At 40.4% G+C, this 144,179-nt stretch overlaps 6 protein-coding genes across 9 annotated transcripts in view; 5 read left to right on the forward strand and 1 right to left on the reverse strand.

Annotated features, from left to right (window-relative positions):
- Positions 1-10,259, forward strand: part of LOC133602890 (uncharacterized) — a 32,490-nt gene extending 22,231 nt beyond the window's left edge. Inside the window, exons 6-11 of the mRNA XM_061956074.1 lie at positions 35-157; positions 3,078-3,227; positions 7,048-7,215; positions 7,307-7,498; positions 9,308-9,499; positions 9,642-10,259. Of these exons, the coding sequence (XP_061812058.1) occupies positions 35-157; positions 3,078-3,227; positions 7,048-7,215; positions 7,307-7,498; positions 9,308-9,499; positions 9,642-9,749 (933 nt within the window). The 3' untranslated portion in view covers positions 9,750-10,259. The remainder of the gene's footprint in view (positions 1-34; positions 158-3,077; positions 3,228-7,047; positions 7,216-7,306; positions 7,499-9,307; positions 9,500-9,641) is intronic.
- Positions 10,260-10,413: 154 nt separating this feature from the next.
- tektl1 (tektin like 1) lies at positions 10,414-28,725 on the forward strand. 3 transcript variants are annotated; one of them, XM_061956079.2, is made up of 8 exons: positions 10,414-10,756; positions 13,994-14,278; positions 19,346-19,450; positions 19,511-19,661; positions 19,732-19,898; positions 21,301-21,396; positions 21,481-21,594; positions 27,934-28,672. In XM_061956079.2, exons 1-8 carry the CDS (start codon positions 10,502-10,504, stop codon positions 28,153-28,155), a joined length of 1,395 nt encoding a protein of 464 aa, XP_061812063.1. In that variant the 5' UTR covers positions 10,414-10,501; the 3' UTR covers positions 28,156-28,672. The 3 variants fall into 3 exon arrangements, with proteins under 3 accessions (XP_061812063.1, XP_061812079.1, XP_061812071.1); XM_061956087.2 differs by lacking the exon at positions 10,414-10,756 and adding an exon at positions 13,606-13,669 and having other exon boundaries at positions 27,934-28,664; XM_061956095.2 differs by lacking the exons at positions 21,301-21,396; positions 21,481-21,594 and having other exon boundaries at positions 27,934-28,725.
- Positions 28,726-34,108: 5,383 nt separating this feature from the next.
- On the reverse strand, positions 34,109-54,079 carry notchl (notch receptor, like). The gene is made up of 11 exons (XM_061956108.1): positions 53,898-54,079; positions 51,952-52,096; positions 49,104-49,436; positions 46,660-46,880; positions 45,949-46,303; positions 45,686-45,861; positions 45,536-45,597; positions 45,337-45,460; positions 36,111-36,208; positions 35,698-36,029; positions 34,109-34,911 (listed from the first exon to the last, which is right to left on the reverse strand). Exons 1-11 carry the CDS (start codon positions 53,953-53,955, stop codon positions 34,395-34,397), a joined length of 2,421 nt encoding a protein of 806 aa, XP_061812092.1. The 5' UTR covers positions 53,956-54,079; the 3' UTR covers positions 34,109-34,394.
- A 13,572-nt stretch (positions 54,080-67,651) lies between these two features.
- tap1 (transporter 1, ATP-binding cassette, sub-family B (MDR/TAP)) lies at positions 67,652-99,906 on the forward strand. Of its 2 annotated transcripts, none has more exons than XM_061956125.1 (13): positions 67,652-67,781; positions 70,900-71,211; positions 76,440-76,638; positions 79,903-80,017; positions 80,089-80,219; positions 80,309-80,514; positions 88,587-88,784; positions 88,871-88,999; positions 89,076-89,264; positions 92,478-92,651; positions 92,738-92,894; positions 92,954-93,090; positions 99,604-99,906. In XM_061956125.1, the coding sequence occupies exons 2-13, from the start codon at positions 70,903-70,905 to the stop codon at positions 99,799-99,801; spliced, it is 2,142 nt and encodes a 713-aa protein (XP_061812109.1). In that variant the 5' UTR covers positions 67,652-67,781; positions 70,900-70,902; the 3' UTR covers positions 99,802-99,906. The 2 variants fall into 2 exon arrangements, with proteins under 2 accessions (XP_061812109.1, XP_061812102.1); XM_061956118.1 differs by lacking the exon at positions 67,652-67,781 and adding an exon at positions 67,919-68,145.
- A 6,908-nt stretch (positions 99,907-106,814) lies between these two features.
- Positions 106,815-139,621, forward strand: brd2b (bromodomain containing 2b). The gene is made up of 12 exons (XM_061956132.1): positions 106,815-107,014; positions 114,390-114,678; positions 114,773-114,910; positions 114,994-115,138; positions 120,303-120,466; positions 120,727-121,230; positions 131,132-131,260; positions 131,482-131,733; positions 134,672-134,928; positions 134,996-135,312; positions 138,239-138,361; positions 138,424-139,621. Exons 1-12 carry the CDS (start codon positions 106,830-106,832, stop codon positions 138,558-138,560), a joined length of 2,640 nt encoding a protein of 879 aa, XP_061812116.1. The 5' UTR covers positions 106,815-106,829; the 3' UTR covers positions 138,561-139,621.
- A 1,171-nt stretch (positions 139,622-140,792) lies between these two features.
- ankmy2a (ankyrin repeat and MYND domain containing 2a) overlaps positions 140,793-144,179 on the forward strand; it is a 19,035-nt gene continuing 15,648 nt past the window's right edge. Inside the window, exons 1-2 of the mRNA XM_061956141.2 lie at positions 140,793-141,143; positions 143,308-143,372. Of these exons, the coding sequence (XP_061812125.1) occupies positions 141,077-141,143; positions 143,308-143,372 (132 nt within the window). The 5' untranslated portion in view covers positions 140,793-141,076. The remainder of the gene's footprint in view (positions 141,144-143,307; positions 143,373-144,179) is intronic.

Consider the following 144,179-nt stretch of genomic DNA (forward strand, 5'->3'; position numbering starts at 1 on the left):
TTTGGTGCATGTGTGTGTGTGTTTCCACCCTCAGGAGTGCATGGCTGTGATCAGAAGAGTGTGTCTGGAGGGGGGAGGCAGCGGAGGGGTCGCCCTCGCTGACGAAATCGCCAACAAACTGAGCGAGAACCTGAAAGAAATCCTCAGTGAGGAGAAGGTTAGTGGAAACAATAACTGGACGTCACAAAACTTGTAAACCCATACTTGCCAACCTTGAGACCTCCGATTTCGGGAGGTGGGGGGGGGGGGCTTGGTCGGGGGGCGTGGTTAAGAGGGGAGGAGTATATTTATAGCTAGAATTCTCCAAGTCAAGTATTTCATATATATATATATATATATATATATATATATATATATATATATATATATATATATATATATATATATATAAGAAATACTTGACTTTCAGTGAATTCTAGATATATTTATATATATATATATATATATATATATATATATATATATATATATATATATATATATATATATATATATATATATATATATATATATATATATGAGAAATACTTGAATTTCAGTGTTCATTTATTTACACATATACACACACATAACACTCATCTATCTACTCATTGTTGAGTTAAGGGTTGAATTGTCCATCCTTGTTCTATTCTCTGTCACTATTTTTCTAACCATGCTCTCTGATTATGCATTCTGCTTCGTCTCCTTGTTGTGTGCGCAGTTGTGCACTGCACTCTCTAAAAGCCGTAGATGTTATTGTCACATATGCATGTACAGTAGATGGCAGTATTGTCCTGTTTAAGAGTGTCACAACATTGCTGTTTACGGCAGACGAACTGCTTTACGGTAGACGAAAACGTGACTGCTGTTGTTGTGTGTTGTTGCCGCGCTGGGAGGACGTTAATGAAACTGCCTAACAATAAACCCACATAAGAAACCAAGAACTCGCCCTCGATCATTCTACAGTTATAACGTGATTGGGCAGGCACGCTGTTTTTATTGTGGGAAAGCGGACGTGAAAACAGGCTGTCGACACGTCACTCAGGTCTGCATGGAGCTGGAGGGGGCGTGGCCTCCAGCTCCGCCTGAATTTCGGGAGATTTTCGGGAGGAAATTTGTCCCGGGAGGTTTTCGGGAGAGGCGCTGAATTTCGCGAGTCTCCCGGAAAATCCGGGAGGGTTGGCAAGTATGTGTAAACCATTCCTCCGTTCACTGGGCCCCTGCTGGCCTGCAAATCACCTGCACGCCGCTGTCTTACTGCCACTTTGCTGACTTTGTGGATTATTTCCACTCCTTCTGTTTGAGGCGGGGGCTATCATTTATGACACGTGTCAAATTCAAGGCAAGTCAGCCAAGTCTGGTCCGCCATGTTATTTTAAAAGCTTGGAAATAATATGTGTTAATAAAGTACTTTATCTTTTCTTCTTAAATATATTTGTTCTTTCCAGTTTGACATTAAAATATATATGTACTGCATGCAGCTGCATATCTTCTCAACATAAATTATGCTTAATAAGGCAAACAAAATATTATGTTATCATACAATCTAAAACATTTTTTGTTAAAATGAATATAAAAACTTAAATATCTGCTTGACTTATGATTTCAACACAAGTTATCCATCATATTGAACACTGTAAAAATGACAATAGGCAAACGGTAAAATTCTGACGACCGAGATGCCTTTTTTTTTTTTTACCGTAAAAACAACTTTGGTACTGTTTTTCCATATACAGTAAAACATAACCATGGATTTTACGATGAAAAATTGGCAGCTTTATTGCATGAATTTTACCGTAGAAAACAATGTAACTGTTTTTCCACCGAATTTACAGTAATACTCTGTACAAAAAAACACCGCAAATTTTATGGTAAAATTCTGGAAACTACGATGCCTGTTTTTTGCAGTGAAATGTAAATTTTTTTTTTATTTTTTTTTACAGCTTATGTAAAAAATTGTATACATACAGTACAGGCCAAAAGTTTGGACACGCCTTCTCATTCAATGCGTTTTCTTTATTTTCATGACTACATACATTGTAGATTGTCACTAGTTAGGATTTATTAAAAAAGGCATATGTGTTCTTGTATTACATACGGATTGTGAATGATAGACAAAATTCCAAAAAAGTCTAGATCCCCTGTAAGAGTGAATTTATTTCAGCAATTGGATCAAAAACGGGTCGATGCCGACAACCGTAAATATTAAATACGGTCAATATTTAGGAACAAAACTCCTAATGTATGTAGGGAACACTGACACCTAATGGGTCATTGCTGCATGATTTGTGATACGACACAGAAAGTAGCCAATCAGAAAGCTAAGAAAAAGTATTGCAGTTACTTTATTGAGAACATAGCAGATTATAAAGTCCGTGTTCAAGCTGTCTCCATGATTTTTCCAGTCTTTTTTTTTTCTTTAAATTGCGATTTCTCTCCAGGCAAACAGACTAACAGGCCGTTGTCTAGTTAGTTTGCTATCATCTTGACTCCAAAGTTTATGGGTGGGTTTTAAATAAACCTGATTAAAGGAACAAGTGATATTTTTTATTTTGGGGCTGATCCGGATTCTTTTTTTCTACCTTACCTTACGTTTATGTTACGCGGCTGAACTTCTTTTTTTGTGTATTGCCAGCGGCCCTGCTTCCACCCACAGAGACAAAGAGAGTGGATTACTGGCAAGAGGCTTTACTTGGTTTAGTTCATCCCGCTATAGATAGCTCAAAAAGTTACCGGCAGATTTGGATTGAACTTTCAGGAAATGCCAGAAATGGGATATGGAACAAGCGATTAGATTTTTTGAGTGCTGATTCGGATCACCGTTTGGATTCAGAATTTTTCATGTCATTTTCTTTATAAATCATTGTTTGGAGCATCTTGATTACACAGACTTATCTGGTGTTTTCAAATACATGATTGCCCCAAGGTTCCATAATTGTTTGTCATTCAATTGTTCCAGAAATAACTGATAACATGTACACAAGAAAAGTGACATATTTTTGCAATATTCAGTCTGTAATTACAATTGTATGTGTGTCATTTTCGAACTTGTAGAATTTGCGTGCAACAAATCTGATATGTGACCATTTTTTCCACAGGCTGCTATGAAGAGTTTGGTATCTGAATTGGCTGAGCAGGAAAAGCGTCTGGAGGAAGATGTATCCTCACTGAGGAGGGCGGCAGGAGACCGCGAGAGAGACCTTGACACCCTAAACATGGTGCTGCAGGGCAACCAGGACATTATCAACGTGAGCGCGCTCTCAAAGGGCACCAACTTTTCATACCTATTGACACCTGTTTTTGTGTGTTTAAGATCTGCATAAGTCCCGAAAATTTGAAATAGCGGAGATGTCTTGTAATACAAAAAAATCTTGCCTTCCCTCATACTTCCTCCAAACGAGCTTTTTAGAATTTGCCCGATTTGTGACATTTTTTCAAATTGAGACGTCAGCGGATAACTCTTCAGGTAGAGATCTACCTGAAGAGCTTTGCGCGAGTCCGCCATTATAGTAATAGTAGTACCGTAGTCAATAAGTTCCTTCTTTTTTTCTATCCTCTTGTTGTGGGGCAGACTGGCTCGTACATGCACATGCATCCTCCAATGTTGCCATTTCTAATGCAAAGTAGCGTACAGTTCTCACTGAAATCTATCAGTAGACTCGCTTTGGAAGCGCTAAAGACTACAATTTTGAAGACGGGGAGAAGACACAGCCATAGTGGAGGCATGTAAGTAAGCCTGCCCACATAACGGCACGTCCTGAAGAGCATAATTGCCAACCCTCCCGATTTTCCCGGGAGACTCCCGAATTTCAGTGCCCCTCCCGAAAATCTCCCGGGGCAACCATTCTCCCGTTTTTCTCCCGATTTCCACCCGGACAACAACATTGGGGGCGAGCCTTAAAGGCACTGCCTTTAACATCCTCTACAACCTGTCGTCACGTCCGCTTTTCCTCCATACAAATAGCGTGCCGGCCCAGTCACATAATATATGCGGCTTTTGCACACACATAAGTGAATTCAAGGCATACTCGATCAACAGTCATACAGGTTACACTGAGGGTGGCCGTATACTTTAACACTGTTACAAATATGCGCCACACTGTGAACCCACACCAAACAAGAATGACAAACACATTTCGGGAGAACATCCGCACCGTAACACAACATAAACGCAACAGAACAAATACCCAGAACCCCTTGCAGCACGAACTCTTCCGGGACGCTACAATATACACCCCCGCTACCACCACCCCCCCCCGAAAAGACTGTCAGAAAGCGGCTTGAAGACATTATGTAAAACATAATCTATGCAACATTTTGACCAAAGAACCACCATTACATGTTATGTATACCACAAGGAAGTGTTTTGTTGTAGTTTTTAGCGCTTCCATATTAAGTCTACTAACAGATATAAGTTAGAACTACATGCTAATTTGTATGAGAAATGGCAACAGCGGATGATGCATGTGCATGTTGGAGCCAGTCTGCCTGTCCGAAAAAGAAGGCGCTTATTGAATACAATGGCAGACTCCAATGGCTCTTCAGGTACATTTTTTACCAAATATGGATAAATCTCTGATGTCACCAAATGGTTCGTTTGGAGGAATTATGAAGGAAGGCAAGATTGTTTAATAAATATCTCCGCAATGTTTTTGCGGATCGATGCCCTCTAGAGCAGGGGTCCCCAACCTATTTTCCACCAGGGACCGGTTTAATGTATGCATTATTTTCAGGGACCGGCTTTCCACGTGTGGCAGATAAAAACAGCAAAAAAATGAATAAAATAGAATAGAAAGTACTTTATTGAACCCTGGGGGAAATTCAGCACCACAGTTCGCTCACAATAGACAATAAATACTATACAGCATTATTCACATGTGAATAATATAAATATATTATACATATATTCTACATTTAAGTGCAGTCAAGAAGGAACATATGCATCATAAAATGAGCATGAAAAATCAGCTCACCATAACGCTGAAGTAATGAGAGCACTGGACGGGTTTCTTTGCGGAGAGATGGTCCCCGGCACGTTGATGGCATATACTATATACCAGTGTCTCTTAACCATAGGGCCCAATGTTGGGCCGCAAGCGCCCCCTACAATGTAATGCAAGTGGGATTTTTTTTGTGGTACTTAGTTGTAATACACTTTTCCACCACTTGTGACAGTAATGACAATATAAAACAAACCGAAGGAGTGTGGCGAGAATGTCAGAGAAATTTCTTAAGCGCAAAAACTATAACTAAAGTGGTGAAGCTGTATTTTCATTTGCACTTTAATTTTATTGACAGTTTAATTAAGAAACATTTATTACTAATTTAGTTTATTTATTTTAGCACAACATAATACATATTGTATGTAAATTTTACATTATTTTTACTAATAAGCCTGACCTAAGCCCAAGGTTTATTTGTTAAATTAATAATAATCTTTCTGATCAACACACTTTTATATCACTTTACAAGGTAGTAAACAAGGTAGGTTAGATATAATTATTGAATATGATTAAAATCAAGAGTAAGATTACTAATTCAGTGTTAATATTGGAGTGGCCGGGCCCCTCTGTAGTGGAAAAGTTGGGTCCTGAGGTCAAACAGGTTAAGAACCCCTGCTATATAGATGGAAATTAGCCTTTGGCTACAATCTTCACATTAACAATTTATATGTTCATTAATATGCATTACTGTACTATAATTAAATGGTGACTTCCTATCAGGAGTTGTAATATACATCTATTAACAAGCTTATTGGTGTGTTTAGCGGGACAGGCGAAAGTGAAGTTGGAGAAAATGTGGTAGTTTATAAATTAATTAATGTTTCTGTGCGGCCCGGTAGCAAATGCGTCACGGAACGGTACCGGTCCACGGACCGGTAGTTTGGGACTACTACTCTAGAGGACGGAACGACCCAAGGTCCTATGATAAAGCTTCCATAGCCTAATTTAACCATTTAGGACTTAAGCTGAACCCAAATACACAACAGCAGGTACCAAAAAAATTGTTGGTTTTGCATAACAGGTCCCCCTTCAAAGGGGAACTGCACTTTTTCGTTTAAAATCATTATGAAAGACATGACGACGGGTGGATTTTTTTTAATGCATTATAAATAGTAATTAAACGTAAATAAAAACCAGCTGAAAGCGGAGCTAATGGGAGGTCCTCTATTCCGCCTATAAAATGAATAAAAAAACATCCAAAAAGAGCCACCAATACTCCATTTACATATTGTGACTTGAATATTAGCCAAGTGTTAGTGATATTGTTATTTTAAGTGCTAACGCAGACAAATTATTTATAGCTACGCCATGATCACAAGCTTGTATGGTGATGTTTACATCCTCGAGTGGTCTGCTGCTCCCTCGCTTCCTGTAAGTTTATCCTAGATCATAAATCATGCCTCTCACCTGGACATGAGATGTCGGAGTAGGTTTTCTGACAAGTTGGTACACTTTGACAGCCAACTGGCGAGGACGACACGGAAAGACACTTGTTCCCACCCACCCCGTTTCTTTGTGGAGATTATGAGTCATTCTTCATCTAAATGGGAATATATGAACAGTCTAGCTGTCTGCATCCTAATGACAGCAGACCGTGTACAGTATGTTATGTTTTACTGTTTTTGTAGTCTCTCAAGAAATCTGCAGTGAGTAATAATCAGTCATGTTGTTAAAAAAATAAAAAGCGGCCGTCGTGATGCGATTTTGAAGTTAATATTTAAAATGATCAAAATACGTAAATTTTACATCTTATTATAAATGTGCCTGTTACGACATTACATATATACTCATGTATGTAAAACCTCTATGGAGGTGTTTGGATGTTTTTAAGGGCTTTAAAGGCAGAATAGAGCGGCCTCCATAAGCTCCATTGTAAGCAGACTTTTGATGAAATGTATTTAATATTTAGAATGCATTAAAAGAAAAAAATCCACCCGTCATTATGACTTTCATAATGATTGTGAGCAACAGGCAAAATAAAAAATGTGCAGTCCCCTTTAAGACTCCAACAAATCACTTCATTGGAGGTTTTTGGTGTCCATTGTCGTTCATTTTGTCCCACCAGGGTCTTCGTGTGGCTCTGGATGAAAAGGAGCATTTCCTGCAGGAGGTGGAGAAGGAGAGGGCGGTGTGGAGGCAGCGGGACAGGGCCCTTGCTGCCACTATGCAAGAGAAGGAGACGCTCGTCCACATCCTCAAGGTGGAGCTAGAGAGCTGTCAGAAAGATGTTCTGGTAAGAAAAGAAAAAAAAGAATGTATATATATATTTTTTTTTACATCAAATTGATGTCTTGTTACCATGATGACCTATCTTGTTCCTCCAGGCTCTGTCTGATTCTGTGATTGGCCAAGGTTTGCCAGGGGGCGGAGCTGAGGCGTCCCTGGCTTCACAGCTGAGGGAGAAGCAGAGTCACCTTGCTGCCTTGTTGGCGGAGAGGGAGGGACACAGTGCTACCTTGTGCCAGGAGGTCACCAAGTTCACCGCCGCTCTGCAGGAGTACCAGACCGTCGTTCAGGTCCGACACGCTTTCCAGTGCAGTAAAGGGGAACCTCGATTTACAAACTTAACTGGCTCTTGAACGGGGTTCGTAAATTGAAAAATGCGTACAGTGAAGCGAATATCTCTATAAGAAAGAATGTAAATATAAATAATTGGTTCCAGCTTTGACAAAAGTCCATATTTTAGTGAAGGTGTGTACACTTTAACGCAATATAAATTACTATAAAGTACTTTATATCAAACCATCAAAAGGGTTATGAATTACCTATCTCTTAATTAACAAGCCAAAACAACAGCTGAACTGTGCTGTATGCGCTGCTTTGCCGTGGCACACACACAGAAAACTATTTTGGTGTCCTTACAAACGATCAGAAATCACAAAAATCCTTCACTTTAACAACCATTTTGCTACAATATTAAACGTTTAAAAAAGAAAAATCCACTCACAGTACATAAAGCTGATCGGCAAAGTCCTCTCGGGAGTTGCTCCTCAAGGAGCTGACGAAGATAGAGAATAGGCATCTGAGGTGCGGGGGGAGGGCGTATGTGTGCGGGATTGAAAGAGGGGATGCTGAACGAGAGAAAGTTCTATACCCTGCTGTGAAATAAGTCCGCTTTTGGCATCATTTTACAAAGGTCTGTTCTCATCACAATTAAAACCTTGCTGTGGGTTGAATTGGAAGGCAACCGCGCTTCCGAGCCACACCCGCTGGATTAAAGATATTCTTTATTTCCCTCAAACTAGAAAAGACTAGGCTGACATTGAATGGTGGTTCTGTGAAGTTTCGGGAAGTATGGGGTTGTTTCCTCAAATATGTAAATGAGACTGATCTCCAGCTTGGCCCCGATTGAGACGTGGTTAAATCGTGGGTGATTGATGAGCCTTTTCTTTGCTTTTGTGTATTGCTGCTCCATGTTGAGGCCATTCGGAAGTGCAGTTGCCTGTGGCTTTATATCAATATTTGCTTGTACTTGTTTGCCATCCATCCATCCATTTTCTACCGCTTGTCCCTTTTCGGGGTTGCGGGGGGTGCTGGAGCCTATTCCAGTTGCATTTGGGCGGAAGGCGGGGTACACCCTGTCTTGACTGATTTTTATTTATCTATTTATTTTGGGCAGCACGGTGGAAGAGGGGTTAGTGCATCTGCCTCACAATACGAAGGTCCTGAGTAGTCTCGGGTTCAATCCCGGGCTCGGGATCTTTCTGTGTGGAGTTTGCATGTTCTCCCCGTGACTGCGTGGGTTCCCTCCGGGTACTCCGGCTTCCTCCCACTTCCAAAGACATGCACCTGGGGATAGGTTGATTGGCAACACTAAATTGGCACTAGTGTGTGAGTGTGAGTGTAAATATTGTCTGTCTATCTGTGTTGGCCCTGCGATGAGGTGGCGACTTGTCCAGGGTGTACCCCGCCTTCCGCCCGATTGTAGCTGAGATAGGCTCCAGAGCCCCCCGCGACCCCAAAAGGGAATAAGCGGTAGAAAATGGATGGATGGATATTTATTTTTTGAGTGGGGGGGTGCATTTGATTTGTATTGTATTGTATTTCTGTTAACCGTTTTGTCAAAGAAAAAAAAACAGTGAACAACAACAACAAAAACTTGCTGTGGTAGGAAGCCGGCTTCTGCAATCTCTTCAATGGCAAGCACAAAATGGCTGCCAGCGGGAAACAAAATGAATGAATCAATGAAGCGTTCGTACACAGACACATGGTTCGCACACAGTTTGTAAACTGAAAAGCTTGTGAAAAAAAAAAAGAGGGGTTCGTAAATCGAGGTTTCACTGCACTGTATACCTCCATCTTGTTTCTTTTCATTCACGTTTCAGAGTCAGCAAGAGAACCAGACTCGGACTACGTCCTCCCTGACGGCTCAGCTCAATGACGCCAGACGGGCACTGCATGAGGAAGAGAAGCGGCGGAGGGAGGCGGACAGATTGCGACAGAACCAGCAAGAGGACGCCGAGCGAGCCGAGAGAAAACTGAGGGACAGCCTGGAGAAGAGAGACCAACTCTTAGAGGTAGAAGAACACCAAGCAAACATGTGATGTTTGTGTGAATCTGTACAAAGATGTCATTTATATGCGTGACTCAAATTGCATGTCTTCGCAAGATGTAGATGGCTGATGTCTAGTATTGAACAAGGCTTTCTCTCCTGCGTAGCAAATCCTCCATGATGCTGAAGAGCGGGACCGCCAGTTTGTGGAGCTGCAGCACAACTTGCAGAAGAAACGTGACGAGCGCATGTCGGCCGTCAAACACGCACTGTGACCTCAGGATGGCCGAGCGGTGCCGGACGTCCACTTAGCACTTTCAGCACCACCTTTTACTGCCAATAGCGTACTTACTGTATAGTGGTGGTGTGTATTTATGTGTACAGTAGTTCCGCAGCATTGCACTTAGAGCCAGGTTCAGGTACGACGCACAGGAAACTTGGAGCTGTTAGTCAGATACTGCCATTATGGAAACGCTTGATTTAAAATATTAGCACTGATTACTGTATGTACAGTCATTGATTTTTGAATGTCATTGGTCTAATTATGGAGGTAGCTGGAATTATATTAAGGCTACCTTTTTGAAATCCCTGTTAATCATATCTTCTATGAATGAGCTACTTATATCTAGTCTTTTTTTCTTTGCAGTTGTGCACCAAAATATCCTTTTTATGTACTACTTTGGTCCTCTGCTTTTAATATTTTTTATGTCTGGGCGTTTTTGTGTGTTCTCTTGTTTAAATGTAGTAGGTTGGTGATTTTGAGCTCAAGAGAATTAAACACTCTGATCCAGATTATATGGCGTTGTCTTCATTTCGTTATTTGTATTTTGTTAGGAGACTAGAAAACTCCACCCCAAATTTTCTCCCAGTGACGTCATTCCCCAAACTATCCAATCGCCAAGCAGCTCGGGTTTCAGGTTACTTCCGGGTAGTTGCTAGGCTACTACAACAATTAGCTGCGGGTAAATAAGTTCTCGAAAGAATCAAAAAGTATATTTTCAAAGGTTTAAAGTTACTTTAAGAGGGGATGACAACCGAAGGAATGAGTCTCCAGGTCATTCCGCTTGGTTCTGTCACCGTAGGCCCGAAGTCCTGGCGCGACAGTACGTTCCGCTCCATCCGGTGGGCAGACCACCTGGTGCGGCAGACCCGAGCTGCACGACCCGCCACCTGCAGCCAGCCGCGGAGCTACAGCGCCTCAGCCGGTCACGCGGCGAAGTGCAGCGAAATGCATTCCAAAGAGAGAAACAAGATGCCTAGATCATTAACTGCAACATCAGCGGTGAGAAAATGTTTGCGCACGGATTTTTTTTTAATTCGACGGCCTAGTTAAAATGATGTAATATTTTTAAAACACAAGTGAATCTCAAAGCTCCACGCCAAAAAATTTTTTACTCACACCCAACGATTCACAGGTAAAAAAGATTAATATATTTTCCTTAATTTAAAAAATGGTTTGCAAGTATAAAAACAATTTTCTGAAAGGAAAAAAACAATTTGCAATTATAAAACAATTGTCTTCAATCAAAAAAAAAAATCACAAGTAATAATTTTTTGCAAGTAAAAAAATGATTCATAAGTATAAAAACAATTTTCCACGGTTAAAAAAATGGTTTGCAAGTATAAAAATATTTTTCTGCAAGTAAAAAAATATTCACAAATATAAAAACAATTTTCCTTAATGAAATAAAAACGGTTCACTAGTATAAAACCAATTTTCCTTAATTAATAAAATGGTCCGCAGGTATAACATTTTTTTTCTGAAAGTAAAAAAAACAATTCGCAATTATAAAAACAATTTTCTTCCTTTAAAAAAAATATTCACAAGTAAAAAATAATTTTCTGCAAGTAAAAAAAATATTCACAAGTGTTAAAACAATTTTTCCTAATTAAAAAACCGGTTTGCAAGTATAAAAACAATTTTCCTTAATAAAAAAAATAGTTTGCAAGTATAGAAACAATTTTCTGCAAGTAAAAATATGATTCACAACTACAAAAACTATTTTCCTTAATTAAAAAAATAGTTTGTAAAAATTAAAAAACATTCTGCAAGTAAAAACATACCGTAATTGGATAGGTTGAAAACAATTTTCCCTAATTAAGAAAACCGTTTCCAAATTTAAAAAAAAACGAATTTCTTCAATTAAAACAATTATTTGCAAGTAAAAAATATTTTTCTGCAAGTAAAAAAACAATTAGCAATTATAAAAACAATTTTTTTTCATTCAAAAAAAATATCCACAAGTAAAAAATAATTTTCTTCAAGTAAAAAAATTATTCATAAGTGTAAAAACAATTTTCCTTAATTTAAAAACTGGTTCGCAAGTATAAAAACAATTTTCCTTAATTAAAAAAATGGTACGCAGGTATAAAAACTATTTTCTGATAGTAAAAAAACAATTTGCAATTATTAAAACAATTTTCTTCATTTAAAATAATTATTCACAAGTAAAAAATAATTTTCTGCAAGTAAAAAAGTTATTCACAAGTGTAAAAACTATTTTCCTTAATTAAGAAAATGGTTTGCAAGTATAAAAACAATTTTCTGCAAAGTAAAAATATGATTCACAAGTATAAAAACAATTGTCCTTAATGGAAAAAAAACGGTTCACTAGTATAAAAACAATTTTCCTTAATTAATAAAATAGTCGGCAGGTATAAAAACAATTTTGTGAAAGTAAAACAATTATTCGCAATTATAAAAACAAATTTCTTTATTTAAAAAAATTATTCACAAGTAAAAAATAATTTTTTGCAAGTAAAAAAAATATTGTAAAAACAATTTTCCTTAATTAAAAAAACGGTTCACAATTATGAAAACAATTTTCCTTAATTAAAAAAATAGTTTGCAAGTATAAAACCTATTTTCTGCAAGTAAAAATATGATTCACAAGTATAAAAACAATTTTCATTAATTAATAAAATGGTTTGTTATAGTAAAAAAATGTTCTGTAAGTAAAAACATGATTCGTGAGGTTAAAAACAATTTTCCCTAATTAACTTAAATTAGGGAAACCTACATTTCCCCAAGTTAAAATAAAACAAATGTCTTTAATTAAAAAAAGTATTTGCAAGTAAAAAATATTTGCAAGTAAAAAATATTGTTCTGCAAAGAAATTCTGCAAGTAAAAAAATTGTTCGGAAGTAGAGATGATAAATGCTTTAAAATGTAATATCGGAAATTATCGGTATTGTTTTTTTAATTATCTGTATCGTTTTTTGTTTTTGTTTTTTTTAATTAAATCAACATAAAAAACACAAGATACACTTACAATTAGTGCACCAACCCAAAAAACCTCCCTCCCCCACTCACACGCATTCACACAAAAGAGTTGTTTCTTTCTGTTATTAATATTCTGGTTCCTACATTATATATCAATATAGATCAATACAGTCTGCAGGGATACAGTCCGTAAGCACACAAGATTGTGCGTGCTGCTGGTCCACTAATAGTACTAACCTTTAACAGTTAATTTTGCTAATTTTCATTAATTACTGGTTTCTATGTAACTGTTTTTATATTGTTTTACTTTATTTTTTATTCAAGACATTTTTTTTAATTTATTCATCTTAATTTATTTTATTAATTTTTTTAAAAAGGACCTTATCTTCACCATACCTGGTTGTCCAAATTAGGCATAACAATGTGTTAGTTCCACGGCTGTTTATATCGGTATCGGTTGATATCGGTATCGGTTTATATCGGTATCGGTAATTAAGAGTTGGACAATATCGGAATATCGGATATCGGCAAAAAAGCCATTATCGGACATCCCTATTCGGAAGTATAAAAACTATTTTCCTTAATCAACAAAAATGGTTTGCCAGTATGAAAACGATTTTCTGCAAGTAAAAAAAGGATTTGCAAGTATAATAACAAATCTCCTTAAATAAAAAAGCAGTTCGCAAGTATAAAAACAATTTTGTGCAAGTAAAAACAAAAATTCCAAGCAAAAAAATACGAGTTTCTACAAGTAAATAGACGATTCGCAAATATATATGAAAATTTTTAAGTGAAAACTTTTGGCAGTAATATTCCACCCAATGCAATCTACACACTTGCACTCAGAACACCTGCAATTCACACTCTACAACGACAGGTGGTGCTGCTGAGTCAATTTAAAGCCGTCACAGCTACTGTTAAGTGTGCATGGTGCCGTCCACCAAAAAAAACAAAGAAGAAGAAGAAAGCAAGGTGGGGACTAAAATGGAGTAAAATAACCTACAGGTTGAGCTTGTTTCCCCTCTCTTGTTTTTTTGGCGAACGGCACCTGTTTTTTACGGAGCCCCTAGGGACATGGGGAAAATATTTTTGGGGTTCCGTATGTTTTTTTTTACTTGCAAATCATTTTATTTTTCTTCATTGAAAGAAATTGTTATTTTTATTTCCTTTACTTACTCATTTGGCCTGAGTAAACATGTGTGTGTGTTTGTGGAGTGTTGGCAGTAATGTCACTCCATACAATGTCAGGTTAAAATAATGTTTCTGGTAGTAACACACATTTTTTTTAACTTTAAGCTCCCTAAAAGTTTCCAGAGAATTCCAGAGGCGCCGTTCCCACCCTCCAGCTTGCGTGAGCAGTGTGCGGCAGCTAGCGTGGCGGTGGCAGGCGAGTACATGCGCATGGTGCGTGATGTTGAGGTCCACCTGCGCAGACAGGCAGGCAGGGTGAACCAGGAGGCCATCATGCTGGAGAGGGAGAGAGGTCACCTGGAGAAGATGCTCCACAGCCTCCAGGCCAGTCTGGAGGTTAACAGGAGGAGCTCTGAGGGGAGAACCAGGAGACCTGCCAACTCAGAGACGGTGGGCTTATACTGTAACACCAGAAGATGTTTTTTTTAATACTTTTTCAAATGTTCTTGTAATCAGACCCTATTTTCGGTATATTCAATGGACAGTGGTCAGGTGACCCTTCTGAAGACTGCAGATGACAGTCAAAACATGTCAGGTAAAGATTCCATCGAATATACCGAAAATATGATCTGATTACAAGAACATTTGAAAAAGTATATGAATAAGAAGACGTAATGAACCTTTTTGAGCAACCAGAAGATGTGTTGTCGCTAGGGTTGAGGGTTGAGGTAGCATGGAAAATTCTGCTAAATTTCTGGAAATGTTCTTAAAAACTTTACATGGGAAGTTTTAATTGGCAATTGTATAGTTTTCATGCTAATTAATGCATATATTTTTCTGTGAGTCATTTTTTAACTCATTACAGTAGTTATTTTACATTGAAAATAAAATTATGAAATAAATTAGAAAAAATACTGATATCAGATATTGGTCCGATACCAGCAGTAAAATAAGTATTGAATTTTTCAGGGCATCTTTCGCTGCACTGGTCTCGCTGGTGTGTTTCCAACACAGCTTTGCTATGGCTGTTTGCAAAGGGGGTTGGACTGTGGATAAGGATTGTTGTTGGTTAGGGGGAGCAAACTCATTCCAATGATTTGTCAGCTCTTATTGTCCATTATGGCTCTCAAATTGTTAATAATTTTACCTTGCAGAGTGGAAAGCTTCTCCGAGATGTTGTCCAATTTGCGATTCCATTCCGAGATCACCAAGGTGCTCACAGCTCTGTCCATAACATATGTCGCGATGGGCAGCCTTTGGGCTCCTTAAACGGTTGCCATCATCTTCCAAATTTGTCGATAGACCAGAGCAATGCTCAAATCAATCAACAGATGCCTTGTTCATTGGATTGAGTGTTGATCTGGTCCATCGACAATGTCAGTCTTTTTTTTGTATTTTATTCAAGTCATTTACAAAAGTTAAACATGGTAAGTTAATGGCTACTAGGAGCTTGCAGCTACACAACAGCTAAGCACACAATAGCACACAAGCTAGACATATGTAATAAGTATCAAATTGAATAGTGCAGTCCAAAACAGCACATTTGTCAATATAAACAAGTATAAAATATTTTAGTTGCATATGTAGCTGGGACAAGCGGTAGAAAATGGATAGATGGATTACTTACACATTGTCATACCTGGGACTATGGTGTGGTTTGTTCTCCCGAGGTGCAAGTGAATTGGACTGGTCACGGCATGAAGGTAAATACATAATTTAATAATAACACTCAAACGAACAAAAGGCGCGCTCAAGGCGGATGTACAAACTTGACTAATGAAAACAAAAGACTTGCACGGGGGCAAAAAAACTATGAACAAATAAACAAAACACTAACTGTGGCATGAATCGAAACAAAACTTACTTGGCATGGACATGAAGTGCGCAGCGGAGGACAGAGTGTGACAGGGGGCATAAATGCGGGGATGTCGTCAGGCCGAACAACAGAAAATGTATTAACTTAAATACTATGGACATAATTAGTCAAAGCAGGTGCGTGACTCAAAACGTGAAACAGGTGCGTGACGTGACAGGTGAAAACTAATGGTTGCTATGGTGACCAGACAAGGGAGTGAAAAGACAGAAACTAAACAAAACATGACTTAAAACAAAACATGATAATACAGACATGACAGAACTCCCCCCTTACGGACAGATCCCAGATGTCCAAGAAAAAACTTAACAAGAGTCATGGGAGGGCGGGAGGGGGACATGGCGGTGGGTCGCCAGCCCAAGTGGCCCCGAATCCACCGAGGCAAAGTCAAGTGGCGGCGGCGAGTGGAACGCCGCTGCAGCAGGCGAGGCGGACGCCCAGGGATTGGCCACATTCGTGGCCGACTGGGAGGTGGGCGCACTTGGCGTGGCGGGCGACCAGGTAGCGGCCATATCCGTAGCCGACGAGGAGGCAGGCGCGTCGTCAACTTGGCAGGCGTGGCAGCTCGGCGTGGCAAGTCAGGCGGCGAAGCTCGGCGTGACGCGTCCAGCGGCGAAGCTCGGCGTGACGCGTCCAGCGGCGAAGCTCGGCGTGGGTCTTGGTCTTGGTGTGGGTCTTGGTCTTGGCATGGCGAGTCTTGGTCTTGGCATGGCGAGCCTTGGTCTTGGCATGGCGAGCCTTGGTCTTGGCATGGCGAGCCTTGGTCTTGGCATGGCGAGCCTTGGTCTTGGCATGGCGAGTCTTGGTCTTGGCATGGCGTGTCTTGGTCTTGGCATGGCGTGTCTTGGTCTTGGCATGGCGTGTCTTGGTCTTGGCATGGCGTGTCTTGGTCTTGGCATGGCGGGTCTTGGTCTTGGTCTTGGCATGGCGGGTCTTGGTCTTGGCATGGCGGGTCTTGGTCTTGGTCTTGGCATGGCGGGTCTTGGCGTCGTGGAGCTGCGACTGGCGGCACTTGGCGTCGTGGAGCTGCGACTGGCGGCACTTGGCGTCGTGGAGCTGCGACTGGCGGCACTTGGCGTCGTGGAGCTGCGACTGGCGGCACTTGGCGTCGTGGAGCTGCGACTGGCGGCACTTGGCGTCGTGGAGCTGCGACTGGCGGCACTTGGCGTCGTGGAGCTGCGACTGGCGGCACTTGGCGTCGTGGAGCTGCGACTGGCGGCACTTGGCGTCGTGGAGCTGCGACTGGCGGCACTTGGCGTCGTGGAGCTGCGACTGGCGGCACTTGGCGTCGTGGAGCTGCGACTGGCGGCACTTGGCGTCGTGGAGCTGCGACTGGCAGTACTTGGCGTCGTGGAGCTGGTACCGGAGCTTGGCGTCGTGGAGCTGGTACCGGAGCTTGGCGTCGTGGAGCTGGTACCGGAGCTTGGCGAGGAACTTGGTATGGTGGAGCTGGTGCGGCAACAGGTGCTAGCCTTGGTGCAGGTGGAGGTGGCCTAGCTGGGGGTTGCGGCTTGGCAGGTCGGAAGACTGGTGAGGGCGGTCGTGCTGGAGGCTGTGGCTTGACAGGTCGGTATACTGGTGGTGGCGGCCGTGAGGGAGGCTGTGGCTTGGCATGGTGATGCCGAGCCACCCCACCAACACAGCTCCCGACCCCAGCCCCCCCCTCAAGGGGCGGATACCAGACGCGCTCCCTGCGGTCTGGAACTCTCTGTAGGGGTGGGCGGGGGAGGGCAGAAATGTCCCCTTTATTTTGGCCAAATTGTTTTGGTTTTTTATCCCCCACCTGGGGTTGTGTGGGCGGTAAAAAAGAAAAAAATTGTGACGGGGGCGGGACTTGAGTCTTGGGGGGCGGGGCATGAGTCTTGGGGGGCGGGGCATGAAATTGGGATGGCTGTGACTGACTAGACCTGAATTCTAAAAACTTATCTTGATAAAGTTTTGTTACGGACATGGAGTCTTTGGTTGGGAGCGGTTGAAAAAAAAGAGATTTGAGGAAAAAAAAATCTTGCTCTGTGATGTCATCCTCCGGTGATGGCGTGACGTCATCCTGGAGCAGCGGGGCTGGGAGCAGCCTGCTTCCGCCCGGAGGGGGAGGAGCTTGCGGGAGTGACGTGTCCTGACTGCTCGCGGAAGTCTTCCCAAACGTCCTCCGTCTTGGGCGACGTTTCCGCGGCTGGGGCGACGTGCCAACGTCGTGGGGCCACACGGAGTTCAATGGCACCATTTCTCCATTTGGCCCCCACATCTGGTCTCTGCGCTCCACGGAGGAGTAGCGTAGCGTTTCCTCCTCCATCGCGCGCAGGAGCTCCCACCTTCCTTCGTCCAATCTTGCGGGAGAACTTTTGTGCTGACGACATCTGTCATACCTGGGACTATGGTGTGGTTTGTTCTCCCGAGGTGCAAGTGAATTGGACTGGTCACGGCATGAAGGTAAATACATAATTTAATAATAACACTCAAACGAACAAAAGGCGCGCTCAAGGCGGATGTACAAACTTGACTAATGAAAACAAAAGACTTGCACGGGGGCAAAAAAACTATGAACAAATAAACAAAACACTAACTGTGGCATGAATCGAAACAAAACTTACTTGGCATGGACATGAAGTGCGCAGCGGAGGACAGAGTGTGACAGGGGGCATAAATGCGGGGATGTCGTCAGGCCGAACAACAGAAAATGTATTAACTTAAATACTATGGACATAATTAGTGAAAGCAGGTGCGTGACTCAAAACGTGAAACAGGTGCGTGACGTGACAGGTGAAAACTAATGGTTGCTATGGTGACCAGACAAGGGAGTGAAAAGACAGAAACTAAACAAAACATGACTTAAAACAAAACATGATAATACAGACATGACACACATACAAAGTATCCAAGGCAGAAGTGTATTAGAAAGTATACAGTAACAAACGTGTCCAAATCATTCAATTTACTGCGTCATGAGCTAATCTTCATGAATTGTTGTGGCCACTCGGTGACGCCAAAAACAATTACCACTCCCCTTCAACTTAAAGACAGCATACGTCCATTGCAGACGTTAATAATAAATAGGTTAGTGTTTTTCACACCTTGTTCTCTGTTGGAGTAATTTCACTTGATCAAACCTTTTCTAACTTTTCACACTACAAAAAAATTCAAGTATTTAGGATTCCTGCTGATATCCTATCGAATCAATATTAGAAACTCAAAGTTCTGATGTCGTGATCACATCAGAAGTGAAAAGGTTGTATACATACTAATGACTAAAGTTGGGTTTTTCTTGTTACCAATATTGTAAGTACATATATAAATTATTGTAATATTTTCTTTTTTACGTAATTTATTGAACACTAGCCTTTATATAGTGAAGCATGTGTTCAAGTTTACCTTTAAAAGATTGTTATAATGATTTACAGATGAAAATTTATTGCTGTTGACATAGCTGCAAGTCTACAAATTCCAAGCTAATTTGTATTCTTTCCTGCTAAATGCCATGAAGTTTCGGTACTTAAACCAACTAGATCCAGCCCATCCGACTGACAAGTCTCTGTAATTAAACTGCACTTAACCCATCTTAATCAGAAGGCGTTTAAGTTTAACCCGGTGTCAAGTGTAGCGATACACTTTCCATGTCCAGCGGTGACCTGCTGGTTGTGTCACAGGAGAAAGACGGTGCTGACTACTTGCTGGCGTTTGAAAGGAGAGAGCTGACCCAGTTGAAACGGGATCTGGAGGGAGCGCTAAGAGGTGCACAGAGCCAGCTTCAGGTAACCGAGCATGAGGAACTGTCCTTAATTGAGCCGTATTTAAGTAGTTTGTTCCCGCAGGCCCTGGTTCAGAGCAGCAGACAGCTTCTGCAATTTGCAGCAGAGCGGGCTCAAGTCCTGGAGCTCCTGCCTCCCAGTGGTTCTAACAGAGGATGTGGGTCAGCTACGCAGTCTTTTGCCAACGCAGACCCCTTTAGCCCCGTTACACCAGGTAAATCATCCTGCAACGAGACGTGTGATCCTCCAATCTCACCGTTCATCGTGCTTTCTTCGCATTGCAGAGTGCAAGCAAGTTTTACAGTCGTCCGCCTCTGCGCTCAACCAGTCTCGGCTGCTGCGGGCAAAGGTCAGAGAGATGCTAACCGGCGCCATCGCTAGGCAGAGAGAATGCCACCGCAGCGTCAATGACGGCTTGGTGAAGAAGATTGCAGAGACAGTCACTCTGGAAGTAAGTGTTCTGACATGGAAAATATTAAATATTAGTCTTGGTTATAAAGGAAGGATGGCCAGCATGCCGCGCGTGGGTTATTTTTGGACCTCTTTTTAAATGTTATATTCGTTGAGGTCCTAATTAAGGCTGCGCGATATACAGTGGAACCTCGATTTACAAACCCCTCTATTTGCAAACTTTTCAATAGGCAAAGTTTTAGATCAGGCCAAATATGCCTCCGTGTGCAAACCATGTCTCTGTGTACGAACGCTTCATTCAGTCATTCATTTCATTTCACGCCTGCAGGCAAAAAGCAGGGCGCAGCATTGTTTCGGTGGCGGATCCCTCCACGTCACAGGGCACTCTTCTCAGTACGTGCTTCTTTTCTCGCCATTGCATAAATTTGGTCTATTTTGATAACTCAACATGGGTCCAAAAAGCCAGCAAACCAGCCTGGAAAGGGTGAGGGATTTGCTGTGGACTTAGAAAGGACTGCTCCACCTCCCGCCACTCCTCTCTCTACCTTTGCTCCCTGTCTGCGTTCATCATCATCATTCATCTCCTCTTCTCGCTTGCATGCCACAAATATTTGCCTGATACAAGGTAAACATAATAAAACATTTTTAAATTATAGGAATATGGTTAACGTTTTTGAGAGCACCAAAGAGGGACTTCTGTGTGTGTGTGCGCACGCGTTGACAGTGCAGCTTACCGCAAATGTCTATACTGATGACAATGCCTGTTACTTGACATTTTTCAAAATGATTGAATGATTTTGTAATTTTACCTTCAGAATAAAACAAGATTTTAGGCAAACAAAAAACTTGGGAAATTTAAAACATTACAGTATACAACAATATAAGACAATGTAACAAAAACAACAACAAAAATCCAATATTCACTCTGTGCCTTTTATTACATGGAATTGTTTGAGAAAAAACTTCTGAGTGCAAAATAAGTAAACAAAATCAATGACTACCACTAGCTCTCATTCATTCCTTTTGTCTTTTTGCCCCCAAAGCCCCCATGCGTCATATGATTTTTTCCCTGAGGTGCAATGTTAATTGTAAACAATGGAACAATATGAACAACACAACAACATAAAAAACGTACAGATATTTCGAAATTAAGAGAACAAAAAAAATATCAATTGATCTGATACTGATATTAATCAAAATAATAATTTGTCTAATTTACATAGCGCTTTTAATAGACACTCTATATACTTTATATTTATATAGCGTTTTAATAGACACTCAAAAACACTTAAAAAAAAGGGTTCGTTGTTGGATTTTTGGTATCGATTGCATCTATCTTAGGATCGATCCACCCACTCCTTCCAAATACTCACTTGACTAATCATTGTGCACACACAGAATGTAAAGCAACTATGAAAGTAATAGTCAGAGAAACATTGCAGCAAAGCCTGACACTGACCACGGCCGCCACCAGGCAGGCGGCATTCCGCAAGCAGAGGGAGGTCAACTGTATCCGCCACAGCCACGGCAGAGCAAAGGTGTGTGCGCATTTAGAGATCTGCAACAATGTGATCCCCCAGTAGCTCCTCTCCCTACTGATATCATCATCTTGGTGGTTGCAGGGTCCAGAGAGCAGCAGTGACTTATTGTCCAGAGAGAAGCTGAACAGACCTGTGGTGCAGGTGTACCACAGACACCCCGGGACCAATTTACCTGAGGCTGCTCGTCTCATACAGGTGCTTCTTTTTCATGAGGACACTTCCTCGTCCCTTTCCCAAAGTCTCAACATTTTCCCTAATTTCCCTTGTCATTTTTACTTTATTTTTTTCCGTTTTGTACATGTAAAAACAGACATACATAAAAAAGTATATTTGTACATGAGGTCTGAATAATCTGATCACCTTGTAGGTGCTTTGTGGAAGTTAAACCTTAAACAACATTCTCTTTTGCTGTTAAAGTCCATTTTCAATATCTTTTTTAGGATTAAAATTAAAAAGATATCTTTGTGAATAAGATTACTGACATTATAGGTTGGATGAACTTGAAGGAGTATCCCAGGGCTCTGTTGTTGGTCCACTTTTTTGTTATTAATTACACAAACGTATTTTTTAAAGGGGTGATTTTATGAATATTTTTTTTCATTTATAACACTTCCTTGTGGTCTGTATAACATGTAATGGGGGTTTCGTTGGTCAAAACGTTGCATCAATTCTCTTATACAGACCGTTTTCGTCTCTTCAGGATGTGCCGTTTTTTGGGCGGTCCTATTTACCACTTCGACTTTGTCTTCTCCCCGCCATCTTTTTTGTAGTTTTTAATGCTTCCATATGCGGTCTACTGACAGATATAAGTTAGAATGAAAGCTGCAAACAGTGTTGAAAGGACCCTCGCCCCCTTGCACTGCGGGGTTGATGCAAGTTCGCAGACATGCTTGACGCATGCGGTCACATCCTTCCCGATGCCCACGAAAAATGGCCTACCGAATATGGCCGACTTCCTGTCTGTTTTTTGAATATGGGTTCTTGAGACTTTTTCCTGCGTCCTGTCATGATGGACGATTTGTGAAACAGGGCAGAGGGGCTCAATTCTAGTAATTTTAAAGGGGGCGTCGTGGAGCCATTTTTGATTGTTCGTGTTCGAGATCATTAAAATATCAACTTTTTTGCCAGACCGGACAAGTTTGCCCCAAAAAATTTGAGTTTTCATATATATTAAGGCCCTCTAAAGGGCCTTCAAAGTGATAGAAAAAAAAATATATAATAATAATAATAAACGAAGCAGATACAATAGGGCTCTTGTGGTGCTGGGCATCGCACCTGCGGGGCTTGCTTCGCTGCTCGGGCCCAAATAAACAAAGACATTTCAATAGACCCCATACGGTGCTTGTTCGCTGCTCGGGCCCTAATAAAAAAATTGCACTTTCAATAGGGCCCTTGCGGTGCTCTGCATCGCACTTGCGGTGCTTGCTCGGGCCCTAATAATAATACAAAAATGTCAATTTCAATAGGGCCCTTGCAGTGCTCTGCATCACACCTGTGGTGCTTGCTATGCTGCTTAGGCCCTAATAATAAACAGACCAGACACAGTAGGGCCCTCGTGGTGCTACGCATCTCCTACATTAAACTTGTAAGGGGGGCATCTGCGGTGTTTTCTCTGCTGCTCGGGCCCTAATAATAATAAAAAACAGAGCAGATACTATAGGGCCCTTGCTGGGCTACGCATCACACCAGTGGTACTTGCTCCGCACTGCTCATGCCCTAACTATATGCTATTTCGTATTAGAAATGGCAAAAGTGGATGATGCATGTGCTTGTACGAGCCAGTCTGCCCTACAACAAGAAAATACCGCAAAAGAAGGAGCTTATTGACTGCAGCTAATCCTCTGACGCCACCGATGTGAAAAACGTCACAGGACAGAGCAAATTCCAAACTGCTTGTCTCGAGTAAGTTTGAAGGAAGGCAAGATTATTTTATTAATATGTTCGCAATGCCTCCGTGGTTTGATTTAAAATTTTTGGGATTTGTGCAGATCCTAAAAACTCAACAGCAGGTACCAATAGGTAAGAAAAGTTGGTTTTGCATAATAGGACCCCTTCAAAGGAGCCATATGTAATATTGTGGCCAGAAATGGTACTGCAATCAGGATCAAAAATCTGTAGTCCCTTCCCTCTCTACCTGACTGAGGTTGCCAGATACTCAGCCGAATCCAGCTTGATCGACTGGGCTACTCCAAGGAACTCCAAACTTCCACTGCCTCTTACTAGGGGTTGAGGTGCTTGGACCATAATAGTTGAATAGACAAGCATTTTGGCAATAACAAATCTCTAACCAACACATTTTACACAGAAATTAGGCTATTTTCAGGAAGAAGTACGTCATGTGTGCGTACAATATCACAACAAATGACAATCATATGGTTATTGTCAATACTATCAGAAAACAAAGACTAAAGCAAACTACAACCAATGGTTATATTGGTGAAAATAGGTAGAGCTTGCTTAGCAGCCTTATGTACGCCCAAAACTAAAGAGGAGACATTTACCAAGGTATGCCTATAGACTACATGAATGAGGAGTTCTTTCATCATGTGATTTGGCTGTCTTCATACCTTTCACATTGCCATGATGTCAGCCGTGCTAATGTTAGAAGTTGGAACCCATTTCCTCGGCGTATCAGCATATTGAGAACGAAATAGGCACTGACACTACCCATATCCACATAGGTTTTATGTGTCGAAAATATATTTTTCCCTGTCAGTTCGAATACACATTGACATACAGGCTAACTAATTTCCCCCGTTAGCCTATATGTTGATGTGTCATTGACCGGGCTTGCATGCTCATTATTTAGCTCATGTTTAAAACATACTTTTTAGAACAGATCAATTTTGACAATTTTCCAGCTATGTCTTTATTCAACACACCATGCACCCTCACACTTTTGGAGCCAATATTTGAACAGTTAGGAACTTAATTAAGGATTAAATATAATTTAGGATTAGAAATAATAGGAAAATTATTTGTTATTTATCATCTTTCATATTTCTGTCTTCCGCAGTATGAATTATGTAGGCGTGAGCGGCAGATATGTAGGCGTGGCTTTGCAGCTGAGAGGCCTCGATTACATTTGTGTATGGAACAAAACCTTGTCTTCACAAGACCCAAGATAGCCCAGCAGTTAAAACTGTTGACTTGGAATGAAAGATACTGGGTTTGAACCCCACTCTGGTTGACAGTATTTTGTTCCACCTCCATCATACTGTACTGAGCAAGATTATAGCAGGTTATTGATACTTTTGAGAAATTCTCAAACCAATTGGTTTGAGTGAGTCAATGACAAAACAAAAGTCTTAGACTAATTTACTAGTCCATGACTTTTGTTTTTAATCACAAATGGAACATTGCCAGTCTTCTTTACTCTTTTGAATAGTTACTAAAATCATTCACAACTTAATGTGAAATTTGCTATTTATGGTCTGCGTTTTGTACAACTTCGTTCCACTTCATTGTTTTATCTAGGAGACTGACCCAGCCATTTAGCGTTTCCACACACCATCCTGACTCAGCCAGGAGTCAGCGATTACATTTGTGCATGCAGCATAATCTTCTCTTCACAATACCCAGGGTAGCCTAGTGGTTAAGACTGTTGACTCGAGATGAAGGGTGCTGGGATCTAATCCCAGTAGGTTTGGTATGTAATTTACAAATCTGTGGCTGGAGTCATCCAGGTGACATATATTGTGGCTGTGTCACCTCTCCCATGTAATGTTAACATAAGTTATTTAATTAACTTTCTTTTTAATCCAATTACAATTAACCTATCTTATTTTAATCGTACCCAGGCGAGCTCATTGGTCAACGTTATGATTAACTTTCTACTCCTATTCCCAACCACCTCAGGAATTACACTCACACACACACACTCATTCACACAGGTAACCCCTGAGTTGTCATTATTGACTATTTGACAATTTATTTTTGATTATTATTATCTTTAGTGTTTACTTAATTTTTCAACTATATATTAATCAAGCAACTAGCACATAACAATGCCCAATGTATGTTGTCTTGACGCCATACAGCCAAATTACTGATTACCTGTATGGGGTTTAAACCCTATGCCCCTGTATGAGGAGCCCACAGTGTTGACCATTGAGCTATCCTGGGTCCCATCAAGGCTTGATTTTCGCTCATATACATATTGTAATCAGTGAACTCGGATAGAGGTGTAACAAAAAGCAAGATCTTCCAATTTATGGATTTGAACCCAATAGTACTGAGTGAGAGGCAGCAGTCTCAACCATTGAGCTATCCTGGGTCTTGTTGAGACAATATTTTTCATTTTATACAAATGCAATCAGTGAACTATGATAGATGTGAAAAAACCCCAAGATCTTCCAATTTATGGATTGCAATCCAGTAGTACTGAGTCACATTGAGCTATCCTGGGTCTTTTTGGGACAAGATTTTTGCTCACATACAAATGCTATCAGTGAACTATGACAGAGGTCAAACACAGTCGCTCTTAAGAGAAGATTCTGGGCCCCAATGACAAATATAATTGAGGAGCCCTGTCTCAGTTAAACTACGATATAGGTGAAACAAATCACTGGAGCTCTGTAAGTTACCTAGCTACCAGACCAGGATTTAAACCCAGTACCCCTTGTTGGTGGCCAAGTGTGAAGCACTGATCTATCCATTAAACACGCACACACACACACACACACACACACACACACACACACACACACACACACACACACACACACACACACAGGTAGCACCAGGAGCGAAGCACTATCACACTAAGCATTCGTTGCACGAACATACTAGCTTTGTTAGACAAGATCATAGACTGATTGGACAATATAGTTTACATACGAAATGTCCATTTCCATTTATTACAATTAATAACAAAACGTAAATGCCTTACTTACCTATCAAGGAGGAAATTAGCAAGTTTGGCGTTAGATGAAAAATCTTCTCCGCCTTCAATCGTCTACATCTTTCAAAGGCATGCCCAATACAAATCCTCAATTTGGTCCTGGCTTTGTCTTGAATAAGTTGAGAATTGTAACGAGGCCTTTTAGATTTACTAAGGTCTGAAATTAGGGATGTCCGATAATGGCTTTTTGCCGATATCCGATATTCCGATATTGTCCAACTCTTTAATTACCGATACCGATATCAACCGATATATTCAGTCGTGGAATTAACACATTGTTATGCCTAATTTGGACAACCAGGTATGGTGAAGTAAGGTACTTTAAAAAAAATTACTAAAATAAAATAAGATAAATAAATTAAAAACATTTTCTTGAATAAAAAAGAAAGTAAAACAATATAAAAACAGTTACATTTTTAGATGCTTTTTTATTTGGTTTTATGGGCGCAATCGAGGACTTCCCATTGGCTCTGCTGTAAGCGGACTTTTAATTACACTTATTATGAGTTAGAATTAATTTTTTTTAAATACATCCGTCGTATTGTCTTTCATAATGATTGTGAACAATTGGCAAAATTCCCCCAAAAAGTGCAGTTCATCTTGTAAGTCAATTTTCAATCAATTTTTGAAGATTAAAATATATTAAAAAAAAATTGTGAATAATATTACTGACATTATCGGTCGGATGAACTTGAAGGAGTACCCCAGGGCTCTGTTGTTGGTCCACTTTTTTGTTATTAACTGCTTACATTTTTTTAAGAGTGCGACTTGCTAAACTTTACCTTTTGTAAAAAGTAAATTTACAATAATATGATCCAAATTGTCACATTTACATAACCTTTTTTTTACTGTATTGCAAAATTTTACTGTATTGGTAGAGGCGTATGCAGAAGTTAATCAACCAACCAACCTTGTACTGCAGTGTGTGGTGATTAATGAAAATCGAAAAGTTTGTGCAGTGAAACAAATTTCTCCCTGAGAAACAATGTAAACATGAATAATGGGTTGCACGCTCGACAAAAGTTCATATTTTAGATAAAGTTTGTACACTTTGATTGCAATATAATGTGCTAATACAGTACTGTATATTAAACAAACATAACAAATGGATCAATTGTTTGTCTATCAACAGGCCAAAACAACAACAAGAAGCTGAACTGTCCTGTATGCACACATACACATTAGTCCTTTTGGTGTCCTCACAAACAATCAGAAATCACAAAAATCCTAAACTTTAACAAACATGTTGCTACAATAATAAACTTTTTTTTTTTTTAAGTTATCTGCATTACCTTTGTGTGTTAAAAGTGATTGTGTGTGTTTTGGAAGAGACACCGCTGAACAAGAGGTAGTCCGCTTTGGCATCCTATTCCAGAAAAGTCTGTACTCATCACAATTAAAAACTTGTTGTGGTACAAAGCTGGCTTCCTCTATGTATTTACAAGCAGGCACAAAATGGCTGCCAGCAGGACACAAAATGAATGAACGTAGACATAGTTCGCACAGAGGCATATTTGGCGCGGTCCAAAGGTTCGTAAACCGGAAAGTTCGCAAACAGAGGGGTTCGTAAATGGAGGCTCCGCTGTATTTGTTATAATTTACCATACCTGTACTTCCTGTGTGTGCCTCAGGGTAGCGCTGTTCTGCGGCGGTGTCTCGAGTCGTCCGAGGGCGAGCTGCTGCGGCTCCAGCGAGCCTGCCAGCGCCTGACGGAGCAGCTGCATTGCAAGAGGGCGGCGGCACAGGTAGATGCCGCCGTGGTCCGAATGAGGCGCCAGCAGGTGGACAAGCGAGCCATTCCTGTGATCCTCCAGCAGTGGGCGCAAAGGAGACAACTGTCCTGTGTGCAATAGAGGTGGAATCATTTCAAAACCTTATGCATATATATTTCAATTAAATGCTTAGTTTTTAGTCCAAGAAAACCAAGTTAATGTTATTTTTAGAAGATCATCAGATTTTTCTGTAATTAATCACTTTATTGACTAATGACAATTAGATGTATGGATGTCAAACTTTTTTGTCGACCAAAAGTTTTAGCTTAGTTTTCATTAGATGGGACTGAAGGTCACCTGATGTCCCTCATCACACTCAACGTCGTCCATTTAGACGTAATCTAATAAACCTGCTTGACAACAGAACACCATTTATATTCTGCTGTTCTGGAAAAAAACGCATCACATTTCTCTCCACGGACTCAACCATTTTATTTAATTTTAATTATAGCTCATGGTACAAAGTTGTCCTTTCCCGGTCGTCGTCTGTCCAGGCTGCTTCATGCATCACGGCTGCCTAATTTCATTTAAAAGTAAGGGATTTGGATCTAAAGGAGACAAGGACAAACGGAAGACATTTGTGTCCAGCTCACAGCCTGTGGAAGACTTGAACAACTTTAGTCGGCTCTGAGATGAAAACTTCTTCTTTTTGACATTGACCTAGAAAGAAGTGTCTGAGATGTTTCAGCTGGTTTCCCTGCTGCTTTTTCTTCCCTCACTTCCAATTGTGGGTAAGTGACAAACTATCACTACTAAGTGTGTGTGCTTCTTGGCTGGATTTTGTGCTTGAATGTCCTGGAGTTGTTGGCTGCTCCAAGGAGAATGCCAGAAGAGTGACAACATGTGTGTGGGCTGGCTTTTAGCAACAGTTTTCTTTAATGTAATTCCAACAGAAAATTAAAGCTGCAAGCAGCGTTGAACAGGCCCTTTAGCCGCTTTGCATCGCAGGGTTCACGCGAGTCGGCCGGCACGCCTGACACTTGTGGTCCCGATGCCCTGACTCACCACCCAAAATGTCATGCCAAAGTTAGCATGTTAACAGTCAACATGTAAAGTACCATGTTCTTTCAATTTGAAGTGTTTGGCTGCAAAATTGGCTGAAAAAGTTAGCATGCTAACGTAACAGCTAGCATATGTCAGGTACCAAGTAAAATGACCATGAAGTGAACAGCTGTAAAAGTAGCTAAACAAGTTAGCATGCTAGCATATTAAAGGTAGCATGCTAACAGTAAGCATGTGTCAAGTACCATGTTATATGAATTTGAGGTGTTCAGCTGAAAAATTGGCTTAAAAATTTAGCAAGCTGACAACTAGCATATGTCAAGTACCTAGTAAAATGACCCTGAAGTGAACCGCTGTAAAAGTAGCTAAACAAGTTAGCATGCTAGCATATTATAGTTGGCATGCTAACAGTTAGCATGTGTCAAGTACCATGTTATATACATTTGAGGTGTTCAGCTGAAAAATTGGCTTAAAAAGTTAGCATGCTAACATCTAGCCTATGTCAAGCACCAAGTAAAATTACCCTGAAGTGAATCGCTGTTAAAGTAGCTAAACAAGCTAGCATGCTAATATTAGCATGCTAGCATATTATAGTTAGGATGCTAACAGTGACCGTGTGTCAAGTACCATGCTATATGAATTTGAGGTGTTCGGCTGCAAAATTGGCTCAAAAAAGTCAGGCTACCTAGATGGGCTTCTGTCAACAACTCGTGATCTGATTGGCTTTCAAGTGTTTATCAACTGAATGTCCTCAGCTCGCTTACACTGCACAGCCGCCGCTAATGTTGATTCAGAAGGCCTCCGGCAGATTTCACACAGCGCTGGCAACAAGCTAGCTGAATTCTGACTGGATAACAGCGCTAACATAAAAATAAGCAACATTGGAGGCCAATATGACATGAAGAGAATATGATGAATACTTTTATATATTTATGGAAAGTAAATTAAAAATAACATTTTATTGTATTAATTTATGATCATGATTTATGTTAGGCCAGCAGAATAGGCCTTGCTGGCCCTGACGGCACACCACTGGGTACAAACAATTACCAATCACCAATCCAGCACTTCAGGGTGTCATCATTTATACCAATTTTGATCAAAATCTGAACTTGTGTAGCGTTTAATGTTATGTGACGAACCATCACATCAAAGTTTGGCGCCATGCCACGCCCACATCCTGTAGCATTGGCACACATTATTCACGTTTTTTTTCATAGACCATCAGTTTAGTATCTGTCTGATCATCCAAAGTGAGTAATGACAGTTTGACTGGTGATGGCGAGAAGCAGTTTTCGACGCCATGTACCGCCCACTATGAATGGGTACCAATAGATACTGACCCATACGACACCTCAAAGTATCATTATCATCATTTGTACCAATTATGATTTAGATCTGAATTTGTCCAGCCAAATGATTTAAGTTTTGTGTTGTTTAACATTTCGTGGTGAGCCATCAGATCAAAGTTTTGCTCCATGCCACGCCCACATTCTATGACATAGGCCAATCGCTTCTCTGTCTACTATATATTCATTTTAACCGCGGATTGTTTGGTCAAAGTCCCTTGAACGAGCCCGTTAGAGTGCGACTCCTGTTTTTACCCTAAAACTGGCAGACGGAAACCAAGATGGCCGACTTCCTGTTTATTTTCAAACATGCCTTCTTGAGACTTTTGCATGCGTGTTCTCCTGATAGACATCTCCATCGATTTTCGTGATGATACAGGAATCTGGTAGCAGGGGGTAATTTTTTCAAATTTTTAAGGGGGCGCTATAGAGACTAAAATTTTGTGTTTGGTCCCCCAAAAATATAAAAATTATAGTGCACCGGCAAAAATCGGTGAGTTTTCATACATGTTAAGGTCCTCTTAAGTGGGAGGATAACAGTAAACAAAGCAATTAACTTGGCATCCCCATAAATAATAACCTTGTATTTCCTTTAGTTCCTCTCTTCTGTTACACCTGTGTCTTTCCCGCCATTGCACCTTTGGAATGCATCAGGTTCCCTCTCAAGTGTCCTGCGGGGCAAGTCTGTTTGATCAGCAGAGCTGTGGGACAGAAAGGTGAAGGCACCTCAAATGTACACAAAAACAGAAAGAACTGTAACGTTTAATCGGGACATTTTTGTTCATTTCCAGGACACTTCGATGTGGTGATGTACGAGAGGAGCTGCATTCCGCTGTCCCTCTGTAGCGTCTCCGGCGAAAAGTACATCACGGGGCTCAACTTTACCTTCACCAACGAGTGTTGCGACACGCACCTGTGCAACGACGCCGCAACACCCGTTGCCCTCTACTGGTTGGCCACACTCTTTGCGTCTTATGCGTTAAATTGAGCAAAGCGAAGAAAAATATTGCCCAATAAATGCTGGATGTGTACTCTAATCAGTCAAATTGGATTTTCTCCTTGCTGCCCACTAGTAGTAAATGCAGGTTTTCTCTGGGAATCTACAAGTAGCAGGGGGTATTTTTTTAGATATGTGTCTGAACTCTAGTATTCATATTAGAACGGTCCACAAGCTTGGAGCTAGGTGGCAGCAGTGCTCAATTTAATCAACAAACTACCTATTCTACCCAGTAGAAATAGTAAGTACACGTGTGTACAAAGCTAACAGAGTCAATGACATAGAGAAGTTTGTGACAGGATTGAGAAGATAAAAAGAGCCGTGGTCAGCGGCACATGTAGAGAATGTAACTCACACAGTGCGTTTTTACAGATGAATACATAAATATTATCAAGTTCTCAATAGACCACCTTTGAGAAGCACAGTGTTTTTGGTTAAATTGACAGTTTTCTTCCAAAAAGCCTCAAAAAGACTCCAAAGTTAGTCAAAAGCCAAAAGAAAACAATTAATTTGAAAATATTCTGTTTCCATTGTCTCCATTAGTGTTTTGAATAACATTTAAAATGTTTTCTTGTAATTTTGGAGCATATTTCCTAAAAAAATGTAGGTTGAATTTACAATTGTCCGACTTTTTGAGGCTCAACTGCACAGGTGTTAAACTCAAAGGATGCAGTACGCCCCATCCTTTTATGCAAATCCAAATCTACTTCATTTGAGTGCTGCCTATGAAAACATAAAAAAATATTCAAATAAAAGCATTTAAAATAACAGATAAAATATATATATATTTTTTTTTATAATAAAAATTAAATAATAAAAATTTAAAAAAAATTTAAAAAAATAAAAACGTATCAGTAAAACAGAGTACTACAATAAAAGACGACTCAAGTTCGTTTAAAAGCAAGAAAATGAAAGTGACTTGTAAGAAAAGACTTAAAACATTCAACAGTGGGGGCCGTTCTGACATGAGGGGGCAGAACATTCCATAGGTTAAGGCCCACAACAGAGAAAGCCCTGTCTCCCCGAGTCTTAAGTCTCGCCTTGGGCACCATACGTTGGAACTGGACTCGGACATCAATGAGCGAGCTGGAGGATACATTTGGATGAGGTCTGTGATGTAGTTTTAGGCCATTCCATTCAAAAGCTTTAAAAACAAACACAAATACTTTAAAATCAATTCTAAAGCGAACAGGAAGCCAACACACGCAAGTGAGAATTAGGGTGATGTGCGCCGCTTTTTTTGGGTCCCGGTAAAAGTCAAGTCAGCATGAAAGTACACTGTGACTTATTCCAGTGTAAAGTGCGTTACAGTAGTCCAGACGTGATGAGGTACAAGCGTGTATGACTTGTTCGAATTGTTTAAAAGGTAGAAATAATTTGACCTTTGATAAAAGATAATAACTGGTTGAGATTAGTTTGTCTAACTTAAAACCATTGTCTATAACAAACTTTTTCCACCAAGTACCATCAGAAAAACTTGGCTCTCCAAGTACCACCAAAATGACCAACATTGAAATACTGAAGCCTAGTAGGCCTAAGAATTCATTAAAAACAGAGGTTTTAATCAACAAGTATATTTAATATTTTAGCCACTGTAACATTACGCACCGTTTGAACAGTAACACTGTGTTTGAAAATAGCAATATAAAACACTGTACTTCAATCAAGTGCTTTTTTCGCATACCACTAGTGGTACATGTACCACAAATTGAGAACCACTGGTCTATAATGACACCAAGGCTGGTGGCTGTGGTACATACAGAGTTGTACTGTATGTAGCCCGCGAGACTGGAAATAATGTGCATCAATAAAGCATCTAATCTTTATTGATCTTTCAATGTTGACGGAGGAAAATGTTCTGCATGCATTTGAGTATCTTCTAAACTTTATTATTGTCTGATTATGCAAAAATATATTACAAACTTTTTTTTTAACCAAACAAAAAACCTAAATATCTGCTTGACATCTCGACTCATGATTTCAAAGCATGTTATCAATCATCATCCATCCATTTTCTACCGCTTGTCCCTTTTGGGGTTGCGGGGGGTGCTGGAGCCTATCTCAGTATGTATGTATGTATGTATGTATATATATATATATATATATTGAACGGGACAAGCGGTAGAAAATGGATGGATGGATATGTTCACTTTTACTTACGACCCTTTGAGGGCAGCCATGAAAAGGAGCCCTGCTCTACAAAGGAATGTATTTGATGAATTTTAATTTCTGTTTTATTCATATCCAGTACATTCTATAACAAAATCAAACACAGCCTTACATCATTATAACAATTATAATTGGCTTCGTCAGCAATAATACCAAGTTAAAGATGTAGTCTAAAACTCTGCTTTGACCGTGACATTGAGTTGAGCGTGTAATTAAGTAAACTAAAACTGGTTCTTGCACACACCCTTTAATGGACGACAAGTTTGTCTTCTACTGTCAGAACTAATACACTTAATGGGAATGTTTTCCACATCCTTACTACAATAAAAGTTATATGAACGTCCTTGTTTCTTTATCCAAGTTAGGTGTACAAATAAATTGACCCAATAAAACTGTGCATTGAGCTGCCATTGTCTTGAATGCTAACTGAAAGTTCATTGGAGCTGCATTATTAATGGAGGTCCAATTTTGACAAAAAAAGTATTTCCATGAAAGGTGTCCCTTTTATTGCATGAAATTTACTTCAAACATTTTATTATGAAAAATGTACAACTCACGCCGTCCCATCTTTGAAAAGACACAAAATAGTCAGGAATAATTTATAAGAAGGATAGTAGCAGTGTAAGTTTGTACATTTGATATGTAACAAATGGGTCAAATGGGCAGGAAGTTGATATAATCAGGCTATTGGAGTTTTTCTTGTAGGATATACAATAGGTTCAGATCAGGGGATGTCCTTGTGGTTTGTGAAGCCTTAATAAACTTTGATTGATTGATCAATATTGTATTGCTCTTTGCTTCTTTCACAAGGCCGTCTGTGTGGCGTCAGCGTTGTTGTGTGACCTTTCCGACTGAGGTTTTGGCTCCGTATTGGAGGCGCTAATGAGAGCTTGCTCCGCTCTGCAACCACTGGAGTCATCGCCATTTGCCGCCGACTGGCGATCCGATTGAGGCGCAGAATCCACAGGAGGTGACATCATCACCCTTTCCGTGTGCTCACTGGCTGCTCTGTCTGTCACAATCAGGTAGTTGGGCTCCAGCTGGTGGGGGCTGGAGCGGCGCTGCAAGGCATGCTGGGTACACGAGAAGGAGCGCTGCCGGGGAGCCGGCTGGGGTGACAGGAAGTGAGGTGTCACTGCTCGGGGAACTTCCTGTTGCCTCTCCCGGTCCTCGTCCTCCGAGGTGACCTCCTGCAAGGTGCTGATTGGCCGAGGGGAGCGGCCCATGACTCTGGGAGGCACCAGCGCAGTTGCTGATTGGTTGAGCTGCGGTCGCCAGTTCTGAGGGGGCGGGTATTGTACACTGCCCATGGACCAGTTACTGCCGAGACATCATTAAATAATCATTACGTTAGAAAGGGCACCGTTATTAATGCATCGCTTTCATCTTTTAATACCACGAAAAGTTTTATCGCACAAATGTATTCATCACAAGATTCAGTCATTAAAGTGGATACAATTAGTAGGGGTGCAAAGAAAAACCAATTTGAATCACGATTCTTATTCATTCCTATTTTAAATCAATTCATAATTTGCAGAAATCAATTTAAAACTTTTTTTCATAGGAATCAATTTTTAAACATATGTTTTTAGGCCATCTCCATGCAAACAGGAAGAGCTTTTATAACCTGTTGAAAAAGTTTCATTATAATATAACATGGCGAGAATCGGTTTTTTGAATAGAGAATCGTGTTGAATCAAGAATCGATTCTGAATCGAATCATCACCCCAGGAATCGGATCGCATCGTTAGGTGCCCAAAGATTCACACCCATAACAACTTGACCTGGTAGGACTAACTAATACAGTAAACTGGGTTAAGGAGTCCCACAAGGGTCTATCTTTTGCCCACTTGTATTTCCCTTTTACATTTCCGGTAATGTTCTGCAAGTGTACTTTACAATGCAGATGATACAGTTTTTAAGTTAAGCTTCATCATCTACAAAACAAACTAACTTTTGTTCGATAAGAAAACCCAAACAGATTGTCGCTGTCATTTACAATTCCGAAAATAGGACATATTATGGTTCTTTCTGCTTTAAACTACGCAATAAGCCCCCTTAGCTGAGATTAACTTGAGTTCCGGGGGGATCATTCGGAATGTTTACCTCTGTGGCGGTGGCGTCATATCTCGATTCGCTACCATCCCGGAGAAGGAGGCGCTCCGTCCAGGCATTCCTTGCGTGCCGACCCACGGCGAGTACATCAAAGCGCGCTCTTCCCACAGCATCTCGTTGGCCGAGTCAACGGGAGTGGGCCCTCTTTGGATTTGGTGGGCCAACAGGAGCTCCAGGACTTGGTGATGCAGGCCTTCCCGGGCCACGTCCACCGGGCGGCGCCCTCTGCGGTCATGCAGCTCGAGGTTGGCGCCATGAAGAAGAAGAAGCCGGGCGGTGTCGTAGCAACCGTAGAAGGCGGAGAGAAACAGAGGGGTCTCACCCTGGTTAAGAATGATTGATTCAATATTTCAACCCAGATTTTGAAAAGATTGTTTGCTGCTGTGTTGGCATGACGACCTTACCTTATTGTCTTGCAAGTCCACGGCGGCGCCATAGCGTACTAGCGTCCTTGTTAGGGAGAGGTGGTTAACTGAGCTTGCCCAGTGCAGGGCCGATCTCCCTGAGTGAGGTGATGTGTATTCCCAGTTGGAGGGGGGAAGGAAGAAGGGAGGGAGTAAGTCAGCCAATGAACAACCATAACACAACAGAGTCAAGCCCGGGTGGAGGAGTGGGTGAAGATGGATGTTTGGAGGTGTATGCAGACGTGAGGAAAAGACAAGATGCAAGCGTAAGTGAATGAACAAAGTGAATGCTTGTTTTCGAGCGTGAGGCGCTAACATTAACTTTGTTCTGAGTCAGAGGAAGGCAGCAGGGGAGCTGGAGGAGGAAGAGAGGAAAGAAGGGGGTAAGTTACACCAGATACTCAAATAAACGCTCGCTTCATGCTGATTTTCACCAAGATGACCTTTAAAGGAGAACTGCATTGTTTTTGGAATGTTGCTATCATTCGCAATCCCGATGTAAGTCGAGAACATGTATTTAATTTTTTTATGCATTCTAAGTGGTGATATACAGAAAGTAGGGCTGCGCAAGTTAATAAAATTTTAATCGTGAACACGATTTCGGCAGCTACGATTAAATGAGTATGATCGTCTGCAAAATAAACATTTAAAAAAAACAGACTTGTTCAAGGTGTAGAAAATGGATGGATGGAAGGCTTTGCTGCATTTCAAACCAAGCATGTGGATAACCAACAATTAGCCAACTACCACGGGGCGAGCAATACAGTGGACTCACGTGAAAGCGAGTCATCAATCAATCAATCAATCAATGTTTATTTGTATAGCCCTAAATCACAAGTGAGTAAGAGTGAGTGACAACAGAAGTTGAAGGTAGATCAGCCAGGAGCGAGTAAATATTAGCAAAAAATAAATGCAATATTACAAACCCCGTTTCCATATGAGTTGGGAAATTGTGCTAGATGCAAATATAGACGGAATACAATGATTTGCAAATCATTTTCAACACATATTCAGTTGAATATGCTACAAAGACAACATATTTGATGTTCAAACTAATAAAAAAAATTGTTTTGCAAATAATCATTAACTTTAGAATTTGATGCCAGCAACATGTGACAAAGAAGTTGGGAAAGGTGGCAATAAATACTGATAAAGTTGAGGAATGCTCATCAAACACTTATTTGGAACATCCCACAGGTGAACAGGCAAATTGGGAACAGGTGGGTGCCATGATTGGGTATAAAAGTAGATTCCATGAAATGCTCAGTCATTCACAAACAACGATGGGGCGAGGGTCACCACTTTGTCAACAAATGCGTGAGCAAATTGTTGAACAGTTTAAGAAAAACCTTTCTCAACCAGCTATTGCAAGGAATTTAGGGATTTCACCATCTCCGGTCCGTAATATTATCAAAGGGTTCAGAGAATCTGGAGAAATCACTGCACGTAAGCAGCTATGCCCGTGACCTTCGATCCCTCAGGCTGTACTGCATCAACAAGCGACATCAGTGTGTAAAGGATATCACCACATGGGCTCAGGAACACTTCAGAAACCCACTGTCAGTAACTACAGTTGGTCGCTACTTCTGTAAGTGCAAGTTAAAACTCTCCTATGCAAGGAGTCCGTGTCCTCCGTGTAACGATCTGGTGAGGTGGATCCCAAGGATGCAGAGACGTATTGTGTGTACAATTGTTCTTCCTTTTATTTAGGAGGAAGCACAAAGTAGCAAAACAAAGGCGATGGTGGTAAACACAAAAAACACACCATGTAAAAAACTACTAAGAGAAAAAACACACAAAACTAAAACGCTAGACAAGGCTAGGAAAAATACTTCATGAAAGAAGTAAATAGAAAAACAACGTACAAAATAAAAACGCTAGACAAGGCTAGGAATAATACATGCAAACCTGAGAAGAATGGCACACGACGAACTAGGGAGTTCTCTGGCAAGACCAACAACATAAGCGAACGTAGCAAGCAGTGACAAAGTTCCGGCGCTCACAGGCTGTCAGCAGTCAGGTTAAATAGGCTGCTTCTAATCTATGTCAGGTGTGTGCTGCTGCCTTGCGCCAGCTGCACTCCATACTATGGATGAGAGAGAGAGTGAACATGGTGTGCAGACAACAACAGAAATGAGCAAGGAAATTTCAGATTACCACACTCCAGACCAAAGAGGAAAAGAACCATCCGGATTGTTATAGGCGCAAAGTTGAAAAGCCAGCATCTGTGATAGTATGGGGGTGTATTAGTGCCCAAGACATGGGTAACTTACACATCTGTGAAAGCGCCATTAATGCTGAAAGGTACATACAGGTTTTGGAGCAACATATGTTGCCATCCAAGCAACGTTACCATGGACGCCCCTGCTTATTTCAGCAAGACAATGCCAAGCCACGTGTTACATCAACGTGGCTTCATAGTAAAAGAGTGCGGGTACTAGACTGGCCTGCCTGTAGTCCACACCTGTCTCCCATTAAAAATGTGTGGCGCATTATGAAGCCTAAAATACCACATCTGAGACCCCCGGACTGTTGAACAACTTAAGCTGTACATCAAGCAAGAATGGGAAAGAATTCCACCTGAGAAGCTTAAAAAATGTGTCTCCTCAGTTCCCAAACGTTTACTGAGTGTTGTTAAAAGCAAAGGCCATGTAACACAGTGGTGAACATGCCCTTTCCCAACTACTTTGGCACGTGTTGCAGCCATGAAATTGTAAGTTAATTATTATTTGCAAAAAAAAAAAAAACTTTATGAGTTTGAACATCAAATATCTTGTCTTTGTAGTGCATTCAATTGAATATGGGTTGAAAAGGATTTGCAAATCATTGTATTCCGTTTATATTTACATCTAACACAATTTCCCAACTCATATGGAAACGGGGTTTGTACATCAGAGCCCTCTCCTCCCGCAGAGGTACCCAAAGATTACCAACAGGCACGCATTTTAACCCCGAAACACGACCACAAACATCGCCGTTCTCCAGTCACTCCCGCTCGTGTGCTCCTGTGCGGATGAACCAACAACAAACGCTACATCGAGTTGCACGGCGAAGCTATGTTGGTGTGCACAGCCAAACAACCTGTCGAGTTGCAGAGACACATTAAGCATTAACAACACTTCCTTACTTTTCTCAACTGCCATCATTTGAGCGCACTGTAAAACTAATAGAGCGGGCCGCCCGCCACCGACGCAAAGTCCCTACGAACAGTTGCAAAAGTGCGAATGCCCAAAATAAAGATGAGGATTAATGTCACCCGTGCCCCAAACGACCCCGTATCCATCCACCTCTCAGAGACTCGCCAAAATAACGGATGTAATAACGTTTTATTTGCAGTACAATTAATGTGTTCCTTTGTATGTGCCTTTCTTGAGTAATCTTATTTTTTCACTTGTTTGCACTTTATGATCCATTCATCCATCCCTTTTCTTCCGCTTATCCGAGGTCGGGTCGCGGGGGCAGCAGCCTAAGCAGAGAAGCCCAGACTTCCCTCTCCCCAGCCACTTCGTACAGCTCCTCCCGGGGGATCCCGAGGCATTCCCAGGCCAGACATGGTCTTCCCAACGTGTTCTGGGTCTTCCCCGTGGCCTCATGCCAGTCGGATGTGACCTAAACACCTCCCTAGGGAGGCGTTCGGGTGGCATCCTGACCAGATGCCCGAACCACCTCATCTGGCTCCTCTCGATGTGGAGGAGCAGCGGCTTTACTTTGTGCTCCTCCCGGATTACAGAGCTTCTCACCCTATCTCTAAGGGAGAGCCCCGCCATCCGGCAGAGGAAACTAATTTCGGCCACTTGTACCCGTGATCTTGTCCTTTCGGTCATAACCCAAAGCTCATGACCATAGGTGAGGATGGCAACGTAGATCAACCGGTAAATTGAGTGCTTTGCCTTCCGGCTCAGCTCCTTCTTCACCACAACGGATCAAATGGCATATTTATTTTAATTAGCCCTTTGTACATTTTATTTTATATTAATGGCTCCAGCACCCCCCGCTACCCCGAAAGGGACAAGCGGTAGAAAAGGGATGGATGAATATTTTTTTATATATTTATTTTTTAAATGAAAGACACATTTACATACTGTTTGTTTAAAATCGAATGTGCTAACATATGTTTAATTAATAGTAAATAATCATTATTTTAATATTGATGAAAATAATCGTGATTATTTTGACCATAATCATGCAGCCCTAACAGCAAGTACGAGGTGGTTAACAAAGCACCTAATGGGATTACACTATCGCGCCGTCCTAAAAAAATAGTGGCAGGCCGTGCGTTTCCCACCTAGGCCTTCAGTGATGTCCGACTTCAATAATTACCTCTCAAAATACCATAATTGATGTCACCACATGAACATTGCTGGAGAAATACTATACAGGAACACATTTACGCGCTACTGGGCATTTAAAAATCAATTAAGTCGCATCAGCAATTAAAACATATCTTATGTGGTACTGTCAAAATTAAAATTGCAAAAAACATATTAAAAGTGAAAAAATAAAATATTTGAACTCACAATTTATAGAACCTATTCGACGCCATATAAGCCAGTGGTACCCCTCGTCGTCGGCTTATTCGAGTAGAAATAGCGGGCATTTCCCCATTTCATCGTCAGAACAGCTGAGCTAGCTTCCGGAGTTGGCCGACATTGTCTCACAAGATGTAGGTTCTCTTTAAATATCCTTCTTGAAAATGGCCTTGCAAATATATATCTGCCATCTAATCAACGTTTCGTTCTCCTTCTCTGCTATCCCGGTCTGGCTACGGCGCAACACGTCCCGCTTCCTGCTAAATTGAAGCTTGTGAATGGATACTCACTTTGGAATGACAAGTGAGTATCCAATCACAGTCTCGTTAACATCAGGCTACTTAGATTGGATACTGTCAACAACTTGTGATCTGATTGGCTATCGCAACTGTCTCTCAACTCTATGTGTTCCCAAATTCATCTGCTAACGGTCCAGAGGAGTATCCAATCACAGGACGCGTAAATGTCACGTCCAACGTGAGGCCAGCTAGAAGGCCTTACTGACAACAACTCGTGATTTGATTGGCTATCGCAACTGTCTATCAACTGTATGTCCCAGTTCACTGACAGTGCACGGACGCCCGCATTGTTGATTCTGAAGGCCTCGGGCAGATTTCGTACAGCATGGCAAACTTAGCTAGCTGAATTATGATTGGATACAAACTAAAAATAACAGCACTGGAACAAGCATAATATAACATGAAGAGAATATGAATACTTTTAGATATTTAGGGAAAGTAAATTAAAAAATGATTTTATCTTTAATTGTGATCATGATTTCTGGTTATGTTAGGCCAGCAGAGAAGGCCTGGCTGGCCCTGACGGCCCACCACTGTAAAAAACATCAAAAAATTGCCACACAGTACTTCATTTACATCTCATGACCTGAATATAAACCAAGTATTAGCAATATTGGTATTATAAGCCCTAACATTAAGGCCCAATTTTAGTGGTGCATTGATCTTAGAGAGGCAATTAACCTATGCTGCTATAATGACATATTGAGCCGGTGAGCTGCTGCTTTGCCTCTGAGTTGGTGAAAGTTGATTCTAGATTATAAATCATACCTCTCACTTGAATAGTAAAAGGTTGTGGACACAGGTTGCGACGTTCACACTGCGGGGTCGGATATCCAGTTCAGATTATTTGTCAAATCCGATCTTTTAAGTAAGGGTTCCAAAAAAAAGTGAATGCAATCTGACCTGCATGCAGACATGACGTTGCACGCACTGCAGTGTTTACAGAAGTAAAATGGCTTCAGCTCTAGTCGGTCTCAGTACTGGCACCTTTGGGGCAATTTCAAGGATTTTGTGCAATAAAAGTCAACATTTTCTGAACCGAATTATTGAAGGTAGAAGATTAAGAAGGAAGAAGATAAGTATTTTGGCTCTGGCAGTTTTATGAGATATTTTGCTTTGATATCTGCTTGAAGAGCATATCTGTGGGCGAGCAGTCAGAGACGGGTGACGTTAATGGATTTTTGATGATGTTCCGGTCGGTTGAATGCGACCTGAACATGTTCAGGACGCATCGCATATACAAACGTACCGGTATATACAATTTATTTCCACATACAAAAGAGACCTGGGTAAGTCGGATATGAAAATTGCACTATTCACACTGACGTGAAAAAAGCCAATACATGTCGCATATGTGCAAAAAAAAAATCGGAATTGACATGCAGTGTGAAGAAGGCCGTAAACTGAGAAGTTGGTCAACATAGACCGAGAGATGGCGGAAAAGACACGGGAAGGCGCATCCACCTTTTTTTTTAACCCTTTTGCGAGGATTAGAATTAATTATTCGTCTAAGCCGGAAGATATAAACATCCCATCAGTTGGCTTTCCAGTGAGAGAAGATGTTGTACAGTAAGTGATTGTTTAGTTTCTTGTCTTTCATGAAGTCTGCATGAGTTGTAGTCAGGGTTGTTGTTAAAGAAAAAGGGAAGGTTTTGATGTGTCTATGAAATTAATACACCGCTGTATGCTTAAAATGAGCAAAAATACATAAATATTACATGTTATTATGATTGTGTCTGCTACTACATTACATATATACTTACAGCATGTATATAAAGAATGTTGTTGGATGTTTTAGAGCCCTTAATTGGCGGAATAGAGCGACTTCTATTGACTCCATTGTTAGCGTTTTTTTTTAACTTACGAATTCTATCCATCCATTTTCTACCGCTTGTCTCTTTCGGGGTTGTGGGGGGGTCGCTGGAGCCTATCTCAGCTGCATTCGGGTGGTAGGCGGGGTACACCCTGGACAAATCGCCACCTCATCACAGGGCCAACACAGATAGACAGACAACATTCACACTCACATTCACACGCTAGGGCCAATTTAGTGTTGACAATCAGCCTATCCCCAGGTGCATGTCTTTGGAGGTGGGAGGAAGCCGGAGTACCCGGAGGGAACCCACGCAGTCACGGGGAGAACATGCAAACTCCACACAGAAAGATCCCGAGTGCAGGATCGAACCCAGGACCTTCGTAATGTAGAATGCATAAAAAAATACATATTTTTTCTTGTCTTACTTAAAGATTGTGAATGATAGACAAGATTTTTTTAAAAGTGCAGTTCCCCTTTACCCTTTTCATGCTTTTTTTAACCTGCATCTTTGATGCACACCAGCTCTCCACCAGTGGAGTCAATACCAAGCAAAACTCAGGCTGGTATTGGCGATACCTATCCGATACCGATACTTTGTGCAAATATACCTAACGTGTCTGCTAAAATTTTCAAATATTTTTTTTTTCAAATAATAACATCTATCTAAAAAACAACAACAGTAAAATGTAAGAAAAAAGAGCAAAACATCGGAATGTAATGTTTTTAAACTAGTAATTAATAGTAATATACCTAGTCATCTTTAACATAAAGGTTTGTCTTTAAATATATACATTATGAATGTATGTTTTTAGAAATGTATTTTTTAAATGAAAAAAATGTCAAAATGGCCTCTCTTTTCAGTAAGCGGCCCTTAGTGGAAAAACTTTAGACACGCCTGATCGAAAATATTAGGAGCTCTCAAAAAATACATTAAATATACTTAAAATACAAACAAAGTTTAATTACTTGATTTAAAAAATCAAGTAATACTCACTTATGAATTAATTTGAAAAATTACAACAACAATGATAAACACTGTTTAATGTGTAGCTGAACATTAATATTGTCGTACAGGCAGAATTTTTTAAACACTAGGTTATGCAGTTATACAATCATATTATTAATAGTTTATACTATTCTTACATGGAAAAAAACAGGATGAAAAATGTAACAAAAATGAGCAAAAAAATCGGTATGTAATGTGAAAAAGCTGAAATTTCTAACTAATAATTAATAATAATATACTTATAACACTTAGCTTACACAATATCTGTTTTTAGCATTTTCTTTCAATAAAAAAATATCAATATAGCGCCCGCATACTTTGACTTTTCAATATGCGGCCCTTGGTGGAAAAGATTTGGACACCCCTGAACTAAAGTATCGCTGTTTTGATTTGAGGATCGATATTGGAGCATAAAGCTCTGGCATCGGCGGTATTTATATTCTAGTATCAATCTGCACATCACTAACGACTGCACATCTTAAATCTTTTTTCAAAAAAAGCTGTGACAACCATCCATCAGTCAGCTACCGACATGGGAGCCACTGTTTAAAAAAAGAATCAGTAAATTTCACGGTTATAATAAAAGTGGCAACGTTTTACAGCAATGCACTGTAAAAACAACAACCATTGATTTACAGTAAAAAAAAACAACTGGCAGCTCAGTCGCCAGGATTTAACCGTAAAAATAATAATGGTACTGTTTTTCAATTTAAAGTAATTCGGTGTAAAAATGAAAATTTTACAGTAACAATTTAGCGACGAAACTGACTGACTGATTTTTTTTTTACAGATTAGGTTTGATCGTTTTGTATTTCTTTAGCGAACAGGCTAACCTAGCATGCTATTGTTGTTACAATGTGAGTGTAATGTTGCTCGCATACCGTGACCTCTTGTCCCATTTCTTAATGTTATGTTTGTTGTATGTGATATACAGTACAAGCCAAAAGTTTGGACACACCTTCTCATTCAATGTGTTTTCTTTATTTTCATGACTATTTACATTGTAGATTGTCACATCAAAACTATGAATGAACACAAGTGGAGTTATGTACTTAACAAAAAAAGATGAATTAACTGAAAACGTGTTTTATATTCTAGTTTCTTCAAAATAGCCACCGTTTGCTCTGATTACTGTTTTGCACACTACTGGCATTCTCGCGATGAGTTTTAAGAGGTAGACACCTGAAAGGGTTTTCACTTCACAGGTGTCGTAGTTTTGATGCCTTCAGTGACTATCTACAATGTAAATAGTCATGAAAATAAAGAAAACACATTGAAATGAGAAGGTGTGTCCAAACTTTTGGCCTGTACTGTATGATGACATTAATTGTGTTGGACAAGTGCTGAGTTAGCTTCTTGGAGACACACTATTTCATTGCGGACAAACGAGCTCATTAGCATTAAAGCTACCGACACTTTCTTCACGGCAAGGCTTACTAAAAGCCCCTTTAAATTGTAAATTCAAATATAAAGGCTAGATTTTGGATGACACAATTCCAATATGGTGGAAATTACGATAATGATGAACCTTTAAATTGCAGTATTCTGTTCGTACGGTACACTTCCAGTACATTACCAGTATGATCCGTGTTATTCACAGGCACTCCAGCTCTCAGCAGCTCCAGCACGACTCTGTCCAGTCCACTACGCACCGCGCGGATCAGAACCACAGAGCCGTCCGGTCCGCACCACTCTGCCGACTGCCAACATAATCAGTAACGTATGAATGCCATAGTAATTCTGTAATTATTACTACATTATGTAAATGAGCTGACTTGCTGAGGGGGACTGAGCAGAGGTGGCGGTATGGCGTTCCTTTCCCAGCCTCCGGATGAAGCTGAAGGAGACAATTTGATGCATATTGTAACTCCCATTATGTAATGTGTATATATTTTATCAAGGTGAATAGTATGGACTTGACTCACAAGGAGCTGGCCTGCGGGGCTGCGAGCCTCCAGCCCGGTAGTGTTTCAGCTCCTGGCTCCTGCGGTCGCAGATGGAGGCGTCGTCCTGGCGGTCGCCGCACCTGGCGCTGATGTCCTCCATGGAGCTCTGGGTGAAGTCTGTGTCGCTGGCGATGTCGGGGTCCCTCTTGAGAGGTCTGACGAAGAACCCACAGGACATATCATTAGGTACACCGGCACCAGCTAACGAGATCCTTCCTGCCTCCTCTTCAAAGGTCACTCACCTCATCCTCATGGCGTCCTCCCCGAGGGGTTCCCTCCTTCTCTTCTTTTCCGCTTCTTTGGCTTTCTTCTTCTTCCTCAAGCCCATCTTATCATTCTTCCGCCCCGAACGCACTCTGGGCTCCTGCTGTGTGGTGGCGTGCGGCGTCCAGGGCTTGGATTTGCCCTTCTTGTTGTAGGTGGCGGTGGAGCGGTGTCTTACCCGGGGCCCATCTCCACTGCTGCTGCCGCCGCCACTCTCTCTCTCCCTTCTCTGCTGCCTCACCCTCCTCACCACTAGGAAGACCACCATGGCCAAGGCCAGGAGCAGGCCTGCTGCTATGGCAACCACGGCCCATAACCATGCTGGGGTCGGCTCTTTAAGAAAAAGCAATACAATAATTGATTGATTTGTTTGAGGTAGTGTAATATCTGCTAGTCTAAGAAATAACATGTTTTGCATATGTTGGAAGATTACATTTGTCATAAAGCAAGCAGCCAGCCAAATCTTGTAGACTGTGGTCCACCATCTTGGGCAGGTAACAAAGTATGACCATTATGTGTGACATCCACAGGTGGACAAGATACACTTCACAAACGGGTGGCTTAGCCACGCCGTCCTTCTACTGCGAAGAAGGGGGCAAGGCCAGCGGTTCACCACCACATTATGTTCATTATTGAGGTTGCAGTTTGTTTCTATGTGTGTGCAGGAAACAGGAGGCTGCCCGCTCTACCTTTGACTTCCTCCTTCCACGTTTCCTCGTCCCTGCTGCCTATCTCGTCTTGCACACCTCGGACAGCGATGACGGCCTTCAGCTCCTGGAGGGCGGGATACCGGGTGGGCCTCAGCAGCATGACGGCGCGAAGGAAGCTGGCGGCCTCGGTGGCGTACGGGAAACAGGTAGAGGGCTGGCGGGAACACGGTCGGTTGTCCACTTGGAGGAAAACCAGGGAGCTAGGAAGAAACATTCATGGATAACAATTATGTAATGTAATGTAACGCTTCTACCTCTGAAACGCTGCACACAATCGGGTGAACCTTTGTCAACACATGCACCCCTACTGTGTTGCTACTATTTTTTATTTTTTATTTTTTTGCCCTGTCCAGCTACTCAGGCAAGTCATATTGTTGATGTAGATGCCCATATCGGCTGTACAGATTTACTTTACAAAAGAGATGTGTGGGATACTTCTCATGTTGCCTTATTTTTATTTGACTTTATTAAATGGATTTATTTTATTATTAGGTGCAGCCGGGCCGGAGCAGGAGGGGATAGAAAGATAGAAAGAGAAAAAAAGGAAGACAGAGGGGGAAATTGCAGGGACAAGATGGGGATAAGACAAAGAGACAACAACAACAAACACAACAATAACAACAACAATAACAACAAAACAGCATAATTTCTACTATTGCTACAATTTTTCTGACCCATACACCACACCGTGGTGCAGTTGGTAAACCCTGTGTGTCGAACTGACTTGAAATTTCTCATACAGCTCTACAAAACACTCGCAGGGGCGGTACAGCTCGGTTGGTAGAGTGGCCGTGCCAGAAACTTGAGGGTTCCAGGTTCGATCCCAGCGTCTGCCATCCGAGTCACTGCCGTTGTGTCCTTGGGCAAGACACTTTACCCACCTGCTCCCAGTGTCACCCCCACTGGTTTAAATGTAACTTAGATATTGGGTTTCACTATGTAAAGCGCTTTGAGTCACTAGAGAAAAGCGCTATATAAATATAATTCACTTCACTTCACTTCACATTAACTTTCGGAGTGACGAGCACATGTGTAAAAAATATAAGCTCGATTGGTGGAAACAAATTTCTTTGCAGGGGCGGTACTTAACAACTAAATACGATGTGTATCTGCAGGGGTTCTTAACATCGGAGCCCAACATTTCCACTACAGAGGGACTCAAATATTAACACTGAATTAGTAATCTTACTTTTGAATTATATCTAACCTACTTAATTTACAACTTTGTCAAATGATATGATCGCATGTGTTAGCCACAAAGATTATTATTTATTTCACACGTAAACCTTAGGCTTATGTCAGACTAATTAAAAAAAAAAAAAAAAATCAAATGTACTGCGTAAGAAGAGACTCATAAATAACTCAAAAATAAAAATTACTTACACTTGTGCTGTGCTAAAACAAATAAGCAAAATGTATAATAAATATTTTTTCTAAATAAACTGTTAATAAGATTAAAGTACAAATGAAAATACAGCTTCACCACTTTAGTCATAATTTTTGCGCTTAAGAAACTTCCCTGTATTACAACTGGCCCAGACTACAGCTGAGAAACACATTTTTGGCGCCCTCTCGGGGGCGAAGTTAAGAAACACTGTCTTACATCAACTCACGATTCAATATGACTCTGATGCTTGGATTCAGAATTGATTCTTAATTCAACATGATCCTCAAGTCTAAACAATATCTTGTAATATACTATTTGGTATGTAAATAATTAGGGATGTGCCAATCGATCGATCACCGATCTTTATCGGCCAATTTTTGTAAAAAAAAATATGTGATCGCCATTGCTGATTAATGCCAGTCACAAAAGCCGATCCCTAATAGCTGATGCAAATTTACTTTTAGTCTTCTGGTTGACAAGCTGCTAGCAGCCAATTATGTGTCTCCGTACACAGTGTGGAGCCGCTCCCTTACTTAATAATAATCACCCCCATTACGGCAAATAAACTGCATTTTTAGTAGGCTAAACATGTTTCACACCGCGGGCAAGCCAGAAGGAGGCATGCTAATCGCTAAGCTAATTGCTAAACTAGCTTTGAACAACAGGAAAAAAAAAAGTGTTTCGTTAAATTTAGGAAGTCTAAAGTAAGACGACACGTAAGGGGAGAGCGGATCGATCCATAAATTGGTGATGTCGATACCAAGGGTAGTGCAGTCAGGGTTTCCCCTAAGTTGCCAAGATACCTGTGGCGGTGGGGGTGTTTTTAGGGGGTGAGGTCAATATGACGTCATCACATTATTTGCTGGGATGCATATATTTAATTAAAAAGGCAAATACAGTATTCATACATTTAAAACAAATCTGTTATTATTAATTATAGTATTAACATATATTTTTTATGTGGATCCCCTATGTTTTTAGACACAGTCTTACTGTGACGAATCAAAGTTCCATTATTTTTGGCGAAAACTCTTACCCGTTAGAATCCGCTGGCGTTGTTTGAGCCAACAGGTCAACGAGCTGCTGGGGGTCAAACTCAAACAAGTTCCTGTTGGCAGCGAGCGGGGCTGAGCCTCTCTGTTTGAGCGGCGTACGCAGGAGCACGCTGAGCGCCCAGAGCAGCGTTGTGTTGGTGAAGGCGCCGCCTTTGTGCGCGATGCTGGTGTGCACTACCAGGGTGCCCTTGGCCCACAGGGGGCTCTGGTGCGTGAAGCAGTCGCTGCCGTCCCACCCGCAGGGGGCGCTGTCGCACCCCTTGTCGCACTGGGAGTTGGCATAGTGGTTGCTGCAGTACGGGATGTGGCCCGGACTAGGATGTGTAGAAAGCAGCGTTTTAGACTTACATTTATTCATCATTATATAGAGTAACGTAATGCAGGGATTATTAATCTGCGTACAATAGTTATTGTATTTGTATGATCATTTGTACCATCAATAACTGCAAAAGTCCCATAATGTTAAATTATTGATCAACACATGACTATCAGCAAACATAAACATGATACATCATGCGCTGCCTGGTGTTGTGCATTGTCTTACATGCCTAGTTACAGCCAGTTGGGGGCGCTCTTCAGCCAGTAGCAACTTTTTTCAGTGCTGTTACTTTATTCAACGATAAACCGCAATGTCGACAGTATGTGCTATATTATACACCACTGGTGTCAAACTCAAGACCTGCGGCCAGATCTGACCCTCAACGTCATTTTATGTGGTCCAACACGTTGTTGAATGTGATCCGCCACATCATTAAATGGGGCCTGCCCCGTTATTTTCAGTTGGCCTGCCACATCATTCAATGTGGTCCCCCAAATCGTTTAACGTGGTCTGCCACCTCATCTAATGCGGTCTTCTACGTCATTCAATGTGGTCTGCCAAATCATTTAATGGGGTCTGCCACCTCATCTAATGTGGTCTTCTACGTCATTGAACGTGGCCCGCCACATCACTAAATGGGGTCTGCCCCGTTATTTAATGTGGCCTGGCACGTCTTTCAATGTGATCCGCCAAGTCATTCAATGTGGTCTTCCACATCATTTAACGTGGTCTGCCACTTCATTTAATGTGGATTTCTACGTCAAACAATGTGGCCCGCCACGTATGGCGTCAGCCACATCCCTAAATTGGGCGTGCCCCGTTTTTTTTAGTGTGGCCAGCCACATCATTCAATGTGGTCTGCAACATTATTTAAAGTGGCCTGGCACGTCTTTCATTGTGGTCCGCCAAGTCATTTAATGTGGTCTCCCACGTCATTTAAGGTGGCCTGGCATGTCTTTTAATGTGGTTCGCCAAGTCGTTCAGTGTGGTATTCCAAATCATTGGGTGTGGTCTTCTACATCATTGAACGTGGTCTCCCACGTCATTTAACGTGGTTTTCCACATCATTTAACGTAGTCTTTTGCACCATTTAACGCCGTCTGCCATTTAATTTAAGGTGGCTCTACACGTCATTTAGTGTGGTCCACCATGTCATTCAATGTAGGCTTCCACATCACGTAAAGTGGCCAGCCACACCATTTAACGTTGTCCGCCATTTCATTATTGTGGCTCGCCACCTCATTCAATTTTGCCCCCCACGTCATTCAACGTGATTTCTTGGAAGTCTGTTGTGTTATTAGGGTTGTGTCAGTGGAAAATGTTTAATTTGGAATGGCCCACTACAATAAAATAGTGTGTCAACTTGGCCCTTTGATGTGTATATATCATTTTCATAAAGATCATTGAACGGATGGAGGCAAGAACATCGGGGCCTCTTTAGCCTCTCATAATCTTGACAGACATGTCACTGATTGGGCCGTAACTTCTCTGTCTATGTTGCGCATTACCTAGGCAATGCGCAGCAAAAAATAAAAAAGACAAAAAAACAAATATTGTCTGTCTATTGGCCTAATATTGATTTGCAGTGCACCCATTCGTTGTGTTACACCTTTTACGCTACGGGCTCTTAACCTTTCCTGCCACAAAGTGGCTCTCGGGGCCCACTCAAATATAGCAACACTGAATCTTACCCTTGATTTTATTCATATTCAATAATTATATCTAACTTATAGTTTACAACCTTGTCAAATGATTTGAAACCACGTGTTTATCACAAATATTATTATTTGTTTAACACATAAGTCTTAAGAAAATAAGTACAAACCAAACATACTGCATAAGAAGGGACTCATAAATGACTGAAGAAAAATTCATTTACATACAATTATGTTGTGCCAAAATAAACAAACTAAATTCATAATGAATATGTTTCTTAACTAAACCGTCAAAATATAAGTGCAAATTAAAATACAGCCTCACCACTTTAGTCATAATTTTTAGCGCTCAAGAAACTTTTTTTTAGTTCCGGACTTCTTCTGTTCGATTGACACTGTCATTACTGCCACAAGTGGTGGAAAAGTGTATTGCAACTGAGTATCGCTGCGGGCTATACGGATCTCAGCTGAGAAACAGATATTTTTTAGCGGCCCAACAATTGGTTAGGAAACACTCTTTTATGCTAAATAAACAAATACATTAAGTTGAATATAAATTAATGTCAATTTAGTACAAATATGTGACCTCATTTAGATACACAAGAGTGTGAAATTGAATTAAACTGAACTGCAAACATAATCATATTGTTCAATGCAATGTGTTCAGTGTGTGTATACTTGCATGCATTTACTTCAAAATTGCGTATCTCGGATTTAAAGCATGTCTACACTGACAATGTTCATTTAAAATGTGTAAAACATGGAAATTTAAAAACGTGAAAATAATTATTAAAATTTGATAAATACTATTTTAACCCTGAAAAAAAAGTGATTATGAATGTGATGATGTCTCACTTGCAGGGGCCTCTGTCTTTAAGACAGTCCAGGCCGTCTCGGAGGCATTCGGGCTCCATACACTCTCTGTCACATGACCCGTCCCCAAACTTGCCCTTACACTTTCTGCTGCCAGGACACTGTGCCCACGGGTCACCAGACGCTGCTGTGGAAGGAGAAAAACAAAACATCTTCACGGAGGCCGCTAAATGGGTTGTACGAGCCGGGGACAGTACTGTACTTCGTCTGCTTAAGACCATCAGGACTGTTTTTCTTGGGTCTTATCGCGACATCAATAATAGCACTCATTGTTCCTGAGTAACTGCAAAGAGCGGCTCATGAGCGTTAGAGGGGAACAGGAAAAGGGGGCCCGACATAAACAGGAAGTTTCCTGGAGAAGCGAATAGCAACAGGAAATGGAGTGGGCCAGGACTCGATAAAGGTCAAAGGTTGTCGCCTTGGCAATGAGGAATGGGATGGAGCGAGACAATGGGCTTGGCAGGTGGGGACCTGAACGGTATAACCTCATAGAGTGAACGAGGGATATTAAAATCACAGCAATTGGACCATCCATCCATCCATTTTCTACGGCTTATTCCCTCTGGGGTCGCGGGGGGTGCTGGAGCCTATCATACAAATTATAGATCATATCTCACCACCTCAGAAAACACTTGGCTCTCCAAGTACCACCATAATGACTAACATTAAAAGGATTCATTAAAAAAGGCAGAGGTTTTATTTACAAAGTATATATAATAGGGCTGTGAATCTTTGGGCACCACACGATTCGTTTCGATTCCTGGGGGTAACGATTCGATTCAGAATCGATTCTCGATTCAAAACTATTCTCGAATCAATATCAATACTTTTTTAATAACATTGGGTGCTAGTTCTATGATTAACTACATTCCTCCATAAAATAGATAACAGCTCTGATAAATTTCTATATTACCGTATTTTCCAGAGTATAAGTCGCACCGGAGTATAAGTCGCACCTGCCGAAAATGCATAATAAAGAAGGAAAAAAACATATATAAGTCGCACTCGAGCCCGGCCAAACTATGAAAAAAAACTGCGACTTATAGTCCGAAAAATACGGTACTTAAAAAAAAACTGGTTTTGTTGAATACAATTCTACCCAATTATTTAATAATATCAAATACAAATAAGGCAGCAAGAAAGGTATTTCTCTCATTTCTCTTTTCTAATGTAAATCTGTACAGCAGATATGGTCATCTACAGCCACAATATGATTTTCTTGAGTGTCTTAACAGGACAGATTAAAAATATGTATGTATTATATTATATTATATATATGTATGTACGTATATTTTTTCTTTTTAAAGTCAATTTTTTATTTTTCTTAATCGATTAAGAATCGTTACAAGTAAGAATTGCGATTCATTCAAAAATACTTCTTTTTTGGCACACCTATTATCTAATATTTTTGGCAACTGCAATATTACACACAGTTTGAACAGTAACACTGTGCTTGAATGTTCAATTGAGTGTTTTTTTTGTTTTTTTTTGGCGTTATCACTAGCTGGAACCCAAGTACCACAGTTTGAGAATCATTCTTAAAGAGGATTCAACTTTTTTTTTTTTACTAATTTTACATGTGCTCAATCTGTTATTCAAGTTTTGACGGGTTGTACCCTGTGCATGGCCAGGACTCCTCAAACTATACTGTCAGTTTAATTCAATTTAAATGACACTTAAATTGTATTTTTTGGCAAATTCGACAACTTTTTTCCCACTTTTTCAGTCTTCATATTTACCTTTGTGCTGGTTGCTATTTTATTTTTATTTTCAATATTATAGGCAGGTAAATAAAAAATAAAAAAGTTATTTACATACACATTCAGTATGCACTGTAATTAATAATTACATTTATTTTCTCTTGAAATTATTTCAAGACGTCAAATGTAAAAAAGGCCAGTTTCCCATATGTTGAAATTTAGACCCACCTCGGTTCGTCCAGCTCAGTCCCAGTAGAACAAACAAGTGCAGAGTCAGCATCTTCATGTCTCTCAGGATCTAAATAAGTCCAGTCCAGCACCTCTTCACACCTCTAGTCTTCGATATCCAAAGTTACAGTCGTGGACATTGTTGTCCGCGACACCAGCACCACAAACACCTTCTAAAGGAACCACTCAGCCCACTTTTGTTCACCAGACCTTTTTTTTTTTTGAGGTCTTGCGGATATGTGGATAACTTCCTGCCACTGTGTGCAGAAGAATAGGAGGGCGCTGACCGTCTGTGACGCACAATGTCGAACGCATTTGCAGTGCAACGCATTAGTTTGATCCAAAAAGTGAATTTAGATTTTTCTTATATTAATACAAGAAACACAGGTGGCTGTATTTCCCTGTTGCTCTTTAACTGTTTTAAATGGAACATTGAGAATAAACTTGCCTAAACAACTGTCAAAACGGTGCATTCTAAAGAGACAGCCAGAAAGCGGCTTGAAGATGGTCTGTAAAACATAAACTATGCAACATGTTGACCCAAGAACCACCACTACATGTTATCTAGACCACAAGAAAAGTGTTTTAATGTAGAAAAAAAATCATAATGTGACCCATTTAACGTTAACGAGCTGTGTTTATCCATAGCTTTTTGGACAGTGTTTGTTTTCAAGAAGGGATATTACTGACTTTATCCACTTTTTACAGCATTACACAACTTTGCACATGTAATAGATGGATACAGTATATTGAAATGCCATTAGCTGACACAGATTTACAGGTGAGTAGACAGAAACATAATGAGGTTAAATAATTAAGATGAAGATTACTTTTATTTACAAATACCTCTAAACCCATATGTGCTGAAACTGTCATGGCCTGTCATTCAGGTCTGACTGGGTGTATTCGTTTTCCTGTGATCGGTCTATGATCCCTGTTGTGCTCTCCTATTTTCTGTTCTACTTCCTGTTTGTGTCATGCTACAGTGACGTTATCAGTGCTACTCACCTGCCTCTGATTAGTTTGAGTTTGAGTTTATTTCGAACATGCAAGTATACAACATGATACATCACAATCTCCAGTTTCTCTTTTCAACATGTTCGAAAAGGAGTAGGAAGAAGCAGAGCTTATTTAATCCTACCCCTTTTCTTTTACATAACAGTTGCTAAAACTTTTGTTCACTTCCTGTTCTCAATTTATTCACAATATACTCCATAAGTAATCACAATAAAATAAGTAAATAAATGATAATTGGTGAAGTAAGTTACATTTCATATGTTGAGATAAGTAAGATTATTTTGTGAGTGAAATAATGAAAGAATGGATAAGTTAAATAAATTCAGAATGTTTATCATGGTCCTTCTTCTTTGTACTTTGTAAACACTTTAAGTTTGAAGAGTTTCTTGAAGTGGATCATATTAGTACATGTTTGATTGCTTTGCTTAATCCATTCCATAATTTAATTCCACATACTGATATACTGAAGGTCTTAAGTGTTGTACGTGCATACAAATGTTTTAAATTACATTTCTCCCTAAGATTATATTTCTCCTCTTTTTTTGAGAAGAATTGTTGTATATTCTTGGGTAGCAGGTTATAGTTTGCTTTGTGTATAATTTTAGCTGTTTGCAAATTCACTATGTCGTAGAATTTCAGTATCTTTGATTCAATAAATAAAGGATTTGTGTGTTCTCTATATCCAACATTATGTATTATTCTAACTGATCTTTTTTGTAACACCGTTAATGAATGAAGTGTACTTTTGTAATTATTTCCCCATATTTCTGCACAATAACTCAGATATGGTAACACTAGTGAGCAGTAGAGAATATGAAGTGATTTTTTGTCTAGAACATGTTTTGCTTTATTCATTATTGACGTGTTTCTTGCTACTTTATGTTGTATATTTTTTACGTGAGATTTCCAGTTCAATTTCATCAATCATTATACCTAGAAATTTGGTTTCATTTACTCTTTCAATTTCTATTCCGTCTATTTGTATTTGTGTTTGACTTTCTCTTCTACTGTTACCAAATAGCATTATTTTAGTTTTACTGAGATTCAACGATAGTCTGTTTTTGTCAAACCATCTTTTTAATTTGTTAATTTCTTCTGTTATTATTTGTAGTATCTTCTGTGTGTTCTCTCCTGAACAAAACGCTGTTGTATCATCCGCAAATAATACTAACTTTAAATCTTTTGTAACTTTACAAATGTCATTTATATATAGATTGAATAATTTAGGTCCTAGTATTGATCCCTGAGGTACACCACAGGATATATTTAGCGTTGTAGAGGTGTGTTCGCCTACCTTCACGTATTGTTTCCTGTTCATTAGATAACTTCTTATCCAGTTTAAGACTAACCCTCTGATGCCATATTGTTCTAGTTTTTTGATTAAAATATTGTGATTAATTGTGTCAAATGCTTTAGTTAGATCCATAAAAACTGCTGCCGCACATTTTTTATTATCTATAGCATTGGTAATTTCTTCTGTAATTTCAATTAAAGCCATCGAAGTTGAAACATTAGCTCTGTATCCATATTGATTTTCTTCGAGTATTCTATTTTTATTTATGAAACTCTCTAATCTGTTATTGAACAGTTTTTCAATGATTTTAGAAAATTGTGGAAGTAAGGAAACAGGTCTATAGTTTGTAAATTGATGTTTGTCGCCAGTCTTGTAAATTGGTGCAACTTTAGCTATTTTCATTTTGTTTGGAAATGTACCTGTTTGAAATGATAGGTTACTAATATACATTAATGGTCCTGAGATCTCTTCAATAACCTTTTTTATCGTTTCCATATCAATTTCATTACAATCAGTTGAAGTCTTAGATTTACATTTTTTCACGATTGTAACTATTTCCTCCTGTGTCACATTACTGAGGAACATGGAGTTGGGATTTCGCTCTATGGTATCATTATAGTCCTCAATTGAAAATGGGTCTGGAATCCTTTCTTCCAATTTTGGTCCAATATTTACAAAATAATTATTGAAGCTTTCAACTACTTCCTTTATGTTGTCATTTTTTTTATTTCCGTCTAAGAAGTATTGAGGGTAGTCCCTCTTAGTGCCATTTTTAATAATGCTATTGAGGATGCCCCATGTTGCTCTCATATTAGTTTTGTTCTTGTCCAATAATTCACTGTAATATTATTTTCTACATAATCGTAGTATGTATGTTAACTTGTTTTTATACTTTTTGTACTTAATTTCTGCCTCTGTAGTTCTTTGTGCTATAAATTTCCTATATAGTGTATTCTTCTTCTTACAAGCATTTTTTAATCCTTTTGTCATCCATGGTTGATTATTCTTTCTCTGCTTATTACTGAGTTGTATCCATGGACAATGTTTGTTATAAAGTATTATGAACTTGTTTAAGAAATGTTCATATGCTTCATCAACCTCATTTTCATTGTACACATTGTCCCAATCTTGCTTTTGTAGCTCAATTTTGAAAGCAATCATCCACAGCACAGTCTTCGAAATGTCCTTTTGTCTTCCATGTTCTTCTTGTAGTTTCCATCATATATTGTAAAAACTGGCAGATGATCACTAACATCGGTTATAAGTAGACCACTTGTAGTGTTATTATCAAAATCATTGGTAAAAATATTATCAATAAGCGTGGCACAGTGTCCTGTAATTCTGCTTGGCTTTGTGATTTTAGGATATAAACTGATGCTGTACATTGTATCAATGAAGTCATCAATAGACTTTTGCTTGTTAGGGTTCAATAAGTCAATATTAAAGTCACCACATAAGAAAATTATTCTTTGCCCATTGTCCATGTAAGTAGCCTTGATCCATTCTTCAAATGTTTCTATACTTGACTTAGGTGATCTATATATACAACTGATGAATATGTTTTTGCTTTTTTCCTGACATATTTCAATTGTTATACATTCTAAGATATTATCTATAGCAAATGACATGTTTTTTACCACTTTGTAGTTCAGGTTCTTCATCACGTACACAGCTACTCCTCCATTTTTGTTGTTTCTGTTGATGTAGTTTAGTTCATATCCATCCAGATCAAAATCTATTCCTTTTTTATCATCAATCCATGTTTCCGTGACAGCAATCACTTTGAAGGGTTCGTTGATGTGTTCCAAAAAGTTCTTAATATTGTTGTAGTTTGCATACAAGCTTCTGCTATTAAAATGAATAATTGACAATTTGTTATCACATTTAATGTTGCTGTTATATTGATCATCCGTATAATAAAAACAATTATTACTGAAGTGGGAGAAAAAATTTGTATCTGGATCTATATCATTTTCCAAATCCTGGTTTTTGTGATCTTTGTTGCAGACATTTTTTAGTTCCATGTTTTCTTGTTCAACAATCTTTGATGTTGTTTCAATAATCTCTATAAGTGTAGGTGGATGCAATCCTGAATCTAGGTCCTCTTGTTTAGTCGTCCCTTGGAACATAGTAGTGTTGATGCTGAATTTAGGTGCTTGTTTTCTGTCAGAGTCCATTATCATCGTTGTTGTGGAAGCTGTGTAAACTTTAAAAATTGTCCAGGTCCTTGATGTCATGGACAGCAAGTACTCTTGCTTCTGGACCTCCATTCAGCTTGATGTAGATTTTACAGTTGGCGCTCCAAGTTCCCTGGATTTTTCCCTGCTTTCTCAAGTCGCGTGCTTTCTTGGCGATTCCAGTATTACATTTTGTGAGATGCTCATTCATGTACACATTTGTTCCCTTCAGCTTCTTTCCCTGTCTCAGCAATGCCATTTTAGATTTTCTGTTTACAAGTTTCACGAGCACGACTGGAGTGGCGTTGTTGTTTCTTCCGTTCAGTGGGATGCATGTTTCGATGGTATTAATGTCAATTTCAATTTCTTTTGATTGCAGAAAGTTGACCACTTGCTGTTCTGCTGAGACCATATCCATTTCATCTGGTTCACCTTCATTATTCACAGCTTTCGCATAGGATCTTGGTTTAATTCGGTGCCCTGTCACGATGATATCATTCATCCGTTTATCCTGATCCATTTCATCTATGATATTCCTCAGCATGTTGTTGTCTTCTTGAAGGATCTTTATTTGTTTGCCCATTTCAGTGGCTTCATTATTTCTGATGTTTTTGTGAGATTGCAGCCTGTCAACTTATATCACTCTGCGACGTCGGAATCACTTTAAAACAGCTGTAAACTCGCCGTAGCTTTTGGTTGCCAGGCAACCGCTTTGAACTGCGGCAAGGCGCCGTTGGCTTGAGGCTAACGGCTCTTCCAACTCGCCTTATTTCAGCGTATCTGTGCCTCTCAACTGACCAATATCAGATCGAAGATGCCAGGTGACTCTCCTGTGGCTGTGATCACAAATCAGTGGTCAAAATCTTCAGACTTAACAAAAACTCCGGTAGCAGAAGCGGAGCCTTTTTCTTTTGCGTCCTTTCTCATTGACAGGAAGTGATCAGAAGACTCATCTGCCTCTGGTCGCTAATCAGAGGGCTTATAGGCCAGCCCCACGCTATGGTCCAGGCTGGATCCTCGTATGAGTTGTACTGCATTGTTTGTTCCATGAGTGTTTATGCTGTGTTGTGCCTCTTGTGCACTTCCCAGCTGCACTTGTCCTGAGTAGTAGTTATAACAGGCTCTTTACCTGCACGTCATGTTTTGGATATTTCCGTGGTCAATGAAAGAAATGTCCGGAGAAAGCTGACCCAGCAGGCACAAGACGTTAAAACAACATTGGGAACTTGTTAAATTAGGTCCTGATGTTGGGCAACTCAAACCTAACGTTGAAACAACATGCTTTTTGACAACGTTTAATGAATGTTGGGTTCCGACGTTGATTTGACCATTGAATTTTGGTAATTTCCCAACAAACAACGTGGAATTAAAGTTGGACATCAACGTTGTCTCAATTTAAAAATACAACTATTTTGCAATGTTGTTTCAAAGTCAGTTTTAAAGGACATGTATGTATAATCAACGTTGTATCAATGTCTTGTGCCTGCTGGGAAGGTCTTTTAAGTATTTATTTGAGATCTCAAATAAACTTCAGATTACGGAGAGGTAAGTTTACGCTGCTTCCGGAAAAAAACAAGAGAGAGAGATAAAGAAAACTTTTAAGATCCTTATGAAATGAGTGAGGAGAGAGGGTAGGGGTTGGGTGAATTGTACCGTCCTTAAGTTGGGGTGAGGAAGAGAGACGAGGAAGAGGATGAGCAAATACAAACTATCTGATTGTGGATGGGGATATTTTGGCTAAGCATTGGTTAAGGCAATTAAGACATCACAGTCGTCTTTGTCCTATGCTCGGATAAGGTGGGGGTAGAGCTGTCTCCGATGGGCTCCAGGAATTCATCAGGGCCATAAAGATGTTCTTTACCTTTGGACAAAGGCAGTTGTGGTGAAGCAACTCTAAATTGTGGTTTAGACAAGTGATTACTAAAATATAATTTTGCCACAACAGTCATCTTCAGTCTCCGTATCTTGAGGTCACAACAACTAGCGCCATAAGGAATCGTAACACAAACTAAGTAATGAGGTGGCTAAAGTCATGGTACTAACTAAACAGTAAAAAGAAAACTCCCAAAAATGTAAATACGTGTGCCTTCTCCAGTTTCTGAAATTTCCGTCTAACCATTCCTTTTTGAGTTATGTTGCTAACCAACAAACAGACAAACCCCAGCGAATACACAACGTAATTATGGATGCCATACAACCACATAACAATAAGGAGTGGGATAGAAGGAGAACAAACATTAGCAACACTAGCATAGCTATGTTAGCTACATGCTAACATTTCGCTCACATTTTAATGTCATGCTAGGTTAGCCCGAAGGTTACAGATTTTTTAAGAAAATGATCAAATTTACAACTCCAACATCTGTAAAGGACTGACAGATGACTGGCAGAGTTCCATGCTGTATTTTGAGACATGACTACTCAGGCAAATCATATTGTTGATGTAGATGCCCATATTGGCTGTACAAATTTACTTTACAAAAGAGAAGTGTGGGATACTTCTCTTGTTGCCTTATTTGTCAATCCATCCATCCATCCATTTTCTACCGCTTGTCCCTTTCGGAGTCGCGGGGGTGCTGGAGCCTATCTCAGCTGCACATGGGCGGAAGGCGGGGTACACCATAAATGGATTTATATTATTATTTGGTGCAGCCAGGCCGGAGCAGGAGGGAATATAAAGAGAAGGAAAAAAAGACAGAGGGGGAAATCGCGGGGACAGAAGGGGGATAAGACAGAGAGACGACAACAACAGCAAACACAACAATAACAATAACAACAACAACAACAACAGAACAACATCAGCAAATAGGATATGTACAAATATGATGGTAAAAGTGATAATAAAGAAGCAGGTAGTGAAATAAATAATACAGAAATGACAATGAACATTATTACACTACAAATGGAGCAATACAAATACCAATAGAAATAGCACTATTGATAATGAATAATAACAATAATTACCTCTTGTGAAAGTCTTTCCTTTGTGGGTTCTTTCGGACCAACAGAAATGGCTGCAGAGCCCGGATGCCAGGTTTGACAAGTCTTTATTTCGCTCTCTCGTGCGTTGTGTCTTGTGCTTCTTTCTCGTGCCCGCAGGAGACGCGTGGACCACGCCCCCTCCACATGCCTCCACCACCAGTCTCAGGCCGGGCAGCCGTCTGGCCACGCCCACTCCCCCCCCTCCCTAGAGGAGCTCGAGAGGAAGTCAGCCACGACCATCTGCGTACCCGGTCTGTGGACCACCCGGAAGTTGTAGGGTTGCAACACGAGGTACCACCGGGTGATCCGCGCGTTGGCATCCTTCATGTGGTGGAGCCACTGGAGTGGTTTGTGGTCCGAGCGTCCCAACAGGTAGTACGGAGGGCCCCGACCGCTCACCAGATGGCGAGGCACTCCCTCTCCACTGTGCTGTACCTCGCCTCCCGGTCCGAGAGTTTCCGGCTGATGTACAGTACGGGGCAGTCGACGCTCTCCCCCCCCGGGACAGCACCGCCCCCAGTCCCCTGCCCGATACGTCCGCCTGCAGACAGAAGGGGATGGCAAAGTTAGGCATGTGCAGTACCGGCTCCACGCAGAGTGCTGTCTTTACCTTCTCGAACACCCGCTGGCACTGCTCCGTCCACTGGACCAGATCTGGAGCATCCTTTCGGGTGAGGTCAGTCAGTGGGCTGGTCAGGTCTGCAAACCGGGGAATGAACTGGCGGTAGTAGCCCGCCAGACCCAAAAACTGCCTCACCTCTTTTTTCGTCTTTGGGGGTGGACAGGCTGCGGTCGCCGCCGTCTTGTCTACCTGCGGTCGCACCTGCCCCCCTCCCAAGTGGTACCCCAAATACTGTACTTCCCTCCAGCCAACTGCGCACTTTGCTGGATTGGCGGTGAGCCCCGCCTGCCTCAAGGACTCGAGCACTGCCCCATCCCGCCGCATGTGCTCTTCCCAGCCACTACTCTGGATGATGACGTCATCTAGGTAGGCAGCCGCGTGAGGGCGCAGCACCTGGTCCATGAGGCACTGCAAAGTGGCTTGCGCACCGAACAAACCAAACGGAAGTGTCACAAATTGGTATAAACCTTCCGGAGTGGAAAAAAAAGTTTTTTTTCCCGGGACTCTGGTGACAAGGGAATCTGCCAGTAGTCGTGAAAAAACGAGCAATGCCCAGCCGATCCAGGAGCTCGTCGACCCGAGGCATTGGGTACGCGTCAAAACGTGATATTTCATTCACCTTGCGGTAATCCACACAGAACCGCACAGACCCATCCTTCTTCCCTACCAGAACGATGGGGCTGCACCACGCACTGTGGGGTTCTTCTATTACCCCCAATTCCAGCATGGATTTTAATTCCTCCCGAACCACTTTGCGTTTGTGTTCGGGGAGCCTGTATGGCCGAGATCGCACCGTAACCCCCGGGCTGGTCTCAATATGATGCTGGATGAAGTTTGTGCGGCCAGGCCAAGAGGAGAACACATCAGAAAATCGCCGCTGCAGCTTGGCAACATCCGCTTTTTGCGCTAACGTGAGCAAATTGTCACAGGGGCGGGGAGAGGGCGGGGCAGAGCGCGGGACCTCTTGCCCGAACTTCTCCTCCTCTTTAACCACCGTTACCATGGAAGCAGGCTCTGCCTCCTTCCATGCTTTCAGTAGGTTTAGATGGTAAATTTGAGTGTCTCCGCCCCGGTCCGAGCGTCGAACCTCGTAATCCACATCACCCACTTGCCGTGTGACCTTGAAGGGTCCTTGCCACCGGGCAAGTAATTTCGAGCTGGATGTTGGAATTAACACAAGCACTTTTTCTCCCGGTGAAAATTTTCTTATCTGAGTCCCCCTGTTATACGCGCGTTGCTGACGTTCCTGGGCGCGGAGCAAATTCTTGCGTGACAAGTGCCCCACCGTGTGGAGTTTTGCTCGCATGTCCATGACGTACTGAATTTCGTTTTTGCTGGAGCTTGGACCCTCCTCCCAGCTTTCCTTAATTACATCCAACACACCGCACGGCTTACTGCCGTATAATAATTCAAAAGGCGCAAAGCCTGTGGAGGCCTGGGGTACCTCCCGCATTCCAAACATTAGGGGATCCAGCCATTTATCCCAATTTGGTTTGTCCTCGTGCGTAAACTTATGGATCATGGTATTCAGGGTCTTATTTAGGTGGGATATCCACTCACCTGTCAGCTGCTTCATAGCCTGCTCCTGCACACGCCCTGCCCGCAGGAGACGCGTGGACCACGCCCCCTCCACACCTCTATTATCAACTATACAATTGTTCAAATGCAACAATACATATATGTAATAATAACTTGAAATACAAAAGAAAGCAGATAAATGGAGGGGAAGAAAGATAAGCCAACTGTTATGTACAACAAGGGGGAAGGAGACGGCACGACACAGGAAGTCTCGCTCAACAGGGTTTATTGAGCTTTTGATGAGTGAGTGGAGTGTGTATGCTACTATAGATAGATAGATAGATAGTACTTTATTGATTCCTTCAGAAGAGTTCCCTAAGGAAAATTAAAAGACAATGTGTGTGTATGCAAGATTATGTGCAGGAATTAAGAAGATATTATTTACCAGGAGTTTGTTGTTAGTGTGTGTTTTGGATGAAGAAGGTGAAAAAAAAAAAAAAAAAAATCCCTCAATATAGCGCTTTTCTCTAGTGACTCAAAGCGCTTTTACATAGTGAAACCCAATATCTAAGTTACATTTAAACCAGTGTGGGTGGCACTGGGAGCAGGTGGGTAAAGTGTCTTGCCCAAGGACACAACGGCAGTGACTAGGTTGGCAGAAGCGGGGATCGAACCTGCAACCCTCAAGTTGCTGGCACGGCCACTCTACCAACCGAGCCATACCGCCCCAACAAGTCCAAAGCGGTCGGGCAAAAAGTGGTCCGTGATCCAAGCGTGAGGTCCGTGGGGCTGGAGAGAGGCATCCTGAGGTCCGGGTCCAAAGCGAGGGAAGTCGAGGATCGAGGGAGGCAGTCAGGGTCCAGAGGGAAATCCAGAGAAGTGAGGCGCACAGCTCACTTCTAAGGCGAGAGGGAATACTGCGGGAACAGGGACACGACAGGGACAAGTCAGCACAAGGAGCGAGGGAACAAGGAGAGCAGACACAGGAGAGGAGCCAGAGACGCGAAGCTTACTGTGAACAGAGAACTATGTTCCGGCACTGGATCATCTGCTGCGTTGGTCTTTATACTGCTGAGGCTCATCAGATCCAGGTGCGCAGATTGCAGATTGCCCGCGGCCGTGTAGTCACGTGGCCGCAGTCTGAGCAGGGCGCGCAGGGGTGTGTCCGGCTGCTCTCTTAGCGGAGCTTCTTGCTGCTCCAGCAGCGGATGGAATGACAGTATGCGCATGCGCCGTAAGACCAACTATATTAACCTTGTAGATTGTTATAGTTACAATAGGTTAAGCTTGTCAGTGTCCCATGTGTTACCCAGTTTCCCGTAGGGCAACAACGTTAATATATGTTTGATGAAACGTGATTATGTATATGTATGTTTGTACAGTGAATGTGCGTGTGGATGTACGACCTTTGAATGTGTAGGTATGTACTCTATTTGTGTATGTATGTGGGAGCGTAGGTACCTATGTGTGTGCGTATGTATGTATATATGTATGAATAATTGTGTGTATGTGAATACATATGTGTATTTGTATGTATAATAAATTTGACTCCCAGTATGTGCGAGAGCCAGAGTACGGCCCCAGCCACCCAGAGAGCCCAACCCAAAACAGCAGGTGTGGCGCCCAGGGAAGGAGGGACCACCGGCCCCACGCAGCCTGGCCGGCCAGCGACAGGAACCATAGAGCCTGGCCCACCGTGCAGCCTGGAAGAGCAGGCCGTAGACCAGGGGTAGGGAACCTATGGCTCTCGAGCCAGATGTGGCTCTTTTGTAGACTGCATCTGGCTCTCAGATAAATCTTTGCTGACATTGCTTAACACGATAAGTAATGAATGATTCCGCTGGTAATCACAGTGTTAAAAATAACGTTCAAAATATAAAACATTCTCATGTATTTTAATCCATCCATCCGTTTTCTACCGCACCTGTTCAAGAAGTCGCATTTATGGTAAGAAGTATTTAATTTGTTATTGATTAGCTTCAGAATAACAATGTTATTAAAAAGAATAAGAGACTTATTATACTCTAAAAATTGTGGTCTTACTTAAAAATGCACGCATTTAGTTGTATTCAGTGTTAAAAAATAGTATATGGCTCTTACGGAAATACATTTTAAAATATTTGGCTTTCATGGTTCTCTCAGCCAAAAAGGTTCCCGACCCCTGCTGTAGAGAGACGCGCCCTGCCCCTGCTGTAGAGAGACGCGCCCGGCAGTGAGAGACCACACCCCACACGGGCAGAAAGGCGGTACTCCCCATCCGAGGGGCCCAGAGGCTCTCCGCAACCGGACGGGAAGACCGCCCCAGCCCAACCAGCAACCGGGTCCCCCCCAGGTCACCCCACCCAGGTCGGCTACCGCAGGACCGCCCAGCACGGGGCCACGGGAACCACCCACTCCACCTGCAGGGACCCCTACGATGGAGATGGAACAACCAGCAACTGCCCTGTCGAAGGGGGGAAAAAAATAAATAAAAGTAATAATAATATTAATAAAATATTAATAAAATGTTTTAATAATAATAATAATTTAAATTAAAAAAAAAAAAAAAAAAAATATATATATATATATATATATATATATATATATATATATATATTAAAAATAAATATTAAAAGAAGATCACAGACAGGCTGACACACACAAGGCCAGCAGCTGGCCGACCTGCAGCACCGCGGAATACCTTGCAGTCCACCAAGCTGCCACAATAGATGCGGGGACTAGACCCAGCAGGCCCCAACCAAAGACGGGCACCCGGAAGGGATGGACGGTGGGTCCCAGAAGCTCCAGACACGCAGCCCGGATGCAGTAGCCTAAGGCACCTATCCCACTTTAAACCCACCTCAAACACACATACTTGGTATGTTTACATGCCCTGAAAAAATGTATTGCATGAATTTGTTTGAAACCAGCTTTTTAAAACTCATGTAAAACCCTTTTTCTTTTCTTTTTTACATTTGAAAGATGTGATTAACACATCTAGATCATATTTATATAAAACCCCTAAAATGTGGTTTTGTTTTGAAAAGAGAATATAAATTGAAATGATCATATTATTATTATTTAAGCGATTATTCACTTAAATATAATCATAAATCAGGCACATTTTCGCTTTACTTCAGAGTACAAAGTAAAAATTAGCTGATACACATAGGATTATCATCAGTGGCGCATACGAATCATGATAATAGATACTGGAGTTTATCATTTACTTTGCCTGTGCAAAAGTACATTTTGGAGATAACTTTCCACTATGCAGCCACAAATAGATTGATTGTATTTTTACTTTTTTTTTCTTCCATAACCTCATCCTTGTTCCAAAATGTTGGTTGGTTTTGTGTTGTAAAGCCTAAATGTGAGCTTTGAGGAGGCCTTAACGTCCTAGGGTTGAGTGAAGTGTGACAAGTGTCACGCCAAATTTCTTCCCCCTACAAAAACCTTCCCCCCCATTTACTTCCGGGGTCAATGTTGATTTAAAGTACAGACATTTAACAGTATTATATATTAATTAATATTTTTTGCACGTTACCACGAAGACAGAAGTTCCCAGCAGCGGCCCTAACACTCCGCCAGAAATGTTCCCTAACGCTCCGCCTGGAATTTTTCGAAGCCTACTGGTGTTTGACATAGGTCCCCTGGGAAAGATATAGACACGTGTCATTCAGTGACACTACCATTTTCAGGAGATTTGGATTCTATCGATCGCTGTCAATGACGTAAGAGGAAATGACGTAAGTAAAAGGAAATGACGTAAGAAGAAATGACCCCGGAAGTAAATGGGGGGGGGGGGGTTTGTCGGGGGGAAGAAATTTGGCGTGACAGGGGGAAGAAATTTGGCGTGACAGAAGCTTGGTTTGCCGCCATCCAGGTGGAAGGAACCATTTCGTATTTTTGATAGGGTAGTTGCAGACGTTCTTAATTTGATTCCAACAACAATACATTTTTAAATTCTACGTCGATATGTATTTGATATTCAAATTTATGACGAATTTCTTCAAGAATTACACATTTAAATGGCAGAAAAATACAAAGCCGTGTTTATAGAGAGAGTATGGCCGACTCGCTTTCAAAGATAGGATCAAACATGGCGCTCTTAGTCACGTGATGAGCTTTTAACCAACCATTTAGGAGATTGTCTGGCCAATACGCTCTCTGATTGGTCAAAAGCCCCTCACATGACTAATGGCCGCCATGTTTGGTCCCAATTTTGAAACCGGGTTGGCCATACTCCCTCTCGACACGGCTCAGCCGAGGACCACCCTTCTACATGAGGACAGGTATTTTGTCTTCACGAGACATTTGAGTTCATTATTAGAAGGTTTGTGTGCGTGTATACATTCCCATAACAACAAACATGTGAGCAATTGTACAAAAAACCTCACTCATAGCAGATGCAGTACTTCTCCTGGCCTAGTAGTGTCGCTATAAACACAGGATATAGTCCGTGACGCGTCCCACAGTTTTCACTTTCATTTTGACTACGTCGTCGGAGGTCAGAAGCTGCTTCTTAAAATTTGTTCGTTTCTCTCGGGATTTTTGTATGTCAATTTAAAACGACCACAACTGTTTGAACCCTAAACGCAATAACTTTGACTTCGAAGAGAACTCGTGTCCCATTCAGCGAGTACTACTGTATTTACAGTAAGTACAGTACATTCTCTTCATGTAATCATTACTGTACGTTTATGTTTGTGCACATATTCGAGTATCTGTGTGAATGCTTATTTGCGTGAACTTCCTCGTTTCAAAGAAACACAATGATTGACTTGGAGGAGAAAACGAAAGTGAAAACGGTTGAATATGTCAATCGAAATGACAAAACTTGACTGTAATGTATACATTTGTCCAAGAAAAAGTTCTAAATAGCAAAACTTTATATTGTCCTAATGTAATCAGCTAGCTTGACAGTACGTAGTGTGCAAAAAAAACTTAAAGCAGGGCAAAAACAACAACTATGTAAAATAACAATGTTTATACTGATTTTATAAAAATATATAATCATTAGAAAACAACATATACAGTGTGAAAAAATATATATAGCCACTATAATACACTACATCACAGGTGTTCAACTCAAGACCCGAAAGCCTGGACATAATGTCTGTCAATAAAGTACTTTAAAAAAAAATTGTTTACTAAATCTATTTGTTCTTTTGACAGACAAAATGTATGTAATGCTTTAAATTGCACATATTTTAAACTGTAATATTTTTATATTATCTGATCATGCAACAAATATATTATTATTTACCGTATTATATTATATTATATATATATATATATATATATATATATATATATATATATATATATATATATATATATATGTATATATATATATATATGTATATATATATATATATATATATATATATATATATATATATATATATATATATATATATATATATATACACATACAAGTGGCCTTGTGGTTTGAGTGTCCGCCCTGAGACTGGAAGGTTGTGAATTCAAACCGAGTCATACCAAAGACTATAAAAATGGGACCCATTGCCTCCCTGCTTGGCACTCAGCATCAAGGGTTGGAATTATATCACCACTGCTGCTCACTGCTCCCCTCACCTCCCAGGGGGTTAACATGGGGTTGGGTCAAATGCAGAAGACAAATTTCACCACACCTAGTGTGTGTGTGACTATCGTTGGGACTTTAACTTTAACTTTTATATATGTATATATATATATATATATATATATATATTTATTATTATTATTATTATTATTATTATTTATTTATTTATTTATTTATTTATTTATTTTTGCAAAAATAATAATACTTGTGGACACTGACTTGTGGTAAATATTTACTATTACAAGTGGCCCTCCAAAGGCAGCCATAACTACGACGTGGCCCTCAGTGAAAACCAGTCCGACACACCTGCACTACATAATCTTATATGTGCACTGCGGTTATTAAAAAATATATATATATGCATTGTCAGTAAAGCTTTAAAGGGTATTAAAAGCTAGTAAATCAAAATTGCAATAAAAAAGGTCACTGACTTTTTTTTTCTATTTGATTATTTAAAAAATATATATAATATTTTTTTACTTGTGTTAAAATATTTCCTTTCAAAGTTTGCAATTGATGTTGACATCTAAATTTGGTGTAGTTTTATATTATCATATACTATAATTTGCTGTCAAATTAGAATTTTTTTTAACAGATTAATCACATTTTGGAATTTTATGGAGGTTCATTTGTATCTTTATTATGAAAGCTTTTTGTGCACACTGAATTTATGTCACTGAATATTTTGCATTTCAATTTTGTGAGCTGAATGTATTTTATTTATTATATGTCTTTACATCATTGAATGTGTGAGGAAAATGTGTGTTTTTAAAAATTCTGTTTGTCAAAATACAGTGTTTTCAAATTCAGTGTGTAAAAATTCAGTATAAAAAAATCAGTGTATGAAAAAATTATGTGTAAAACTATTCAGTGTATAAAATTTAGTGCAGAAATGTTTGTTGCTTTAATGCTCAAGACACACTTCCGATAAATTACCGTAAGACTGATGCAATCAATCCGGTCTCAGAACCAGGTGCTTCAGTCTTAATTTACCAAAAGTGTGTCTTGAGTTTTGAAGCAATAAATATTTATGCACTGAAATGTAATGTACTGAATTTTTTACACAGAATGTTTATACACGTTTGTATATTAATTTTTTTTACAAAGATTTTTTTTATCGCTGAATTTTTATTCAATGAAATTGTCACCTTTAATTTAATGTAAAAAAATAAAGTTCACAAAATTTAAACGCAAAAATTCAGTTACATAAATTCTGTGTCCACAAAACTAATACACAAATTAACCTAAATGGAACTTGGATTAATCATGATTAATCACCGGTGATTATTTGCATGCATAAAAAAATTTGCTTAAGAAAAGACCCCCTATATTGGTACACAAATCCAATTTTATTGTTAGAATGTCGTCTCGGAACGTTTTCAAACATTTTACTTGAATGCATGTCGTTTATTTGACCAAAACTTGGGAACAGTTTTATCTAAATATTCTCAGGTTGCATTTTGGAGTGACAGTCGACGTCTCCTCACTCATTTTTGTACTGACATATGCATTGATCTTATCACTGAACGTATACAATTAAGGTAAAAAAAACAACTTGTCAGGTCAAAATAAATTGCATGATTTATCCAAGTGTGTTCATAATTATTGTGATATTATTTTGTAATTAATCACAGGCGTTAACTCGTTAGTTTGACAGCCCGAAGTATAATATATGCTATTTTATAGTCTCATTTTACTTGAGCGTAATACAAGCACAATAACAACTTTTTTGTATGAATATCTCTCAAAAGTGCAAATTGTGTTGAGGGGTGCATTCACTCGTTTATCCGCTCCTGCGCTTCCAGGTGATGCAGAAACTGTGCCACCTCCTCTTCCCTCTGCTCTTGCTGTGCGTGGACGCCTGCGTGGTGCGCGGCCTCCGCCTCCTGCAGCTCTCGGCGCCCCTCCCATGTTCGGTGCTGGTCGCCATGTGGGCAGGAGGGCTGACCAGGGCCAGCCTCCTCCTGCTTGTGTCCTGCGCTTCCTGTGGAGGAGGGCTCTCGTGGGCGAGCAGTCTGTTGGTGCTTTGCTTGCACTTCCCCGCGTACGTGGGCCTTCTCTCCGGGCTGGGGTGTTCCACCGAGGAGGAGGCGTGGGGATGGCACTCCTGGGAGAGGGTGAGTAGACCTAAAGATTTGCTCTGTATCAAATACAAAACCCAAAACCAGTGAAGTTGGCATGTCGTGTAATTCGTAAATTAAAACAGAATACAATTATTTGCAAATCCTTTTCAACTTATATTCAATTGAATAGACAGCAAAGACAAGATATTTAATGTTCGAACTGAGAAACATTTTGTTTTTGTTGCAAATAATCATTAACTTAGAATTTAATGGCAGGAACACATTGCAAAAAAGTTGGCACAAGGGCATTTTTACCACTGGGTTACATTGCATTTCCTCTTAACAACACTCAGTAACGTTTGGGAACTGAGGAGACCAATATTTGAAGCTTTTCAGGTGGAATTATTTCCCATTCTTGCTTGACGTACAGCTTAAGTTATTTAACAGTCCGGGGTCTCTGTTGTGGTATTTTACGCTTCAAATTGCGCCACACATTTTCAATGGGGGACAGGTCTGAACTACAGGCAGGCCAGTCTAGTACCCGCACTCTTTTACTACGAAGCCACGCTTTTGTAACACGTGCAAAATGTGGCTTTGCATTGTCTTACTGAAATAAGCAGGGGCGCGTCCATAATAACGTTACTTGGATGGCAACATATCTTGCTCCAAAACCTGTATGTACCTTTCAGCATTAATGGTGCCTTTACAGATGTGTAAGTTACCCATGCCTTGGGCATTAATACACCTCTATACCATCACAGATGGTATAGGGGTGTGGCAGAGGGGTTAGTGCATCTGCCTCACAATACGAAGGTCCTGAGTAGTCTTGGGTTCAATCCCGGGCTCGGGATCTTTCTGTGTGGAGTTTGCATGTTCTCCCCGTGACTGCGTGGGTTCCCTCCGGGTACTCCGGCTTCCTCCCACCTCCAAAGACATGCACCTGGGGATAAGTTGATTGGCAACACTAAATTGGCCCTAGTGTGTAGATGTGAGTGTGAATGTTGTCTGTCTATCTGTGTTGGCCCTGCGATGAGGTGGCGACTTGTCCAGGGTGTACCCCGCCTTCCGCCCGATTGTAGCTGAGATAGGCTCCAGCGCCCCCCGCGACCCCAAAGGGAATAAGCGGTAGAAAATGGATGGATGGATACCATCACAGATGCTGGCTTTTGAACTTTGCGCCTATAACAATCCAGATGGGTCTTTTCCTCTTTGTTCCAGATGACACGATGTCCACAGTTTCCCAAAACAATTTGAAATGTGGACTCGTCAGACCACAGAACACTTTTCCATTTTGCATCAGTCCATCTTAGATGAGCTCGGGCCCTGCAAAGCCGGCGGCGTTTCTGGGTGTTGATAAATGGCATTTGCTTTGCATAGTAGAGTTTTAACTTGCACTTACAGATGTAGCGACAAACCGTAGTTACTGACAGTGGTTTTGTGAAGTGTTCATGAGCCCATGTGGTGATATCCTTTACGCACGGATGTCGTTTTTTTGATGCAGTACCGCCTGAGGGATCGAAGGTCACGGGCATTAAATGTTGGTTTTCAGCCTTGCTGCTTACATGCAGTGATTTCTCCAGATTCTCTGAACCTTTTTTAAGATTACTTTATTTCAAAGGGGACAATGCAATTTCATAAAACACATGACTACACATCGTTAAAAAAGCCAGAATTAGCCAGAAGGCTAGTTTTCATCTGTAGTCCCCTGGCCATGATGTGAAAAAGGCAGTAAAATTACAATTTCAAAGAAAAAGAGAAAAAGAAAGAAAGCACACAATACATATACGATATAAGTGTGTAATAAAAAATACAATACAACAACATAACATTTATCTTAGCATCAAAACAGGCTCATCTTTTAGTGCTTGCAGCTGTCGGCGTTGATAAGCCACATTTTAAATTATTTTGTGAAGGCCTTGTATGTATTGACCAGTTTAACGTCTTCAGGTACTGAGTTCCACACATTTGCACTCCTTACTGACCAGGCCGACTTACTGAAAGTGCTCCTGCGCAGAGGAATATAACACTCACCTCTGACAGAGCCTCGAGTGAAAACGCTCACGGCTGTTTCTTTGGCTGTTGAACTCTGCCAGAGGATCTAGAGCCAATTCATGCAGTACTTTATAGGTCAGTTTTAAATCTGCAAATGTGTGAAGACTGTCCCAGTTTAAAATACTGTATTTTTTTTGAATGGCACAGTGATGATAGTGCCTAGGTTTTTATCCATAACCTTAATTGCTTTTTTGGACAAGATTTCCAAAGGTTTTTTTTTAACTCTGACCAGCCTGAGACCAACTGGTCAGGCAATAGTTGAAGTGGCTGAAAATTATCGAATGCAAATACAATTTTGCAGCTTCAGTTGACATTTCATTTCGAATTGTACGAAAATTTGCGAGATTAAATTGGATTATTTTACACAATTTGCCAATATGGGTTTTAAAGGAAAGCTCTGAATCTATTATTAACCCAATATATTTATATTGGCTGACAATTTGTATTCTTTCTTCTTTCTCTTTTGATGATTTTACGCACCGTAGATGGTGAAATCCTTAAATTCCTTGCAACAGCTCACGCATTTGTTCACAAAGTGGTGACCCTCGTCCCATTCTTGTTTGTGAATGACTGAGCATTTCATGGAAGCTGCTTTTATGCACAATCATGGCACTGCCTGTTCACCTGTGGGATGTTCCAAATAAGTGTTTGATTAGCATTCCTCAACCTTCTCAGTAGGGCTGGGCGATATGGCTTTTTATTAATATCTCGATATTTTTAGGCCATGTCGCGATACGCGATATATATCTCGATATTTTGCCTTGTCTTGAATGAACACTTGATTCATATAATCACAGCAATATGATGATTCTATGTGTCTACATTAAAACATTCTTGTTCATACTGCATTCATATATGCTTATTTTAAACTTTCATGCAGAGAGGCAAATCACAACTAAGTAAATTTACCAAAAGTGTATTTATTAAACAGTTACTAAGCAGTGGCACAAACATTCATGTAATTTCCAAAACAGAAAGTGCAAGATTGTCAGTGACATTTTAAAACAAGCTATAAGTGCACTTTTGTGCATGCTGTCACTAAGATGACATATCAAAACAACACTAAATTAAAGTGTACCTTTTGTACAGAACGCCACTACAATAGCATAAAACAAATAAAGTGCATGATGTCACACAAGTTATTTAAATAAGTGTCACATAAAAATGAGCTGCATATCAAATAGTATATGTCCTTCGCTATGTGGTAGGTTCCTGCGGACGTTATCTCCTTCTGTTGTTGACTATTTTTTTCATACGGTGTGGATGTGGAAATAGTTGCTTCGGCATTTTGTTGGTGTGGCACCGAACGGAGATGTTGACATGCGGAGTTTCAAGCACTCTTCATTCTCGAGCGAGTGACTTTTCAAATTATGCTACATTAGCAGGAGGTGCTACTTTTTGTAGCAACGCTTTTGCCGCATACTTGTTCGATATCTTCCCGCTTGAAGCCAAACCGCCAGACGATGGACCGTGAGCTGTTTTTCTTGGGAATTAATTCTTCCTTCATTTGTTACCAGATTCGCACCTTCTTTCTCTCGTATTACCACCCGCACTGCACAGTTAGCATCACAGCTAATGTTACCATGTCGCTACCTCTCTGCTACGCGGGAGCGTGTGACATTGCACACGTGACGTATGTAAGAAGGTGCGCTTGTTTTAAGTCTCTGTGAGAAGGAGAGACAAGAAAGAGTGGGAAACGCATGCAGTGTACTGCCCGCAGCTAAAAGCAACTGCGTGAGAGCGTATACCGTACTCGAATATCACAATATAGTAATTTTCGATACCGCACATAGACAACCCCACGATATATCGACGATATCGATATATCGCCCAGCCCTACTTCTCAGTCTTTTTTACCACTTGTGCCAGCTTTTTTGAAACATGTTGCAGGCGTCAAATTCTAAATGAGCTAATATTTGCAAAAAATAAAGTTTTCCAGGTCATCAAGTATCATGTCTTTGCAGTCTATTCATTTGAATATAGGTTCAAAAGGATTTGCAAATCATTGTATTCTGTTGATCATGTTGACTGGCAACACTAAATTGGCCCTAGTGTGTGAATGTGAGTGTGAATGTTGTCTGTCTATCTGTGTTGGCCCTGTGATGAGATGGCGACGTGTCCAGGATGTACCCTGCCTACCGCCCATGTGCAGCACTCCCCGTGACCCCAAAAGGGACAAGCGGTAGAAAATGGATGGATGGACAACATGCCAACTTCACTGGTTTTGGGTTTTGTATGTAAGTCCTAAAAGTGGTATGTTCTGTTAAGTAAAGTACAATTTTGTATTGGATTTTGTTTTTGTGATGCATTGATGGAAAGGTACCAGTGGTAGCAAGGTGGCAAAGTGTGTTGATAACCATAGAAACAGCATGTAATCAGTCCTTGCAAGAATTTTCCACGTTGCGCCAAATTCCCGCAAATTCAACAAGTCCCCGCAAATTATGCGAGGCCTCGCAACTTCCCCTCATTTTTGGCTAATGAGCATAATTTTCACCAAACAATTTTTTCTCTGACTGGCACTTAATTGGACCTATTATGCCAAACCAACTTTTTTTTTACATGTTCCTACAGTACATGTTTTTGTGTATTTGGGATCTGCATACGTCCCGAAAATTGGAAATTCAGCCATGGAGGAATTTGCCCGATTTGTGACGTTTTTCCAAATTGTGACACATCAGCGGATTATCCATATATGGTTTCAAATTTACCCAAAGTGCTTTGCCTGAGTCCGCCATTTTAGTACGATGTTGTAGTATGTGTATGTGTGTATGTGTATATATATATATATATATATATATATATATATATAGTATACACATATATATGTATGTATATATACATATATGTACTGTATATAAATATGTGCATTGATATATATATATATATATATATATATATATATATAACACAACACAAACACTTAGACTACAATTTTGGTCTAGACAAAATAATAATTTTGCCATAACATGTCTTCACAGGGTGAGTAGTTTTTACTTTATTTCAGTTCTTGTTACACCTAGTGTGATATAATATGAGTTGAAATCTTGCCTGTACAGTTATAAAGGTTTTATGATGGCACAGTTTGGAACAGACTGATGTGAGAACAAACAGCATCACTGAATAAATCGTGCCCCACTATTATATGATACTATTTGAGTGTCAGTGCACATGATCTGGTGGGTTACTGGCTCCTCCTGCTGTTGAAAGTATTTGTGTTGTTTTTTTAATAGTTGTTGCAGGGCTATGTGGTGACGGCGGTGGCGTGGGTCTACTGGAGTCAATACGCCTCTTCGCTGTGGACGTCCAAGTGCGCAACAGAGAAGCCTAAAGAGGACATTGTGTCATCTCTGAGAAGACTGACTGGATTCATGCAACCTTATCTGGGCCGATTTATTATCGTGCTGATACTTGTGCTGTTCTCCGCCTATGGTAAGTGAGATAATGTTGCCGGTACCTTAATATATATTGTGCAGGCTGTTTTAAGAAGGTTGTCACCAATCTGAAAAGTGTTTTTTTTCCTTTAAATATATATTTATTGATTTACATTAGATTGTTTAAAAAACACAGGTTTGATTTAATAAAACTATGATCATAATTTTTCATAATCTAATTTCTGTATGTTTTATGGAATAAAATTTTAATTATATACATTTCTTTTGTTTATGTGTACAGCTCCACTAATTGACATTGGAGTGTTACTTTCATACTTCTATATTTGTATTTGTTTAATTTTTTAACAAATTAAGCATTTTTGGTTTAAGTTAGTACAAGTATCCCTATTCTTTTCTTTTATGTTTTATTGTCAATTCCTCCATACAATAACGAATAAAGAAATACAGTAAAAAAAACAAAAAACTTTTATTCACTTAAAGCCATGTATTTTTCAACTCATTAAAAATGGTGATAAATTATTCTGTATTTGTTTCAGTTTAATAAAACTGTCATATTTGTTTAACTAATTAAAAAGTCACGTAAAACCATGTATTTTTTTACCAATTAAAAATAGTGACAAATTATTCTGTATTTATTGTTTCAATTGAATACAACTACTATATATTTTTAACTAATTAAAAAGTAACTTAAAGCCATGTATTTTTTAACTAATTAAAAATGGTAATAAATGATTCTGTATTTATTGTTTCAATTGAATAAATCATATTTGTTTAACTAATTAAAAAGTCACATAAAGCCATACATTTTTTTACTAATTAAACATTTAGATTTTTTTCTGTATTTATTAATTCTAATTAATAAAACTATCATATTTGTTTACCTAATTAAAAAGGATGAGGATTTTTTTCCATAGTTTTTAATGGAATAAAAGTCAGTATATATAATTTTTTTTTCTCTATATTTTTATTTATCTAGTTTTTCAATTTCTTAACTAATAGCATATTTCTTTATTTTTAATTGGCAATTGCTCGATAGACTTTTGAAGTTTTGTCTTCCCCAGATGTGGGTTCAGATCAGGGGATGATGTTGTGGTTTGCAAAGCCCTTTAAGACATTTGAGATTAAGGGATATACAAATAAACTGCGATTAATTGATCGATTGTTACATTACAAAAAAAACTTTTATTCACTGAAAACCATATATTTTTTAACTAATTTAAAAATGATCATATATTTTTCTGTACTTATTGTTTCAATTTAATAAAACTATCATATTTGTTTAACTAATTAAAAAAATGACAAATTTTTCTGTATTTATTTTGGTTGTAGGTGAAACATTATTGTTGTGTATTTTTTAACAAATTAAAAAGGGTAATGGATCATTCTGTATTTATTGTTTCAATTTAATAAAGCTATAATATAATTAAATATTAAATAAGGTATCATGTATTTAAATGCAAAATTCCATCCATCCATCCATCCATCCATCTTCTTCCGCTTATCCGAGGTCGGGTCGCGGGGGCAGCAGCCTAAGCAGGGAAGCCCAGACTTCCCTCTCCCCAGCCACTTTGTCCAGCTCTTCCCGGGGGATCCCGAGGCGTTCCCAGGCCAGCCGGGAGACATAGTCTTCCCAACGTGTCCTGGGTCTTCCCCGTGGCCTCCTACCGGTCGGACGTGCCCTAAACACCTCCCTAGAGAGGCGATCGGGTGGCATTCTGACCAGATGCCTGAACCACCTCATCTGGCTCCTCTCGATGTGGAGGAGCAGCGGCTTTACTTTGAGCTCCTCTCGGATGACAGAGCTTCTCACTCTATCTCTAAGGGAGAGCCCTGCCACCCGGCGGAGGAAACTCATTCCGGCCGCTTGTACCCGTGATCTTGTCCTTTCGGTCATAACCCAAAGCTCATGACCATAGGTGAGGGTGGGAACGTAGATCGACCGGTAAATTGAGAGCTTTGCCTTCCGGCTCAGCTCCTTCTTCACCACAACGGATCAACACAGCGTCCGCATTACTGAAGACGGCGCACCGATCCGCCTGTCAATCTCACGATCCACTCTTCCTTCACTCGTGAACAAGACTCCGAGAACCATGGACTCGGACTTGGAGGTGCTGATTCTCATCCCAGTCGCTTCACACTCAGCTGCGAACCGATCCAGCGAGAGCCGAAGATCCTGGCCAGATGAAGCCATCAGGACCACATCATCTGCAAAAAGCAGAGACCTAATCCTGCAGCCACCAAACCGGATCCCCTCAACGCCTTGACTGCGCCTAGAAATTCTGTCCATAAAAGTTATGAACAGAATCGGTGACAAAGGGCAGCCTTGGCGGAGTCCAAGCCTCACTGGAAACGTGTCCGACTTACTGCCGGCAATGCGGACCAAGCTCTGACACTGATCATACAGGGAGCGGACCGCCAAAATCAGACAGTCCGATACCCCATACTCTCTGAGCACTCCCCACAGGACTTCCCGAGGGACACGGTCGAATGCCTTCTCCAAGTCCACAAAGCACATGTAGACTGGTTGGGCAAACTCCCATGCACACTCAAGGACCCTGCCGAGAGTATAGAGCTGGTCCACAGTTCCACGACCAGGACGAAAACCACACTGTTCCTCCTGAATCCGAGGTTCGACTATCCGGCGTAGCCTCCTCTCCAGTACACCTGAATAGACCTTACCGGGAAGGCTGAGGAGTGTGATCCCACGATAGTTAGAACACACCCTCCGGTTCCCCTTCTTAAAGAGAGGAACCACCACCCCGGTCTGCCAATCCAGAGGTACCGCCCCCGATGTCCACGCGATGCTGCAGAGAGAATGCAAAATTAACTAATTAAAACATGTGATTCATTATTCTGTTATTAATTGTTTTTTTAAAATTGAATAAAGATTATACATTTTTTTAACTTTTTATTAATAGTGAGGGAGGATCTTTTCCGTATAAATTTTTTGTTTTAAGTGAATAAAATATCATTACGTGGTTTTAACTAATTGATAATATAATGGTGACATATTATTCTGTATTTATTGTTGTTTCAATTAAGTAACCTATTTTCAAAATAATGTATTTTTGATTTAAGTGAACAATACTATATATTTTTTAACTAATTAAAAATGTGTTTTTATTTAATAGAATTTATGATAATTTTCAACTAAAAGTTTGAACATCCCTGTGATCCCTATTGCCTTAAGTGGAAATGTTGTATTACTGCAAATTCCGTATTGTTACTAAGGGGTTCCCTTTGGCATGAAATTTAAAAAATTACCTGAATGAATGAACACCCTAATGCGAGGTGTTTGCAGGAGAGATGGCGGTCCCTCTGTACACGGGCCGCGTGACCGACTGGATCACAAACCATGAATCGCCGGATGCTTTCAACGAGGCCATCATGGCCATGGGGATATTGACTGCTGCCAGGTAAACAAAAAAAAACACATTTGTCATTGGTCCAAAGGCGTACAGTTAAATTGTATTCTTGCGTGGTCCAGCGCGCTGCAGGAGTTTATCGGCGACCTGTTGTACACATCCACAATGCTCCGCATCCACACAGCAGTGCAGGGCGGCATCTTCCAAGCGGTGTTGAAACAGGACATCGCCTTCTTTGACGCCACCACCACAGGTTGGTCACGGAATCCCCCCCGAGAGACGTCAGAATGAGGGAACACCTAACAATCCATTATCACTCGTACTACCACGCTGCCGTTACAGGAGAGCTGGTTTCCCACATCATCACTGACACCAACAACATGAGCGAGGCGCTGAGTGAGAAACTCAGCCTGGTCATGTGGTACACGGCCCGCTTCGCCTTCCTTCTGTATTTCATGGTGACGCAGTCGTGGAAGCTGACTCTGCTCTCCTGCATGGGGCTGCCCATTGTCTGGGTCATACCCAAGTTCACCGGGGGCTTCAGTCAGGTGAACTTCTCACATTCAGCACACAATTTATCCATCCTGCTCTGGTGTCATAGAGCAAGCACAACTCATCTGTCAATCACAGGACTGACTTTGTAGACGTATGAATGATAATAAAAGACAGGCTAGTCTTCAACAAACCTAACACTAGCTGCGTTTCCATTGCAGTTTTTCGCTAAATAAAAGCGATATTTCTAAAATTCTGCGTGTCGGCCTCTGTTCCCGGAAGGAGATCCACAAGACCAATGCAGGCCCTATAGTTGTCCTGCATTGGCGCCCCGCCGGTTTGGTGTTTAAGTGACCTCTTAATGCGGAAAAAGTGTTTCCGTCATGCTTTTGCGAGACACTTTAATATCGAAGCATCTCAGAAACCACCTCATGAGCGCAAAAATGTTTTAGCGATATTTGAGAGGTTTTTCGAAATATGAGTGTTTCCACTACCCGTTTCCTATTGCGATATTTAGGTTTTGCGCATTTTTGTCATCGCTATTTTCGGCCCACAGCACGCTTTTATTGAAGTGAACATCAAAGTTGTTACTGTCCATTTTATCTACCTCGACATTGGAGAGACCTTCGAGTCATCAACAAAAAATATTCAAGGGACTCGCAGGTCTTCAACGAACCTAATGTCCATGTATTTCTAAACATCAAATTTTCAAGTCTTCAACAAGCATATCTGTTTTTCGCCTGTTTTTTTGTAAATATCAAAGAGACTTTCAGGTGTCCGACACATCAACAGGTCAAATTATTTTTGAGTCTTCAAGGTACCTAAAATACGTATTTTCGTAACTATTACACAATTAACGTCTTTGTGTAACCGTTACCCCCTCTTATCTTCGATTGAAATGGCTCTGGGGGTTTTTAAACACCAAACCCGTCACACGTCTTGTTTTTAACATTGAAAGATATTTAGGTATTGGACAAATCTATTGTACGTCCTATACGTATTCATTCCTGGTAGGTGATTTTAGAGTCTTCAACATTAATAACGTCTGGTTTTCATCAACATAAAGGACTTGATCTTGACCCATTGTCGTGTTTTTGTGAGCATTGAAGAGACTTTTGAGTCTTGTACAAACCAAATGTACAGGCTTTTGTAACTTTTCAAGAGACTTTCAAGTCTTTAACACATTAAAAGTATGTCTTTTTGTAAGCCTGAGACAATTAACGTGATTTTGTAAATATTTTAGACTCTAACTAAATTTGAATAAAACGAGTCAAGAGTCTTCAACTAACCTATCATATGTCTTTTTGTAACCATGAGACAATTAACGGGTTTTTGTAAATATTAAAGAGACTCTCAAGTCTTTAACGGACCTAATGTACATATTTTCGTAACCATCAGACACTCAAGCCCCCAACAACCAAATGTACGTGTTTTTGTAAACATCAGATTTTCTAGTCTTCAACAAGCATATCTGTTTTTTGTCATCATCTTTGAATCTTTGTTTTTCGTAAACACTCAAGAGACTTTCGGGTTGCCAGCAAATCAAAGATAATTTGTTTTTGTAACTAGTCAAAGGACTTTTGAGTCTTCAACAGACTTAAACTACATATTTTTGTTACAATGAATTTGAATTTGTTGAATGGACTAGTTGGTACAATCCCTGGGGACTCTGCATGGCAGGGGCGTCCTTCTCCCTGAGCCAGGCTTGCACCTGACCGCATACCTAAGTGAGGCTAGGTGACACTGCTGGGAAGCTTTTCCACCATTGGGACACAACTTCGGTTGTGTGCCCGAGCGTCACGGGGTGTTTCGGCCCGGCTTACCACAAGACACCCTCTGCCGAGGAAGGGCCCAAATCCCTGGGTGTGTGCGTCCCATTAGGTGTTAGCCTTAGCAGCCCAGCTGGTGTCACTCCTCCTCAACCACAACCAATGGCTCGTCCTCTCTGCTGTGTTGGCCAGCTCTTTAATGGCCTGTCTGTGAACCTTCCCCCTGACTCCAACCTCCCTAAGGAGCTTTGCTGTTGTGCTTGCTACAAAGCCCCTACAGCCCACCTCCACTGGGCGCACCCTTACCCTCCAGCCTCTGTTCTCTGCCTCAGCTGCAAGGTTGGAGTACCGCAGCTTCTTGCGTTCATACGCTTCTTCGATGGCATCCTCCCACGGAACTGTCAGTTCAATGATATAGACAATATGGCAGGTTTCAGACCATAGGACGAGGTCTGGATGCAGGGTGGTCGTTGCGATCGCCGGGGCGAAAATGAGCCTCTGATCTAGGTCGACTCGCATCTGCCAGTCCCTGGCTGCATTCAATGGGCTTAGATCAGGATTTGAAGGTCTCGTCTTCAGCTTTTCCCCCTCCCGAACAAACGCTGGTAGGTGTCGGCACACATTCTGGTTGTTCATGGGTTGGGCGTTGATGGATATCCTCCTGCACTCAAGTTTGTGAAGTGAAGTGAATTATATTTATATAGCGCTTTTTTCTAGTGACTCAAAGCGCTTTATATAGTGAAACCCAATATTTAAGTTACATTTAAACCAGTGTGGGTGGCACTGGGAGCAGGTGGGTAATGTGTTTTGCCCAAGGACACAACGGCAGTGACTAGGATGGCGGAAGCGGGGATCGAACCTGCAACCCTCAAGTTGCTGGCACGGCCGCTCTACCAACCGAGCTATACCGCCCCTGTCAGCTAGACATCTGAGGACCTGGTTATGTCTCCACGTACAGTATATCTGCCTTGAGTGAGGCTGGTTCTACAGCCAACCATTATGTGCTTGAGTGTTGCTGGGGTTGTACACAGGGGACAGGATGGTTCCTTTCCAAACCATTGTTGTAGGTTTATGGGAGATGGTAGCGTATCATATGTTGCTCGAACGATGAAACTCAGCCTGTTGGATTCCATGCCCCAAAGTTCGCTCCACGTGAGTTTTTTCTTTTCAACACCCTCCCACCTTGTCCAGCGGCCCTATTTGGCTTGTGTTGCGGCTTTGGAACGTCTGTCTGTTTCCTCCTAACGACGCACTTCCTCTACAACTGTAGTTTGACGTTCGGTTGCAGATGCCTTTTGCCAGAGAGGAGTTACGGTTCCAAGGCCAAAGCCTCCTCTGCCTTGTTTGATGTGGCCCACTACGTCACGATGGAGCAAAGCTGATTTGGCCTGTAGCACAGCTGTGACTGGGGTCCACTTCCGCCCTGTAACGAGGCAAGGAGCGGCGGCTCTCACTATAGGATCCCGGGAGTAGGTGAGGGACATCTCCAGCCTCACCTTGACACATTTGAACTCTTCGACCAGGCTAGAAATTGGCAGCGACAAGGCTCCGTCGCTGTAGAGTCCAACGCTGCTGAAGCACTTTGGAAGTCCGAGCCACTTCCTTACCTGCGAGTTCACTAGCCTTTCCAAGCGAGTAGCATGGCATATTGAGACCTCTTACATAGTTAACGGCCACCGGAGTCTGGGTAGCAACCCAAACTACAGGCACCAGAGCTTCAGTTTCCCTGGTAGTGCAGTGCTATCAATCTGCCTGAGGCCGTTAGCCATGTCCTGCCGCAGTTGTTCAAGTTGCTGGGTGTCTCTGAGATCTGCATTATACCATCTTCCAAGGCTCTTGCTGGGCTTCTCTAGGAGTGTTGGAATTGGTTCCTCGCTGATGTGGAACCGCTCACCTGTTAGTTGGGCTTTTATGATGGAGATGCTGCGTGACTTGCTTTCTGCAGCAAGCGTCTGGTGCATTGTTTTGTTGTTGTAATGACGGTCATGTCATCCATAAAGGCGAAGACGTAGGCCACTCTTGGTCCTCTCACCTCCCACTACCCACTGGGATGCCCGTACGACCAGCTCCATTGCCATGACGAATGCCATAGGGGAAACTGTGCAGCCCGCCATGATGCCAATTTCCAGATGCTGCCAGGAGGTGGTGTTGCCCTCAACTGTTACGCTGAACTTGAGATCCTGAAAGTAACTCTTGACCAGTTCAGTGACTTGGTTAGGTACACCAAAGAAATTGAAGGCCGTCCACAAGATCTTAAGAGGGACTGGCCCAAAGGCATTGGCAAGGTCTAAGAACACCACATGTAGGTCTCTCCGTTCTTTTTTTGTAGTTTGTATCTGGTGCCAGATCATATTGGCGTGTGAAACAATTAACGTGTTTGTGTAACTACTACACCCTGTTGTCTTTTAAACAAAATTTCCATGTTTTTTTTAAACACCAAACCCGTCTTGTTTTAAACACTGAAACATATTCAGGTACTGAACAAACCTAATGTACGTCGTCCTGTACGTATTCATCAGTGGTAAGTGATTTTAGATTCTTCAACGTGCGTAACATCTGGTTTTCGTCAGCATTAAAGACTTGATCTTCTATAAACCCAATTGAAGTATTTTTGCGATCATTGAAGATACTTTTGAGTCTTCTACAAACCGAATGGACAGTTTTTGTAACTTTACAGGAGACTTTCCAGTCTTTAACAAACTAAATGTATGTATTTTTGTATGCCTGAGACTATTAACGTGATTTTGTAAATATTTTAGATTCTAACTAAACTTGAATAAAGCTAGTCTAGAGTCTTCAACTTACCTATCATATGTCTTTTTGTAAATATTCAAGAGACTCACAAGTCTTTAACAGACCTATTTGTTTTTTGTAAACACTGAAGAGACTTTAGGGTTGCCAACAAACTAAAGGTATATTTTTGTTACTAGTCGAGGGACTTTTGAGTCTTCAACAGACTTCTACTACATATTTTCATTACTATGAGACAATTAACGTGTTATGTGTAACAAGTACCTCCTCTCGGCTTCAAACAAAATGTCTTGTGTTTTTTCAAACACCAAACCTGTTGCACATCATGTATTAAACTTCGAAACAATTGTTTTAAACCTAATCTAGGTCCTTTCGTATGCATCAATGGTGGATAATTTTAGAGTCTTCAACGTGCATGGCATCTGTTTTATCGTCATCATTAAAGACTTGATCCTCGATTAGCCCACTGTGCCGTTTTTCGTGATCAGTGAGGAGACTTTTGAATCTCCTACAAACCATTTATACATGGTTTTGTAACTTTTCAAGAGACTTTCTAGTCTTCAGGTAACCTAATGTGCGTCTTTTCGGAACAGTCAGACAATTTTGAGTCATAATACGTTTACATGTTTTTAGAAACATCCAAAACACGCTAGAGCTTGATGAAACCATTCAAACTAGGGTGGATCATGTATGCAGTACTCTCGCCACACCACAGGGGGCAACAGCAAGGCTTATGTGTCACAATGAAGCATATCAAGATACAGGTGATGGAATTCCTGGTGGGCATTGCTGCCTGACGCACCTCCTCCAGTGCCTTTTAAACAGGTGTGCTGTGACGCCTCACTGAACACCTCTGTGGGCATAAATGGGTCATCAGCTGGGGACCACCATTCATCAACGTCTCGCTCCTTTAACCCCAGTACGTCTCATGGTGGTGGAGCGATGGCAGGGATATCTCCCTGCCACCCCCTGCTGATGCCCTAGGTGTTTTCCCCCCAACTCTTATGCTTCCTCCTTAGCCACAGCCAGAAGCTGCCTTTGTCCGCCTCCTCAGCCAGCTCTTTCGTGGCTTTTCGATGCCCTGCTCCTGTGTATCCAATGTCTTGGAGTAGGCGGGCAGTTGAGGAACCCACGAAGCCCGTACACCCCACTTCCACAGGGCAGATGACAGCTTTCCAGCCAGCCTCCCTGCACTCTGTTGCCAGGTCAGAGTACTTGGCTCGCTTCCGCTCAGAAGCAGCTTCCAACCCCCCCTCCCATGGGACAGTGAGCTCGACCAGAAGAACCGTCTTGTAAGCCTCTGACCAGAAGTCCATGTCTGGCTGTAGCGATGTTTCAACGATCTCCCTGGGGAACTGGAGCTGCTTCCCCAGGTCGACCCTCATGCTCCACTCATTTCCTGGTGAGAGGAGTCTTGCTGTAGCTCTCTGGCGGGGGGGTTTGGCATCCTCTCCAGCCCTCGCAAACTGGATGGGATGTCTGGCTGGAGCGGAAGGTCTGCTATTCGCCTCCTTTCTGCAGGTCTCTGACACCTCTGCCAACTTTCTCAAGACTTGGTCGTGTTGCCATCTGTAGCGGCCTTGCGACAACGCTGTCGTACAGCCCGACAGGATGTGCTGGAGGCTTGCATTGATGGTGTTGCAGAGGGGACATGTCTCCTTGGCACCAAACCATTAGTGGAGGTTTCGGGGACAAGGCAAGGTGTCGTACGTTGCTCTGATCAGGAAGCTGAGCCTGGCTTGGGGGATCTTCCACAGGTCAGACCATGACATAGACCTATCTGTGAGACCTTCCCATGATGTCCAATGACCTTGCTGGCCCTGGGACACTGCTTTGATGTTTAGGTGTTCCTGCTCAGTTCTTGCCACTTCTGCCACCACCATGGCTCTCCGGTCTTCTTTGGAAGCCTTTGACCAGAACAAGGGAGCCTCGCCCCTCCCAAGGCCTGCTCGACCTTTCTGAACTCTGCCGACCACTTCACGGTGCTTCACCCTGCAGATTGCCGTGTCGACCTCTTCTTGGGCTTTCCACTTTCTTCCTGTTCTTATCTGGGTGCCCGCTGCACTCACCAGCTTGTCAGTGGATTGCCTCAGCTCCAGCACCAGCCGAGACTTCTCTTGCTTGTATCCCAGGCTGATGGATCACAGTGGTAGAGAGTTCCTACCAAAGAAGCCTACGTTTGAGAGGCACCTTGGTAGTCCCAGCCACTTTCTGATGAAGCAACAGTGGAGTGAGTAGAAGAAGACTACTCATTCTCCATCCATCCATCCATTTTCTACCGCTTGTCCCTTTTGGGTTCGCGGGGGGTTGCTGGAGCCTATCTCAGCTGAATTCGGGCGGTAGGCGGGGTACACCCTGGACAAGTTGCCACCTCATCACAGGGCCAACACAGATAGACAACATTCACACTCACATTCACACACTAGGGTCAATTTTAGTGTTACCAATCAACCTATCAAAAATATAAATAAATTGCCAAAATTTGACTTTTAACAACCACTAGACAACGAAGTATGAATGTTCTGCCCAGAGCAAAGACTCAAGTCATTGTTTTTTGTCGGACCTTTTAAGCGATGGACACATTGTTCCAGACAAGCAGCAACAACGGTAGAAATCCCAGCGTATAAGCTTCATCCCGAAACTTGGTCAAGCATTTGTAAATAAATATTGTGCACAAATATGTTTAGTTTGTTATGTATTGAAATTGCTGACTTTGTGATGTCTTTTGTATTTGTGGTCGTGTTGTTTTTTTTTGAGAACTAGTTTAATACATATAGCGCTAAATTTAACCAGTAGAGGGTAATAAGGCACATTCTTTGTGTGCAATGTTTGATGTGTGAATGTTGTTTAGTTTCTATTTCGGTAAACATATATTTTATTGTGTGAATGTATTAACAATAAACTTTTAAATGTTATTTATGTAAAAAACACAATGGACTTTGTGTAAAATACACGTTGGACGTTATACTTTTGTGATGTTTATTTTATGTTTATATGTTCAGTTCTACTAACCTACATGAAGGAAGAAGTGTAAAGAAATAAAACTGAGGGAGGAAAATATTCCAAAAGAAGGAACATCAATCCTAAACAAAACCTTTGGCGCTTCTGTTTCTTCATGCTGTTAACTATCTGTCTAGCTGCATACACTGGAATCAAGTAGTGGAGGCTGAATAATGAATTTATGGACAGTGCAGTGTGAAAGCCCATGTGTTTACTTTGCAATTAAGCAAACGCAGTCTCAAAGAAATATAACCTAGGGTGGCACTTACTGACGAAACATCAAAATGTCGATGTCCGGCCCCTGAGACCTTAGGCTCTTGAAACTGCGGTTCTCTTCATTATGTAGTTGAATAGCCCTGCTCTAGAGTCTTTAACTAAGCTAACATATGTCTTCTTGTAACCATGAGACAGTTGACAGATTTCTGTAAATATTCAAGAGACTCTCAAGTCTCTATTTTCGTAACCATCATCTTCAACAAAACATATACAGTATATGTGTTTTTGTAAACATCAAAAGCACAATTCAGTCTTCAAAGCTAATTGTAGTGATGCTAACCAAGGCTGTTAGATGAAACATCTTTATCTACATTGTCTTTTCTTATCTTTAGACGTTGTCGGTGAAGGTTCAAGCGTCGCTTGCTAAAGCCAACCAGGTGGCCACAGAAAGCTTCTCCTGCATCAAGACCGTGAAGAGTTTTGCCAATGAGGACGGCGAGACGGAGCGCTACAGGCGGGCCATGGAGGACACGTACAACTTGCATAAAAAAGAGGCGGCCCTTTATGGAGTTACTACATCTGCCAACATTGTAAGCGCAGTACCGTCATTCGTCAAGGCAAATACAGTATGAAGCAAGCACGATAGTTGATTTTTCTCAACTGTTCATATTCCCAGTTGAGCACTTTGGCCATGAAAGTGAGCATTCTCTACTACGGAGGGATGCTTGTGACCAGGGGGACGGTGAGCAGTGGAGAGCTGGTCTCATTTGTTCTCTACGAACTGCAGTTTGCCTCTGCTGTGGAGGTGAGCCACCAGAGATCCCAAGCAAAAACCTTAAACAGATTGTTGTCACGTCTTTAAATGTCGTACCTTTTCTCAGGCCTTCATGCATTCTTACCCAGAGGTGAGGAAGGCTGTGGGCGCCTCTGAAAAGATCTTCGAATATCTGGATCGGAAACCTCGAGTACCCCCAGAGGGAACCTTAGTCTCGGACAACCTCAATGGACACGTTGAGTTCAGGAATGTTACTTTTGCCTACTCGGGCAACTCGGATGACCTTATTCTCAAGGTTAGCTTGCTTCCGTTTGCATCCGTCTTTCACTGCCCCATTTTCGGTGTAGGACATATTCTAGAATAAGGGTGTGCAAAGAGGGGCGCGCTTTTTTTATTGGTCCGCACATATTGTCAAAATCAAATTAAAGAAGGTCTTTCGAAATAAACACATTAACGCATGTGTTCACTCACAAAAAATAATCACATCTTGTGCAAGCACAGGTTGATTTATTTTATCCTTTACCTTAACCGCAGATGGATACCTGAAAGGCATAGCAAGGTTGTTTTGCGGCCAGTGTTCATTTATTTATTTAATTCATAAAAAATCAAAGAAAGGAGTACAAATAAAACAATCAACATAACATTAAAGTAAATTATGAATGACAAGGGGCAGAAAGAAGTTAAAAACGTACAATATCTGCCCTCTATTTCTACAAATAAAACAATTGACTTCCAATGGTGGCAACTAAAATGCCATATTTTCATTTTACAACAATTAAACCAATAATGAAGACATAATTATACTCAGTCATATCTTTTCATCATGATGATTTTTACTTTTTCTTTGAATACAGAAATAGATTTAAAATTGTTTTATTTCACTGTCAGGATTGTTCCATAAACAAACACCTCTGATTGAAATACTTATTTCCATTATCACTGTTTTGAATCTAGATTTATTAAAGATCTCAGTTCCTTTCGGATTATAATTACTTTCTCTTTTAACGAATCTGTTTTGAATGTTTTTTGGTAGAATTGTTGCATGTGCTGTGGACATGATTTTTAGGATATTATACTCTACCACTTCATGACAGTAAGTTTTTTACAGCTCTTTTCTGCAAAAGGAAGATTGGATTTCAATTTTTTTACAGGCACTACTCCATACAGTATGTTTGTTAGATATGGAACAATCAGGGAATTATACAAAATATTCAATGCTTTTTGAGTCCTTCACTTTGTGTAAAATAGCAATAGTTTAAGATACTTAAGCCTTTGTATCATTTCTATGTTATTTCCCTGACAAATGTTCATCAATCGTAACACCCAAAAACACGACCGGTCAATGCATACAAGATGAGTGAGGAGACTCCGATTGAAGTGCTTGCTGGCAAATGTCACTTCAAAATACACAAGACTTTCAAAGAAACCAAGGTTTATTGCAGCGATGAATTCTCTTTATCATTGAAACACAAGTTTAAAATACCATCTAAAAAGCAAAACACGTTTTTGAGGCAGCCGCTCGCAAGCCAGGCATGTTAATCGCAAGTCCAAAAAAGTGTTCCTTTTTCGTTAACTTGTTATTATCGCGTTAACTTTGACAGCCCTAATATAAATATATGAAAGTGCCCCCACAAATCCCTTAGATTTTTACAATATGCGCCTCTGGGTGGAAAAAAGTTATAGAAAAAGGGTATCCAATGTGCTGCCGGGGAGACATTTGCGGCACATATTCTAAAAATACGATATAACTATAAAAAACAACAGCAAAAGAAAGAGCAAAAAGGTGAGAAAAAGCTGAAATGTTGATACTAATGACACAATAATACATGTGTTGTTAACCTGTGTGAAGTTAGCCCCTGACCTTGTCAAAACCTCCACAAACTTATCCCAATCATTTGTGCTGCAAAATGTTTTTGTCTAACTATTATAGTTTTTATGTTATTAATGTTTTATGATTTAAACCTAACCCCATAAAACACTAATTGCATAAAAAACTATAATGGATTAAATGGTAAATGGATTATACTCGTATAGCGCTTTTCTACCTTCAATTTACTCAAAGCCCTTTGACACTATTTCCACATTTACCTACAGATGATGCAGCAACTGGGGGTTCAAGCACTCTACCACCCGAGCCATGCTTCCATGCTAATAGTTAGAGAAAAACATTTTGTAGCACATACGATTGGGACAATTTTGGGAGGATTTTGACAAGGTGCGGGCTAGTAATGAATCATAAAACATTGATAACATAAAAACTATACTAGTTACACAAAATATTTTTGCAGCACAAACATAGCACAACCAATTATGACAAGTTTGGGAAGAGTTTTTGACACATTAATTCTCGGGAAGAGTTTGACACATTTAATAACATAAAAACTATAAAACATTAACATAAAAACTATAAAACATTAACATAAAAACTATAATAGTTGGACAAAAACATGCCAGCAAATGTAGCACAAACAAATGACACAAGTTTGGGTGGATTTGTTCAAGGCCAGTCAGAAAATGTATTTTAGGAAATTTACTTTAGGAAAATTTGAAAACCATGCCAAGCTAAAATGTTTGCAGCACAAACAAATGAGACAAGTTTGGGTAAATTTTGACAAATTTTGGATCCGCGATCACAATGATTTCAATCTGCAAATAGATGTGATATCGATCTGAAGAGGGAAGTGTGCCAAACAGCATGAACATGTATATAATGTAAAAGTCAGATTTTCGGGGAAACTCGCTAATACGCTGTAATTTCGCCACACACCACAGCACTGGTTAAAACGTAACTGCAATATTTTTTTGTGGGGTTTCATCCTTTTTCTGGCTGTTAAGTACAGCCAGATCGTCAGCGTGGATCTACGTAAATATATTTTCAGCAACTGCTACGTAAAAAAACATATGCAATGTACGCAACTGGGCTACAGCGTATGCGTCATTTCCTGTCCTTTAACAATCGGTGATTTTTCTGACAAAGTGGACAAGTTGTGTGTTATGTACCACATCTATTAACTCTCTGTGTTAGTTTTTGAATAATCAGACAATGGGTGGGAAAGAATGTCTGAATGGTACATATATATTGCTCTTATGTACTTTCTCAAACAAGTAGTACGCTTAGTCAATGACTAACAATACTGAGCTACTTCTTCAGATAACTGCACGTTTCAATTATTCAAATTTATTGTCAACAAATACCATCTTTGAGACATACAGCGGGCCAGATTGTAAGCGCTGGCGAACCACGGGCCGTAGTTTGGGGACCCCTGAGTTGGACAAACAATTTTTGCAGCACATATGAATGGCACACGTTTGGGGAGACTTTGACATTGTTGGGGTACTGGTTATGAATAATAATACATTAGTTACACGTTATTAACATTAAAAACTATAAAAAGTTAATAACATAAACACTACGATAGTTAGACAAAGAAAATTGCAGCACATCTGGTCCTTAGATGTGGTGCCTTACAATCTTAATCACAAACCTTTTCCTCTCTTCTTGAACCAGAACGTTTCCCTGGAAATAAAACCCAAACGGATCACGGCACTTGTGGGGCTCAACAGATCGGGGAAGTCCACCTGTCTCAAACTGCTAGAGAGGTTTTACCAGCCCCAAAGCGGTGAGATCCTGCTGGACGGGCTGCCGTTGCAAAGTTATCAAGACATTTATCTTCGGCAGCAGGTGTGCGGTCGACAGCAGCGACTGATGTGTTCTTCGGGATTAAAAAAACACAACTTGAATCCTCTTCCTCTTCATTTTGTTGGCAGATCTCAGTGGTGAGCCAGGAATGTACGTTGTTCCCTCGCCCTGTGTGGGAGAACATCAAGTATGGCTGCGACGCTAGCGACGAGGACATGCACCGAGCCGCCCGCCTGGCCGGCATCCACAGCTTCATCACGGGGCTGTCGAAGGGCTACGACACAGGTGCGGACCGCTTCTTCTTGTAATAATGACTTGTGTGACAACAATCTGCTGTCGGTTAGATGCTGGTGAGAAAGGAGCACAGTTCTCTGGAGGGCAGAAACAGCGTATCGCCATCGCCAGAGCTTTAATTCGACGACCCAAGATCTTGATATTGGACAACGCCACCAGCGACTTGGACACGGAAAACGAACATCAGGTTAGATGCTTTTAGTTCCTGTTGCAACCGAGCATTAGGTCGTTTCTATAGTCGTTTTCCGAAAGTAGGGACTTTTTGGAGTTCCTATAACCTTTTTAGTCCCCAGCCCTTTTTCGTCGTGTTCCGACATATGGGAACTACGGTCCTCAGATCCTTTAACCATTTTAGCTTCTACTCTGAGGCAGGATCTAAACTGAGTCCCAAAGGAACTAAAATACGTAGGTGTTTGCTGATTGGTTGAACTGGCGAGCGACCAGCGCTTCTACTAGCCACAACACAGACACGCCATTTTTAAAAAGTCCCACAGAGTTGTTTTTGAGATTGCAACAGCAACAGGAAAAATGGATACAACCAGCGATTAATAGACTGACTCCGAGGTCTCCAGTTTTGCTTGTGTTGTTTCTCTGGTCACTTTTTGCGGGCGGGTTGTTGGTTGTTTTGCAGTGGTGGGTGAGGAACTAAAGTAAAACATCACGGTTTGCAGGCGGATATGCATCACACATGTTTCTTACCAAGGTCTCCAGCATCCCCAGCCATGTGCGAACTTGAAAAGGAAAAGTCCCTACCAGGAAGGGGAGTTCCTGTAACTAAACTCGAGTGTGGTAGTTCTTAGAACTGCATCCTAAAAACTATTATATGCAAATCCGGCTTATGTCAGCAGTTTGCCAACCTGTCCAGCAGACATTTTAAAAACAACTAGAAAATAGATGGATGCTTTAGGTCAGGCATATCCAACTGGAAATAATAATACGGCCCGGAAATGACTACCGTTCATACCTAGGTCAGTTCAAAACTTGGAGACAAACATTTTTACAGAAAATTCCTAAAAATGTTGGAGTGCTCATGTTGTAAAGAGGAACTTGGACCATTGTAAACACATTGGCAGATCCTTGCATTGATATTTTAACCTTGCTTGCAAACATAGAACACTGTAGTCCAATCTTGTGATTTACATAACTGAGGCTTTCCTCAACGCACCACTTTAAGTCCTCTCCTTTTTTGGCAGTTACAATTTTTTTTTTCGTAATGTGATTTATGTAAGTAAGGCAGGGCTATTCAACTACATATTGAAGAGGGCCGCAGTTTCCACAAGGTCTTGCCCAAGATCTCAGGGGCCGGACATCAAAATGTGAATGTTTCCTTAGAAAGTGCCTCCGTAAGTAATATTCCTGTGAGACTGTGTTCATTTATTAGGTTTGTAAGACTGAAAATATAAACATTACAAAAGTATAGCGTCTTTTGTGTATTTTACATAAATCAAGTCCATTGTGTATGTTACATAAATAAAAGGTTTAGTGTTAATACACACAGAAAACATTGCACACATGTGGCTCAACACAGTTAATACTAAGGTGTAGCTTTATCGCCCTCTGCTGGTTAAATTCAGTGCTACATGTATTTACAACCCAGCCATTGTGATCCGGTTTGTAAATCGAAAACGTTAACCAGTTTTGATCGCCAGAGTTAAACAACCAAAAACAACACGACCACGAATATAAAAGACATCGCAAAGTCAGCAATTTCAATACATTCTTACTTTGTTGCGCAGTCGCCGTTAAAAGTCAGATTTTCGCGATTTATTTTGATTTTTTTCAGGGTCAATAGTGCCATCTTCTTCTACTCACCCACTGCTGCTTCATTGTGACACATATGATTTGCTGTTTCCCCCTGCAGGGTGGCGGGAGTACCTCATACATAAGCAACTCTGTTTTGAATGGTTTCATCAAGCCTTTTTGGGTGTTTTTTGGTGGGTCGAATTAAATGCTTTGGCGGGCCGGATGTAGCCGGCGGGCTGGCAGTTGAATTGAGCTGATGTAAGGTGAACTGAAGTGAAGTGAATTTATATTTATATAGCGCTTTTCTCTAGTGACTCAAAGCCCTTTACATAGTGAAACCCAATATCTAAGTTACATTTAAACCAGTGTGGGTGGCACTGGGAGCAGGTGGGTAAAGTGTCTTGCCCCAGGACACAACGGCAGTGACTAGGATGGCGGAAGCGGGAATCGAACCTGGAACCCTCAACTTGCTGGCACGACCTCTCCGCCAACCGAGCCATGCCGCCTCAAGGTGTTGCTGTAGCTTGTTTACTTCAGATGCAGTCAGTAGTCATTTGTTCCACTTCACTAGTTATACTAGTGATGTTTCTCAAGGTTCTATTTTAGGTCCTCAACATTTGTGCTATTCAACTCGTGGCCCGGTCTTTAGTTAAAAAAACTTGTGAGAGACTCACATTTTTGCAGCAGAATCTTAAAAACACTTGTGTTGTCACAGAGAGGATCTTTGATGAGCTTTTTAACGGAAGAGCTTTAAAAATAGCAAAGCGGTCCTGTAATTCTGACAAAACAAATAGACCAAAATTAAAATGTCTACTGTCATGCAGGGGTTCTTAAACCTTTGGACCGAGGCGCCCAACTTTTCCACAACAGAAGGGCCCGGGGCACACTCAAATATTAACACTGAATTAGGAATCTAACTCTTGATTTTAAATCGCATTCAATAATTATATCTAACCTACTTACAGTTTACAACTTTTCCATATGATATGAAACTATGCGTTAATCACAAATATTGTTATTTATTTAAAACAAAAAACTTAGGTTTGGATCAAATGTACTAACCAGATAAACTGCATGTGAAGGAACTCATAAATAACTGATGAAAATACATCCAAATACAATTATGTTGTGCTATAATACATAAACAAAATCAATAATCTTATGTAACTGAGCTACTGTGTGGAACACTTTTCCTTGTGGATCAATAAAGTTTGTCTAATGTCTAATGAATATGTTTCTTAACTAAACTGTTAATACAATTGAAGTGCAAATGAAAATACAGCTTCATTACTTTAGTCATAATTTTTGCGCTGAAGAAACTTCTCTCTGACTTCAGCTCCAGACTTCTTCTGTTTGTTTGAGATTGTCATTACTGCCACAAGTGGTGAAAAAGTGTATTACAACTTAGGTACCACTGCGGCCCATATGGACCACAGCTGAGAAACAGATACTTTTGGCGACCAGTCGATCTTTGGGAGCCGACCGATGGATCGCGAATATATTAGCAAAAAAAAAAGTATTAATATGACATCAGTGACCACCAGACACGCCAACAGGCACGCCTTTGAAGCCCTGAGCATACCCGCACGCCTCTGCCTCTCTCTTCCAACCCCCCGGGCAGGGCCGCACACTACCCCGCTGGTCTCGCATACGCGCATTGCGTGAAGTAAGACAACCATGTGACTCGCATCCCATATATAACTATTGGATGAACAAATATACTATGGTACTAAGGCCATCTGTGGCCTGTGACTCATTGGAACTGTGGACAGAACAAAAAAACAGCAAACATTGGGAAAACAGCGCGATGAGAAAAAGCCAAAATGTTGACATTAGCCGATAATAACACAAAACGTTGTCTTTAAAAAAATAAAATAAAATAAAAAAATAAAGAATAAATACATACATGAATACATTTACACACACACACATATATATGTATACAAAAACCCAAAACCAGTGAAGTTGGCATGTTGTGTAAATCATAAATAAAAAAAGAATACAATGATTTGCAAATCCTTTTCAACTTATATTCAATTGAATAGACTGCAAAGACAAGAAATGTACTGTTCAAACTGAAAAACAATTTTTTTTGTTGCAAATAATCATTAACTTAGAATTTAATGGCAGCAACACATTGCAAAACAGTTGGCACAGTGACATTTTTACCACTGTGTTACATGGCCTTTCCTTTTAACAACACTCAGTAAACCTTTGGGAACCGAGGAGACCAATTTTTGAAGCTTTTATGGCGGAATTCTTTCCCATTCTTGATTGATGTACAGCTTAAGTTGTTCAACAGTCCAGGGTTTCCATTGTTGTATTTAAGGCTTCATAATGCGCCACACATTTTCAATGGGAGACAGGTCTGGACTACAGGCAGGCTAGTCTCGTTCCTGCACTCTTTTACTACAAAGCCACGCTGTTGTAACACGTGCAGAATGTGGCTTGGCATTGTCTTGCTGCAATAAGCAGGGGCGTCCATGAAAAAGACGTTGCTTGGATGGCAACATATGTTGTTCCAAAACCTGTATGTACCTTTCAGCATTAATGATGCCTTCACAGATGTGTAAGTTACCCATGCCTTGTGACAGATGCTGGCTTTTGAACTTTGCGCCTATAACAGTCCGGATGGTTATTTTCCTCTTTGGCCCAGAGGACAAGACGTTCACAATTTCCAAAAACAATTTGAAATGTAGACTCATCAGACCACAGAACATTTTTCCACTTTGCATCAGTCCATCTTAGATTAGCTCGGGCGAAGCAAAGCCGGCAGCGTTTCTGGGTGTTGTTGATAAATGGCTTTCGCCCTGCATAGTAGAGTTTTAACTTGCACTTACAGATGTAGTGACAAACTGTAGTTACTGACAGTGGTTTTCTGAAGTGTTCCTGAGTCCATGTGGTGATATCCTTTACACACTGATGTCAGTTTTTGATGCAGTACCGCCTGAGGGATCGAAGGTCACGTGCATTCAATGTTGGTTTTTGGCCTTGCCGCTTATGTGCACTGATTTCTCCAGATTTTCTGAACCTTTTGATGATATTACGGACCGTAGATGGTGAAATCCCTAAATTCCTTGCAATAGCTTGTTGAGAAATGTAGTTCTTAAACTGTTGGACAATTTGCTCACCCATTTGTTCACAAAGTGGTGACCCTCACCCCATCCTTGTTTGTGAATGACTGAGCATTTCATGGAAGCTGCTTTTTTACCCAATCATAGCACCCACATGTTCCCAATTAGCCTGTTCACCTGTGGGATGTTCCAAATAAGTGTTTGATGAGCATTCCTCAACTTGCTCAGTCTTTTTTGCAACTTGTGTCAGCTTTTTTGAAACATGTTGCAGGCATCAAATTCCAAATGAGCTAATATTTGCAAAAAAATAACAAAGTTTACCAGTTCCAACATTAAGCATCTTGTCTTTGCAGTGTATTCAATTGAATATAGGTTGAAAATGATTTGTATTTACGATTTACACAACGTGCCAACTTCACTGGTTTTGGGATTTGTATAAATACACATACATATATATATATATATATATATATATATATATATATATATATATATATATATATATATATATATATATATATATATATACCGCCCGAATGCAGCTGAGATAGGCTCCAGCACCCCCCTATCTATCTATATATATATATATATATATATATATATATATATATATATATATATATATATATATATATACCGCCCGAATGCAGCTGAGATAGGCTCCAGCACCCCCCTATCTATCTATATATATATATATATATATATATATATATATATATATATATATATATATATATATATATATATATATATTATGGCTGTGAATCTTTGGGTGTCCCACAATTCGATTCAATATCGATTCTTGGGGTCACGATTCGGTTTTAAAAATCGATTTTTTTTCTCGGATTTTTTCCTGATTCAAAACAATTCTCTATTCATTCAATACATAGGATTTCAGCAGGATCCACCCCAGTCTGCTGACATGCAAGCAGAGTAGTAGATTTTTGTAAAAAGCTTTTATAATTGTAAAGGACAATGTTTTATCAACTGATTAGAATAATGTAAGTTTGTTTTAACTATTATATGAACCAAAAATATGACTTATTTTATCTTTGTGAAAATATTGGACACAGTGTGTTGTCAAGCTTATGAGATGCGATGCAAGTGTAAGCCACTGTGTTTAAACCACTATTGTTCTTTTTTTTTAATTTTTAATAAATGTCTAATGATAATGTCAATGAGGGATTTTTAATCACTGCTATGTTGAAATTGTAACTAATATTGATACTGTTGTTGATAATATTCATTTTTGTTTCACTACTTTTGGTTTGTTCTGTGTCGTGTTTGTGTCTCCTCTCAATTGCTCTGTTTATTGCAGTTCTGAGTCTTGCTGGGTCGGGTTTGGTTTTGGAATTGGATTGCATTGTTATGGTATTGCTGTGTATTGTTTTGTTGAATTGATTAATAAAAAAAAATTATAAAATATTTTTTTTATATAAATAACAAAAATAAAAATAAAAATCGATTTAAAAAAAAATTAGAATCTATTTTGAATCGCACAACGTGAGAATCGCGATTCGAATTCGAATCGATTTTTTCCCACACCCCTAATATATATATATATATATATATATATATATATATATATATATATATATATATATATATATATATATATATACACACACACTTTAATGTACGATATATATACATTTACATATACACATATGTATATACATACATATGTGTGTGTCTGTATATACAGTATATTGGTTTTTGGCTGAGACCAGCGCTATTGGGCTCGAAAAGGAAAGATTTATAGCGAAGGAAGAAGTCGGCACCCCGGTTCTTAGCTTTCTGGAAATGTGGCCTCCAAAACAATTGAGCTGAATATCCCTGCTTTAGCGCCTTCTTCTAAGTCTTCTTGTGATTGCACTCAACAGATCCTCCAGACTTTGCTCAACCAAGGCAGCGAGTGCTCTGTGCTGCTCATCTCCAACAAGATGAGCGTCGCCAAGAAGGCCGACCACATCGTGGTCCTCCATGAAGGGAAGGTGGAGGCGGAGGGTTGCCATGATGAGCTGCTGCAAAGATGCGGCCGTTATGCGGAATTGGTGACAAAGGAGGCGCACTGCAGTTGAGCCGAGCTGATATCGTTTGGGTTAAACAAACTTTTCGATCATTTTTAAAACAAAAAATGGCATTATTGGCTTTATATTAACAAAAAGATTAAATGATACATTAAACATATGTTTCTTATTGCAATCCAAGAACAGTTATGGCATGAAATAAGATAGTGAACATACTAGACAACGTCTCTTTTAGTGGACTGTGCGCTGTAGATCATCCTCTCTCAATATACAATCTTTGGTCATGCACAGCCATTCCAGACAACATTGTAACACAATGAATCCCACTTTTATTTGAAACATCATCCGATCCGAAATGGGCTGTCAACATAACGTTAACATTATATTATGCTGACGTGGCTAACGTTGGTTTTACCTGAATGAACTTGATGTGAAACGCTGTCGGTATAATATTGTTGTATTAGTCAAGCTCATTCACAGATATCAAGCCCTACACGGAAAACACGCACTGTGCTTAGGCTTCGCGATCTGTGGAGGGACCCGTTTTGCGTGAAGAAGCACATGCCATATGTAATTCATTGAATGACAAGGCGCTTCATATAAAATGTTACCCCAACCTTATTCCTGGCCACGTCATACCCTGTCACTGATAAGACTATGGAGCACTACGTGGGTGATGCAGAGCACCGCAAGGGCCCTATTGAAATTGCTCTCTTTTTACTTCTATACGTTTGGACGTCTTTTTGAGGCCCTTAACCTGCACAAAAAGTCCCCATATTTTGCAGGCGTGTCAGGTATGGCGAAAATGTTTATATTTTTGGGGGTCCCGAAAATGAAATTTAAAAATTGGCTACTATAAAATGAGAACAAATTAGCCCCGCTGATCAGTTTCATGTATCGAAAAGAAAATCGGAAGTCGGCAGTCGGCCATCTTGGTCTTCGTCTTCTTTTTTTCTGCACAAAAAAAATGGGTTGTACGGTACTTCAAACTCCTCCCTAGGGACTTTGGCCAAATGAGTCGCGGTTGAAATTACAGATACTACACATAGAGGTGATACATTTCGAACACATTTTTTCTACAACATAAGATGTGGGCGACGTATGGCGCAGAACTTTGCTCCGATGGTTTTGTGCCTTTTTCAGCGAAAAAAAAAGGCTCGTTCTTAAACTCCTCCTGGGGACTTTGATCGATTCAGTCGCAGTTAAAATTACAAATACTACACATATAGGTGATGATAAATTGCAAACAAATATAGCCTATCCAGCTCCACTCTGGTGGAAGGAAGTGTAAGTTGTTTTTAATTATTTGCTTGAAACAGTGGATGCCCCGGCACAATTATTCACACTTAAAAATACATTTTGTAGTAATACATATGATTAGAATATTTGAGCATAATGTTCGCGTTCAATTACAGTAAGTGTGTTCATCCTAAATATTCCTGGTACTTATTTTATACACTATAACATTTTTACTTTTTTGGGGGGGGGACTTATACCACAATAACATCGTACCGTGAGATTTTGATACCATTACATCACTAATATATATAATGTATAAATATATACAATAAATGAATATAATCACAGTTTGCGCAGGGGTAGATCTTGGCTTGGGGACCACTGGTTTACAAGTTCCGTTCCTATGACGATGTTGCAAGTGGACTTTTATTAAAACCAGTAACAAGAAACTTAATTACAAAATTAAATTAAAACAGTAAAAAAGATGCAAGTTATTACTGTTGATTTTATTGGAAAAAATCACGTTTAAGGATACCATCATTATGCTCGATGATGGTTGCGGCCATAGACAATCTAAAACAACCATGCTAAGTGGTGTGTCATAATTTGTTGCCCAGATTATGTTTTGTTTAGTTTTTGACTCCCTCAGTTCTGTTTTCAGCACCCTTGGGTTAGTGTGTTTTTGGTTACCATGGGTGCTGATTAGTTTCACCTGCCTCTGATTAGTGTTGGGGACGCTCACCTGCCCCCGGCCACTAATCAGAGAGCTACCTATTCCTGCTTTTTCATCACATTCAGGCTGGCTGTCTTCTTTGCTCAGTGTAACGGTTACGACGTTTACTTTTTTGATTCCTGAGCTAAACTTTGCCATTTGTTTGCCTGTTTCTATGCTAAGCTTTCGCGCTAGCTTTTTGCTTAGCTTCCCGTGCTATCGGCAAGCTTCTCTTTTGTTTGTATCCTGACTGATTTATGAACAATAAATCATTTCCTTAGGTGCATCCTGGGAGAACGATCCGTGCAATACCATGTGACCACGTCGTAACATGGCGGTTACTTTCTACCTACACTCTCCTAGCATGATGTCTAATTCCACTTCCATGGGGATGGTTTTCGTTTTCTTTGCCACACTACCTGTACAGTATGCCATGATGAAGGGGGATGTTGGCAAAGGAGTGTCGCTAAGTGCAACTGCTTAATCTTCCGCCACGCGCAGGCAACTCGTTTTTTTACGAAACCGCTTATTATAATACGTAATCCGTGGGAGTGTGTCGTAAACACCAAAGGTAAAGCGAAGTCCGCCTATACTGTATAACACTTCAGTGTTCACTTTGCAGCAGCGCAATCACAAAGCTTTGCTGCCCTCGATATCCTCTCACCTCATCAATAGCCACTGACCCTTGTTATCTTCCTTCTTTCTTACTGCCAAGCAGTTTCCCATTAAGTTATTTTTAAATGGAAAACCTGACCTTTGTAAACAAAGGTGAACAGAACCGTACAAGTACTTTGCAGTAGAAAAGCGGCATTGGTGCAAAAGCCTTTTTAATTTGTGAATTTCCCTGTGCAGCGATGAAGGTAATGAACTTGAAGCAGACAGCTGTGATAATGAAGTGCATATCTTTTGATTTTTGCTAATCTTTCCCGTTGTCTATTAGTGTTGCAAGATAGCGTCTGGTACAATTTGGGGTACCTGACAAAATGTGTTGGATCTTTGTTGTTGTTTACATTTATTTCTAACATGCTACTCTTCCAATATGATACATCACATGTGTTCAGTTTATCATGACAACATGTTTGAAAAGAAGTGGAAAGAAGCAGCATCTATTTAATCCTACCCCTTTTCTACGTTTGTGCACTTCCTGTTCTTCGATCTTAACAAATAAATCAATTAATAAAAAAATAACAGTTCTCATGAATAAATAGTTGAGTAAATTATGATTCACATAATAAAATGAATATGACTATCTTATTTTCATTAAGTTTCAATTTGTTTACCAGGATTCTTCTTTGTATTTAGTAAACACTTTAGGTTTGAACTGTTTCCTAAACTGGATAATGACTTCTTTGCTTAAACCATTCCATAATTTCATTCCATATAGTGTCTGATATGCTAAAGGTTTTAAGTCCTGTATGCGCATACGAATTAAGTTAGCTTATTCTCTTAAGGTTATATTTCTCTTTTGTTGAGATGAATAGTTGTACATTCTTGGGTAGCGGGTTATAGTTTGCTTTGTGCATAACTTTAGCCAAATTATTGACTTTGAATATTTTTTATTTACTTAAAGGGTTTAAGGATGTTCTGGATATCCGAATATTATGATCTGATTGAAATATGAAGAGGTTGGATGGGTAACGGGCCACATATAGCCACAGTGGTACTGATAGTGGGTAAAACAGTAGAAAATATTTGCAATAAATGTTAATTATAATAACTTTAAATATATCGGGCAGCACGGTGGCACAGAGGTTAGTGCGTCTGCCTCACAATGCGAAGGTCCTGAGTTCAATCCCGGGCTCGGGATCTTTCTGTGTGGAGTTTGCATGTTCTCCCTGTGACTGCGTGGGTTCCCTCCGGGTACTCTGGCTTCCTCCCACCTCCAAAAACATGCACCTGGGGATAGGTTGATTGGCAACACTAAATTGGCCCTTGTGTGTGAATGTGAGTGTAAATGTTGTCTGTCTATCTGTGTTGGCCCTGTGATGAGGTGGCGACTTTGTCCAGAGTGTACCCCGCCTTCCACCCGAATGCAGCTGTGATAGGCTCCAGCGACTCCAAAAGGGACAAGCGGTAGAAAATAGATAGATGGAACTTTAAATATTAATTAATAGTCTTAAAAGGCACTTAAATTAGGTGTTTCAATATATTTGCTGCCTCAATATTACAAAACATTTAATGTTCCTGGTATATACTGAGGAAAGCAAGCAATTTTGTGGGTATCATTAAAACAAAGCAGTAAAGTCATTGAAGCACAACGTTTGACAGTAGAATAGGAAGAAAGTACAGGGTGCATCATGGGGAATTCATTTTGGCAATATGACTAAAACATTGTTAATTTTGTTATACTTTGTTTTGCTATTTTGCACTATTGACTTGTAAATGAGGCAGCACGGTGGAAGAGGGGTTAGTGCATCTGCCTCACAATACGAAGATCCTGAGTAGTCCTGGGTTCAATCCTGGGCTCGGGATCTTTCTGTGTGGGGTTTGCATGTTCTCCCCGTGACTGCGTGGGTTCCCTCCGGGTACTCCGGCTTCCTCCCACCTCCAAAGACATGCACCTGGGGATAAGTTGATGGGCAACACTAAATTGGCCCTAGTGTGTGAATGTGAGTGTGAATGTTGTCTGTCTATCTGTGTTGGCCCTGCGATGAGGTGGCGACTTGTCCAGGGTGTACCCCGCCTTCTGCCCGATTGTGGCTGAGATAGGCTGCAGCGCCCCCCGCGACCCCGAAGGGAATAAGCGGTAGTAAATGGATGGATGGACTTGTAAATGGCCAATTTGGTGTTGCCAATCCTGTGAGTGTGAATGTTGTCTGTCTATCCGTGTTGGCCCTGCGATGAGGTGGCGACTTGTCCAGGGTGTACCCCGCCTACCGCCCGATTGTAGCTGAGATATCAACCAAACCTAACCCCCCTCCTACCCTCCTCATCCCACACCCCGGATTGTAAATAATGTAAATAATTCAATGTATATACTCTGAGGATTATCTTGTGTGATGACCATATTATGATGATAGTATATATCTGTATCATGAATCACCCTGACTTAAACAAGTTGAAAAAATTATTCGGGTGTTACCATTTAGTGGTCAATTGTACGGAATATGTACTTCACTGTTCAATCTACTAATAAAAGTCTCAATCAATCAATCAATCCAGCGACTCCAAAAGGGACAAGCGGTAGAAAATGGATGGATGGATGGACTTGTAAATGGATGGAAGGATGGACTTGTGCTCCAACAATTGAATAATATACAAACCCCGTTTCCATATGAGTTGGGAAATTGTGTTAGATGTAAATATAAACACAATACAATGATTTGCAAATCATTTTCAACCCATATTCAATTGAATGCAATACGAAGACAAGATATTTGATGTTCAAACTCATAAACTTTTTTTTTTTTGGAAAATAATAATTAACTTAGAATCTCATGGCTGCAACACGTGCCAAAGTAGTTGGGAAAGGGCATGTTCACCACTGTGTTACATGGCCTTTCCTTTTAACAACACTCAGTAAACGTTTGGGAACTGAGGAGACACATTTTTAAGCTTCTCAGGTGGAATTCTTTCCCATTCTTGCTTGATGTACAGCTTAAGTTGTTCAACAGTCCAGGGGTTTCTGTTGTGGTATTTTAGGCTTCATAATGCGCCACACATTTTCAATGGGAGACAGGTCTGGACTACAGGCAGGCCAGTCTAGTACCCGCACTCTTTTACTATGAAGCCACGTTGATCTAGCACGTGGCTTGGCATTGTCTTGCTTAAATAAGCAGGGGCGTCCATGGTAACGTTGCTTGGATGGCAACATATGTTGCTCCAAAACCTGTATGTACCTTTCAGCATTAATGGCGCCTTCACAGATGTGTAAGTTACCCATGTCTTGGGCACTAATACACCTCCATACCATCACAGATGCTGGCTTTTCAACTTTGCACCTATAACCATCTGGATGGTTCTTTTCCTCTTTGGTCCGGAGGACACGACGTCCACAGTTTCCAAAAACAATTGAAAATGTGGACTCGTCAGACCACAGAACACTTTTCCACTTTGTATCAGTCCATCTTAGATGAGCTCAGGCCCAGCGAAGCCGATGGCGTTTCTGGGTGTTGTTGATAAACGGTTTTCGTCTAGGAGAGTTTTAACTTGCACTTACAGATCTAGCGACCAACTGTAGTTACTGACAGTGGGTTTCTGAAGTGTTCCTGAGCCCATGTGGTGATATCATTTACACACTGATGTCGCTTGTTGATGCAGTACAGCCTGAGGGATCGAAGGTCACGGGCTTAGCTGCTTACGTGCTGTGATTTCTCCAGATTCTCTGAACCCTTTGATGATATTACGGACCGTAGATGGTGAAATCCCTAAATTCCTTGCAATAGCTGGTTGAGAAAGGTTTTTCTTAAACTGTTCAACAATTTGCTCACGCATTTGTTGACAAAGTGGTGACCCTCGCCCCATCCTTGTGTGTGAATGACTGAGCAGTTCATGGAATCTGCTTTTATACCCAATCATGGCACCCACCTGTTCCCAATTAGCCTGTTCACCTGTGGGATGTTCCAAAAAAGTGTTTGATGAGCATTCCTCAACTTTATCAGTATTTATTGCCACCTTTCCCAACTTCTTTGTCACGTGTTGCTGTCATCAAATTCTAAATTTAATGATTATTTGCAAAAAAAAAAAATGTTTATCAATTTGAACATCAAATATGTTGTCTTTGTAGCATATTGAACTGAATATGTGTTGAAAATGATTTGCAAATCATTGTATTCCGTTTATATTTACATCTAACACAATTTCCCAACTCATATGGAAACGGGGTTTGTAATTGTTTGTTGATCTTTTTTTGTATGCCAAAAATCTTTGTCCTCTGTGTTTTTATTCTGATTATAATGATGAACAAATTAATTAAGGCAAAAATCACAAACTCGTTTAAGGATCTCAAACTGTTTTCACCCAACCTTATTATTCACCTGCTACTAAAGCGAGGTGGGCTAACATCAGACGCAACAAGATGTTCATGTCAGCGTGTCTCTGTCTGGGCGTGTTGCTTTGTGATGTTTGACAGACGTCTGGCTGCAGCCAATCAGCGCGAGGAGTGACCTGACCACGTGACAGGAAGTGGATGCTCGTGCGGCGCGGGGCATTTATAGACGCTGAAGCGGAAGCAGTCGGGCGCCATTTCAGTGCGGAGTTGCTGTTCGCTGCGTCGTCCCCCCCGGCGAGCCGTGGCGACAGCCCAGCCGCCTTTCATTGGATCGTACCAACACGCAAGCCGATGGAAGCGGCCCTAAATCTGCCACACGGAAGGTAACAGCATTGCTTTGTCGGGTCCTCCCCGTCGATGTACGGCAGGAAGGTGTTTTTAGAGCCCGGTAGGGATGCTAGCGTTGAACGGCAGCCTAGCATTATGTTCCTAGTTACTGTTGCTAGCACTAGCATGGCGATGAACCTCGGCCAGCTAGCCATCACAGCTGCCGTTTAGCACCCTTTACGTGCATTCATTTTCCCCGTCGGGGAAGATGGTGCCTAATAAAAGTGCGGATGACAGTTGCAACCCCGGCGACTCCCCATTCGTCGTTCACTCCCCCCCTCTAAGGCTGATGTGGTCCGCTGCCTCCAATCGGTCTCCCAAATCCTGTCACGTATCCCCTCATTCATACCTGTGCTCGTCCAAGTCACCAAAGCGGTCATATTTTTCACGGGTGTATTTGCTAATGTCTGCTTGTGAGGACGGCTTTGCTGTAGCTCGTCCTCGAAGCTTTTGAAACATTACGACACTTAAACAATTTGAATGTTGTGCACCTTTTGACTCTATTTATCGTGACCCCAAATCGGCGTCGTATTATTGAAGCGGTGTTTACAAACAACGAGGGCGGGGCAGGGTACCACGTGACCACTAGCTGCCGTACGCGGATGAAAACTAATAATTTAGCGGAATCGTTTTTTACATAAAGTATATATTCACCAAATTATTTTATTGGCGTATTTCCCGAACGCTTTGAACCCAGTAATAAATGTCGAGTTGAGTTTGACTTTATTTCGAACACGCATGCATACAACATGATACATCACAATTTCCTGTTTCTCTATTCAACATGTTCGAAAGGGAATAGGAAGAAGCAGAGTTTTTTTTATTTTGTATTTTTTTTTTTTTTTTTTTTTAATTAAATCAACATAAAAACACAAGTTACACTTACAATTAGTGCACCCCCCCCCCCCCCCCCAAAAAAAACTGCCCTCCCTCATTTACACTCATTCACACAAAAGGGGTTGTTAAAGTTTAAGTACCAATGATTGTCACACACACTAGGTGTGGCGAAATTATTCTCTCTTCATTTTTGGTGATTTAACCCCCAATTCCAACCCTTAATGCTGAGTGCCAAGCAGGGAGGTAATGGGTCCCATTTTTATAGTCTTTGGTATGACTCGGCCGGGGTTGAACTCACTACCGATCTCAGGGCGGACACTCTAACCACTAGGCCACTGAGTAGGTATCTTTTTGTTCTTACATTTCTGGTTCCTACAATATAGAACAATACAGTCTGCACGGGATACAGTCCTTGAAGCACACATGATTGTGTGTGCTGCTGGTCCACTAACATTTTCATTAATTACTATTTTTTATGTAATTTTTTTTATATTGTTTTACTTTCTTACAACATGATACATCACAATTTCCAGTTTCTCTATTCAACATGTTCGAAAGGGATTAGGAAGAAGCAGAGTTTATTTATTCCTACCATTTTTTTCCTTTGCATAGCAGTTGCTAAAACTTTTGTTCACTTCCTGCTCTCAATTTATTCACAATATACTCCATAAGTCCATCCATCCATTTTCTACCGCTTGTCCCTTTCGGGGTCGCTGGAGCCTATCTTAGCTGCGTTTTGGGTTTAAGGCAGGATACACCCTGGACAAGTCGCCACCTTACTCAATAAGTAATAACAATAAAAATAAATAAATAATAATTGGTGAAGTAAGTTATATTTGATATGGTGAAATGAGTAAGATTATGAAATATGCTAAATAAGTAAAGAGGATCTGCACTTTTTGGGGAATTTTGCTTATCATTCACAATCCTAATGTAGGAGAAGAACACACATGTTTTCTTTGTTTATGCATTCTAGCTAGTAGATAAATGCAAGCAAAAGTCAAGTTGCTAGAGACAACAAAGACTACTTTGGGACAAATGATAATGCGAAAAAAAATTTTTTTTAGCCCAAACATAACGAGGATGAGTTACAAGTTTTAGAAGATGTGTGCCAAACAGATTAAGCTGTAGTGAAACAGTAAGCATCATTTAGCAGTATTGCAAAGTGCTGAACAAGATATAGAAACTACGAACCCAATAAAACAATCACTTACTGTACAATGTCTGCTCTCACTGAGATGCCGACTGATGGGATGTTTATATCTTCTCGTTTGGATAAAGAATTAATCATAATCCTCACAAAGGGTTAAAAAATACAAAATGTGTTGCAGACAAGCTTCTTTTTGTGTCTTTCTCGCCATTTACAGGTTTAAGTTGGATGTCAAAGTTGACCAACTTTTTTGGTTTATGTCCACAACCTCCAGGTGAGAGGCACAATTTATAATCCAGAACAGTGGTTCTCAAGCTTTTTTCACCAAGTACCACCTCAGAAAACACTTGTCCCCCCAGGTACCACCATAATGACCGACATTAAAATGCAGTAGTGTAGTAAGCCAAAGTATTCATTAAAAACAAAGCACAGGTTTTATTTGACAAGCATGTTTAATGTTTTTGGACACTGTAAAACGTTTGAACAGTAACACTGTGTTTAAATATAGGAAAAAAGCATGTTTTTAGTATTTTTTTAATTTTATTTGTATTGTAACAAACTGGGTCCTATGTTATGTGTCATGTTAAACATGTAGTTTATGCAATGTTTAACGGGTGTGTTACATGCAGCTTTCTCTGCCAGTGTTAGTCTTTGTTTACATGTGTTCTGCGTGTTGATTGGCTGAGAGGCTGGGAAAGGGCAGAGAATGTGGACAATGTTCAGTTCCCACTCATGTTGTGTGATAGAAATGACGGAGTAAGACGGTTCTGTTTGTGTCCTAATTATTTATTTTGGCGTCAACTGCGGCCTACAGTATTCGGATTGTAACGACTTCCATTGAAGACTGATAAACCTTTGATAATGGCTCGAGTCACGTCATTACAATATTTATGTTGCAGCCCTCGGTGTCAATAAGCACAGCATTGAGTTCGACCGGTACAAATGTTATTTCTCACATTGTTTATTGTACTTCTTTCCACCGTTAAACTAAAGCAAAAACATTACAATAGCATTACTATAATTTCTTGACATATCACAATCACTTATAGGGGAACTGTATGGAGCCAGAACACTGCCAGTAAAATTTGATATCAAAAAAATAAAATTGATTTTGTAGAAAAAAATTGTATTGGCACATACAAGTTTTGGCAACAAATAAATACAAACATTGAAAAAATACAATATTTTGGGGGGATGTTTCTGATGCCAATAGTCATATTTTTGGACACTTTAATTGTTTTTGTGTGTTTCAAAGATTTTTATGATCGCTTCACTTATTTACGTTTCATATATTTTTTTTTTAGAAAAATGCTATTCATCATGCTAAACACTGCCATTAGTTTGATATCGTAAAAAAAAGAAGCGAAACCGAAAAAAAATCAACAAAATTGTAAAAAAGAGAAGCGATCATAAAAACCTTTGAAACACGCAAAAATATGAATATTGGCATCAAAAACATTCACCAAAAATATTTAATTTTTTTTTAGGTTGTATTTATTTGTTGCCAATACAACTTTTTCTACAATGTAAAAAAAAATGTCAATACCAAATCTTACTGGCAGCATTCTGGTTCCATAGTACTGCACTTCTTTTTTAAATTTATTTTGTCTGTCGTTCACAATAATTTTGAAAGACATGACTGATATACAGTACAAGCCAAAAGTTTGGACAAACCTTCACTTTCAATGTGTGTTCTTTATTTTTATGACTATTTACATTGTAGATTGTCACTGAAGGCATCAAAACTATGAATGAACACATGTGGAGTAAAACATGTTTTATATTTTAGTTTCTTCAAAATAGCCACCCTTTGCTCTGATTACTGTTTTGCACACTCTTGGCATTCTCTCGATGAGCTTCAAGAGGTAGTCACCTAAAAGGGTTTTCACTTCACAGGTGTCATAGTTTTGATGCCTTCAGTGACAATCTACAATGTAAATAGTCATGAAAATAAAGAAAACGGAATAAAATTAGGTGTGTCCAAACTTTTGGCCTGTACTGTATATATATTTTTAATGCATTCTAACTCGTAAATAAAATAAATAAGTCTGCTTACAATGGAGCCAATGGGGGGTCCTCTATACCACCCATAAAACCCAATAAATAACCATCCAAAAAGTGCCAACAATACTCCATTTACATTTCGTGACTTGAATATTCACCAAGTATTTGTGATATTGTTATTATAAGCGCTAACAACCTACTCAGTGGCCTAGTGGTTAGAGTGTCCGCCCTGAGATCGGTAGGTTGTGAGTTCAAACCCCGGCCGAGTCATACCAAAGACTATAAAAATGGGACCCACTACCTCCCTGCTTGGCACTCAGCATCAAGGGTTGGAATTGGGGGTTAAATCACCAAAAATGATTCCCGGGCGCGGCCACTGCTGCTGCTCACTGCTCCCCTCACCTCCCAGGGGGTGATCAAGGGTGATGGGTCAAATGCAGAGAATAATTTCGCCACACCTAGTGTGTGTGTGTGACAATCATTGGTACTTAAACTTTAACTTTTAACGCAAACTACTTATAGCAAGCTTGTGTGGCGATGTTTACATCATCTAGTCATGAGCTGCTTCCCCGCCTCGGTGCTTGTGGAAGTTTATTCTATATCATAAATCATGCCTTTCACCTGGATAGTAGAAGGATTAGGATGTAATCCGGCAACTTGGTACACTTTGACAGCCAATTTAGACTTGAAAATGTAAAGAAAGACACAAAGAGATGTGTGGTTCCACCCTCCTTTTCGTAGCAAGGATTATGAGCCATTATTCATCTAAATGGGACTATAACAAGATTCTATCAGTCAGCATCCTTATGAAGGCAGATATTGTACAGTAAGTGATGTTTTAGTATGTTTGTTGGCTCTCATGAAGTCTGCAGTGAGTAATAATCAGTGTGGTTGTTGAAGGAAAAAGCAAATAGTGTGATACGTTTTTTTAATTAATGCGCCGCGTATGCCTAAAATGAGCAAAATACGTAAATATTAAATGTTATTATGAATGCTTGTTTCTACATTATATATATATATATATATATATATATATATATATACTTACATCATGTGAATTATATTTATATATAGTGAAGTGAAGTGTATTATATTTATATAGCGCTTTACTCTAGTGACTCAAAGCGCATTTACATAGTGAAACCCAATATTTAAGTTACATTTAAACCAGTGTGGGTGGCACTGGGAGCAGGTGGCCACTCTGCCAACTGAGCTATACCGCCCCATCATGTACATAAGATCTTAATGGAGGTGTTTGGATGTTTTTTTAAGGCTTTATATGTAAGCAGAATAGAGCGACTCTCAGAGGTTCCATGGTAAGCAGACATTTGATCGCATTTATTTACTATTTAGAATGCATAAAAAAGAAAAACGTATGTGTTCTTGTTTTGCATAAGGATTATAAATGATAGACACAATTTAAAAAATAAGTGCAGTTCCCCTTTAAAGCTTCACACATTGATATTAAAATGTTGACCGTTGTTTTAAACACACATTTAAAATGAACCCCCACTTGAATTTAATATATTTTTGACTTTTCTTTCAAATCACATATCATAGAAGAAGATCTTGGAATGACCTCAATATCACACACACTCATGTAACTCTTTGACATGGAATAAATGACACGCCACTAGTATTTTTAAGCCACACTTCCGCCCTAATGTAGCCGAGATAGGCTCCAGCACCCTCCGTGACCCCGAAAGGGACAAGCAGTAGAAAATGGATGGATGGGACACTTATACTTACCTACCAAGGGTGCAAACTGCAAAGTGGATGTTTAATTATCCCTGTTGAATGACATACTGTACTTCTTCAAACCAACTGCACTCGCTCAGTGACACAACAAAAACAAGCTCACATAAGTATTGGGCTTATTGCACTTCTATTTAACCTTTATTCATATATATTACACTCAAGTTATCGGCTGTCCTGACAAGAGCCTGCTTGTGTGTTTGCTACTTTGGTGAAACTGGCGTGTGACTATTTATCTTCTTCCTTTATAACTCGACCACCCGGGAACATGAGCACAAAATAATAACAATCTGCTCCATTGAACATTTGACAACCCGGTAATAGGATTACAAAATAATCTGCCGTGTGGGTCACTTACAATTTAATTAAGTCATTCTTTGGCGTACTACTAGATGACGCCCGCGTACCACTACAGTTTGAGAAGCACTGATCTGGAATTAACTTTCACTAACTTGGAAGGGATGCACCAGCATCAGCAGCTTTCCATCTGATGATGTCCAAATAGTGAATTATATATATTTAAATAAATAGAATCATAATCTAGTTCGCTCTCTGTGAAATAGTCCGTCGGCATTAGTGCTTATAAAAACAATATAGCTTGGTCAATGTTTAGGTCATGAAATGTTAATTAAGTATTTTTTAAATATTTTTTCCGTGGGTTTTATGGGTGGAATAGAGTACTCCCTTTAGCTGCATTGTTAGCCACCATCCATTTTCTACCGCTTGTCCCTGTCGGGGTAATGGGGGGTGCTGGAGCCTATCTCAGCGGCATTCGGGCGGTAGGCAGGGTACACCCTGGACACGTCGTGTTTAACAAATTAGAATGCATTAAAAAGTATATGTTCTTGCTTACATAGGAATTGTGAATGATGGGCAAAATAAAAAGTTCAGTTCCCCTTCAAAACAATTAATGTTTCATGGCAAATGTCTGAAGTACTGTGACTGATAAGGGCAAACCTTGCAGAAAACAGAAATTATATGTGAAGATGAAGATAATTATATTATTATGTAGCAAAATATTGTCGCAGGGAAGTACTGCAAATTAGGAATGCTGCCATCACATAAACGCTGCAGGGTCATAAACAAATGCTGCAAATGCCATAAACTCACACGCTAACCCCCAAAACTGCATGAGCGAAAACAAAGTTCACAAAACAAAAGTGATATGACAGTTGTTGTGCCACAGCGATTGGTTATTTTTGTAAGATTATCGTTATCGGTTGGATCTATTTTAAACATGCATACAGTTACAGTATGGTACATGGAGTAATCTATTGATTAGTTTGGTTGCTCTGCCTTACGGGAACTTCAATGCTTTTCAATAATGGCATTACTAAGAATAAAAAAAATCAGTTGTTTGCCACTACATAAGGTGCTCTATTGCATCGGTCATGTGGAAACTGTTCGTGTATTTAAAGTTCAGGGCACTACTACAGTCCGGATTTTATACATTTTGTATCATTAACACTCATTAAACGATTATATTGTTGATGTGCTCTGCAGCAGAGGGGAGCATAATAATGTCCTCAACAATGTGCAAGTTAATATAAGGTTATACATTTCTTCTTCATGCTGACTTTATCCCATTTCTGTATCTCTGCCTGGCTGCTGCCCTCCATCCCAAGTTCCATAGTCGGGCTGTCCTGCGGCGGGATGGACCAGCACACAAGCACTGGCAAACGCATACGCAAGCCCTCCCTGCTGTACGAGGACTTTGAGAGCCCTTCCCTGCCACACACTATGCTCCAGGGTCCCCCTGCCCCGCCTCAGCCTCCTGTCAAGGACCCTTCCAGGCTGGGCCGCGTCACCAACCAGCTACAGTATCTCCAGAAGACCTTGCTCAAGTGCCTTTGGAAGCATCACTTTGCTTGGCCATTTCACGAGCCGGTGGATGCCCACAGGCTTAATTTACCGGTGAGCTCAGCGCCTGAACGGCGGCAAACTCAACCGTTAACTTAGTTTCTGTAATCGGCATAAAAAAAATAATTTCTCACTTTGCACGTGTCAGGATTATCACAAAATAATCAAGCAACCTATGGACATGGGCACCATCAAAAAGCGCCTGGAGAACAACTACTACCGCAGCGCATGTGAGTGCATACAGGACTTCAACACCATGTTCACCAACTGCTACATCTACAACAAAGTAGGTCCACACTCGAGCTTTGGCCGCCATGTCATTCAGTTTTCTTTGGCCTTGTCCGAATACGTGCCTGCGCTGTCTTCCAGCCGACAGACGACATTGTGCTGATGGCCCAGTCCTTGGAGAAGATCTTTCTCCAGAAAGTGGCTCAGATGCCACAGGAGGAGGAGGAGTTGGCCTCTCCCATTGCCCGCAAGAAAAACGGCAGAGGAAGAGGCCGCAAGTCGAGCCGTGAGTGTCACCTGGGGATTTAAAAGAGTTTTTTTTGTATTTTTTACACACACAAACCACAACATTGCGCAAATCTACCTAGCAGTTTTCCCCCACAGATTGGCAATCTGTTTGTGGTGGCAGGGGCGTGGCCACAGGATGTGATGATCCAGGCGGTATCAATATGACCATACTGTATAGTTTGCCCAATTGCTTTTATTCCGTCATGTGACTTCTTCCCGTGGCGTCAACCAAGCCACAATGGTGGTTGTGCAGCTAGCAGCGCGCAAACTATCTTAAATACGCAAGGGGCCTAGATCTTCCAGCAAAAAGCAGATACAGGCAAAAACTCAAACCATGCAATGGAATTGATCCCTATAGTTTATCAAAAAGAGGACTTGTCAAGTGATAATCAAGGATTATTCGTTGGTGGAGTTCCCACACATATCAACTATCTTATGCTCCAGATGTCAATGTGGCTGGGTCATAAAATTGGTATCAAGCCCCTCCCCGGATAAATGTGCATCCTTTTTGCTCGGGTAAGGTTGCATTTCATGATTCAACTTTGAATTAAATTTAACTTATTTGAATTTGAATTTAACTTATTCAACTTGCGAGGACGGGTCCATGTAAACAAACTATAATTGCGACTGCATAGCTCCCGACAGCTGCCACCCGTGACTGCATATCCATTTACAAAAAAACTAACAATTACTGAATCATCACAATATTTGAGTTTTGTCCTGTTGTCATATGAACTCTGACACATTTGTGTACAAAATAAACAAGAGGGGAGATGTAGAAGTACTTTTCTGACAAAGTATCATTGACCCTGACTTTCTGGTTTCTGTTTAACAAATAAAATACAAACAATATCAAGATAATACTTCAATAGGAAATACTAATCGTGTGAAGTATTTGAAAAATATATCAAACCTTTTACTGAAATGTTCACTGCAAACTCATGTGTTCTTCGACTCTGCTTCCTTGTACTAAAGTGCGTGCCACTTTTCTTGTAGTCTTTCGTAAAATCTTGCACTCTTCCGCCGTTCTTGATTACCTCTCAAGGAACTCTGAAGAAACGTTTATCCTTTTCGCGATTTGAATGATTCGTACATCTGAAAACCAGACAAGTATATTGCCTTTTTCTTCGAGAACGTCTAAATGGTGTCTAGTACCCATTGAAAACAGACGCTGGCATGACCACCACGCATATTTAACGAGCCGTACGTGACGTCAAATAAATCCAAGCAATTGGCTTTGACGCAACTTGAAGTTGTTTAACGATATTGTCTACTCGAAAGTTACTGTAAAACTAAGCACACAAAGTATAAACTACATTAATAAACACATGAAGTGCACATGTAAGAATCCTGTTAAGTCGACAATACACTTTGGTATAAACTGGAAAAAAAGCAATGGATAGGATAAAAAAATTCACGTTTATATCAAGCATGTATTAAGTTTAAATTTTATACCTCAAATATTGTACATATTTTTTTTTTCTTTTTCTTACAATATGTCCGTAAAGGAGTAGGAAGAAGCAAAGCTTATTTAATTCTACCCCTTTTTACTTCATGTTTTCAATGTGTACACAGTTACATCAAATCACTCTAAATATAACAGTTCTCTACATAAATAGTTAAATCAGCTATGATTCACTTAACGAAATTAATGATATATACTTTTCAATAAGTTCAAGACATTTATCATAATTCTTCTTCTTTGTACTTAGTAAACACTTGTACTTTTGACTTTAAACTGGATCATTTTAAATACATTGATTTATTTGCTTAATCCATTCCATAATTTAATTCCACATACTGATATGCCAAAGTTCTTAAGTGTTGTACGTGCATACACATGTTTTATAATAGATTTTTCTCTAAGGTTAAATTTCTCCTCTTTTGTTGAGAAGAATTGTTGTGCATTCTTGGGTAGCAGGTTATAGTTTGCCTTGTGCATAATTTTAGCTGTTTGCACATTTACCAAATCATTGGATTTCAATATTTTGGATTTAATAAATAAAGGGTTTGTATGTTCTCTATACCCAACATTATGTGTTATTGTAATTGATCTTTTTTGTAGTACGCTTAGTGAATGAAGTGTACTTTTGTAATTGTTTCCCCGTATTTCTACACAATAACTCAGATATGGTAAAACTAGCGAGCAGTAGAGAATATGAAGACATTTTTGGTTAAGTACATATTTTGCTTTATTCGTTATCAAAATATTTCTTGCCAGTTTATGTTGTATATTTACTATATGCGATTTCCAGTTCATTTTATCATCTATTATTACACCCTAAAATGTATTTATTTTACTATTTCAATGTCTATTCAGTCTATTTGTATTTGTGTTTGACTTTATCATCTACTGTTACCGAATAACATTATTTTAGTTTTACTGAGATTCCAAGATGGTCTGTTTTTGTCAAACCATCTTTTTTTTGTTCATTTCTTCTGTTATTTGTATTAGCTTTTGTGTGTTCTCTCCTGAACAAAATGCAGCCGTGTTGTCCGCAAATAATACTATGTCCTTTGTAACTTTTCAAATGTCGTTTATATAAAGACCATTTTGGTCCAAGTATTGATCCTTGGGGTACGCTGCAAGATTTATTTAACGCTGCTGACATATGTTCACCTATCTTCACGTATAGCTTTCTATTGGTTAAGTTGCTTCTTAACTAGTTTAAGGCCTGTCCTCTGATTCCATATCGTTCCAATTTATTGATTAAGATGTCATGATTAATGGTGTCCAATGCTTTAGTTAGAACCATAAATACTGCTGCAGCACATCGTTTAGCATCCATTGCATTGGTGATCGCTTCCGTTATTTCGATTACGGTATTGCCATTGATGTAGAAATGTTAGCTCTGTATCCGTATTGGTTCTCTGCGAGTGTTCCACTTTTGTTTATAAATTTGTCATATCTGTTGTTGAATAATTTTTCAATGGTTTTCGAAAATTGTAAAAGTGTAGCAACAGGTCTGTAATTAGTAAACTGGTGTTTGTCTCCGGTTTTGTAAATTAGTACACCTTTTTGAAACAGTTTGAAATGATAGATTGCTGATGGTTCTGAGAGTTCTTCAATAACTGTTTTTATTACTTTCATAGCAATACCGTGACAGTCCGTTGAGGTCTTGGATTTACATTTCTTTACATTTGATTATTTCCTTTTATGTCGCATTATTGAGGAACATGGAGTTGGAATTTCTAACCTTATGCCGCAAGCTAATTGTTAACATACAATGACAGGCTAACGAGCATTAGCACTAAGATCATTTTAAAATTGTACAAATGCTTAACAAATGAAAAATTAACTAGGGATGTACCGGTCAGGGTTTTTTGTTGCCAATTCCCAACTTTAATGACTGAAATAGTCCGATACCCATACAGATCACATGTTAATACATGTGTTATGGTGAGTGGGATTAACAGTTTAAGACAGTATTTAAACTAGTTCCTTACACTCTTTTTGTTATATACAATTGTTTAATCACAATAAAGTCAGTAGTACACAATACCTAAACAAAAGTAAAACTACAATGTATTACTCATTTCAATTTGGTTTTTTGCTTTTGCTTTTAAAAATGAAAATAAAAATCTAGACTTCCTGAAACACATTCTTTTGTTGTTTCAAAATAGTTTAGCGATTAGCATGTTTACTCCTGGCTTGCTCTTACTGTGTGAACCATGTTGATGTTCGACCCCGAGTGGTACTTAAGATACTAAGAAATGTTATTTATTTGCCACAATTGAGGTGATTATATTAACTAAGCAAATGCCTGTGAGTCCAGTGACCAAAAATACATAGTGTTAGTCAGAGGTGATCTGCTTTGAAAAGCAATAATCGGCTGAGGCCGATCACATATTTTTTCGCAAAAATCAGCCAATACTGATAGATCAGCACATCCCTAATTTTAACGGAACAACATTGACACAAAATAGCAAATGCATTTCTACTTGGATGCAAACAGTCCCCAAACTCTGTGGAAAGTGAATATTGACTGCTAACGTTGTACTACCAGTCCAGTCTGCCCCTCTATGCACTTAGTGCCTGTGTCTGTGTGTGTGCTTGCTGACTAGCTACACAAGCCTGCTGCTCAAATCTCAAACTCTAAATGTAAAACACATAAAATAATAAATTTTTTGTGGAACATGAGTCACATATATTGCCTGGAAAGTTACCAGATCTTACTGTATCGCAAAATATATATCGTACCATGTTTTCGGACTATAGAGCGGACTGGTATATAAGCCCACCCACTAACTTTTAGAAGGAAAAAATATTTTTCCATATATTAACCGCAGCGGACTATAAGCCGCAGATATTTACGTCGAGAAATTTAGTTATTTACACAGTAAGATTCTGTAATGTTTATTTACATACCCTTTAATAGTTTCCAAACGGTGTCTGTATCACTGCAGTAAAACGTGTGATCAAACAAAACAGAAGTCATCTTCATGGACCCACTAGCTGTTGTAGCTAGCTCTCCAATCAATTATGAAACTGAAACAATACAAAAAAATGCCATTGTAAGTTGATAATACTAACAAAGACACCTGTAATCGTGTTAGTATATTAGCTAATGCTAACGACGCTAGCTTTATTACATTACGATAGCACGTACAAATATTCATGAAAACGCTCCTACATCACACATGGGACGGTTTAGTACGTAATAATTGTTTTAGGTATAATGTAAAATTTAAAAAGGGTGCTTGGAGTGATGAATGAAGAATCCTTTCGAGTCGAAACACTATGGACGGCTGGAAGACGAAACGGCACTTCTATTTCCGGTTTAAAGCTCAGTCTAAACAAAAGGGCAATGCAGCACTGCAGCCCATGCAGTGAGCAAACTCGCTCATTAGATAGCACCAACATGGCACAAACAATAACCGATCTATTCAGTGTCTGCTTGGTTTAAAACAAAACAAAAAAAAACAACAATTTGCATTATGGTCGTCAGTGAAGAAAAACCCAGGAATTATTAGTCTCACCGTTTCTTAAGCCTCAGGGTTCAAAGCATAGGAAAAAGTAGCGGCTTATATAATATATTTTTTACTTGTGGCGGCCCCTAAAATTTTTTTTGGCAAGCCACAACAAGTAAATGACTGTAATTTTGCTTTGGCATTTTTGCTTGTTGTTCCGTCTGTTGAATTGTCTCCAATATGTCTGCCAGCAATGAGAGCCCAGCAGGTGCCCGCCGTTTCACAGTCTGCTTACTCGCCGTCCTCCTCGGACACGGGGGACTCGATGATGGACAACTCTCCCCAAACTATGCTGACCAAGAGCCTGCCTCCAGCCAACATCATGGGACTTCCCCCAACGCAGCCCACCACCAAGGTACATGTGACAAAACAGTGAGTCAGGGCAAAAAAAACCCCCACAAACCCACCACGCAAGTTTTATATCAAATGCAGTGTTTGTGGATCGCTGGTTGACAAAAAGTTATTTCTACAGGGAATAATAGAATAGTAATCTTCTGAACTTGTGTAGAAGTGTAAAAATAAGTTAACCCGCTTGTACAATATAAAACACACATACCAGGGTCTATTCCATTTCTATAGTGATATTGACTGCTTTTGTCTTGTTTTTTTTTGTAGAAAAAGGGTGTGAAGCGTAAGGCGGACACCACCACTCCGTCCACTATGGGCCTGACTGTGGGCATGTCGGCAGACGGACACGGACTCATGGTGGGCCTGGGGAAGGGCGGCCACGGAGGTCAGGTCCACGACTCGTCCATGAATTCCATCTCCTCCTTGGTGGGCATGACTTTAGAGACTCCGGCCGGCATGGGCCTGGTGCACAGCCCAGGAGGCCCCGTCCTGCTTCAACCCATGATGTCCAGCACCGGACGCCGGGTGGGCAGCGGCCGTCCCATCAAGCCCCCCAAAAAGGACTTGCCGGACTCTCTGCAGCTCCAGCCTTCACGAAAGGGCAAGCTGAGCCCCCTGATGCGGTACTGCAGCGGGCTGCTCAAGGACATGCTCTCCAAGAAGCACGCCGCCTACGCCTGGCCTTTCTACAAGCCTGTGGATGCAGCGGCGCTCGGCCTGCACGACTATCATGACATCATCAAGTCTCCCATGGACCTCAGCACCATCAAGGTGACATGCGCTGCTCTTTATCATATTTATTTACCATAGCATAAGACGCACTCGCTAACCAATGAAAAGTCGGACTAGAGAGCCGTAGCTTTCCTTGTGTCTTAATTATAATAATAATAATAATAACTGGGATTTATATAGCGCTTTTCTAAGTACCCAAAGTCGCTTTACATGTAGAACCCATCAATCATTCACACCTGGTGGTGGTAAGCTACTTTCATAGCCACAGCTGCCCTGGGGTAGACTGACAGAAGCGTGGCTGCAATTTGCGCCAACGGCCCCTCCGACCACCACCTATCATTCATCATTCAATTCACCGGTGTGAGTGCCACCGGGGGCAAAGGGTGAAGTGTCCCGCCCAAGGACACAACGGCAGCAATTTGTGGATGGTAAGAGGCGGGGAGCGAACCTGCAACCCTCAGGTTTCTGGCACGGTTGCTCTACCCACTACGCCATGCCGCCCCAATTATCCATCTTAACAATACATTTAGACAATATTGTACCCCAACTTTATGGGAAGACTTTTGAGGATGACCCTTTTTTTTGTTCCTTGTGCACAAAGAAAGGTCTATGAAGGCGTACTTGGATGGGTTTGGTGCAGAATAGGCTTGCACGATTTAGATTATATACTAGGTGTAGGCGATATGGCCTAAAACTAAAACCTCTGACTTAAAAAAAAAAAAAAAAATTGATTCACGATTCTACGCCCCCCCATTTTTAAAGAAATCAATAAATACAAATGATACATTTTCAAAAACAAGTTTCACTTAAATGCTAGTACCTTAGTTTGAATTGACACTGCATACTGTACACTGCATCCTCCCCTTAGCAATATTTAAATTTTTATAATGTTCTTTTTTAACCAGATATAAATTGTACTTTTTACGGAATAATTTTCCAATAACTAAATTAAGAGCTTCCTCTGGTAGGCAATACTTCTGTAAACAAAAATGGGCCATTGCACACTGCTTGCAAATAGTCTCCAACTTTGACATTATTATAGTGCAAACTTAAAACTTCTGTCTTAAATAAAATATTTCTTGTAACAAAGATGTGGCATTGCACATTGCATGCAAATAAATAAAATCCGATAAATCAATAAATGTAGCGATATTCAATCAATCAATAAAAGTGCAAGCGTTAAAACTTCTGTCTTGAATAAAGTATAGTATTGGACATTGTATGAAAATAATCAAGTAAAACATTGAGCGGAGTTTATATTGTTAGTAAGTCTATAAAGGCAGGTTTTTCCAAGGAATGGGCACCACATCATGTGCAGAGCGACTGCTTTAGTGAACGCGTGCATTCTCCTCCTTTTTTTATCATACAAACCCTGTTTCCATATGAGTTGGGAAATTGTGCTAGATGTAAATATAAACGGAATACAATGATTTGCAAATCATTTTCAACCCATATTCAGTTGAATATTAGACTTAGACTTAAACTTCCTTTTTATTGTCATTCAAATTTGAACTTTACAGTACAGATAAGAACAAAATTTCATTTCATTAGCTCATGGTAGTGCAGGATAAAAAAGCAATAAGGTGCATATATAAATAAATAAATAAACAGGTTACTGTACAGATAAATATATTGCACTTTTTCACATGCGTCCACGTTTATGGATGTATGTATTGTCTTTTTTATTCCAGCGAGTTAATCCATTTTGGGGGGAGTTGAGGGGATAATTATGATGCGTTCAAGAGTCTTACGGCCTGAGGGAAGAAGCTGTTACAGAACCTGAAGGTTCTGCTTCGGAGACTGCAGAACCTCTTTCTAGAGTCCAGCAGTGAAAACAGTCCTTGGTGGGGGTGGGAGGAGTCTTTGCAGATTTTGTCTTTCTGGAGTCCAGCAGTGAAAACAGTCCTTGGTGGGGGTGGGAGGAGTCTTTGCAGATTTTCTGAGCCCTGGTCAGGCAGCGGCTTTTTGCGATCTCCTGGATAGGAAGAAGAGGAGTCTTGATGATCTTTTCCGCCGTCCTCACCACACTCTGGAGAGACTTCCAGTCTGAGGCACTGCAGGCTCCAGTCCAGACAGAGATGCTGTTGGTCAGCAGGCTCTCTATAGTGCCTCTGTAGAATGAGGGGAGGTAGCTGTGCTCTTTTCATCCGACGCAAAAGGTGCATGCGCTGCTGAGCTCTTTTTACAAGAGCTCCGGTGTGTAGGGACCAGGTTATATTGTCAGTTATCTGTACCCCCAGGAACTTGGTGCTGCTTACCATCTCCACCGCTGTGCCGTTGATGAAGAGTGGAGCGTGGCTGGACTGGTGCTTCCTGAAGTCAACGATGATCTCCTTGGTCTTGTCGACATTCAGGACCAGGTTGTTGGTTCTGCACCAGTCAATCAGATGTTTCACCTTTTCCCTGTAGTCCATGTCGTTGTTGTCACGGATGAGGCCCACTACTGTCGTGTCGTCCGCATACTTCACAATGTGGTTAGTAGTGGACCTGGCGCAGCAGTCATGGGTCATCAACGTGAACAGCAGCGGACTCAGGACGCAGCCCTGGGGGGAGCCGGTGCTCAGGGAGATGGCACTCGAGGTGTTGTTGCCCACTCTCACAGATTGGGGTCTGTCTGTGAGGAAGTCAAGCAGCCAGTTGCATAGGGGGGTACTGAATCCAAGGGGGGCCAGTTTGCTCACCAAGTGCTGCGGGATGATGGTGTTGAATGCTGAGCTGAAGTCCAGAAACAACATCCGCACGTGTGTCCTTTCCTTCCAGATGTTCTAAGTTCAGGTGGAGTGCAGAGGAAATGGCGTCCTCTGTGGAGCGGTTAGAGCGATAAGCAAACTGGTATGGGTCGAATGTGCGGGGAAGTCTGGAGACAATATATTCCTTTACCAGCCTCTCGAAGCACTTCATTATGATGGGGGTGAGTGCAACAGGGCGATAATCATTGAAGGAGAAGATTGTGAGTTTTTTAGACCATGGAATGATTGTGGCCGTCTTAAAACATGATGGTACCACAGCCTGGGTCAGCGAGATGTTGACAATGTTTGTGAAAACCCCAGCCAGCTGGTCTGCACATCCCTTAAGCACCTTGCCTGGAATGTCATCAAGTCCCGGTGCTTTCCGGGGGTTCACTCTCCTCAGGGTTTTCCGGACATCCGCTATGTCCAGGTTGAGCGGCTGCTCATCAGGGCGAGGGATAGATTTTCTTGCCGTAGTGGTGTTAAGTGCCTCAAACCTCGCAAAGTAGTTGTTAAGGTCATTTAGGAAGCTGATGCTGTTGTCACAGGGACAGGGGGCAGCTTTATAGTCCGTGATGACCTGTATGCCCTGCCACATTCGTCTAGTGTTTGTGGGGTTCTCGAAGTAGTCCTGCACTTTCTGACTGTGAGCACGCTTTGCAACCTTAATGGCACGGTTCAGGTTAGCTCTGGCTGTTTTTAATGTTACCATGTCGACAGACTTAAAAGCCTTGTTCCGAGCCTTTAGCATTGCACGTACCTCACTGTTCATCCAGGGTTTCTCGTTGGCCCGTGTGGGGATGTTCTTGATCACACTGACACTGAATGTATGCGGACACAGACTCTGCATACTCCTCCACACATGTGTGATGATTATCGGTGGCGGCTGCCTTGAACATGTCCCAGTCTGTGGTTTCGAAGCAGTCTTGTAATGCTTCCATTGCTCCCTCTGGCCAGGTCCTCACCTGCTTCACTGTAGCTTGCTTCCTGATCAGCAGGGGCTTGTATGCAGCTTTATATGCATGTTTAATATTGCTGAACACTAAGTCCAATTTGCTTCCACCCCTGGTTGCAAAATTCACATATTGATGGAAGTTAGGTAACAGTTTTCATGTTAGCTTGATTAAAATCCCCTGCCACGATGAAAACCCCCTCTGGATGTGTAGATTGCAGTTCATTGATGGAGCAGTACAAAGCATTCAAAGCTACTTTGGTGTTAGCACTGGGAGGAATGTACACTGCTGTGAAGATCATAGCACTGAATTCCCGGAATAAATGAAATGGCCTGCATTTTATAGTTACTATTTCTACATCGGGAGAGCAGTGACATGAGACTATCTTCCCATTATTGCACCAGTTGTTGTTGATGTATATACAAACACCACCGCCTTGGGATTTACCGGTGAGAGTGCTGCTCCTGTTCGACCGAAACATATTTAGCCCCTCGATGCTAACTGCCTCGTCCGGAACGGTTGGTTTCAGCCACGTTTCTGTGAGAAATATGGCGCAGCAGTCACTCATCTCGCGTCTTGCATATAAATCCAGCTTCAGGTAGTCCAGTTTGTTCTCCAGGGAGCGGACATTTGAAAGCAGGATGGAAGGAAGAAGCGTTCTGTGAGGATTAGCCTTTAACTTTGTTGTTAGCCCCGCTCGGCATCCCCGCTTCTGCTTCCGCTTACGTGTCCTCCGTCGACGGTCCCCGCTGGTACTTGACTCCGCTGCTTCACAGGCCGCTGGATGTAGCCCCCGTAGAATTCCGATTCTAGCGAGGAGGTCCAACGTATACGCATCTTTCAGTCCAAAACGGCCCGATCTCTCCACATCCAAAATTGTCTGGCGGTCGTACATTACCACGGAGTGTCCACGCTGGAAGCCAGCCATGAAATTCACAGAATTTATCGGTATATTTGCCAAAATGTTCTATTTCTACCATGAGCGTCTGAAGCTGCAGCCCGGCAGGGCGCCGCCATCTTGACATGTGCAATATGCTACAAAGACAACATATTTGATGTTCAAAATGATAAACTTTTTTTTTTGTTGCAAATAATCATTAACTTTAGAATTTGTTGCCAGCAACACGTGACAAAGAAGTTGGGAAAGGTGGCAATATCCATCCATCCATTTTCTACCGCTTATTCCCTTCGGGGTCGCGGGGGGCGCTGGAGCCTATCTCAGCTACAATCGGGCGGAAGGCGGGGTACACCCTGGACAAGTCATCGCAGGGCCAACACAGATAGACAGACAACATTCACTCTCACATTCACACACTAGGGCCAATTTAGTGTTGCCAATCAACCTATCCCCAGGTGCATGTTTTTGGAGGTGGGAGGAAGCCGGAGTACCCGGAGGGAACCCACGCAGTCACGGGGAGAACATGCAAACTCCACACAGAAAGATCCCGAGCCTGGGATTGAACCCCAGACTACTCAGCACCTTCGTATTGTGAGGCAGACGCACTAACCCCTCTCCCACCGTGCTGCCCAAGGTGGCAATAAATACTGATAAAGTTGAGGAATGCTCATCAAACACTTATTTGGAACATCCCACAGGTGTGCAGGCTAATTGGGAACAGGTGGGTGCAATGATTGGGTATAAAAACAGCTTCCCAAAAAATGCTCAGTCTTTCACAAGAAAGGATGGGGCGAGGTACACCCCTTTGTCCACAACTGCGTGAGCAAATCGTCAAACAGTTTAAGAACAACGATTCTCAAAGTACAATTGCAAGAAATTTAGGTATTTCAACATCTGCGGTCCATAATATCATCAAAAGGTTCAGAGAATCTGGAGAAATGACTCCACATAAGCGGCATGGCCGGAAACCAACATTGAATGACCGTGACCTTCGATCCCTCAGACGGCACTGTATCAAAAACCGCCATCAATCTCTAAAGGATATCACCACATGGGCTCAGGAACACTTCAAAAAACCACTGTCACTAAATACAGTTCGTCGCTACATCTGTAAGTGCAAGTTAAAGCTCTACTATGCAAAGCGAAAACCATTTATCAACAACATCCAGAAACGCCGCCGGCTTCTCTGGGCCCGAGATCATCTAAGATGGACTGATGCAAAGTGGAAAAGTGTTCTGTGGTCTGACGAGTCCACATTTCAAATTGTTTTTGGAAATATTCGACATCGTGTCATCCGGACCAAAGGGGAAGCGAACCATCCACTGTTATTGATGCAAAGTTCAAAAGCCAGCATCTGTGATGGTATGGGGGTGCATTAGTGCCCAAGGCATGGGTAACTTACACATCTGTGAAGGCACCATTAATGCTGAAAGGTACATGCTTATTTCAGCAAGACAATGCTAAGCCACATTCAGCACGTGTTACAACAGCGTGGCGTCGTACAAAAAGAGTGCGGGTACTTTCCTGGCTCGCCTGCAGTCCAGACCTGTCTCCCATCGAAAATGTGTGACGCATTATGAAGCGTAAAAAACGGCGGCGGAGACCCGGGACTGTTGAACGACTGAAGCTCTACATAAAACAAGAATGGGAGAGAATTCCACTTTCAAAGCTTCAACAATTAGTTTCCTCAGTTCCCAATCGTTTATTGAGTGTTGTTAAAAGAAAAGGTGATGTAACACAGTGGTGAACATGCCCTTTCTCAACTACTTTGGCACGTGTTACAGCCATGAAATTGTTTCTTTCTGTTATTAATATTCTGGTTCCTATATTATATATCAATATATATCGATACAGTCTGCAGGAATACAGTCCGTAAGCACACATGATTGTGCGTGCTGCTGGTCCACTAATAGTACTAACCTTTAACAGTTAATTGTACTCATTTTCATTAACTACTAGTTTCTATGTAACTGTTTTTATATTGTTTTACTTTCTTTTTTATTTAAGAAAATGTTTTTTATTTATTTATCTTTTTTTTTAATTTTTTTTTTAAAGGACCTTATCTTCACCATACCTGGTTGTCCAAATTAGGCATAATAATGTGTTAATTCCACGACTGTATATATCGGTATCGGTTGATATCGGTATCGGTTGATATCGGTATCAGTAATTAAGGGTTTGGTCAATATCGGAATATTACAGCACTACTACTGAGTGTTGATAAAAGGAAAGGCCATGTAACACAATGGTGAACATGTCCTTTCCCAACTACTTTGGCACGTGTTGCAGCCATGAAATTCTAAGTTAATTATTATTTGCAAAAAAAAAAAAAAAGTTTGAGTTTGAACATCAAATATCTTGTCTTTGTAGTGCATTCAATTGAATATGGGTTGAAAAGGATGTGCAAATCATTGTATTCCGTTTATATTTACATCTAACACAATTTCCCAACACATATGGAAACGGGGTTTGTACATGGTACCTTGTGGAAATGAGTCAACCACACTCACCTGCTCTTCAGCTGAAGTTTGTTTGTCTTGTTCGCCTCGTAAAGAGTTGCATTTCCCCCACTCGACTGGATGCTTCTGTTTCATATGCTGGAATAAGTTTGTTGTGCTGCTTCCTTTTTTAAACAAAGGTTGCAGCGTACAGTCTCTTGTTCCACAACTGTTGCCTCAAATCTAAACCACTGACAACACTTCTTTTCTTGGGAACAAACTTCTCTCTCTTGTTCGCATCAGCTTTGGCCATGTTTTGCTTAACATATGAATCTCCTCTAATGAAATAAGGGGAAGAGCGGAAGCTACTGGGGGCAAAAATAGGCTGTAACATTGATTTTGAATTTCTTAAGTCATCTGCAACAAAAAGCTTGACTTGATTGATAAAATCAATTTATCTCCCAGGCCTCTGATATGTGGCCAACGATAAAGCTTTTAATACTATTATTATATTATTATGTTTGTTGATAAGACACATAATGGCACATTTGACAATGACAAGCTAACAAACGTGTTCTCATCGCAATGTAGCATCCTTGTTAGCAGCTAATGTCCTTCCACAGTGCAAAGCCACTTCTAAGTTAGTAATCCTCACCTCCATGGCAGGGGAAAAAAACGAAGTCTCTTAAATCCCTCATACCATTCCCAGAAGATAAGGAATACCTAAACATGCAAACTGCAAGCTAGAGCTCTTGACTGTGAACAAGGTGGGCGGGTACAAATATTTGCAGTAACAATACCAAGTAGTTTAGTATCAGTTCATACCACAGCGGTTAGATTGATATTTTTTTGCTATCAAAAAATCTTTTGTCGTTTTTGTTATTGTTTATAAACTCATGAACTGAGCTCCTAGATAAAGGAGGGCCTTAAGGGCAAAAACCAAAGCATTGGCCACCGCTGCTGCCCACTACTCCCCTCACCTCCCAGGGGGTGATCAAGGGTGATGGGTCAAATGCAGAGAATAATTTCGCCACACCTAGTGTGTGTGTGACAATCATTGGTACTTTAACTTTTTAATTTAAGTCAGAGCCAATAGTACAGTAGGAAATCATTTGAATATTTAATAGTTATTGTTGCACGGCCACACTGTTTTTTGGCTGAAAATATATAATTGTGATGAAAAAAATATGAATCGTTCAATGATCTTGAAAATTTTAGGCCACTTTAACTACTTGGAAGGAACTAATTACTCTTGGATCAGTACCCACATTTGTAGTTTCACCCAAAATTAGAATCATGTTACAACAGAATGTAACCAGATATTAGCAAGAAGATTAGTAATAGTTTTGATAAAATAATACAACTGGAAATGACAATGGTGATGTAATAAGTTACTGTGTATATCAGCAGCTAAATTAGGAGCCTTTGTAACCCATTTTGAAATGGTTGTATTACAGGGTTTCCGCGGAGTATTGAAAAGCATTACAAGTCAGTAAGTGGATGTTTGGGCTTTAAATGGCATCAAAAAGCATTAAATGCGATGTCCAGAGGCATTAAAAAATGTAATACAATTATAGGACTTGGCCGATCGCTAATATGTCAATCCATCAAACAATAAATGAAAATTAAATAAAGAACATTGCGGTCATTATAAATTGGTACGTCTGTGTGTTTCTTTTCTTCGTGTTTTGCTTTAAAACTGGATACAATAGGTATCGTGAGAAAAACCCTGCCTCCATAGCGGACACTCTGCTGGACGGCTTGGGGGCCCGAACTTTGCCATGATTTGGTGACTGTAGGCATGTAGTCCTTAACTGTGACACCATGTCATGTCAAGAGAGCCGAGCTTGTTTCATACACAAAACCTTTATTTCTCTCGCCAGTTCAACGCACATGAGCTAACTCAGCTAACATTAGCGACGCTCGTTACGGAGGCACCTCGCGTGACCAACGGTGGCTTGGGATGGACAAACAAGGCAATGCTCACAACAGACCACAACTCTTTATTCTCTTACGTTCCCACATTGATTGAATGAGTTCTTTTAGCTGCCTGACACTTTATACATAACTACTTGCTATCTACCGAACCCATTTTAAACAACTGTGAGGGTGTAACTCACTTGTTTTATGCATTTTATTATTTTATCTTCCAAATATCTTCCCATAACATGTTTTTTTCTAAAATGTTTAAATTAATGATCTATTTCCAAACGCATGCATCATTTGCATTTTTAAAACCTATTACTATTTTATTTTAAATTGACTCCTGATTTAAAACATATCCTCCAGTTTGTGGCTGTAACAAGTCATACTTTCAGAGGATATGCATTTTTACAGCATGTTTTAAAATGTAGAAAAACACTTCTGGTTATATTATATTAATCAACTAATTTGGAATTGGATGGTTATTTAGAGGTCTTAATTGCAGTTCCCCTTTAATAATTTGTATTGAAGGTACACTGATGATTGACAGGCATAACTTTTTAATTGGCTATTGTGTGGATGCTACTACAGAAAAATAAATAAATACAAATAAATTCACAGATGAAACAGTCTTGCGAGCCAATTGTAATTCATTAGATAGTAAAAGTTAATGTAAACTTGTCAAGATTATCATTGTCAAATGCTATACACACAGTTGTAAGCTTGTGACTATATACAAAAACCATATGCAGTCGGAAATGGCCATTAAATTTTAAGTAGCATTAAAAAGCATTAATTTAGTTTTGCGGATACCTGTAGAAAATTTGAATTGATATAGCAAGTAATATATTGTTATCACAGAAGGCTGCAATATATATCGCAATATATATTTCAGGCCTTGTCGCGCATCTCTAAAGTGGGGTTGGCAAGGTTTATTTCCTACATCTTTTACATTTCCTGAGTAAGTAAGGTTTTTACTGTTCTGCCTCTCCTGACCAGAGAAAGATGGACGGTCGCGAGTACCGAGACGCTCAGCAGTTTGCCAGCGACGTCAGACTCATGTTCTCCAACTGCTACAAGTACAACCCCCCCGACCACGACGTTGTGGGCATGGCACGCAAGCTGCAAGTGAGCACGGCACTCGGATTCTACCTTTTTTAAAAGCGTCAGATCAAAGTTACCTTTCATTCTCGCATTGGTGAAGGCACTTTAGCAGCTGGTTATGTTGCTCTATTGGCCCAAACAAAACATTTGCTCCTTTTTATTTTTTAATTCTTTTTTTCAACATGACCCCTGATGTCCATCAAGAGTTTTAAATCCACCATCCCCCGCTCTTTTTTGCTCTTCAGGATGTGTTTGAGTTCAGTTTTGCCAAGATGCCCGACGAGCCACACCTGGCCCATGGTGCCATGTCCATGAGCGGCCACCCGACTTCCTCGTCGTCGTCCTCGTCGTCGTCGTCGTCCTCCTCCTCCTCCTCGTCCGCCTCCGAGAGCGAGCCCAGCAGCGAGAGCGAGGAGAGCGAGAGCAGCCCCAGCTCGGACAGCGAGGAGGAGCGGGCACACCGCTTGGCGGAGCTGCAGGACCAGGTGTGCACACAGGTGAGTGTTCCTCTTTCATCACACTCGTCCTCATCATGCGCAACATACTTACAATTACCACACTTTTTAAAAAAATTGTAATTCATCAGTACTGGGACCTACATTTTCCTATCTCTATTAGGCTGGACAATTAACTGATGTTTTGATTTTGAGTATGGCTTCTCACGATCATGAAAATAAAAAAATAAAAACTTAATGGGCCGCGCAACATGCATGCAAATTCTGGAGCTTTTAGCGGTGAAATGGATGAGTGAGCGTGTAAAGGTTTCATACAAGTACCTTACACAAGCACAATGTACTTAAAGCACTTATTGATACATTTATTATTATTCACAATTGTTATGCTTTGACCTAAAATACTGGTCAAAATTGTCCAAAGATTATTGGACCAATAAATATGAGGATTTTTGCATTTAGTTAAGAAATGTTTTATAACATTTTACAAAAAGCACACGGTCTGGTGGTAAAGTAAGTCTAAAAGGTAAAAAAAATTAAAATTAAAAACAGTTAAAATGGAAAAACTGATTTTTATATATTTTTTTTAATATTGCTAATGTTATTTAAATGCCTTGGTATTAATGTTATTATTTTACTTGTTGTAACTCATTTATGTCCAGGATTTTTTTAAACTATATTTACAGTTGAGTATTGATGGTACAATAAATACTAACCTTATCAAATTATTGAATTATCGTGTTATTAATCATGATTACTAGAGATGTCCGATAATATCGGACTGTCGATGTAATCGGCCGATAAATGCTTTAAAATTAAATATCGTAAATTATCGGTATCTGTTTCAAAATTATCGGTATCGGTTTCAAAAAGTAAAATTTATGACTTTTTAAAACGCCGCTGTGTACACGGACGTAGGGAGAAGTATAAAACGCCAATAAACCTTAAAGGCACTGTCATTGCGTGCCGGCCCAGTCACATAATATCTACAGCTTTTCACACACACAAGTGAATGCATAGCATACTTGGTCAACAGCCATACAGGTCACACTGAGGGTGGCTGTATAAACAACTTTAACACTGTTACAAATATGCGCCACACTGAACCCACACCAAACAAGAATGACAAAAACATTTCAGGAGAACATCCGCACCGTAACACAACATAAACACAACAGAACAAATACCCAGAACCCCTTGCAGCACTAACTCTTCCTGGACGCTACAATATACACCCCCCGCTACCCCGTACACCCCCACCTCCCAATCCCGCCCACCTCAACCTCCTCATGCTCTCTCAGGGAGAGCATGTCCCAAATTCCAAGCTGCTGTTTTGAGGCTTGTTAAAAAAAATAATGCACTTTGTGACTTCAATAATAAATATGGCAGTGCCATGTTGGCATTTTTTTCCATAACTTGAGTTGATTTATTTTGGAAAACCTTGTTACATTGTTTAATGCATCCAGCGGGGCATCACAACAAAATTAGGCATAATAATGTGTTAATTCCACGACTGTATACATCTGTATCGGTTGATATCGGTATCGGTAATTAAGAGTTGGACAATATCGGATATCGGCAAAAAAGCCATTATCGGACATCTCTAATGATTACAATATCAATCAAAATGAATTATGATTAATATTTTTGCCATAATCATCCAGCCCTAATCTCTATAGATGACATTTGTAAAGTTGCAAAGGACTTAAAGTTAGTATTATTTGCAGACAGGACAGCGTTTTGTTCAGGAGAGAACACACAGAAGCTAATACAAATAATAACAGAAGAAATGAACAAATTAAAGAGATGGTTTGACAAAAACAGACTACCTTGGAATCTCAGTAAAACTAAAATAATGCTATTCAGTAACAGTAGAAGATAAAGTCAAAGACAAATAGACAAGTCAAAACACAAATAGACAGAGTAGACATTGAAAGAGTGAGAGAAACCAAATGTTGGGGTCTAATAATAGTCGATAAAATTAACTAGAAATCTCATATAAAAATACACAAAGTGTCAAGAAATACGTCAATAATGAATAAAGCAAAATATGTATTGGACAAAAAAATCACTTCATATTCTCTACTGCTCGCTAGTGTTACGATATCTTAGTTATTGTGCAGAAATCTGGGTAAATAATGACAAAAGTACACTTATTCACTTAGCATGTTACAAAAAAGATCAGTTAGAATAATACATAATCAATCAGTCAATCAAAGTTTACTTATATAGCCCTTAATCACAAATGTCTCAAAGGGCTGCACAAGCCACAATAATGTTGGATGTAGAGAACATTCAAACCCCTTAGTGAAACAAAAATATTGAATTTCAAAGATTTGGAGCATTTGCAAATAGCTAAAATGATGTACAAAGCAAAGTGTAACCTGCTACCCAAGAACGTACAACAATTTTCCTCAACAAGAGAAGAGTAATATAAACTTAGAGGAAAAGCTTATATAAAACACTTGTATGCAGGTACAACTCTTAAGACCTTTTAGTATATCAGTATGTGGAATTAAATTGTGGAATTGATTAAGCAAATAAACAATGTACTAATATGATCCTCTTTAAGAATTTTTTCCAACTCGAAAGTGTTCACAAAATACAAGAAAGAAGAATCTTAATAAACATCTTGAACCTTATCAAAAAAATAGTCAATCTTATTTATCTCATTATGTGAAACATGAACTAAACTGTCTGTGAGAACTGTATTTATTGTTTTTTATGTATTTAATTTTAGTATTTATTTAGTTGCTTATTAGTCCTATTTATTTACTGATTTATTCACTGTTATGTTACAAAAGTTGTAACACGTGTTAGTAATTGCTGTGATACGAAAAGGGGTAGGATTAAATAAGCCATGCTTTTTCCCACTCCTTTTCTGACATGCTGTAATAAGAAGCTGTAATTATGTGATGTATTATATTGTAATTGTATGCATGTTCGGAATAATCTAACACCATTTTTTCGGTCTCATTGGCAGTTGAGAGCAGTGCACGAGCAGTTGGCGGCGCTCTCCCAAGGTCCCATTGTCAAACCGAAAAAGAAGAAAGAGAAGAGGGACAAGAAAGACAAGAAGAAGAAGAGGAAGCTGGACAAGCGGAGTCGCGGTGCAAAAAGCAGAGCGGGCTCCGAGGAGTGGAAGATGCCCGCCAAGATGAGCAAGAGCAAGACGTCGCGAGCGGGGGATTCCTCCCAGGCCAAGAAGAGCCAGACGAAGAAGAGCAGCAAGAACAGCAAGTTAGTACCAAACTGTTTTACCGAATTTGGGTCGCTACTTGCATTCATGAACTTTTTCACCCCTCAGGAGCGCCAAGAAGCCCTTTTACCCTCTGCTGTCCGATTCCATGCTGCCGCACTACGACTCCGAGGAGGAGGACGAGATCGTTCCCATGTCGTACGACGAGAAACGCCAGCTGAGCCTGGACATCAACAAGCTGCCGGGCGAGAAGCTGGGCCGCGTGGTCCACATCATCCAGTCCAGGGAGCCCTCGCTGAGGGACACCAACCCTGAGGAGATCGAAATCGACTTTGAGACGCTCAAGCCGTCCACGCTGAAGGAGCTGGAGCGCTACGTCATGACCTGCTTGAGGAAGAAGCCCCGCAAGCCCTACAGCGACCAAGGTAGTGTTGACACCAAGGACTGCTTCAACCTAGGGCTGGGCAATATAGTTGAAAACTGTGTCACGATATAAGTGCTTTATATTGGTCGATATGGAAAATTATTGATAGTTTTAATCAACTATCAAAAATAAAGACCAGGAGAAAAATATATTAAATGTAAACATTATTTAAAAATGTAACCTTCCTCTAGTTATAATCCCCTCAGCTTTCAAGGCGGAAAGAAAAGGAAATGTCAACACAAGCATGGAAAACAATCAATGTAAACAAAATTATAAAATCACATTAAACACTTAACAATAACCTCTTTAAATGAAGGTGCAAAAATAAGGAATATGTAAGAAATGCTTAATAAAGTGTAAAAAAATAGTGCAAAGTGTGAAAATGTAAACAGAAAAATGAAAACTATTATCTGTAGGTTTACTGCCAGAAAGTTATGGCTGTGTAACTTTTAATTTGGTTTGTTATTCCTTTTTAAAGATGGAAATGAATTTACGTTTTGCAGTTATTATTGGACCAAATTACTGTTATTTCAAAGTAGCACATGTATTATATTTTGTCATTTATTTTGTTTATACAGTCCTGCACTTTAGTTCCTACCTGTTGTTTCTGTATACCTAAATAGGAAACGGATGAGAGTTGAAAAGAAAAGATGAGCGCAGGACTACGGTCCGTTTGAAAACATTCAAAAAACTGCCATTCTGTCGAGGTGACTTACCTGTTTTATACACGATTTCTTAGCTCTCTGCAGCGCTCAATTTTACTTTAAATCTCTTCACACTCCATACAGAGAATCAACAGCAAGATGGTGCAACCAAACATGATATATCGTGTTACCTGATTGGCTGTTAGCGTGCCCCTTCCATTGCTCAGTGATTACTTCCTGTTTTGCTAGGTTACCTAGGTGCCTTTTGTTAATGCAACCAACCTTGCTTATTAACTTCTTTCGACAAAAAAAAATATATATATATATATATATATATTGGTATTTTTATAACTTTTATAATATATTGTTTTTCCCGAATTGTGTTTAGATATTTTTTGATACTTTTCAAAATAAAGGCCACCACAAAAATGGTCATTATTCGCTTTATTTTAACAGATAATGTCATGATACAATAAATATGTTTCTTATTGCAATCAAATAAAAAAATTGTCATTGAATAAAATAGTGAACATACGAGACAACTTTTAGTAGTAAGTAAGCAATCAAAGGTTCCTAATTTGGCTGCTGACGTATGCAGTAACATATTGTGTAATTTTCCAATCTATTACTATGTCAACATTATGAGGAACAAGCTGTAGAAGATTGAATATTAATCTACTTGTTCATTTACTTAGATTTAGAACTTTGCAGTACAGATAAGAACGGAATTTCGTTGCATTAGCTCATGGTAGTGCAGGATAAAATAGCAATAAGGTGCAGATATAAATAAATAGATTACTTTACAGATAAATATATTGCACTTTTACATAGGCAAAAGTGCAATATATTATAATTATAAATTATAAATATAAATTATAAATATATTATAATTATAATATAATATATATATAATACGTTTATGGATGTATGTTATATTGTCTTTATATTCCAGCGAGTTAATCCATTTCTGGGGGGAATTGAGGAGGGGATTATTTTAATGTTTTCAAGAGTCTTACGGCCTGAGGGAAGAAGCTGTTACAGAACCTGGAGGTTCTGCTACGGAGGCTGCGGAACCTCTTTCTCGAGTCCAGCAGTGAAAACAGTCCTTGGTGGGGGTGGGAGGAGTCTCTGCAGATTTTCTGAGCCCTGGTCAGGCAGCGGCTTTTTGCGATCTCTTGGATAGGAGGAAGAGGAGTCCTGATGATCTTTTCCGCCGTCCTCACCACTCTCTGCATAAACTTCCAGTCTGAGGCACTGCAGGCTCCAGTCCAGACAGAGATGCTGTTGGTCAGTAGGCTCTCTATAGTGCCTCTGTAGAACGGGGGGAGGGAGCTGTGCTCTTTTCATCCTGTTAATATCTGCTTACTTTCTGTTTTAACATGTTCCATCTACACTTATGTTAAAATGTAATAATAACTTATTCTTCTGTTGTTAAATACTTGACATAAGTTTTGGGTGATACCTAAAATTCTGGTATCAATCCAATACCAAGTACCGGTAGTTACAGGATCATACATTGGTCATACTTAAAGTCCTCATGTGTCCAGAGATGTATTTCCTGACTTTAAAAACAATACAAAATTTACAAATGATTTTGTGATAATAAAAAATATAGATGTAATCAATGTAGTATCGACGATATACGGCGCTTGTAGTTTGTATCAGTGGATGTCTGTAGGTCCACTCATGGCATTTGTTTACATTTAGGAACGCTAGCTTGCTGTTAGCGGTTAGCTATTGTATCCTCCTATGGTGTGTAGTGAAGCATGTTTAGCTATTCCTCGTCCTGCAGGGATGATACTTGGAAGAAACTGGTTCATTTGTCGCCATGGAGGCGATGATTAGTGATGTAGAAGTATGGATGTTAGCTACTAGCGAGATAGCCATGAGTGAAAGCACCGTTTGCAGAGTGTCGCTTCCGTGTTTATAGCTTTATCTTTATTGTTAGTTTTTAAGCCAAAATACATCCATTCTCCCTTTTCTCTCTTCACACTGTTTCTGCTTGTAAGTACTGTGTACCTGTGCGTTGCCGAACATGTGCCTCTGCTTGTTTTACCAGCAATGTCACGACATGACGGGAAAAAAGGTACAGGTATTATTCAGAGGCAGTATAATAGTTTTTGAGTCATGAGTACCGCAGTACTTTATTAGTTCCGGTATACCGTCCAACCCTAGTCTAGTATGCTGATATATATTGATATCTGCCCAGCCCTACATCAACTCCTGTTTTTGTTGTTTCAAGGCTGTTATGTGACTTGACAGACATTGTTTGTGGTCCATTAGCGGCAAAGAACGGCGGCAAGTCCAAAGAGGAGCTGACCCTGGAGAAGCGACTGGAGCTGGAGAGGAGGCTGCAGGACGTCAGCGGTCAGCTCAACTCGGGCAAGAAACCTGTCAAACCTAAAGGTGAGCGCACACTGAGTGTTTTGAAATACGTAAATGTCTTACATCTTCTTTCGCATCCTCAGCGGAGAAGCCCAACCCCGCGGAGACGCACACCCAGCCCCTTCGCCTCAGCGGCAGCAGCTCCAGCTCGGACTCCTCCTCGTCCTCCTCATCCTCATCCTCCTCGTCGTCAGACACCAGTGAGTCAGACTCTGGATGAAATCTTTTTTTCCGCGCTGGCTGAACTACAAAGGAAAAGAAGAAGAAACTCAGGGACCTGGGCTGGCCCAGGACACGACACACCCTGAAAAGTGTTTAAAAAAACACCCAAGCAGATTACTGAAATTAATTGAATGTCGAACTGAAGGGAATTGGTAAAGAAAAACACTTATTGCCTTGGTTTCTCCCGCCTACGTTTTTGTAAATACATGTATGAACTTATGTTTCTTTTATAAAGAAGAATTTTATGATGATCCTCCCAGAAAAGGAACTTGGGATGCAAGGCTTCTTTGGCTGGCCTCGTGTGACAATAATAATATTTATTTGTTTTCATGGACCGCATTTCCTCGCACAGTCACTGGAACATCAACCTGCGCTTCATCATCTCGCTTCCCATTTGGCCCCAGGACCCCGCCTAAATCCTCAGATAGTCGACAATGTTGGTTGGACCGTACGTTAAAAAGCAAAGCTGCCAGGTTCCATTTGAAGTTATTTGTTACTTTGCACAAATGATCTTGAAGTCTTAAGTATTTCTTCTTTCCTGATTCCTGCTCAACAACCTGGTATTTATTGCCCTGCGCAGAAAGGGTGGAAAAATATTCATTGCAAATGCAAACTTTGCAATGGGAATTTTTCTTTTGTTTAGTTTTTTCAGCATTTTCCCAAAAACTTGACGTCATTTCTGGTGTGGACATGTGGAACAAGTGTTGAGTTTCTTGAAACGTTTCTGCAGCACTTAAAACATGCTGAAGGTTTGGCTTCTCCGCATTAAAAGATGGTTTCCTATTTAATCTGAATGCAAATTCTTCAAGTCAATGTTGTCCACAACCATGTGTTCATTGTTCAGAGAAGTGAAATGGATGCTTGTATATTCTTAAACTGTATATGCTGTTGCACTAACTACTGTATCCCTACTGTTCTTAATTTTGTATCTTGAGCTACACTTCCAGCACTTCTGTCATTCCACTTTATTGTTTCCTCAGTAGAGAGCCGCTCTGCCCCTTCCAATGCACACCTTTCATTTGACAGCTTTGTTTATTAAAATATCTGCGGTAGAAACAAGATGCCTGGCTGTGTGCAGTCCATATCCAATGCAGTATCAGTGAAATATGAATTTAAATAAAAACTAGACATAAATTGTAAAGATCACATATTACACAGTTCTCACATCTCAGTAAATTATTTAAAAATTTATGATTGTTGCACATAATACAACAGGGCTTTCCAAAGCGTGGCCCGTAATAAAATAAATAATAAATAAAATAAGTAATTTTTTGTAAAGGCCTGTAAATTGGCACGTGTAAGACAAAACTGCAAAAATGGCATTACAAAAAAAATATTAAAATCTTAAGATCAACGGATCGAGCTGAAGTTGATCTTGAGATGTCGGCGTTGTTAAAATCATTTATATTGCTATGTGACTTATTGTGGAAGCCTTTTTGACTTTATTCTTTTTTTTTTTTTAACTCATTGTTCAAAAAATAATACTGAATCAAAAGCAATTTTATAAATAATTTACATATTTTAGGCTCCTATCACGTATTTCACTTTGAATATTTTGGGGGTAAATCGTTACATATTTTGTAAATTTGCTATAAAAAATCGCGCATAAAAAACTTTTAAAATATATAACTATTTAATTGGATATATCTGAAGTTGATGTATGGACATGTCTAGCTTTTAGAGCAAAAACAATATATTGTGATTATTTTTAACACTTTAATTACAGATCCTTTTGAGTCCCCGTGACTTTTAACGTGCAACAAAATTGAGGGCAGCCCTAATGGGTACACTAGTTTTGGTTTTAAAAGTGAAAAATATAATTTTTCAGTTTGTGACCCTCAGTTGAAAACGTTTGGACACCTTTGTAAAATATGCTGCGGTCTCCTTGGGTCTCTCCGTCTATCTCGCTGTGATGCCTTCAAGGTACGTTTTTGTGTTTGTCAATTTCAAGTGGCAAGAACAATCCCACTTTGAGAGGTCTAAAGTGCTTGTTACACTTACTGATAAGTATTTCTTCTCACAATACAACGTACCATTTTGGAAAGTTCAATGTATTACTTAGTTTCTGTCATTTGTATGCGTTTTATAAAAAGTCCGTATGGAAAGATTTAAAATCCCGACGTCCATGAAGGTCTCGCTTCGTCTTTTCAATGAACTTTTTAGACATTCATGGCTGGCGCTCAGTATTTCATAGAAACCGGAGGGGACACTCGTCAGTTGTGAATTTACCAAAACGTTCAGTTTCAACAATAAGAAGCACAGTTATTGTTTTATGTGTATTTTTAATTATTTTGTATACATACTGACGTATTTATACTGATTATATTTGCTTTTGTATGTCGTTGCTGAAATAAACACACCCCTGCTAGGGGTATGTAATGGTACGTTCCAAGTGACAGCTCGAGCTGGGCTAACTCTCATGCCCCAGGCAGCATCGGAAACAGAGGCAACCTTTAACAAGCCGACACAATAATTGTCCCATTTTGCTAAACTTGTCGACTATCAGCCGCCGACATGTGTGCTGCCAAAAAGGGAGACTTGTCTCCGATTGAAAAGGAGTTGATTGACGTCATCTCGGCAGGTAAGCCTCCTCGACTAATCCCCCACAATGTGGCTAGCATGATACATTTTGAAGTATTTTAAATTTTTGCTAACTCACTCAGGAAACAACGTTGTGTCTCCCTATGGTCACACGGTTAATTTGTATTAAATTGTATTAATTACGTCTAACGTGTGCGAGTAATATTTTGATTGTATTATTGACAATATGATTATTGCTGAGGCTGCAGTTTGCAATGCTATCATGTTAAGAACTGTCTAATGGTTGGAACTTTTCATCTGGTTAAAAAAGGTAAGATGTGGGACAATTGTACACCACTGCAAACTACAACTACAGTAATGTCTTTCAGAATTAATGTGATTTTGACAGTCTGGCTTGTGTTAAAGTGGAACTGCACTTTTTGGGGATTTTGCCTATCATTCACAATCCTAAGTTAAGTACACAGATATTTTACTTTCTTTAATTGCATCCTGACTCCTAAATAAACACTAGCAAAAGTCCGCTAACAATGGAGCCGATGGAAGTTGCGTTATTCTGTCTATACTGCGTTGAAAACATCCATTGATTGATTGATTGATTGAAGCTTTTATTAGTAGATTGCACAGTACATATTCCGTACAATTGACCACTAAATGGTATCACCCGAATAAGTTTTTCAACTTGTTTAAGTCGGGGTCCACGTAAATCAATTCATGGTATAAAGATATACTATCAGCACAATACAGTCATCACACAAGTTAATCATCAGAGTACATACATTGAATTATTTACATTATTTACAATCTGGGGGGTGGGATCAGCACTTAGGTCATCAACAATTGCATCATCAGAGAAATGGACATTGAAACAGTGTAGGTCTGACTTGGTAGGATATGTACAGCGAGCAGTGAACAAAGTGAGTTCAGAAAGCATAAGAACGAGTATATACATTTGATTATTTACATTTGATTATTTACAATCCGGGGAGGTGGGTGAGTGTTAGTCAAGGGTTGAAGTTGCCTGGAGGTGTTGTTTTAGTGCGGTTTTGAAGGAGGATAGAGATGCACTTTCTTTTACACCTGTTGGGAGTGCATTCCATATTGATGTGGCATAGAAGGAGAATGAGTTAAGGATCCTTCATTCTTTTATGTACACACTGTAAGCACATATATAATATAGTAACAGGCAGATTCATAGTAACATGCAATATTTACGTATTTTGTTCATTTTAAGCCAACTGTAGCGTAGTAATTTTACAAACTCATCACAACAATGGCTTTTCCCTTCAACAACATTAACACTGCTATTATTGGCAGACTTGAGAGACAACAAAGACCATCCATCCATCCATCCATCCATTTTCTACTGCTTGTCCCTTTCAAGGTCACAGGTGGTGCTGGAGCCTATCTCAGCCTATCTTTGTCTTTTAGAGTCCATTTTAAAATGATTTTACTCGTTTTTAAATCCTTATGTGGTCTTGCCCCACCTTACCTCTCTGAGCTGCTCCACCTCTATGCCCCCACCCGGTCCCTCAGGTCAGCTGATCAGCTGATCCTGGAGATACCCAAATCAAAGCGCAAGCTTCGAGGGGACAGGGCCTTCTCTGTTGCGGGTCCCAAACTCTGGAACCATCTCCCACTCCATGTGAGACAGGCCCCTTCTTTGGCTACTTCTGAGACCTTTCTTAAAACCCATTTTTATTCACTGGCTTTTAACCCAACATGAGACTTTAAACTGTTTTTAACTTTTTAACTGCTTTTTATCTAACAAATTGTTCTTAGGATAATTTGTATTTGGTTTTTCAATGTGTATTTTTACTTCTGTTTTAAATATATATTTTTTAGTCTGTCCTTTGCCTCTATTTCTTTGTGGTGTACAGCCCTTTGTTCTTCAACTGTGGTTGTTTTTAAAGGGCTTTATAAATAAAGTTAGTATGGTATGGTAAAAAAAAAAATATATATCTTGTCTTACATAAGGATTGTGACTGATAGGCAAAATAAAATAAAAAAAGTGCAGTTGCCCTTTAAAACTTGCTGGTTATTGCATGTTGTATAGTGTTAGTGGATTCATTAAGTCAATTATAGTCTAGTCAGTTTTAGTTCTCCAGCGCCAATTCACAACAGAGGTACGCGCGCGCACGAACGCACACAGAGCAGGTCTAGAACCACGCTCCTCCTACTCAAATGGGCTTGTTTGTTTTTCCCAGGAAATGTCCAAGAGGCCTCAAGACTGCTGGGCTGCAAAGATGTCAGAGTCAACTGTTTGGATGAGGTAATAAAACATTGAAATTACTTCAATGCCTTGTGGAGGACAAACGTGCATGAATCTTGGACATCTGTTTCTTTATGAACGCCGCATGCCTGACGGGAAGACGCTGGCTTCTCCTCAGGAAGAGGACCCTCATGTCCTCTTGTCTTTGTTTTGCTAGGGCCTCTAAGCTCACATGTCAGTCATGTGTCTGAAACGGATGTTTTTTCAAGTTGTTAGTGCTTGACCTTAAAGCTCAAGGGTCTCCAAGCTCAGGCCCGTGGGGCAAGTGCGGCCCGCCAGCGTCCACAATCTGGATTTTCAAGTTAATTTTCGATAACATTAAAGTTGAGTTATCGCAAATGTGCTGCCATTTAATGGATAATGTCAATACTGTCAGTCGATGACCATGAATGTTACACCAAAACCTCTTGTGCTTAGAAGCAATATATGTACCAATTCAGAGAACCTTTCCCTCCCATGGGGTAAATAATTAAAAACCAAGAAAGAAAGTTAACACATGTGGTACACAACACACAACCTGCCCACTATACTATGTGGATATTATAAAAATGTCCACACACTATACACAATTCAAAACTACACCCATCTAAATCCTCTAAAAAGCATTGTGGGTAAAATGCAGAATACTTTATTCACACTTCCACATGTTTGGCATATTTTAGCTGTGTTTGATGTTTCTGATTGATAACAAAACTTTAACGAGGTCGCCAGTGATGTAAACAAGGTAAGAGTGGTTCACATGTTCTTATTATATTATCCCAAGAGTCTTGATGTTTAATTGTTTACTTTTCATATTGTAGTGATGGG

The sequence above is a fragment of the Nerophis lumbriciformis genome, linkage group LG04 (assembly GCF_033978685.3).
Source record: "Nerophis lumbriciformis linkage group LG04, RoL_Nlum_v2.1, whole genome shotgun sequence".
In the NCBI taxonomy this organism is placed as follows: Eukaryota; Metazoa; Chordata; class Actinopteri; order Syngnathiformes; family Syngnathidae; genus Nerophis; species Nerophis lumbriciformis.

Excerpts from the sequence above, each read along its gene's own strand:
- tektl1 (XM_061956079.2), top strand. The coding sequence starts at position 10,502 with ATGACAACCGAAGGAATGAGTCTCCAGGTCATTCCGCTTGGTTCTGTC. Across the intron at positions 19,451-19,510 it reads GTGCACAGAGCCAGCTTCAG|GCCCTGGTTCAGAGCAGCAG; the intron begins GTAACCGAGCAT and ends TTGTTCCCGCAG. Across the intron at positions 19,662-19,731 it reads CTTTAGCCCCGTTACACCAG|AGTGCAAGCAAGTTTTACAG; the intron begins GTAAATCATCCT and ends TTCGCATTGCAG.
- notchl (XM_061956108.1), bottom strand. The coding sequence starts at position 53,955 with ATGAAGATGCTGACTCTGCACTTGTTTGTTCTACTGGGACTGAGCTGG. Across the intron at positions 45,461-45,535 it reads TGCTCAGTCCCCCTCAGCAA|TCGGCAGAGTGGTGCGGACC; the intron begins GTCAGCTCATTT and ends TTATGTTGGCAG. Across the intron at positions 36,209-45,336 it reads GAATAACACGGATCATACTG|GGAGATCGGCCCTGCACTGG; the intron begins GTAATGTACTGG and ends CACCTCACTCAG.
- tap1 (XM_061956125.1), top strand. The coding sequence starts at position 70,903 with ATGCAGAAACTGTGCCACCTCCTCTTCCCTCTGCTCTTGCTGTGCGTG. Across the intron at positions 80,515-88,586 it reads TCACCGGGGGCTTCAGTCAG|ACGTTGTCGGTGAAGGTTCA; the intron begins GTGAACTTCTCA and ends TCTTATCTTTAG. Across the intron at positions 89,265-92,477 it reads CGGATGACCTTATTCTCAAG|AACGTTTCCCTGGAAATAAA; the intron begins GTTAGCTTGCTT and ends TTCTTGAACCAG.
- brd2b (XM_061956132.1), top strand. The coding sequence starts at position 106,830 with ATGCTCGTGCGGCGCGGGGCATTTATAGACGCTGAAGCGGAAGCAGTC. Across the intron at positions 114,679-114,772 it reads CCCACAGGCTTAATTTACCG|GATTATCACAAAATAATCAA; the intron begins GTGAGCTCAGCG and ends TGCACGTGTCAG. Across the intron at positions 131,734-134,671 it reads AGGACCAGGTGTGCACACAG|TTGAGAGCAGTGCACGAGCA; the intron begins GTGAGTGTTCCT and ends TCTCATTGGCAG.